Below are 144,179 nucleotides of genomic sequence, written 5' to 3' on the forward strand. Positions count from 1 at the left end.
TTCCTACCTTTCTCAAGCTAATAGTCTAGTGGGAAGATGATAAAGGCTATGAAAAAACCAGAAAAAGGGAACAGAGAATAATGCTGTTTTAGACAGGAAGGTAACGAGAAGTCTCTCTGATGAGCAGAGACCTGAATGAGAGGAGTCAGCCTTGCAGCGACACCAGAGCAGATGGAATGGGTGCAAAGTTCGTCATGGTTATAAAAACTATGTCATCAATGCTTGGCACTCTTTAAGAAGTGGAGCTTGACTCCCCTCTCCTGGAGTGTGTGCTGAATTTGAAATAAATAGAATATGGCAGAACTGATGGTGTGTTACTTCTGAGATTAGCTTTTAAAAAGATTACAACTTCCACTCTGGATGCTCATTTCTCTCAGATCACTCTCCCTGGGGAGCTGCCAGGAGAGCTGCTCTCTACTCTACAGAGAGGCTCACGTGGCAAGACACCGAGTGCTGTGTCTGGCCAGCTGTTAAGGAGGAAAGGAAGTCCTTAGTCCCCAAATCCATAAGGACCTGAGGCTTGCCAACAACCTCATGAGTGAGCTTCGAAGTACTGATATATCCTTCCCCAGGTGAACCTTCAAGTGACACTGTAACCGCAGACGAAAGCTTGACAGCAACCTTATCGCAGATCTTGAGTCAGAACCCCCCAGCTCAGCCACTCTGGTCTTTCGGACCCTCAAGAACTGAGAAATAATACAGCTTTGTTATTTCAAGATGCTAAGTGTTGGGGTAATTTGTTATGCAGCAAAGTATAATTCATTAAGGCCCCAAGGCTGCAGCTTGCTTGCCAAGTTGGAACGTGGCTGGAACAAAGTGAGCAGGAGGGAGCATGGTAGGTGATGATGTCAGAGAGCAGACGAGGAGGCCAGCTCTGTGGAGTCTCATGAGCAACAGTAACACTCAGGCTTCTAATTGGGCACCTAATGAGGTGAGGATGCAGAGTGCAGAGTTATGAGCACGTGGGTGACATGATGAAAGGACAGGCTTGATGGGAGAGACTGTACAGGGAAAGTGTCAAATGTGGGAGACCAGTTGGAAGGTTAGCGTCACAGGTGACTGCGTGGATTAGAGGAGAGGACTTGGGTTACAGAGGTAGTGGTCACAGTGCTGAGAGGGAACTGGACTCCAGATAGATGCTGATGGTGGAACCAGTGACTGAGGAAAGAGTGGCACATTTGTGAAGAGGCTGGTCTGTTTGCTGGAATTAGGATAATTCTATGAAAATTCAGGGAAAAAGACAAAGCAATAAAATTGCTTCCCAAAGCACCTGGCAGCCTCTTCCCTGTCCTTTGGGCTTCCTGCAGAGCCTCTTGTCCTCACATGAATCGTCATGCTCCTTTTCCTCCCCTCCTTTTACTGACTAAAATCTCTCCCAGGGAAAAATCTATGGAACTTATTTCCAGTAAGGTATAAATAATTGATAAGATAAAAGTCAATAGCATTTCTTTATACTAACAATAAGCAACTAGAAAATATATAATGGGAAAAATAACATATTTCACAGTAGCAACTGAGACTATCAGAATACCTAGGAATTAACAAAGAATATACTAGAGCTCTCTCTATAAGAAAAAATTTTAAACTCTATTAAAGTACATAAAAGAAGATCTGAAGAGATAAAAAGGTATTCCATACTCATGAGCAGAATGGCATAATATGAAAATGCAAATTTTCTCCAAATTAATCCATAAATTTAATCTCTATCCAAATGTCAGGGTTTGTTTGTTTTCTAGAAACACTGAAAATTTATCCTAAAATTAATTTGGAGATACATGTCCATGATTCAGCGAAGTCCACTTTGAGAAAGAAAGGCAAAGAGGGAATATTTAGGAATACTAAGAATACTAAGCCATGATGATTCAAACATTAAGGTACTGGTACAAGAACAGACAAAATGAACAACTGGAACAGAAGGATAGAATGTAGAGGTACAACTGTGTTTAGATTGGAACATATGTGTGGGAAAGGATGGACTGTTTATCAGATGGGAAAACTTGCTCACTGTATCGAGAAAAACTAAACCAAATCCCTGTCTATTACATAAATGAGCATTGCCTCCCAGTGGGTTAAAGACTTATTTTCAAAGCTATCATGAAGCTAATAGAAAATATATACATATATGGATCCTTGTGACCTATGTGTGGAAAAGGATTTCTTAAAATGCAAAATGAACAACCCACGAGAGGAAATGAAATTTGCTTGACGTTATTGAGGTTGTCCTTTCTGCTCCCTGCTCCAGCTGTCAAGGGCTAGGCCTCCAGGGTCATCCACTCAGACAATTTTATCTGCACCAACCTGGTAGCTCTTCAGAGTGGTCCACTGCTGATGGATAAACTTATTGCAGAGACGCAGGCGTCCCCTCAATTCCTTATCTGAGACATTGTGCAAATGGAGTCTTACCCTTGTCACTTCCTGGGAGACTGTGAAAGCTGCCAGTCCCCAGCCACTCATATTTGGGGAAATGCCCAGATCCAAGCCCAGCCTTATCCCATCCTCCTCTGAACTCACTTAAATCAATCCTCCATGCTGGCCTTGAAGTACAAAAGCTCTTTACTTTTCTTTAGCAGAAAAAGAGTAGAAAGGACCACTCAGAAACAATATATAACAAATTTAGCACACACAACACAACGAGTAATTGAGGAAGAAAAACCCAGATTTAACATTTCCTCCTGTACTCCACCATGGCTATGGGTTTTGAAAATTCAGAGAAGTTTTTACTCAGCACCTCTTCTTTACTATTCTGATTTCAGTTTTTATACCTGGAGTAGCTTAAAGGCCTTCAGAATTACTTTGACATTTGGAGTCCTTCATGTTTGGCACTCATCCCCAAGTTGAAGGTACTATACTAAGACACTGGACAAGGAGAACCCAGTCCCTGCCTCTAGCACTCCACATCGCCTGGTGGTGGGTGACTGACACATAAAGAGAGAAATGCAGTGAGAAAGTCGAAGGTGGCCTGTCCATATGTAATGCTGTAGGATGCCCCTGCTTCCTTGAGTATGACAATTACTGCAAGGCCGAGTTTTCCCTGGCCAATGTTGTTGCTCTGTGTTTTGAAGCTAATCATATTTTTTGATGGTTTACAGTTCTGATTGAACTAGTCGAGTTCATGAAAGTAATTTGAACTGCTCTGCTCTGCTGCTCAGTCACTCAGTTGTGTCCTACTCTTTGGGGCCCCACAGACTGCAGCCTGCCAGGCTCCTCTGTCCATGGGATTCTCCAGGCAAGAATACTGGAGTGGGTTGCCATACCCTCCTCCAGGGGATCTTCCCCATCCAGGGATTGGACCTGCATCTGTTGCATCCCCTGCATTGGCAGGCGGATTCTTTAGTTTTTTGAACATCTTAAAAAATAAGTGGAAAAGCTAAAACAATAAAAAACACAAGATACATCTTTGACCAACCTAGGCAACTTCTTTAATTCTGTACTAATTAGGAAGCTTTTGACTACAAGTAATAGAAAGTCTGACTCAGACTGGCTTAAAAAATAAGGAAATACATTAAGTCATGTAATAGGAACTCCAAAGATATGTCAGGCTGGACAATATCATCAGTGTTATTTTTTCTGCCTCTCTTTGCTATTGTCCTAAGGATTCATCTAAAGGCTGCTCCCCGTCGTGTTCCCCCTGTGGCTGCACACAGCAGTTTTGGCTACCTGATTCCCTATTCACATCCCCTAGGTGCGAGAGCCATGAAAGTCGTGATGCCAGGTTAGTTCACATGCCTGCCTCTGGATCCGTAAGCATTGCCACATGCTGTTTGACTCAAACCTTGGTTACTTAACTAAATACAGGTGAAGGAAGGAGTTTAAGCCACTCCTACTGAAATGCATTTAGGTCAACCATAGCCTGTTCCTTGACTGAGAATAGAGGGGATGGAGCCATCTTCCCTGGAAACTCCTGGGCTGTGTGGGGGTGTTTGGGATGCCTGAAAAAAGTTGGGGTCTATTAGAAGGAGGGCAATGGGGAACGATACTGAGTGGGCAACCAAAAGTGAGAACCACAAACCCCGATCTACAACAATGGGAAATGGAGGCCAGATGCAGTGAGGATCAGTGAGGGGTGGTGAAGGTGCCAGGCGGAGGCCTGCAGTGTGGCTCCCAGACAGATTCCCCCACGTGGTACGCCTCTATGTGAGGGAGAATTCCACACTCCCCTGTCAGAAAGGGATGTGAACAGGCTGGTTTAGGGGGAGCTGCAGGAGTTCCCAGGTGGCCCTGAGGAGTGGCAGGGGAGGGATAGGTAAAGGAGAAAAACACACCCTTGCTGTACTTGCTGCAGCAGCCTGTTGGTGAAATAGGGTCGGAAAAAAAACCCTGTGAATTGTGAACAGCCCCACAGTTGTTGATTGCTGCTGACTGGGGAGCAGAAAGGGTTAAACTGTCACACACACACACACACACACACACACACACACAACTTTGTGTTACAAGGAATGGAGAAGAAGCTTTGCCAGCTGACAACACCTGTTTAGTCCCTCCTTCTCTCAAACCTCCTACAAATTGTTCTTCCATGAACACCCATCTTATGTCTGACTCTGCCACTTACTACCTGTACCTTCTTGGAAAGTTGTTTTTTTAATTTCTTTATTAAAAAATATTTTATTTATTTTTAAATTTTTATTTGGAGAATAATTGCTTAGCAGTGTTGTTTTTGTTTCTGCCATACGATGATGTGAATCAGCCACAAATTCACATATATCCCCTCCCTTTTGAGCCTCCCTCCCATGTCCTCCATGCCCTCCCGCCCCCAATCTCACCATTCTAGGTCATTGGAAGTTGTTTAATTTCTCTACACTTCATTTTGCTCTGAAGTAAAATAAGGACAACGATAGTACCTACCCTCATCAGATTGCTGTGAGGGTTAAATAAGTTAATATGTGTAAGGCACTTAGAAAAGTACTCGGCATTAGTAAGCACAGTGTAAGTGATGATGATGGTGTGCTGCATGTTCAGTCATTGAGTCCTGTCTGACTCTGTAACCGCATGGACTGTAGCCTGCCAGGCTTCTGTGTCCATGGGATTCTCCAGGCAAGAATACTGGAGTGGGTTGCTATTTCCTTCTGCAGGGGATCTTCCTGACCCAGGGATCGAACCCCTGTCTCTTGTGTCTTCTGCATTGGCAGGCAGATTCTTTACCACTGAGCTATTTGGGAAGCCTGGTGATGATGGGGGTGGTGATTAAAAAAGGAGTAATAAAAAAGGAAACTATGTATTTATAAAGAAAAGAGCAGGAAAGAGCAAATGCACAAAATAGAATAACATTGCTATTGAGCTCTGGACATTTTGAACAAACCCAAACTTGTGCGTTGCTACGGACAGTGACTGCATTGCACACCCCTCCCCCCACATTGTCTCCGGTTTTGACTGGGAGTGGCTCTAGCTGCCATGCTTTGCAGCCCCACCTTTGTATGTCGGGTGTGTGTGCCAATGACTTGTGTCATTAGTCTCGCAAGTTCACAGACAGAGGAATTGTGTTCCAGGGGCTGGACTTCACGAACTACACCCCAGGCACCTCAATCACACCTGGGACTGATGCAGATGTTGAGATTCTGGACCTCAAATTGATGCTATAATGGGATGAGACCCCTGGAGAACTTGAGAGGCGGGTACGTTTTGCGTGTGGGAGGAACACCAATCACTGAAGCCCGGAGGCAGAGTCTAGGATGGCACCCAATCAATGCCTTGCGTAGTCCTCTCCCCTTGCGCGTGGGTGGTGCCTGTGACTTGCTTCTACCCGATAGGTTACGCTGTGGGTGACAGAAGCTGAGGCCTCCCTCTGACATCCCCTGGAGGAACTAAATCCTGCCAACAGCCACCTGAGCTTGGAAGCAAATCCTTCCTCAGGTCAGCCTCAGCTGAGACCCCAGCCCTGGCTGACGATTTGTAGCCTAGTGAGAGACCCTGAAGCGCAGGACCCAGCCAAGCTGTGCCTGGATTCCTGACCCACAGAAACTGAGAGGGAATAAATGTGTCTTACTTTGTTCCGAAATCTCAGGTGATTTTTTTTTTTTATGTAGCAATAAAAATATTACTACACAAATTTTTATGAACACTTACTTTGTAATAGAGGGAGGATTCCAGCATAATGGGTGAGGATTTGGTTGTTCAATAAACGGTGTTAGAACAACTAGCTAGTCCCCTGGAGGAAGATATAGAAGGAGCACTACCTGCCACTGTAATAAATCCTGGCTGGATCAGATTAAAACACTCAACACAAAATAACAAATCTTCAAGGAAAACATATGGGGGGAAGTTTTGTCATTTTAGGGGAAATACAATCTAAATGCTAAACTTTCTGGATGACAAGAATGAAAAGGTAACTTCAACAACATAAAACTAAAGAGAGCTCAGTATGAAATAAGCAAAGTAAGTACAAATAGAAGATAAAAACCAAGTGGGAAAAAAGTGTCCTGTATATACATATACATTGACAAAGAGCTATTTTCCTTAATATATTGAATTCAATGAACCAGAACAAACAATGCCACAGAGAATGGGCAGAGAACGTAGTTCACAGAACAGAAAACGCCAGCAGCTCTCAGCCTCATTTGCAATAAGAAGAAACTAAATTAAAATTACGAGATGCTATTTTTTAACCTATCAATTGGCAAAGGCAAAAAAAGTTGGGCGATCATGCTGAGGAATAGGGGATGTGAGTATATATTTGAATAATCTCTGTGGAGGGGAATTGGACAAAATATCTATGAAAATGTCAAAATACGACATAGCAATCCCACTGCAAGAAATCCCACCGTTATAAATCTAACCTATGTATATACTTATACATGATACATATTCAAAGATATTCACTGAAGCAGAGTTTGAAATACAGACAAATGGAAAATAACCAATATGTATATTAACAGGCTACTGTTTAAATATCTAGTTAAATCAACAAATAAACGAGAGAGTTCTGTCTGAACTGATATGAAACCGTTTTCTAACGTTATTAAAAACAAAGAACGGGGGAGAGTGGTGGAAGGGGGGTTCAGGATGGGGAACACATGTACAAGCATGTACATATACCAGACATGCTTGTACATGCAAAAAACACTTCAGGAAAAATACCCAAGGAACAAATAACAATGCTAACTTCTAGGATACGGTACTAGGAGGCTGGGGTGGGCAGAAGTGAGAGGGGCTCTTACTTCTTATTTTATAGTTTTTCAAATATTTTGGATGAATATTATGAACGTTTTCTCTATTCTTAGTGACGAATAAAAACATTGAAAAGAGGGTAATATTTTGACACCAAATGCTCTTTCCAGGACTTAAAAGGGAGGAGTGTCTTCAGGCAGGAAGAGCCAGTGAATGTCCCCTCTGTTGGTGTAAAAGGAAAGAATTCCCACTGCATTTTTAAAGAGTGTCTTAAAATAGTGTACTGACTGCAAAGCTCAGTGGGCTCAGCTCCTTCTGGTTGTTGGTTACAGAACTGTCAGGATCATTTCCTCCAGCTAACTCGCAGCCCTCTACAGTCCAGGTTGTTTTTTCCTGGGAAAATTTATGGGGCTTAGAGGATGAGGCTAAAAGAGCTGGCAGCTCCATCCGCACGGAGCAGGTGGAGATGTTTCAGAGGAGTGGTCCCTGTACAGATTTTTTCTGGTGGTTTTCTTTCCTCCTTTCAGCCAGTGTTGCCGCTCCTCTTTCCTGGTCCAGCCTTTGACACAAGCTCTGCAGCTGCCGGCTCTGACCCCTCCTCCCTCGTTCCCTCTCTCAGTCTGGAACAGCCCTCGCTGGCACCTCTGCAGCTGTGACTCATTGCAAATGCTTTGCATTCCGGGATGTTCTGCAGGGTTTTGGGTCTCCCCTGTGGCTTGAAGCACAAGGCAAGTTGAAAGAAAGGAGAAAAAGGAGGCCCTGCAGCTGCCAAAACATTGCAAGGATGAAGGAAAAAATTGTTAGGGAAACTGAAAATGTTTTGTGCGGGCAGGACACCAGCCAGCCGCTCCCTGGTGTGGGCCTGCTGGTAATTTGAGCAGGGCTGGGGGATGCGGTGGAGGCCCAGTGGCGGGGTGGGATGTGGAGGGGGTTGTCCAAGCCCCAGTGAGGCCCAGTCATGTATCCAGAAGCACCATAGGCCATCTGGAGACCATCTCCATCTGTCCAGGAAGGACCTAAACTGAAGCCACGCTGGAAAGCAGGAATGTGTGTCTCATCCAGAAATGTTTGCTTCAAATATGTTTACCTTTAATTCACTAGAATTACTTTGTTAGCTCATTTCTCTTACCTACCACGTACAGCCATACACAATTTTTTTATATTCAGGTCAACTGATATCTATTAATACTTTTAAAACAGTAGTGTCTTTTTCCCCCCTTCCTTAAAGCTATGGAATCCTGTGTTGACGTCTGTATAAAAGAAATAAATGCCAAACTGCCTAGGTTAATTAAACAGATACGGGTGGGAGTTGGAGGAAAAGAAAGCCCTGTCCATTGACCTTTCCCTTCGTTTTGCCCCTGATCCTCTAGATAGGCTCCAATGGGACATAATCTAAACAAATCACTTAAATACACCTTCTTAGCTAAATTTACACACAATAAAATATAACCATTTTAAGTGTACAGTTTAATTTAGAGTTTTGGCAAATTGTGTATACCCATGAAAGGTATAATTTGAAATCACTAACTTAGCTGACATGAACACAATGAAATAAACGTACATTTTAATGAGTAATTAATCTTTAAAATTTTTTCAATTTTATTTTTTCTTTATGGCTGTGCTGGGTCTTCGTTGCTCTGTGAGGGCTTTCTCTAGTTGCGGCGAGTGGGGGACTACTCTCTGTTGCAGTGCATGGGCTTCTCATTGCCGTGGCTTCTCTTGTGGAGCTCAGGCTCTAGGTGCACAGGCTTTAGTAGTTGTGCCTCTTGGGTTCAGCAGTTGTGGCTCGCTGGCTCAGTGGTTGTGAAGCATGGGCTTAATTGTCCCTCTGCATGTGGTATCCTCTTGGATCAGGGGTCAAACCCATGTTCCCTGCACTGGCAGGTGGACTCTTAGCCACTGAACCATCAGGAAAGCCCCAAGTGTACATTTTTTAAAGGGGGAAATCAATAGTGTTTAATATTCTCTTGTATTGTCCTAATCCCATGGATGTAACATCATCTCATATTAAGGCTCCTTTCAGTTCAATTCAGTCGCTCAGTCGTGTCCGATTCTTTGCGACCCCATGAACCGCAGAATGCCAGGCCTCCCTGTCCATCACCAACTCCCAGAATCTGCCCAAACCCATGTCCATCGAGTCAGTGATGCCATCCAGCCATCTCATCCTCTGTCGTCCCCTTCTCCTCCTGCCCCCAATCCTTCTCAGCATTAGGGTCTTTTCCAGTGAGTCAAATCTTCGCATGAGGTGGCCAAAGTATTGGAGTTTCAGCTTCAACATCAGTCCTTCCAATGAACACCCAGGACTGATCTCCCCTAGGAGGGACTGACTATCAACAAAAATAATTGATTTAATTTCACTTGAATTTCATAGAAAACAAAATTGAAGTGGAAAGAATTGCTAAAACTCTAATACCTTTTTCTTCTTTCAAGAAATACTAGTCCCTAAACAATCTCTTTAAGACTGAGAAGAAAGGGTGGGATGAATTGGGACTGACATATATACATTGCTGCTGCTGCTGCTAAGTCGCTTCAGTTGTGTCTGACTCTGTGCTACTCCATAGACAGAAGCCCACCAGGCCCTTCCATCCCTGGGATTCTCCAGGCAAGAACACTGGAGTGGGTTGCCATTTCCTTCTCCAATGCATGAAAGGGAAAAGTGAAAGGGAAGTCGCTCAGTCGTGTCCGACTCTTAGCGACCCCGTGGACTGTAGCCTACCAGGCTCCTCCATGGGATTTTCCAGGCAAGAGTACTGGAGTGGGGTGCCATTGCCTTCTCCGATATATACACTACTATGTATAAACTAGATGACTAATGAGAACCTAATGTATAGCACAGGGAACTCTACTCAGTGCTCTGCAGTGACCTAAATGGGGAGGAAATCTAAGAAAGAGGAGATATGTATATATACATATGACTGATTCACTTTGCTGGACAGCAAGAAACTAACGTAACATTGTAAAGCCACTATACTCCAATAAAAGTTAAAGGGAAAAAAAAGATCAAGAAGAGATTTTGGAAGTCACAGTTTCATACATCGATTGACCCCTTCTATGATAGATGGGGATAAACTGCATACATGGTCTCCCACCTCACATCCTCTCTTCCTGACTTTTATAGTACTCTTCATATTTATTAACAATCTCTTCAGGAACATTAACATTCTCTTCAGTGACAGTCCAGCAGTTTGTACTGATCTGCATTTATATGGATTTGGGGTTCACTGAAAGTCCTCTATATGCTTCTTTGTTCCTTTTTTCCCTTAAATTTGTCCCTTAAATGCCAGGATATCACCAAGTAGTTTTTTTGAGAGATGCTCATGGGCATTACAGAAAAGGCACTGGCGACCCACTCCAGTACTCTTGCCTGGAAAATCCATGGATGGAGGAGCCTGGTGGGCTGAAGTCCATGGGGTCGCTGCTGAGAGTCGGACACAACTGAGCAACTTCACTTTCACTTTTCACTTTCATGCATTGGAGAAGGAAATGGCAACCCACTCCAGTGTTCTTGCCTGGAGAATCCCAGGGACAGAGGAGCCTGGTGGGCTGCCGTCTATGGGGTCCCACAGAGTTGGACACGACTGAAGCGACTTAGCAACAGCAGCAGCAGCATGGGCATTATGTTTCCTGATTTTTTTGTATGTTTAGAAAAGTCCATTTTGCCTGTGTACAGGAATGACAACTTATTTGGATAAGCTACTCTTAGTTGCATTACTTTAGTCCTTGTTACTATTTTCTGTCATTGAATTCTGAGTCAGTTTGTCTCCTGCAGATAATTTGATATTGTTTGCCTGAATGCTTGAAGAAGTCTTACTTTTGACTATCAATAGGTTAAGTAAGTTTAAGTCATGATATATCTCAGTACTGAATGTTACATGTTGAGGTTTTCTGAAACAGTGTGTTTTTTAATTCTGCAAATTCACTTTCTTTTGTTTCAAGGGTATTCTCTTGAATATTTTTTGTTTAATTTGATGGGCTTACTATTTCTGGGATATCATTTATGATTATATTATACTTCAAACCTTTGCTCTATGTTAGTAATTCAAATTTTTTAGCAATCTCTACTCTGTTCCTTGCTGCTTTTACTTTTATTAACTTTGTAATTATGTTGTTTGGTCCTCCTTTCAGCTCATTCTACTTTTTTTCTTTTATCTCAGTGTATTTGAGCTTTTGTTTTATTTAATTCATGTTCTTAAAATGATTTGTGGTCAAAAGCATTTGTAGTCAATTCCCTTGTTTCTAGGGTTCTTCTAAATTAGGCCCTTTATCATGTTTATGCTATTTTCCTTTCTTTGAATGTTGGAAAAGCAAGTGTTTGTTAAATCACTTTACAATTTTGTTTTCATCCAGCTCACATTTTATCTAGATTGTCTACATTCTATTTGCTTTGAATCAAGATTCTTTTTCCTCTATAAACTTCAGAACCCAGTTAGTTCTACTTGGTTTTCCTCTCTATATCATGGTTTGAGGGCTGGAAATTTTGTGTCTTCACACTTTTCTGTCTATGACTTGAGTTGATGGTAGTAGGTAGAGAAGATAGACATCAACTGAAGCGATTCTCAGAATACTTGAGCTCTGCTTTTCCGAAATGTTGTTAGATATCCTACACCAGCTTTCTTTCACCCAGTTGGAGGTTGTATTCTCTTCTTGGGGGTGGCAGGAGGAATACATTTCCTGAAGATTAATATGTGGTCTTCAAGTCAGAGGGAAGCCTGATCACAATGCTTACTTTTGAGGCTTTCCTGTGCAATCCTTTGACTGAGTCTGGAGAAACACAAAGAAAGCACGTAGAAAGTGTGTAGTAGCATAAACCTGGGAATGAAAGCTAACTGAAAGACAGCATCATTACTTGAAAGATACTAGTCCCAAGTTTTGAGCCCAAATTCACACAATGAAAATTTACATATAGTATTTATAATCTGGGTTGCCCAGTGTTGAAAAGCTTTTTCTATTTGGGAGGAGCCCTAAGATCAATTCCTGTGGTGCAGTGGTAAAGAATTTGCCTGCAATGCAGGAGACATGGGTTCAATCTCTGGGTCGGGAAGATCCCTTGGAGAAGGAAATGGCAACCCACTCCAGTATTGTTGCCTGGAGAATCCCATGGAGAGAGGAGGCTGGAGGGCTATAGTCCATGGGGTTTCGGAGTCAGACACGACTGAGTACACACAGACATATACACACTAAGATCATAATAGGGAAAACATCCCCTCCACTCTGGAGGCCCAAAGGGCAGTTATCCCCCCCCCCCCGAGGGAACACGAACAAGGACAAGATCTATGCACAGTCAATCAATGCTGCCACCTGGACTGTGTATCTTGAGGGGGTGACAACACAGCTCCGGTCAGTTATGAATGCCTCCTGGTGGCTGTGCAGGGAGGAGAGTCTGGAAGGGCAAAGTGCATGTCCAGTGACAATGGAACCCAGCACGAGGATGGTAGGTATCCAGTGGTGCAGGTGCCAGTCTTGGGGCACCAAATTCCCTGTCGGTAAGTGGCACGCCCTGAGCAGCCTGCTGCTATCTGGTCCATTTCTACTTTTTGTTTGTTTGTTTGTTTCTACGAGTCACCAGATACCCAGTCAATTCCATTTCCACTTAAGGAACTGTAGTCGGTTTTTGTTGTTTATAATCAGAACCTTGACAAGTATAAAATATTTTGGGTTCAGGGTTCAAAAATCAAGTGAGAAGAACTGGGTACTTGGCAATCCATGTGAAAAAGACTTGGGAAATTTTTAAAAAGACTTTTAAAAAATATTTAATTTTATTTGTTTTTTGGCTGAGCTGGGTCTTCATTGCTGCACACTGGCTTTCTCTAGTTGTGAGCAGGGTCTACTCTTTGGTGCACTTTGCAGGTTTCTCATTGAGGTGGCTTCTCTTGTTGCAGAACACAGGCTTTAGGCAAACAGGCTTCAGTATTTGTGGCTCTTGGGCTCTTGGCACGGCCTCAGTAGTTGTGGCACACGGGATTAGCTGCTCTGCAGCGTGTGGAATCTGCCTGGACCATGCATTGAACCTGCGTCCTCTGTGTTGGCAAGCTGTTTCTTAATAACTGGAACACCAGGGATGTCCAAAACTTAGGAATTTTCGTGCACCATGACATAATGAGTTTTAATAATAGAGTGGTGTGCCTGCCAGAGGCTACAATGGGCAGGACAAAGAAGGTCAGAGGCCTGCTTCCTCCTCCTTCTGCTCTTGTTAGCTACAACTAGAGTGTATTTTCCTGTTTAAAGCATTTTATTTTAATGCAGATAGGGACAAATTAAAATATGTCCAGTAGGAGAGTGATTAGGAAGGTGATGAGTCTTTATATGAAGAAATGGAGAAATTTAACTTAGAAAAGCCACAAGGAAGACAGTCTATGATCCTGTTAAATTATGTTGCCACTGAGATAACTGTCTAATAATGTAATGGTGCAAAGACAGATGAAATATGTCTTTAAAAATAAAACAACATCCCCTTCACACAAATATTGGATTTGTGGAGATATCACAAAACGTGAGAGAAAATGGGAGATGAAACTTTTCAGATGAGACTGTGAGACTATGAGATGAGACAACATGTGAAACGAGTGTTGTTTGAACAACTAACATCTATCACTAGTAGAGTGAGCCTGGAGGGACCATTTCCTGGGCCCAAACACTTTCCTTCTGGGGCCCTTATTCATGGGATGCAAATATCTTCCTCCCAGGAAATGTTCCTAAATAACTAAATAGCTGGAGTCCAGAGGCTCTGGATAATTCACTTTTACCATCATAAAAGAAACACAAGATCTAAGTTTACTGAAATATTCCTGAAATTATACTGAAAAAGGTATACGACTGTCTACTGTCATATTCTCACGTTGCCTTCTGGTTTCTAGCATGTTCAAGTGAGTTCAGTTCAGTTCAGTTCAGTCGCTCAGTCGTGTCCGACTCTTTGTGACCCCATGAATTGCAGCACGCCAGGCCTCTCTGTCCATCACCAACTCCCGGAGTCTACCCAAACCCATGTCCATCGAGTCGGTGATGCCATCCAACCATCTCATCCTCTGTCATCCCCTTCTCCTCCTGCCCCCAATCCTACCCAGCATTAGGGTCTTTTCCAATGAGTCAACTCTTCGCATGAGGTGGCCAAAGTATTGGAGCTTCAGCTTCAACATCAGTCCTTCCAATGAACACCCAGGATTGATCTCCTTTAAGATGGATTGATTGGATCTCCTTGCAGTCCAAGGGACTCTCAAGAGTCTTCTCCAACACCACAGTTCAAAAGCATCAATTCTGCGGTTCTCAGCTTTCTTCACAGTCCAACTCTCACATCCATACATGACCACTGGAAAAACCATAGCCTTGACTAGATGGACTTTTGTTGGCAAAGTAATGTCTCTGCTTTTAAATATGCTATCTAGATTGGCCATAACCTTCCTTCCAAGGAGTAAGCGTCTTTTAATTTCATGGCTGCAATCACCATCAGCAGTGATTTTGGAGCCCCCAAAAATAAAGTCTGACACTGTTTCCACTGTTTCCCCATCTATTTCCCATGAAGGGATGGGACCAGATGCCATGATCTTAGTTTCAAGTGAGTAAGTTTCAAGTGAGTAATAAGCCCCAAATCTTGTTCTTTCCTTGTAACTTCATAATAAATCTAAGGCCACTTCCATCATCAGAGTGTCCCTGAGGATAATGTTGATTATTGTTATTATTTTTAAACCTGTGTTGCTCTAAGCCACTAAATTTGTTTTAATTACCCCCCCCCCCCACCGCGAGGCATGTGGGATCTTAGTTCCCTGACCAGAAACTGAACCATGCCCCCTGCAATGGAAGCATGGAGTCTTAAAGACTGCACTGCCACAGAAGACCTAATGTTGATTATTTTGAACTATTTTAAGTAAGAAATGATAAATGTACCTTAGATATACAGGTCGGAGAAAGCAATGGCACCCCACTCCAGTACTCTTGCCTGGAAAATCCCATGGACGGAGGAGCCTGTTGGGCTGCAGTCCATGGGGTTGCTAAGAGTTGGACATGACTGAGCGACTTCACTTTCACTTTTCACTCTCATGCATTGGAGAAGGAAATGGCAACCCGCTCCAGTGTTCTTGCCTGGAGAATCCCAGGGATGGCGGAGCCTGGTGGGCTGCCATCTACGGTGTCACGCAGAGTCAGACACGACTGAAGCGACTTAGCAGCAGCAGCAACAGCAGCAGCAGCAGCAGTAGATATACAGGTATTACTTGCATATTTCTTCTTTTATGTGAAATGTAAAAATTGAGTTAATTGAAGTTATTTTGCATTTGCAAGAAATAAAAATCTCTGAAGGTAATTAAACTCTTTAGCTAGCTCATATGTGAACTGGTTCTACCACTCTCAGGATCCTATGGCATCAAGAATGGAGAAAAACTGTGGGGAAACGAAGGCCTCCTCACCTTCACTCTCCTTGGCAGAGCATGAAGGACCAAGGCTTTTCCAGGGAAAATACAGTCTAGGGATTGAATACCCGCAGAATTTGGAGAGTCAAACAAGAGCTTCATTCAGGCTTGTGAGGGCTGCTACAAGCAATTTGCTGCGAGGATCCTTCTGACTACTGAGCATGCATATTAACTAGCTTAACTTTTGTTTCTTGTTTTTACAGTTATGGAAAATGATCTGGGTTAAGCGATCTCCTCTTCTCCTTGTCCTGTCTTGTGATGGGTATTTTGGCAAAGTCTGATTGAGGCTTAAAGAACAATCTGTACTAACAGAACAGACTGTGAGTTCCTTAGGGTGGAGATGGGCAAGTGTGGAGAGAAGGTGGCTTGGCTTAGTTTTCTGTCTCTTGCACCTAAGGGCAGTGGCGAGCAGGTGGTAAAGGACGATTAGACTGAATTGAACTAAAAGAAGTGAAACTAACTGACCCATAATATCAAAACCACACACAAACAAGGGATACTTGCTAGGTAGCCAAACAATTAAATTAATAGATAAAGCAATGTTTTGGCAGGGAGAAAAGCTGGGAATATATTTTTTCTTGATCTTCATATTATAGCTTGACCCATTGTATAATAATTTATTGAGACACAAGGGAACAGAGGAAGGCCATTTTAAAGAAAGCCAACAAGAACAGCATATTTTTTACTCCTATTGTCATATTAGGTTTGTTGCTTAGGAGAAATTGTCAACAATTCCAAAATAAAAAAATCACAGGACAGTTAAATTTATATTTACAAAACAAAGGAAAAAATTTAGGACTTTATTACATTTCTCCGCACTAAAATTTAATTATCTCTCTTAAAAAAAATTCTTATATGGAGGGCAATAGAAATTATGTACTATTTTTTATTTGTTTAAACAATTTCCAAAATGCTGTTAGACATAAACTGGCATTATTACATCTAGTATAGCAAAAGGAAGGAATGCATAAAGATAAAAGTAGATGTTAAAGAATTAGAAAACAGAAAAATGGCAGTACTAATAAATAAATCCAAAACCCAACAAAATTGATAATTAACTACATTAAAAAAATTATTTATTTATTTATTTGGTTGTTGTGGGTTGCTGGGTCTTAGTTGCAGCATGAGGGATCTAGTTCCCTGACCAGGGATCGAAACTGGGCCCTGAGTCTTAGTCACTGGACCACTAGGGAAGTCCGTTTCTAACTATATTTTTTAAATGGAGAAAGCACACATACTAAAAATAGAAATTTGAAATTAATTAAAAACCACAGACATAAGGGATGATAAGCCTTCTAAAAGCTGATTTTGCTCAGCTGTATGAAAATACATTTTTTAAATGCAGAAAATAGATTATTTCCTAGTAAAATATTAATTGCCAAGTTGTCCTCAGAAGAGATAACAATCAAAACTTAGCAATTACTATGAGAGAAATGTGAAAAGTTGTAAAATTACCTACTCAAAATAAACAAATAAATAATACCCTACTCACAGGTGATTTTACTAGTAAATTCTATCAACTTTTAAATAACAGATGACGTCAAATGTTCTTGAGTATGTAGAAAAGATGAAAATCTTCCAGATTCTTATGATGAAGCCAAATTAAAACTGATACCAAAACCTGACAAAGGTAACATAAAATAAAAATCACAGACTAAAAGCACTCATGAGTATTAATTCTAAGACTCCAAAGAGTATATTAGCAAATGGATTCAACAACACATAAAAAGAATAGCCTACCTTAGTAAAGTATGATTCATATAAGACATGCAAAGATGGTTCCATCTGAAAAAATATGTATCTACATAATTAACCCTATTAGTATTAAAAAGAGAAAAATCATATGACCATCTTCATAAATTATTTTAGAAAGCATTTTTGAAATTTTGACAATTCTTGATTAAAATACTTGTAAAATAGGAATAATCATGTTATATCATTCATATATAATTATATTTCCCAACCAGAAAGACTATGCTCTGTAGGGAAATACTAGAATGTCTACCCTCACCATTATAACTAACTATCATCAATCTGGAGGTAATAACCTACATAATGAGACAACAGAAATAAATAAGAAGAGCAAAAATTGGATCACAAAGATAGAATTAAGATTAATCCTTATTGATAGATAATATGATTACACATCTGAAAAACGCAGGAAAAAAAATCACCTGAAAAAGTATGACAAGAGTATTCTCTAAAGTAATTAGGAACAAAGTAATGGACATGAATTTGAGTAATCTCCAGGAGATAGTGATGGACAGGGATGCTGAAGTCCACGAGATTGCAAAATCAGACATGACTTAGCGAATGAACACAATATCATTAGCCTTCCTACTAGGAAAGCTATATGAAACTGCCAATATTTAACTTTTTTAGACTCACAAGTATGACAATACCACATGGCTTAACCTAGTACACACAAATAGCAACCACTGAGAAAACATAATGGATAAAAGAGGCCATTTACAATGATCACAGAAAAGACAAAATACTTTGGTACAGCATAAAATAAAGAAACGTTCACAATCTAAACAAAGAAATCTTAAAAATTTCTTTAAAGAACACAAAATCAGACTTGAGTGGAAAACCACATCCTTTTCTAAGATAGGAGGCTTCAATGTCAGTAAGATGTCTGCTTCATCCAGATTAATTTAGAATATTAACACAATCTCAATGAAAAAACCAAAAGAAAAAATTTTAAGTAGAAAAACTGATTTTAAAGTTCTTACTGGAAAAAAAAAACCAGAGCCAAGGATCTTACATTAAAAAAAGGAGAAAGACCAGCCTAACAAGATAGTATAACATTATAAAACTGCAGTAATCTAAACAGTGTGTGCTTTGTGAATGAAGTCAATGGAATAGATTCCAGAATACAGAAGTAGACTTATATGTGAAGACTTTTGGCATGATAAGAGTAAAATTTTAATTAAATAGGGGAAGGATTGATTATTCAGTTAAAAACTTAGACTCTTTTGCAGAGGGAACCACTAGAACTACTTTCTTATCTTTCCGAGTATTTTATACTCCCAAACCCCCTTCCAAATTTGCTGGCATATTAAGTGCACTTTCACAGCATCATCTTTCAGGATTTGAAATAGCTCAACTGGAATTCCATCACCTCCACTAGCTTTGTTCGTAGTGATGCTTTCTAAGGCCCACTTGATTTTACATTCCAGGATGTCTGGCTCTAGGTGAGTGATCACACCATCGTGATTATCTGGGTCGTGAAGATCTTTTTTGTACAGTTCTTCTGTGTATTCTTGCCACCTCTTCTTAATATCTTCTGCTTCTGTTAGGTCCATACCATTTCTGTCCTTTATCGAGCCCATCTTTGCATGAAATGTTCCCTTGGTATCTCTAATTTTCTTGAAGAGATCTCTAGTCTTTCCCATTCTGTTCTTTTCCTCTATTTCTTTGCATTGATCGCTAAGGAAGGCTTTCTGATCTCTCCTTGCTATTCTTTGGAACTCTGCATTCAGATGGGAATATCTTTCCTTTTCTCCTTTGCTTTTCGCTTCTCTTCTTTTCACAGCTATTTGTAAGGCCTCCTCAGACAGCCATTTTGCTTTTTTGCATTTCTTTTCCATGGGGATGGTCTTGATTCCTGTCTCCTGTACAATGTCACGAACCTCCGTCCATAGTTCATCAGGCACTCTATCAAATCTAGTCCCTTAAATCTATTTCTCACTTCCACTGTATAATCATAAGGGATTTGATTTAGGTCATACCTGAATGGTCTAGTGGTTTTCCTTACTTTCTTCAATTTAAGTCTGAATTTGGCAGTAAGGAGTTCATGATCTGAGCCACAGTCTGCTCCTGGTCTTGTTTTTGCTGACTGTATAGAGCTGTTCCATCTTTGGTTGCAAAGAATATAATCAATCTGATTTCGGTGTTGACCATCTGGTGATGTCCATGTGTAGAGTCTTCTCTTGTGTTGTTGGAAGAGGGTGTTTGCTATGACCAGTGCCTTCTCTTGGCAAAACTCTATTAGCCTTTGCCCTGCTTCATTCTGTAACATCTTAAATAAAATATTTTCTTGTTCATTCTTCACAGCATCTTTGGAAACAGGCCAGGAAGATAGAAGATATGGGATTAGTCTAAGATATTTGATAGAAAGTCTTAGTCCAGTTTTATATTTACTCTTTGGTAATGCCTCCCAGTAGATTTTAAGAAAATTCAAGAACCAAACAAACTTTTCTACCCACAATTAAATGTTCCTACTGCAAAAACTGAGCAGTATGAAAGCACAATTCTGCAGGGTATTTCTTGTGTGGTGATCCGTGGCCAAGCACTGTGGAATGCATTCCCATCATGGAGTAACGATCTCAAAAGAATTTTGAAACCAGAGTTGGCTTGAATGCTATAAAAATGACACCCAGGATCTTGGCTTACTTCCCAGATTTTCCCTTTTTGGTTTTCTAGCAAGTTTGGTCATGCCTGGGAATTTGCTGAATCTGGTGCTTGGATCAGGGACTTCCTGAATGCTACCTTGGGATCAGTGACATGTGTTTGCCCAAGGGGGTTTGGAGTAAAATTTTTAGATAAACTGCTATGTTAAGTAAGTTCTCTACTGAACTTGTTCTCAGAAAACCCTGGCATGAGGGTGTGAACAGGAAGGGCAGCTTCTGAATTGTTAACGGAAGGCAACGATCTTGTGAGAGAGTATTGTACTGTGAAGAGTATTAAGTTGCATATCTGGGCACACTGGTGTTCCAGCTGGAAGGTCGTCAAGTTTTTAAATAAATATCTAATGTATTTCAAAGCTCTCTTTAATGGTATCCTTGACAAATGCCACTCGCTAAAGGTCAGCCAAGACTTGATAAACAGGTGCTTATCTGCGGTAACCTGGGCACTACCTACCATCACCCTAGTTCAGGTAACATGGAAAGAGCTGAGAAAGCACCTACATTAGTTACTGAATTACTTAGGACACAAATATGTGTTGACATATAGCTGAGTATATTTCTGGATTACATTTCCAAAATAAGTACGGTTTTCATAAATTTGTTTTAGTCAACACTTTTCTCCTCAATGTTAGGTATAATTAAGAGCTGACTCAGGTAAAATATTTTTAAAAAGTACAGCAGTGTAATACACATACCTAGGTAACCACTGAGGCTTTTTACCACCACCCGCATAAATAAGAACATTCTTTAGCTGGTCCCTCTGCAACAAAAAGCTACTGTGCTCTAAACTAGAACGTTATGCGAGAATCTGAATAGTGTACAGTTTCCTGAATGCTCAGCCTGTTTAGTGACATACCAAAAAGAAGGACAAAGACTTAAAGCAAAAACGTGAGGCAAGTTTTCAGCAATGACATTAAAGGCGTATGGATGGTGAAATGTTTAATTATCAAGGCAGAGACCAGGTTGTAAAATCTAGCTAAAATAAAAGTAGAAAGATGGGCTGTGAATGGGATAGCTGCTTGATGCAGTGATCTCACGGTTTGCTGAGCATTAAGAGTGTTGCCAAAATTATGAAATTAGACCACTCTGAACAGAGAATGGCGATGGCGAGATGGTGGCTTATATCACTTGTCTTTCATTCCTACTGTAATGGCAACTCCTTAGATTATAAATATTAACTATTTATACATGAGAAATTAATGAAAAGCGAGGCAAAATGGGCTTCAAAAGTAATTTGTTACAGTAAATTAGGTAAAGGCCATATAAAGTTGCCAGAGCATTTTCAAATGTAAGAAAACAGCATAACACAAATTTCATGATTCTCCTTATACTCATAGAGCTTGTGTCAAACAAGTCATATGAGGAAAATGTTTTACAAACATGACCGTGCTCCCAAGTCTTGAAGTTTACCTTAAGTATTCTTAAATTCTGTGGTTATAGGACTAAAGAAATCTCATATAAGTGGAAATCTGGGTCTGACAAACCTTTTAAAGAAATGTAAAATGTGATTTAAACTAAAGGGAATTCTAGTTTCTTTTGATGACGATTTTTCATTTAGGATTTATGGACTCCTGAGGGACCTCGGTACAGCTGAGAACCTGATTGCCTTTATATAGATGTGTCATACTAGAGAACTGTCTGAAAGATTTCAGAGTGTGATTTCTGCAATAGACTTCACACCATTAAAAATGTGGTTCCAGGATAATCATGACAGATGACAAAATGGAATATTTTTCAGCCTTTCAAAACCTAGGGGAATGTGAATTAACACATTCTCGAGATTATTTTATTCCTGGGTGATAATATTTAGGTGCTTTATGTACTCAGAGGAGTATAGGTAAGATTATATCCATTGGTCAAGACATCAGCCATTCTGCTCCTAACTCTGAAGGAGATAAGGCAGGATGTGATCACCTTGGTTTGTGCTTTTCACGAAACAGCCTTATTTCTATCCCGCTTGCGAGCACCGTGGTTACTTTTGCCAGCAATCGAGAATGCAAGCAAGGGAATAAGCTAAGAGTTTTGACTGAGTTGCCATCCTCAGACTTTTGCCTACAGTCAAGAGAGGTGGAGTCTGGTCTGGAGCCCACGTGGACTGTTTCCTCCACTTTCACTGGGAGAGGCAGCGCGGCACAGGCTTGAGCATCACACGCCGCAGCTCCGCCATTATGCCGTAGCTGTGCGGCCACAGTCTGGTCACCTCCATCTATGTCCTGGTTTCCTTGTAGAAAAATAAGGCCCGACAACAGTGTTTACCTCAGGAGGGCATTGTAAACATGACACGAGGGAATTCATCTAAAGCATCTAGAACAGTACCAGTAAATGTTAACAGTAATTTTTATAAAAGTCACATGATTGAGGATTTAATATATTTGGCAAGCTAGTAAGCTCCCCCTCCCCACCCACGCATAGAGACATATCCTTGAATATGAAAAACGAGCAGAGAATCTTTCAGTCAGGTAGTGGCAGCAAATCTTCACAACCACAGATCCAGTTGAGAAAAATTTCCAAGCTTCGATGAGTCAGACTGGAGTGTTCTTCAACTCGGGGTTATGACAAGGATCCAGTCAGACAGCCCCAAACAAGATGCCCCAGCTGTTCCCACTGGCTGGGTCACTTTCCACGCTAACTGTCTGAGGGAGCAGTCCTTCCCCTGTTCATGTGTCCTTTCCTCACACAGGTCATCCTTAGCACAGCACATGGTCAGTCAACCATCAGAGGCAAAATTTTGTGTAAGAACTGACACAAAACTTTGTGCATTTATGTACATGTACAAACCGGGGTCCTCACCCTCCAAAAAAATTATGATCCTAAAGCTGACAGCTGGTCACATGAAACTTGGAATGCATTCCCTTCTTTATAAACAAAACACAACAGAACATTATAATGTCTTCCACAAATGCAAATTAATTGACTACCTACCATTTCCCATGAACCCCATCTTTTCCTCCTTTGCTTGTTTTCTCTTCCTTTATGTTTCAGTTGCAGAGAGGGTAAATCATAAATTACTGTCTGGTATAGAGAGAAAATAGTCTGCATCTGGAAGGAATTGGGAAAGCACTGGAAATTTTCTTTTTCTAATCATGAATGCAGTGATTACCAGCTTCAAAATAAGTAAAGGTTTTCAGTACATGGGAAAGAAGCAGAACACACTCTCTGGTGAGGCGACAGAGAGCAAAGGTTGAGAGAAGTGAACACGCACTGTTGCATTTAGGGAACAGCATACAGCAAGAAAGAAATACCTCTCTGTAGGAAACACCACTGAGTTACTATGGAGCACAAGTTGGGGAGTAACTGTGAACATCTAGTTAGACATTTTTGTTCTGCACAGGTAAATACAATGGTCAGTCTTTTAATAGAATAGAAAATAGAATCCAAGTTCTATTTTCAAGTTCACCCTGACATGTACTTCCTACTCCTTTTTTGCTACATCCCAGAAGCTACTAATTTTGCTTTCTCTGGTTGTGGAAAAAGCAAGATCCCTTCTTCCTGAGCCTCTTGTTTCCAAGTAGGGTTTGCCTATTCTCAAGGCTTCTTCCAGTTCAGCAGTTCCCATGAATTTTGGTCAAATAATTTTCCACTAGAATATATACTCCATGAAAGCATGGATTTTCATATTTTTTAATTCATGGTTATTCCTAGTACTTACATACTACCAGTCTAGATATAATTCAATAAATTTCAGACCCTACAATGCAGTGCCCTATGGAGAGTCCAATGATGCTCCCTAAAATGTGGATCATTTTAAAAGTCTTTATTGAATTTGTTACAATAATGCTTCTGCTTTATATCTTGTTTTTTTGGCTGTGAGGTCTGTGGAGTTTTAGCTCCCTGATCAGGGATCATATCTACACCCATGGCACTGGAAGGCAAAGGCTTAACAACTGGACACCAGGGAAGTCCCTCCTTACCTTTAAAGAGCCTGTCAACAAGTGAAAAAGAGGCAGGTGATCAAACCCCAAGTCAAGGCAAAATGAAACCAGTGCAACAAACATATTGTTAATAGGGGATGCTAAGGACTGAATATCTCCCCTAGAGTCATGTGTTGAGGCCTAGTCCCTAGTGTGATAGTGTTTAGAGGTGGGTCTTTGAGAGGTGATTAGGTCATGTGGGTAGAGACTTTATGAATGGGATTAGTGCTCTTTTTTATAAGGGAGCCCAGAGAGATCCCTTGTCCCTCTGTCATGCAAGACTGCAGTAAGATGGCAGTCAATGAGTAAGTGGTCTCTCACCAGACACTGAGTCTGCCGGTGCCATGATCTTGGATTGCCCAGTCTCCAGAGCTTAGAGGAGTGTTTATTGTTTACAAGCTACCCAGTTTATGGTATTTTTGCTATGTAGCCCAAATGGACTATGACAGGGACTCACAAGTAGTTATTAATTTCAGAGGATTGAGGGAGGTCTTCAAAAGACAGAATTTCCATTAGGGAGGTGGAGCTTATTTGTGGTCAAATTATTATTCATTTGAACTTTTCTGACCAAGAAAAATAGCTTAAGTAAATTCAAGTGGAATCAGGAAAACTAGGGGTAGCATTTGCTTCAGTTCTCCACTTGCTTCCCTCCCATAGCAGATGGACATAACCCATGTTGCAGGAGGAAGGCACGAAGTCTGACTACAGGCGGCTCCATGTTCACATCATGCCATGCCCACCAGACTACTGAACTGCCACAGGTCTGCACACACAGGCCAGCAATTCAGTATGATAGAAAGCCTCTTCTCGGTCTCGTTTGGGGTCTGTGCCTAACTTTGGGATAATCAGTGTGGCTATGAGATGGGAAGTACAGTCTTACCTGAGACATACACCCATCACCTGGCATGGTTACCGTGAGTGCTTTGATCAAGCTGTTTTAATAACAGGGATTCAGGTGAAACAGAAAATAATTTTAACCAAGAGTGGGAAAGTTGCAACACTTTACTAGGATTAGCCACATAGAACCACAAAGAGTGGGTTGGCCTAGGGCAGTAATTCATCGACAGATGGGGAAGAGAGGACCTTGTCAACTTAAAAAAATGTATAATGTGAGAGTTGCAAGTTGTTTTATTTGGGGTAAAATGAGGACTGCTGCCCAGGAGATAGTTCTGAGAAACTGCTTCAAAGAGGGGAGAAGGCCAGAATATATGTGATTTTGGTGGAGGGAGAATACATGCACTCAAACGTATTTTTCCAGAAGGTTTCTGCTAATTTTGTGAAGCATTTGCTAGTCATGAGGAATAGTTATCACCATGAAGGATTTTAGTGCTTTTCTAGATCTAAGAAGAAACGAGAATTGGGCTCATAAAATCAGCTCCTGAAAATGTCTATCTTAATATCTGTCCTGCCAGTTTTTCCTGGAGCACAGAATGCTTCGTTTCTGCTCTCCACCCTGAACTCTTTCAGGGGGTGCTGAAAACTAGCAGCTGTAGCAGCACGTGATTTAATCCTTGTAGAGATACATGGCAAGTGCCCACCCCAAAGGAGGAGAAATAGGATGTTGGGTAGATCAAAACACCAAGTAATCACTACAATAACTAAAACACATGCATTCTTAGGTGAATGCTATATAGTCTGCTGTGACAGAAATGCTGCTGAAGATAGAGCTCAGGAAGGAGGTGCAGCTTGGGCTAGGTCACAGGGAGCCTCCAAATATAAATGGAGACAGTAAAGGGCTTCAGTTCAAGAAATGTTGTGATCAGATCCATGCTACCGTATCATTCACCTTTCTCAGAAAATGAAGTGTCTAAGCTGTCAAGAATGTTGTGACCAGGCATCAAGTAGCTTCCTTTCCCCACATGCTTTTTGTTGTTTGAACACTCTCCCATCTCAATTCTATTAGTATATGTAGTCCATTCATCTTGGCCCTTTTATTTCCTAAAGTTAATACTACTTGAGGGAATTACTTTTGTCTAGCGCAGAAAATTCCTGGATTCTTACACCTCAAACCCTATTTTTCAATCAGTCTGGCATGAACTAAAGTGTGAAGAAACGGGAAGTTAACCGGAAATGTTGCAGTGGTTGATCCCAATCTGCATGGCTTCTTGGCATTAATCTTCTATCAGTTATCACATATTCAGGTTAGCCTGAAAGCTTGAGAACTATGGTCCTTTTTTGACCCTGGATTGAGAAGCTATGAACAGATTTTACAGGATCAAAACTCACCAACCTTTCCCACTCGTGTTTGAGGAAGCCAGTGTGCCACAGTGGCTATTAACCCTCCTAGTAGGAGGGGTGGTGGCCATTGTTCCCCAACAGATAGATTTTTTTTACTAGATATTCCCCGACATTGTTTGTCATCAATCATTTCATGAGTAGGTAGATTTTAATATTTGCACTCTTCATGAACTTTCTGGATTACCATAAACAAAAATGAGGAGGGCCATGTTCCCAAGAATGCTTGGAACAGCCTCCTCTTTGAGGTTGTCTAACAGAGGGCACAATGACTTGCGCTTGGTGAATGAGATAATGAACGCACCAATTCAGCTAGAGAAGAAGTGTAATCCAGGAGAGAGTTCTACTACTTACCTCTCACTTCCTTGAAATGATCAAAGGTGAATGCACAAGTTCCAAATGAGAAAAATCAAAACTGGAAAAATTATAAAATGAAAGTTATGTATTTTTTGCCATCTGAACTGGCCATTGCTCAGATCAAACAAGAAAAATGCTTCCGTAAAACTGAACACTGAGAAAACCAACCTGCCTTGACTACGGAAAATGAGAGGCAATGAAGGAAAGGAAATGAAAAAGCCCACCTTCTGTGAGTTGTGACTACGGTCACTGACAGCACTTAGGGAGGGTGAACACAAGAACAGTCATAGAAGCTGAAAGGTAACAACCTATGAGTTCCAAGAGTCACAGTGTCACCTCCCTCTGAGAAATGTGAAAGTCACTCAGTCGTGTGCGACTCTTTGTAACCCCATGGACCATACAGGCCATTGAATTCTCCAGGCCAGGATACTGGAGTGGATAGCTGTTCCCTTCTCTAGGGGATCTTCCCAATCCAGGGATCAAACCCAGGTGTCCCACATTGCAGGCAGATTCTTTACCAGCTGAGCCACCAGGGAATGCCTGGTGGCAAAAGTAAAAAAAAAAACCCAGATTCTTGTTGGCAGAGTTTGGATTTATTATGACAGCCTTAGACCGCACCCCCCACCCAAATAGTTATTAGTTATACTTTTGTTTATCACAAAGCTCACAGGGAATCAAATATTTTTGGAGATCAAGCGGAGACAGTAGTGAGTGTGGGTGTTGTCAAGGGAAGGTATGAATGATGCACATAGATATTTGATGTTAGTAGAAAGGATTAAAGGTCAGGTATTAACATACTTGTTTTTTATCTTACTTCAGCAGAAAACCAGATATAATCTCCCTAAAGAATAGCTTCCCAACATAGCCTGACAACGGTAGGATGGGAAGGAAGTTGCTCCCTGTGACACATAAATGAAAAACCATAAGGCAATGGACAATACTAAGTGCACTCCCACTTGTAATCCAACACAAAGGCCAAGGAAAAGTACATGCTAACTACCTGCCAAGAGACTATTTTGGGGGAAAATACACACATACCAGAAACTCATCTCCTAGTCTCCCAAAAGTATAGTCCTTGAATTTTAAAATTTCTATTAGTTAACCTACGTCCATGGGGTCGCTAAGAGTCAGGCATGACTGAGCAACTTCACTTTCACTTTTCACTTTCGTGCATTGGAGAAGGAAATGGCAACCCACTCCAGTGTTCTTGCCTGGAGAATCCCAGGGACGGGAGAGCCTGGGGGCTGCCGTCTATGGGGTCGCACAGAGTCGGACACGACTGAAGCGACTTAGCAGCAGCAGCAACCTACGATGGGACAGTTTTAGAAGGGCCCTACTTGACATGAATTGATAAAAGGTCAATATATACACAGCTTGGAAAGGACACAAAAGCAATATTAAATGTTATTTAACAGTGTGCAACTTGTTTCCCTATCAAATTTGCATGTATCACCAGAATGAAAAACTATGTTTCCTGGGAATTTTGTTTTTTTCCTTAATTTATTCACTTTTTTGCTTTTTTTCCCCTGGGTATTTTGAATCTGACACATGAAAGGAAGTATATCCAGCCCAGGTAAGGCACTCTTTCACAAGAGCCTGGGAACAAAGGAGACCAACTAGGGAACTCAAGCCTATAGTCCTCCGTGGAGAGCTTGCAGCTCCTAAAGCATCAGCATCAGGTTACAGCTGGAGCCAGGGAGGAAAAGGCGCCCCTGCCTCTGCCCACTGCCCAGGGTTGGGTGGGTGGGAGGATTCTGCCCTTTAGGAGCTCCCAATGTATTATGGGAAGGAAACAGGCAATGACTCTTATCACTGGTTGGCCATCTGATCTTAGAGTGTCACTTGTCAAACAAAAGGATACATCTCTGTAGGAATTAAGTGTAACAGCATTTTCCTAACTATATTCATATAAATGCTGTGCTGAATATTAAGTCGCTTCAGTCATGTCCGACTCTATGCGACCCTATGGACTGTAGCCCGCTAGGCTCCTCTGTCCATGGGATTATCCAGGCAAGAATACTGGAATGGGTTGCCATTAACAATGGTTAAGTAAGTTTGGAAAAACTTCCCTTCTCCACCCCTCAGCACCAGATTCACATTGCATTTAATACACTGAAGGCTCCTGAAGTCCTGCTGTAAAAGTCTTCTAAATCTGGCATTTCCCAAACTTATTTTCTGAACCAACATCTATTAAAGTCTGAAGAACATGTTTTGGAAAATGATGGTCTCTACACCCCTTCTGGCTTCAGAATTCCACTATGGTCAATGACATTTTTCTGTAGAGACCATAACCTCCCTCCTCTACTGCCAAGTATTTAGTCTTTCAATGTCTTTGGGCTGAACCTAACATGCTGTCCCTCACTTCATTTTTCAAGACCTTTATGCTATTTAAATGCTCACATCAAACTAAAACATGGTTGGATGAGATGACCTCTAAAATCTGTATAAACACTGAAATTTTAAGATCCTCTGAAAATTACTGCAAATATCCAATGAAGACTGAAACAGGATACATATAATCCAGGCTGTTATCATGCCAGCACTAACATTTAATAAATGAGAGCTTCAAGACGAAATTTTATATCCTGCCATTCTGTACACTGTTCCAAGCTCAATACTACAAATATTTCCTTGGCAACTTCCTTTCCCCTTGACTAATGCAAATAGAGATAGCGTGGGTTGCAAGGTTCTTAGACCCATCCTAGAATTAACGGAGTTAAGAGTTCACTGGGGGTGCTTCCTGCCAAATCTGCTGTAGATACAGCAAAAGTTTTTCTATTTAGGTAAGTTATTATAAAATGCCAGGAAATAGTATGTATTGCCCATACCTAGCCATAAAAATACTTAATGCATTTTTTTGGTGGCAATCTTAATCAAACCCACACCCCTGCATTGGAAGCATGGAGCCTTAACCACTGGACTGCCAGGGAAGTCCCTGCATGTATTTCAAATTCAGTCAGAGGACCACCAGATTGCTGGCAGAGGCCTGAGGCAGAAGTATGCAAGCAGAAGGATGACAAGCAGAATCTGGATAAGAGAAACTTGAGAATAACCCCAGAAGTCAACTCTCCAACACTCAGACTTGTCTGGTCAAGTTCTAGTTCCTTCTCCAGTGAAGGACTGCTACATCCTCTTTTTAGCTCTGCCTTGATCCTTCTTTAATATCACATATCTTCTTTAGCCTCATTTCCAAACTAACAGAAGATTATTCAAACAGTTCTAAGACACACACTCAAATTAGTTTTCTCAGTTGTCCAAATGCCCTACTCATTGTGGCTGAGAAGACAGAAATATTAACCACCTAATTAATCAGAAAGCAACTCAATTATTTTTCCTCTACTGTAGGCCTTACAGCGAACTCTCTAGGTTTGGTCAGTTCTACCTTAAGGGGCTCAAAGTGTCATCACTGGAAGGAGTTGTGGAATTGGCTGTGACAGTCCACTGATGGTTTCTTTTCCTGTTTACTCTTTAGGGGAAGGCAAAGCCAAAATAAGACCAGAATACTTTAGCCCCAATGAGGAAACAGAGAAAATGAGATGAATGTTTACATGTCACCATCTGAGACCTTCTAAAGAACATGTTCAGTATGAGAATTCCCAAAGGCTGACAGATGCTATCTAAAAGAAGTAAAATAAGATTCCCAAGGTTTACTTCAATATAAATTAGCTACCAGGAAACTGAGAACATTTTGTAGTAAGTGCTAATATACTGTAACACTGGATTATAATACAAGTATAATTACTGTCAAAAATAAAGTTATGAACTAACAAAACATTCTCCTTATTCTAAGTATAAATAATTCTTGGGAGCCTAACTGGATTAAAATTGAATGGTCTGATCAGTACTCAGAAGAATCATCATAGCAGGTACACAAAGTAGAGAATAAAATTTTAATGGTATCAAAAACAGAACTTTTTGGCCAATTTAGTACTTGCAGGAATAAAGTTGCAAAATGTTACTCAGTAACTGACTTAGCTTCTAAATCAAGCTAGAATTACACATACTCTGTATATTACTTGAGTATATACAAGTACATTCCATGATAACATGCAGAGACATGGAAACAAGAAGAGTACTGTGAAATCAAAATCGCCATCTGTTTATGAAATCATGAATTGAAAACAAAACACATGTCCAATAATCCAGAATATCTTTTTGAAAAGGTGGTTTTGAATATTGCTCTTTTCAAGAATTCAAATAACTTCCATGTGGCTAAATTGGATTTTTTTCCCTAACATGAAAAATGGAAGTTGATATATTCCTATAGCTATGGGAGTATACTTTTCCTTTTACTGAATATCAAATTAAAAGGTTTGATAGGTTTTCACTCCCTTTAGGTAAAAGGGGCTCTTAACAATCTAGTGGTTAAGAATGAATCCCTTAAAGCTCTGAGGCATTTGAATGTCTTAAGACCCAAAGGCTCATGTACCCTTAATGAAACAGTCAATATGAGATGGAAGTTTAATTCTTCTGAAAACTAAATAGAACTATGAAATAAACAGGGTAGGAGAATGACCTGAGTTCACAGGAATCTCTAAATTTGAAAGACATTGCTTCAGCTTTGCTAAGACAGCATCAAAAGCCTTTTATAGCAAGAGTTTCTTGTGAGTCACATATTTGGGCATGGAGCCTTAGGATCTTTTTAAGCACTAAAAAGTGCTTTATGTTGTGCAAATTCAATGAAAGGCCAACCAAGTAAAGCCTACAAGTAAGCCAAAGATGCTGTATCTTATAAAGAAAGGTGAGATGTGTAACTGACCAACTTTGCTCCTAGTTTGACAATGATTTCTGTGAAGCTAAGATAAGCAAAGACAGCACCTTAAGTAGAACCCAGTGGAAGCCTCAGAAGTGAGAGTTGGGTGTGGCAGAAATGGCTACTGATCCCTTCTAAGTAACTCCTCCTTTGCCTGTGAGAATCCAAGAAGTGTATGACCAGTAGGGTGAAGGACTGGTTTTAGTCGTTTCTCCAAATTATGAATTGCAACTTCTGTTATTATTTGCAAAATAAGAGGTCATGTGTGAATTATTAGTCAATGAACAGCACATAAAAGAATATGGCCTGTCTTCAATCTGAGCTCTCCTAGTTTGCTTTGTCATCTAATTCAAGGCACTTTATACATTTTGGTGCCTTAGTGTGTTAACATGTAACATGAGAATAACACTCATTCACTTACCTCAAGGAGCTACTACATAGATTATTAAATTGCAAAGCACTTTGAGCTCCTCAGATGAAAAGCACTGTGGAAAAAATGACAGCTGAGGAAACTGTTTCAATGCCTCAGAATCCTGAACTATTGTGTCTATGTTGCAACTACAATGCCTCAAAACACTTTAAAAATTTGTTAGGGCACTCTATCCCCTTTTTATATGTTAACTGTTTGGCACACAGATGCTTATATATTTAATTAAAATAGTTATACTCCCTACTCCAAAGAAGTTGACTAATTTTCCAATAAAGTTTACTAAATGTACCTATTCTGGAGTATTCTGTATCAGGTAGAAAACTTTAGCTTTCTCTGAGGTGCATGTGACATAATACAAAGTTCACTTTCTTTTTCAAAATAATTGAACTAGTTATTTGTGTGAAACTACAAGTTTTTAATGGAAAAAATACTGAAATTATGCCACAGTGTCGGTATATTCATCTGAAGAGTACAAAGATGGAGTTCTGAGAAAAAAAGGTTCTAACACTATAGAAAATAAATGTGGTTCCTTAAATTGTTCAAAGAAATTTTAAAAAAATGTGATGTTTCATACATTGACATAAAGCAATTAGTCAGAGGTAACAAACTATAAATACAGTAGTTCAAATGTTTCTCTCAGCATCAGGTTTTCTAAAGTTAAATTCAAAACATTTTAAACTTGTTATACTCAATGTTTCAAAGAAATTGTGGAAATGGAAGTTTTCATAGAAATCTAAAACAATGATACCACCTTGTGATCTTTACATAGAATATCCTGGACCTTGATCACTTTAGATTTATAACATACTTTGGTTAATACATTAGGTTCAACCCATTAATATGCCTTTATATTTGGGAGAAATTAGACTGTGATTTATAATCTTGCAGGTTACCCAAATCTTCCTCAATTCCAGGTCTTCCTTGATTCTCTGCAGGGGGTTCTGTCAGACTCATAATTAAAATGATGAAAATTATAAATAACTTCTTTCAAACTGAACATTTGTTTTGCTTTTTTAAATAAAATAAAGTGCCTTCAAATTCAAATATTTCCTGCCCTAAACAAAACTGAAACATACTTAAACCTGAAATTTTCATATCTTGACACACATATTTAACAAGAAAAAATCAGTTTGGGGCCATTAATGTCCTTCAAGGGTTCAGACTGGATCTAAACTGGGTTTTGCATTATTATCGTGCTCGTGTTTGTGCATGAAGGTTAACAGGAAGAGGGCAACATCCAAGGACGACCAATAGGCTGTATGCGAAGTGACAGCTGACCAATAGCGGCTCTCCACAAGGCCTTCTCTGAGCTCAAAGTCAATTCTGCGATCCAGTTCCACTAAAAAGAAGTCAAACAAATGAGTGAGTATCACAGTAAGATTGCCTCCACACAGATTTACTAGATTGGAGAATAAAAATTTACCAAACAGAAGTGACTCTCCTAACTATTATCACTATTTTTTAAAAAGTGACTTTCCACTCTCATCTTATGGGAAGAAAACACTCAAGAGCCTCAGTAGCTCAGGACTCTGTCTGGTGAACCCTCTCTTTTGTATGTTCAGGTCAGTATGGAATAATAAAGCAAGAAAACAAAACTGTCACTTAGTACCATACAGTATATTTGGAATAAAGAAACTGGCCTCAAATCCTGGCTTTCCTATTTATAATTAGTGCCTAACCTGAAAGATACAGCAAATAGTCTTCTTGCACAATGATGGGTCAGCCTTACATGCAATAATGCCAGCAGGAGTGCAACAGGGCACTCAAAGGCTCCTTCATAGGGGAGGCTCTTTACATCAACTGGCTCAGGGGAACATGTTGGAAGATAACATCTACTACAGTCCTACAATGTTTTCCTCCCCACTATGCTGAATTCCTCAAAGGGCCACAACATACTCTAGTCTCTATCCTGTCAGCAGGGCCAAACATGCACTGAGACATACACGTGCTCAAGAATCCACTGGCTGGGAAAGTAAATCGGGAGGAACAGTGGTAACCTTTGAGAGGAAGGACTTCATTTACAACAGTGCTGTCCTCAAACACTTCAGTAAATTCAATTAAGTTTTTTCTAAAACACACAAAGTCCTTGTTAACATGTGAGAAAAATCACCTTACCAAATCCAAGGCTATAAGACTGCAATTGGTTCATTTAAAAAATCCTTTGAGATAAAACACTTAGAAAAACGATAATTTAATCTTCAGGAATTTCTCACAAACTGTCAATAAGCCATACAGTATTTTGAAGGGTCTTTCTTAAAAATAAAAAGTACCCAAATCACTACCATTCAGACTCAAAATCTGCTCCTTTGTTTAGCGTGCTAGCAGGTATAAAAAGTAAAAACTGGCAAAAATTAAGGAGGTTGGAGAAAAAGTTGGGTTTTGCTTTATCCTAGAAGTTTGGAAATCGCATAAAGGAAATCACATCATTTTAGAGCATGATTTCATATAAACGTTTAGCTAAGGTTTATTTTAAACAATACCATTTGGTGATTTAAAAATGCATTTACAATTATTTTTCTATTCAACTGTGCTTTTCTGACAAAGAATATCCATGGATTTTATCTAAAAATTTTTAGATAAGGTTTACACTTAAACAGTATAAATACCCAATCAGGTTATAAAAGCACTATGAAATATATTGACATAGACCTTTTACAAAACTGCTATTTTTCTCATTTAAATTATAAGCTAATCCATAATAAGTCAGAAATAGTTGAAATCCACATGTTGAACTGCGGGATAGGAATGTCTTAATTTTCTATCTTTCGTATTCCATGGGACATCTGTGTCAAAATTCGTAGGTACATTCTGGCACAACAGACAAGATGAAAAGAAGAAATGAATTCTCAAACACGATGAAGAGGAGTCAAGGTGAAGTCAGTTATGAAGAAAAAAAGGAGAAATAAGAGGAAAAACGAAGAGGTGGGAAACACACATTAAAATCGGTGAAGTCCATACCACATTATTTCAAAGAATTCCTTTTAAAGGCCACTGTAGAATGTCTTTCTAGTCCAACAGTCTTAAACAACTGTCATTTTAAAGGGAGATTTTTCCTGTTATAACCAGTGTTACTCAGCTCCACTTTGATTTTATGTCCCTGAAATGTATTCTTAATGTGCTATCACTGTGCAACACTGCCTTTCATATACTACAAACTCAAATGATGAATTTGTTGCCCTATTATATGTCCCTGTCCTTCTTATCACCTAGAAGATCTTCAATAAGTATCACTAACTAGATTGGTCTACCCTATCCCCTCCCTTTCTATTTATCTGTAGGTTATCCCCAACAAAATGGAAATTAGGTAACCAGCTTGTACTTGATGAACCTATTTTATAGTCTCTCATCTTCCTTAAAATGTTTACCCCAGGCAGTCTGGTTTGCAGCTGACGCCATATTCGTGTTGGTTTTACAGATGGGTGGATGGATGGATGTAGGTGGGCCAATGTCTCATCTTTTCTCTTTATGTAGATCACAGAATTCCCCACGGTGTGAGGTCACTACATGGGAGCACTATTCTCCATATGCTGCGAGATGTGCTCTTGGCCAAAGTCGGTCCAAATCTACACGGATTTGCCTTGGACTCGCCTTCTCATTATTATTGTATCAAGAAGGGGCGGCACTAGACAGGTTAGTAGTTTTTTCCTAGTTTCTTTCACTGAATTAGGTCAAGAAAAAGGAGAACATAAAATCACTTAATCCTTTTCTCTGGAGTGCCTACATGTTACTATTCCTGTATCTACAAAAAGAGAATTTAAGATTCCTGAAAGTTGAGGAGAGGTAAAAATGAAAAAAAAAAACTTGCTGGCTGTTAACAATCATCAATAATTTGCTTTCACTGTTTTAAAACATGAGTTGAAGGAAATGGCAACCCACTCCAGTATTCTTGCCTGGAAAATCCCATGAACAGAGGAACCTGGTAATCCATGGGGTCACAAAGAGTCGGACACGACTGAGAGACTTCACTTTCACTTTTTATTTTCCTTTTGGGGGAGTCATGCATATGGGCACACTTCCCTCCTTATTCCCCAAGCAACTGTCTGCTATCTACCCAGGGAGAAGGCAGAGTTTCCTCAGCACTCTGCTTTCAATCGAGTGCTCTTTTGTGCATAGGGCTTGTCAACCTGGATATGGTGTTAAAAAGTAAAATACATGAATAGAAAGTAACCGTTTTAGTATTATAATGTGTACCAACTGGACAGGTTTCTTCTATTTAAAGGGAGTGTCTTAACTTCCTGGAGAGAAATTTTCAAAAACTTAATGAATCTTAAAAAATTATCTTATTTATAAAGAGCAATTATGATCATAATTGCATGATTTTAGGCTCTCGGTAGATACTAAGAAAACCACTTAAAGTACTAGTAAAGGAAACTGGGTTTCCAAATGACTGATGAGTCATTTGCAATGTATGATATATTATAATATATAAATAATTATATCTTATTTTTCCTCTGCCTCAGAGCAACCATATATTTTATGTAGTTAGATGTTTGATATACAAGGAGTATTTACATTTTGTGACTTATCATAGCTCCAAATATATTTAAAAACATTCTCTAAACATCATTTAAAAAAAATAGCAAAAACTCTATAATGAGCTTTATAATTAGTTGCCACTTTGTGACCCCCAAATTTCCCAACACTAATGTACTCTGAAAGACACTCAGACACCTAACATTTGACAACAGATGGGCTATTTGGGGAAACACAGGCTCATGAGAATACAAAGGAACTCCTGGGGATGGCCAGATCCACTGGATTCTCTACCATCTGGTTGGAGAAACGTTCCTCAGCATATTCAGAACTACTCCCTTCCACTCATCCTTGGTTCTTCTCAGAACTAACTTCTAGATCTCTACATACCTGTGCTTCCCATCTCTGTGTTTTTGCTTGTGCTGTGCTGTTTCTCCTCTCTCCAATGTCTCTTCCTCTCTGCTTATTTAAGTCCTCCTTCCACCAAACCTTTTTTTTATTTCACCAGGGGTAAACATTTTCTCTCTCCTTAGAATCTCTGTCATGAGGCTCATCACATTCTACCATATATTAAAATTATTTCTGTAGTTATCCGCCTTCCCTACAAGAATATATGTCCTCTAAAATATACTTAAGTTTCCACACCAGCATTTAACATCTTTATGGGCAGCATTGAAATTGGTTCATCTTGGTGTCTCTTCTAGTGACTATCTACTTGCCTCATTGTTGAATGAATTGTTGAATGAATAAAAACAGGAGAAGAGAAAATAGAAGCCATATACATATTACCATCTGAATCAATGTGGTGTAGTTATGACGAGTGGTCTAACTGCTTAGGTAGCTGGGGTGGCTTTAAGGCAGTGGATAAAAGGACCAGTTGAATGTAGGACAAATAGATGAATGGACTAATTTTCCTTTCTCTAAATATTCAAAAAGCACACATCAGTTATTTCTTTACAGAAGTGACTATTACATGAGCAGGGACTAGAGACAGCACTTATAAAAATCATTTCTTGAGTGGAGTTCACTGAATTAAATCAACACAAATCGCTGTCACGGAGCCAAAAACGCAAATCAGCTTGTTATGCTGACACAATGTTTTGGAATCTATATCCAGTTAAGATTTTTTTTGAAAGAAGAAAAAAATGCATGAAAATTAGCAATTATAAACACGGAAATTGCAAAATTAGACATGGTTTAAAAATCCAAGGAGAAACCTGTAACTTACTGTTTTTGTTAAAGACAAAATCTGTTATTTTTTAAAAAAGGAAAGAGTAAGGAGATATAGAAAAAAAGGAATGAGAAGTTAATGATAAAAATAATTTTAAACTGCTAAGATTAATCTTTACTAATACATTTTGAATCTGCTGAAAATCAGGAGACTGAAAATATCTCTTGTAGCCAATAATTTTTTTCAAAGCAAGCCTATACCTCTAAAGACCATTAAATATTTGTGTTGAAACCAGGTATCATCTGTGGCATACTAACAGCCCTAGGGGTAGTGTTATTAATATCTGAGATAACTAGGAATGATTAAACTCTTTATACTATGAAATCCTTTTATATTTAAATATACTACATGAAAAGAACAGTGAGGCTCTGTGGAGGCTGGAGGGCAATAGAGAAGAAAGAAAATGGCCTAATGCTTTTCTTCTCTCTCTAAACGGTTCTTTCTTTGGAGAAGCATATAGGAGTATGATATATTTTAGCACACTAAGTAACTAATGAATACTCAGGTTTCAGGACCACTACCATTTACGATTAGGAAATACAGTAAGAGAATACACTTAAAATAGGCTGTTAATGGTAACATTCAAGCTGCTCTCATAGAAAAATTGATCAAGTTTTCAGTGAGCAGAAGAAATCTAAGTAGACCGTTTTCATAGCGTTCTGAATGCTATTCCTGACATATACCATACCGAGGGTATTATCTTTATTCTGTATTACATTTTCCGGAAAAAGAAGTTGTGGGAGATTAAAGAACGATTCTTGAAGTCTGAAATCTGTGAAAAAAAAAAACAAAACACAAGATGCTGTAAAGTGTTGGCTGATGGTTACAAATGGCCTTCAGTGATGCAGTGGCCAAAAGTTAGAACAATACTCCCAAATAAGCTGATTAAACCTAGCAAACAAAAGAAGTACACAATGAGGTTTCTGTGAAGAGCCCTATCATGGAAAATGTAAGCATAATTAATTTCAAAATACAATGTCATAATCTGTTAACACCCAAACATCCCCCAAATTTATAGTTCATTTAAGTCCTAACCTAGAGGCAAAACAGTGCTAAAAGAAACAGATTCTTTTCATGGTATGTTACAAACACAAGGCAGTACAAGAAAAGAAACAGTAAAACCACCAGAAATAAGCCTATACTTTTCAAAAGAAATGAACAGCAGCTACATAAGATGCTTCAACTTGATGTCAGCAAAGTAGTTTCAATTGACAACACTAACTCTTCAAAGAGAGAAACCCTGATTGATCAAGAATTCAGTCTGTGTCCATCTTACCCTCAAAAAGCAGGAGAATCAAAGTCTGTAGCCTTAGAATGAAGGTTTTTGAGAAGAACTGAGGCAATCAATGTGAGCAAGAAGGAAGCCAGCCAGAATCACCTAATCGCAGTGATCAAATTCCAGAAAGAAGATTTAAGGAAGAAAGGTTTTATGATTTGCAAGATACAGCCAAAACAGCAATTATGATTTAAGAAATTTATCTAAATCAGGATCACATAGAAGAGTATATTACTGAAGCAAGTCAAAGGCAAATCTATAGGATTTGATTTAAAAGGCATAATTCTACTACAATAGTTGTCCAATGTTAAAAGTTGGACTTTTAAAATCTGTATCTAAAGATGAAAACACGAAACTAAGAAATCATGTTAGCTCAGTTAGCTGAGTCTATAGTTGGTAAGTAATTTACCATTAGAACCAACGAAGAATTTATATGCAAGAATGACAGAAAACATATATTGTTAAAATATTATAATGCAATAAAACTAAGCATTTCTACCTTCACATCCTGGAAGAAGAAATAAGTTTCTTCTTTATTATCATTATCACTTTGAAATTTCTATGTTAAATAGCAAAAACATTAAAAGACAGTTTCTTCCCTCAGATCCTATAGAATTCTGTGTCTTCCTTACCCCTTCTCTGGGGCTGAAATTCTACCCTGCTCTTCTTGTTCCCTTATTCACCCTAATGTTTACTAGCATCATTGCTGTGCATTAACATTACAAGGAATTGCAATGTACAAGGCTTTTTACATGTCATCTTTCAAAATTCTTTGAAGTTATTTTTCTTCAGAAGTTTATAGTTTTCTTTTGACATCTGCATGTTACAACAAAATTTTATATTTTCACAATCTCATTTCTGTTATTAAGGAATAAATGGTAGAGTAACTCATAAAAATATGAATTTTGTACAAATATCAAAATCTAAAATGAATTTTCTAGGCAGTGTTCAAAAGGCTTGAAATTATAAAATTTCTAGTACTCAGAGTCAGGCATAGGATTAAGTTTAAAAAACGGAATTGGCCCAAATAGGAATGGCCAACTCAGCAATGGCTAGGGTAATTCATCATGGAGTGGGGCTGACTATGGAGAAAGATCCAGCCTCTAGGACTGTCACATCTCAACTTCCTTTTTAATAAAGTTTTTATGAACGGCAATGAATGCTGGTCATTTTAAAATTTAGAGCAGCAGACACAGAAAGAAAACAAAGCTAAGCATCTGAAATGAACTGTTTAAACATTTTTAGAGAAAGAAAATAAAATTTTCTTCTTGCTATAGTTACAGAAAGGAAGTAACTAGTTTCAGAATCTACATTTCATTATGTAAGTCAATGGAAACTAGGACTTGACTTACTAGTTTTATTTCACTGGACATTTATAAATAAGCTTGAGGTTTAGACCCTCAGAAGTAAATATACTAAGTGTTTTAGTGTTTCACAACTACTTAAGATTTTAGACCTTATAAATCCACTGGAAAAAATTAAATAAAGCATCATTCTATTGCTAAGTCCAGTATAATTATCCATTCTTTCACTCGTTTCTTAAATATCTATTTTACAAAAGGTAGTAGGGACAGGGTGGAGAGCCATAGAGTGGATCCAATACAATTAAAGTTCTGAAGGCTTTATAATTAGGTTGATGAAGGGAGCTATGGGTTAGCACCAGGATGGCTTTGGCAGAGCATTTTTAAAACGGTATCAAGAATAGATACAGCATAGATCTGCAGCAACTAAATGAATTTTTAAGGCTGAGAAGACCATGTTTAAAAACAAAAACAGAAAAACTACTTTATAAAAATCAGGGAGTGCTTACCACAAAGAGATTTGTTTTATGCTTGATGTGTAAAATCTCTGTGCGACAAGGCACTTATTAATGTTCTTAACTTAATTCACCCATGCAGAGAGTGAAACTGCATTTACTGAAAATGTAAGTAGAGGAAAAGCATTTTTTTCTTTAAAAGCTAGGGCATACTTTAGATTACAGAGTGGACTGCTAGTGTTAATATCTTAATGCTCTTTGTCTTCCTCCAGTTTTTAAAAAGGACACAGTATAAACCTGGAAAGAAGAGTATGAACTAACATGCAGAGTCAAGAAAGCCAGAACTGCTGTGTGGAAGGGTCTGCGTTGCCATGGTGGTCATGGGCGGTGAGGCAACTGGCTTCTTCTCGTCTTCTATGGAGTCCCTGGATGTTTCAGATGGCTGTGATGCAGATGAACGTCCAAATCTTGAGAACAACATTCCTCCGAGTCCCTTTCCAATGCTTGCAGCCCCTGCATTTCACAAAATAGGCCAGTCATTCTGCTGAATTACACCACATACCAGGCTAAAGAGCACCACCCGTCATTACAGTCAGTTGGCAGAGAGACTAAGCCCTAGTCATGTTTTTCCAGGGTGGGAACATAAAAAAATTGCAATTTATATTGTAGGTTTCTAAATAAAAATGGTGTTGAACAGAATGAAAGTTGTACAAACTGCAGGAATATAGCTTACAAAGAAAAAAAGATTCTATTTTATTCAAGTGATATTTGTTTTTTAAAGTATTTTGTAAGATTAAAAATGTTAATTAAAAAAACCATGCCATTCACATGGGCATATATTTACTATTGATATGCCTACTCCTGAAGTGAAGTGGATATGTTATAAAAAGCTGTGAATAAACAACCTCTATGATGAATGTCAATGAATCCAGCAGATAGAGCCTGTTTACAGTGCCATCTTGTGGAATTTTATATTAAAGCAACTTGCAACCAACAGCAAAGGACAAATTAAATGGCACACAATAGTGCTCCAGCGTCACACCAAACACTGTGGCTGGAGCTGGAGACCATGCAAAGAGAAATTCAGTATCTTTGTTGCTCTCAAGAAGGACACGATTTGAGAGACTTTTAGGACACGGATCAGAGAATGGGTTGGCAAGGGCACCCTTAATATTCAAGCACCCCCTCATTTCACAGATGAGGGAGATGAGCATTAAAAACTAAGGGATTTCTTCAGATTTCACAGCAAGTGATGGGGCCAAGGTTAAAATGGGGGACTTGATGTCTCCACCTTTTTTGTGTGTGCATCCAGGTTTCGTATATTCTCTAACTACAGGATCTGATCTAACCAGAGAATTTAGGGCTTTTGCCTTCATCTATAAGAAGTGAGAGTAGTTAACTCTAAACATTAACTCTCTGATGTTTTGTAATATATAGAGTATTTCCAGGTACCTAAAATTTAATGACTATATAAAAGTGCTTAAGTTCATTGATGAGGAATACTGAAGAGAAATTACCTAATATGCTTGCTTTGCCTATATTTGTTATAGATTCCCCATAGTGTCGGCGAGACAAGACTGGCGAAGTCACAGGGCTTGGAATTGTTGAGATGCCTTCATTCTCTGAAATTGAGGTAGGATCTTTTGCTGGGTGAAGAAAGCTTGGCTTCATATACTCATAAGGCAGAGGATTGGATGTATTATACCAGTGGATCTGCACAGGTGAAATGTTGCTGTAGTGTTTCAGTATTAACGGTTCTAATCTATAAGCCTTGATGTAAAAAAATTCAAAGAAACAAAACATTAAGGCACAATGCTTACGTTTTAGTAAACTGTTCGTTCTTATTCTACTGTGTGCTCAGAGGACCTTAGGAAATGATTAAAAACCTGACATTCCTAACATGTATTCCTATTTCTTCACTGTTAATAATACGCAGTTTGTCTAATTATATATCCTTAATGATGAGACTATAAAAAAATTAGAGTTAGTCTAGGCTAATAGTGTCCTTTAATTAGTTTTTCAGTAACGTTAGTTGCTCAGTCGTGTCTGACTCTTTGCGACCCCCTGGGCTGTAGCCTGCATGTCTCCTCTGTCCATGGGATTCTCCAGGCCAGAATACTCGAGTGGGTTGCCATTCCCTTCTCCAGACGATCTTCCCAACCCAGGGATCAAACCACCGTCTCCTGCCTGCAGGCAGGAGCTACAAGGGAAGACCTTGTAGCTCCAGGGAAGTTTGAGCTACAGGGAAAATCTTGTTTTTGAGAGGAATATTCATTTTTATTATGTTCTGATAACATCTAGCAATTAGATTAATATTAGTCTCACGAACAAAATTGAAGGAGTAAACAGTAACTTGGAACACAGTAAATAAGGTCAATTTTTAACATCTACGCCCTCAGTTGACCCTCTTTTCAAGCAGATTAATACAGTACATGAGATGATGATATAAGACCATTTGTCTAAGGTGAAATAGGGATGATACAGCAGAAAAGGCAACGGGCTTGGCATATAATTCCCTGCATTCATATTCCGGCCTCTGTCACTTAATAACTATGTGACACTCACCAAATCACAAAGTCTCAGAGCCTCAGTTTCCTAAGCTGTAGAAAAGAAATAATACTTCCTAATTTCTACTACCTCAGAAGGATGTTGGGAAGAATAGATAAGTTTAGAAAAACTGCCTAGCACAGTTCTGACATAACTATTAAAAAAAAATTAACAGAAAAACTGTAAAATGAATAATAAAAAGTAATTTGTAATGATGAGTCTGTAATCGTCCATAATACAGCTGACCCTTAAACAACACAGGAGTGAACTGCATGGGTCCACTTATACGTGTTTGTTTTTTTTCCATAAATAGATATTAAACCACTACATGGTCTGCAATTGGTTGAATCTGTGGATGAGGAACTGTAGGTATGGAGAGCTGACTATAAAATTACACCCCAATTCTTGACTGAGCACAAGGTTGGTACCCCAACCCCAGAGCTGTTCAAGAGTCAACTGTATAACAAAGTTTAAGATTATACAAAATATAGCTCACAGTTCACCTACAATCTTAAGTTCACGTTCAAGTTATAGGAAAGTCAGTAAAGTGAATGGATATAACGATATACTCAAGGTCTAACTAGGTGTTTTGCACGTTTTACTTAATCCTAACAACCTTGAGGTAAAATAGTATCATCTGCATCATATAGATAAAAAATAGATAGTCTCAGAAGTGACCTGGCCAAGACTGTACAGTCAGTATTTGAATTTAATACTAGATTCCATTTCAGTGAAACTTCTTAAATATAGTAGTTTTGATTTTTTTAACATATGGGAAATTTTCTAAAATTCTAGTGTTTAGTCAATGTTATATTTATTTGGTACTAGCCAAAGATCTTTTAAAAGACTTTACAGTCATATAAAGCTGTTTTTCAGAAAATAAATGCTATTTAAAATAGTTTGTCTTAAATTTAGTTATATTTAATACCTGTCCCCAATATGACTTAATGAAGAATTTTTCTCATCCAAAAATCTTACTTCGCATTAAACTGTTCACCTGGATGCAAGATCCTTATTTACATTAGAAAAATTTATTTTTATTTACAAAAATTTAAATTTATTTACATTAGAAAAATTTATTTACAAACAGAGAATGCAAAAATCCAAAATGTTGTAATTCTACCAGGCTAAAATAAATTCTTCCACTTTTCCATGCTTAATACACAGTATTTAAAAATTCTAATTTTTAAGAGGATCTACCAAACACATTGCAATGTTGGAACATGCTTTGGAGAACAAAGTATTTAAAGTGGGATTTTTAAATTTTATGGCTACTACATTATTGGAATTACAACTGGTTAAGGTTTGAAAGTTCAGAAGACTCCTGAACTTTGGATTAACTGGATCCATTAATTGGATAGTATTTTTACATTATGCTTTCATTCTACAAATACAACATAAACAGAACATCTTTAAGGTATTTTACTTCCTGATCCCTAAACTAACCAAAGAAAAAATATTTTAAAAATATGAACTTATCAAGTGTAATAGATAAAAGCATACCTCAGAGATACTGCACATTTGCTTCCAGATCACTGCAATAAAGTGAATCACACAATTTTTTTGGTTTCCCAATGCATATAAAAGTTGTTTCCACTATACTTAAAAGTCTATTAAATATGCCACAGCATTATATCTAAATAGCAAAATATATACCTTAATTAAAAAATAATGCTGTTGGAAAAATGGCATCAATAGACTTCCTCAATGCAGGGTTGCCACAAAACTTGTAAAAAATAAGAAACAAACTGCATTATCTGTGAAGTGCAATAAAATAAGAGATGTCTGTAAATGAATACTTTCTCATCAATTCAGCAGTACCTTACAAGATTTCTTACAGATTCTCTCAGGAAAAATTTAATATTGAGACACAAATATCCATATTTACAACTCACCACTGGATCTGTTGGATGAAAAATGTTTAGTAATCGGTTACAAATCTCTCTGGGCAAAATATGGTCTTGACTTCCAGTGTTTCCTGGGCGGATGCCACGCAATGCCAAAAAAACTGCTAGTGGGGATCCCATACAGAAGAAATTTTCAACCTACAATGATAAAGTCACCCTAAATTTAAAAAATGGTGAACTGTTTTTCAAAGAATTTGGACACAATGTAATATATGGTAAAATACAAATAATAAAATTATCTCCAAATATATATCATTTTAAACGAGTTCTGTCTAGACTGTATTTGCATTACCTGTTAAATATATAACAACCATTAATTATTTTAAACTATCCAGAAGCAGCTTCAGCATCTTTAAATCTAATAGAAAATGAAGAATGAGAATAAGGAGAAGGAAGACTTATTAAGCTACTATTTTGTGTAAAGTAATATTAGGTATTCTGAAACATATATAGACTGATAAGGCTGAGCTTCTACACCCAAGAGTTTACAATCTTGTGGAGGAGACAGAGTAAAATAGTGCATAATAGAGGGAAAGTGTGCTACAGGTGAGTAGATAAAGGATGTGCACTGGCCATAAGAGATGAAGAGGATTTCCAAAGTTGGGGTTGGGATACACTGGGGCTGGAAAGATATTCCATACTGATAGAACCACATGAAATAAAGCAGAGGCGGGAAAGAACCTGGCTTAATTTAGAGGAGAGAAACAATCTGATAAGGTTGAAGATTGGCTATGGGGAAAATGTAACTGGAATGAGGAATGTACAGAACCTTGATTGACTAAGAAAACAGGGCATAATTTATTTTACAGATAGTGAAAGAGAACAGGATTTGATCCGTGTTTTAAGAGGTTAGTAAATGTGGTAGTAGCTTGTGAATGAACTGGAAAATTAAGAGACTAGTAGACTTTGGAGACAAGTTAGGAAACTACTGAAAGAGGTTAGGCAAAAGATAATCTGAACCTAGGAGGACAAGATGTTCCATTCAAAAATGGAAATTTGAGAGATTAAGATAGAATCAACATGAATAGTCAAATGGAGATAAGGATAAAGAAGGAGTCAGAAGCAATTTGTAAGATTTGGGTCTGACTGACCAAGAAGATATTAATTAACCTATTAACTGTAACAGGAAACTCTAAGTAAACCATGTTTTTGTTCATAATTAGTTTGAGGTATCTGTAACATACCTAACAGGTAACTGAGAATTTAGGACAGGAGATAAAGAATTGAATATGTCATGACACAAAGTCTATGTGTCACCATCATAAAAGTGATGTATAACACTGAGAGAATGGATAAAACTGCTTAGGAATCACATAGAATAAAGTGGCTTTAGACAGAACTATAAGGAACGTCTGCATCTGATGAGTAGGTGGAGATAAAACTACAGAAGAGAGGGTTAAAGGAGAAAGAGAACCAGGATAATGCAGCAGCATGGACGTCAAAGGAGGAGAGGGCTTGAAGAAAAACAGGGTAGTCATTAGTACTGGATTACATACAGAACATGATAGCTTTCCCTCCTAAACCCACTTTTACCTCTCTCATATGTTCCATATCTTGATTCAAGATATGACAAATTTATTCCTCCCTCTTAATCTCCAACATCTAAGAAGTCACTCCAACAGATTCTAACGTTTCACTTCATCACTTCTCCTCTGTAACAGTGTCCCTGCCTCCAGTCTTACATACCTTTAATCTCTTCCCATGCCCTTGGAGATTTTTTTTCCAAGTGAAAAAATATATATGAATGAATATATATTTTGAAATGGTAGCTTTAAGCTAAATAAAGTTAAAGAAAGTTTTTGTTTTTAAAGAATGGAGTAACTTAAAGATGTTTGAAGGCTGAAGAACTGTATTAAGAAAAATTAAAAATGTAAGAAAAAGCATCTGGAATAATAGTGACAGGGATGAAAGCATCGATTCTGAAAGGATTACTCTCATTTCTTCTATAAAGTGAGAAAAGAATAAAAGATAAAGATACAAAAATAGTTAAGATGGAAGAGAAAGCTCTGTAAATCCTTTCTGCTTGATATACACATGCATGTGTGCACACACACATACACCCCAGCAAAATGGTTTATATATTGGTCAGGCACTTCATAAATGTTTGTTAAATTGCTAAATCCATGGATTAAACAACTTTTCTTCGTTTATGATTGATTTGCACTTTGGTTGACAAACACAAAGGAATTACTTATCTTTCTAGTAAGAGTAATGACTGCTTTAGTGTTATCTACAGCTGTCAAAGAATTTTATGGGTGAAGAAACGCTTTAGACATTTAGTCTAAGTATTCTGTCTAGAGATCAATGAACAGAGGAATTCAGAGATGTTAAGTAATCTGGCTAATATTATATAACTAGTTAGTGGCAAAGCCTCATGATCACAACCGAAGTTTTCTACTCTCCAGACCAATGTTTGTTGATAGTTTTTTTTGTTCTTTTTAAAGTTCAATGGTCACATGTGACAAATCTAATATTTTATTCTGAAAGTAAAGCCATCTGTCAGTTAACAGGCATATAAGACTTCTGTTTCTTTTAGAACTCTGGAGTTCTAAATATTAATTTGCCAATGCATTATGTATTCCTTTCTGTGCGTGCATGCTAAATCATTTGTATCCGACTCTTTGCAACCCCATGGACTGTAGCCTGCCAGGCTCTCCTGTCCATGGGATTCTCCAGGCATGAATACTGGAGCGGGTGACCATTTCGTCCTCCAGGGGATTTTCCCGACCCAGAGATCAAACCAGCATCTCTTACATCTCCTGCATTGGCAGGTGGGTTCTTTACCACTAGTGCCACCTGGGAATTTTAAATTTCAGTTATCTATATATTTTTCTCTATAAGTAATTATATAATTAAAAATTCATATTATTAGACTGCATGACTATGTATTAGAAAGATATACAAACTCTAGGGTGTCAACTTAAAAAAACATGCAACAGGAAAGCTGTGAGTTAAGTTTTGTTTGGGGCAATATGAGGACTGCATCCTGGGAGACAGCACCTCAGGTAGCTCTGAGAAACTGTCCCAAAGATGCAGGGGGGAAGGTGAGTATATATGTGATTTTGGTGAAGGAGGAATACATGCAATCAAGCACATATTTTTCCAGAAGGTTTCTGCTAGTTATGAGGAACAGTCATCACTATGAATGATTTTAGTGCTTTTAAAGACATGAGGAGATACAAGAATTGGGCTCATAAAATTGGCTCTGGAAAATACCTAGCTATCTGAAGACCTGTCCTGCCAGTCTTCTCAACCCCCCTCCTAACCCCTCCCACCTACTACCCCAAGCACAGAATGCCTCATTTCTGCTCTTCACCCTGAACTCCTTTCAGGAGGCTGCTGAAGGTTAGCAGCTGCAGCAGCACATGATTCAATCCTTGTGGAGGTAGATGGCAAGTGCCAATTTGTGGTTGACAAGGGCATAAATTCTAGTAAGGTGCTAATTGAATTTTGAGATTCTAATATACTTAGTGGATCATACTCAACAAAACCCAGGACATGAAATAGAAGAGTTTATTTTTCCTATCAGAGCAATTCTACATACTTAACATTGATTATATATAATAATGGTGGTAGATATGGAACTCAAATTCCAGGTGGGGGTGATTCCAAAGACCATGCTCTTATGGGTTTTGAATGTAACTTATAACTTTATCATATGGCTTTTAAATGTTTAAGTTAAAAAAAAAAAAACTTTAGAAGTCAGAGGAATAGATTCAGTAAGTATGTCTGCATCATTCCATCATGTAACCCGTATGTTAAGTTCTTATGATAAAAGAAACAGGTATCAAGAAGAGATAACCCAGTACACTAGACATGGGCATATATTCAACTGGAAATGAGTATTAGGAGACTTACGTCATGCTCCATTTAACACTGCAAACAAGCTTTTATTCAGCTATAAGTTGTGTCCCTTCCAATAGGCCAATGTCAATGTCTCTCTGCTACTTTTTATTCTTTAAACCACTGCTAAGACAGATCTATTCTGATGCTCAAAAACCCCGAAAAGCTTTCCACTGTCCTGTCAAATCAAGTTCTCTTCCTACTTTCCCACAGCCCCCATGCCCCGCATCTTGTATATTCTAGCCAAACTGGTTTGCTCACCTTGCTCCAAACTAACTGCATCACATGCACATCTTGTGTTTCTGTCATACACTTCAGCTGACACACCAGCTTTCCATCTGTGGAATCATCACTGATATACTTTCAGCTATTTTTCTTACCATATACAACTAGTTGGTCACAAACTAATTTTAAATACTAGATATTTCCCAGATTTGTCTCTAGTTTTTGGATGTACTATGAGTTATATCCCTCCACGCCTTTGTTTATGCTGCTTCTTTTAAGAACAGAGCATTTCTTCTTTCCTCTACTTGGCAATATCCAATTTACAGAGATCAAGTACAAATGTTATTCATTTATAAACCTTTACAGGCAAAATTAAACCTCCTTCTTGTGCCTATATATTATTTTATATAATAGCCCCAGTAACACTGTGTTATGTATTTTGAGTCTTGCCCATTCTTTTCTTAGTAGAATCTAGAAACCAGCAGGGTCCAACACACTGTAAGGGTTCAAAAAAAGACTCACTTCAAAGAATAATTAGGATTTCATGTGATCCCTAACATCATGCTTCAAATGATGCTTGAAAAGAAATTGAGGTAAACGATGAAAATCTCATCTGTCTTTCCTTACCTTAAATTTTAAGGCAGGTGTTTGTGTCATAGATGATGCTTTTAATCCATGTAGCCGTTCTTCAATTTCTCTCAGCCTAGGGAGGAGTATGAGATTATGTACACATTCATAATCATAATTTCCTAAGTATTAGATGCTCACTAGTTCACTAAGCATAAAGAACCCATCCAATCCCTCAAATTAATCCTTGACAGTATTTAATAAATGAACTTGCTGTAGTACAGAAACTCTATAAAAGTTTACAAAATACTTAATAAAAGTACCCCTCATCTTCCAATACATGCTGTTAATAGGTTTCGGGGGGGGAATCTTTAGTAAAACGTGAGGCACATACAAGCATATATACACTTTACAAAAACCACACCAAATGTTCATACCACATACCCTTTTCTATGTCTTTCCTTTATCTACAGTTAATAATGAATCTTAGCAATCTTTTCACTTCATTGCCTCCTAACCTACTTCAGTCTTTGTAACAACTGTTTAATTGCCCATCATATAGATAAACCCAGTTTTGCCTTTCTCTGTTGATGAACACTTGAGTTATTTCAACTTTTTCCTAATAAAATGTTCTGTATGTACTTACATTTAATAAACAATGGAACAAACTTAAAAAGGTTCAGTTCATTTTCTAAACCTGTTAAAAACATTTTTACTTGAGTTTGTCTAAAATACAGTATTACAAAAACAAAAAACAAACAAAAAATGCAGTGCTAAAGTTTGCAACATGAAATTTTCTTTCAAAACTATTAGCTATTTTGGTCCTATAAAATTTATGTATTTTCCCTATGGTACTTATTAATAAAATTCTAATGAAATCCTTAGACAATTTCTGTAAGACTAAAATAAATTCAATGCTTCCTGAGTAAAAGTTTAAGACAACTAAATTGGCTGTTTTATATAATGCTATCAAAATGAGTGACTTTTCACAGATCTATTAGAGTCAGTTGAATGGCCATCAAGAGAACAAGAGCATGTAATCAGAGATGAAGATAGGAATATAGCTAAGAATTAAAAGACAGTATCAGGCATATTCCAGGATTAACAGAATCAGGGGCTTATTAACTTAATGGATACTTATAATCTCTGGAGTGCATCTCATACTATAGAATATATATTTACTATTTTTTTAAGAAAATATTCTAACACATTAACAGTTCTCATGTGAGATTATGTGTGATTTTTATACTCTTCTTTCTACTTGATTTATGTTTTATATTTTGTTCAATTAACCTATCTACCAGTTGTATCAGAAGAAAAAATAGATAATGAATTCAACTAAAAAAGATAGTATCAGAAAGGTTGCAAATGATTAAATAATTATAAAATCTAAAATATATTTGCCAAGAAAAAAGGGCTTTAAAATTATTTTCAGAATAATAACAAAAGTGGAGGCCCATCAGATTCTACACAGTGACTCAGCATGGTATAAGTTTTAGATTTCATTTCTAATAAACTGTGAAGAAAAAAAGAAGCAAAAAGAGGAAGATGGTAGAGTAATTTTATGCTACAGGAAAACACATGTAATTAGTATCAAAATTAATCGTCTCTTGCTTGATTAGGCATATTATTCAATAATCTTTGAATATTCTATTCTGTACCCTAAACAATGTATTTTTTCTTTACTATGAAAAATCTGAAGTTTTCTACTAAGAAGTCCAGTGATTCCATGAAGACATTTTAATTTCTTTTAAGAGATTAGGCTATTTTACCGTCGTTTTGTTATATAGAGTTCATCAAGAAGATGACGTTCTTCATAGCTCATCCATCGTTCATCAGGCAACTCTTCTTCCTTCTGCAGCAACTGTTCATACAGTCGAACTGGATTCCAGCCAGTCATTATGTCATAAGTGATCACACATCCCAAGGAATGTGACACTATTGAGACTTTACCCCCTTTTTCCTCAAAGTTTGGATTCCGGGAACAGAAAAGGGAATACAATCGATTGAGCTCTTGCTGAAGGCCTTTAACTAGCTGTTTGAAATAAGAAAACATCAAATTAGAATAATCACTTCTAAAAAAGTTATTTCTAAACTCAAATACTCTAAGAAAGAAAAATATGTTACTAGCCAGATATATCTAGGTTATTAAAATTAACTCAGCTGCTTCAGAACCCTACAGGAAATGATGTAAAGTAAAAGTTAAAGTCGCTCAGTCATGTCCGACTCTTTGTGACCCCATGGACTATACAGTCCATGGAATTCTCCAGGCCAGAATACTGGAGTGGGTAGCCTTTCCCTTCTCCAGGGGATCTTCCCAATGTAAAAAAGGTATACATAATATTATAATCCACAGCAACACTAAAGAATAAAGACAGATGTTACCCACACAGATCCTTTCACAGTCCTTAAACCAACTACTTAAGCCAACAGTTTCATGCATTAAAAAAAAAAAGTTCCATGTAGATTCTAGTAAGATTTCCAAAAAGCCTCTGGATATTTTTTCTTCTTTGTAATGGACTCATATGCTATTCTAAAGTCTCATACCTTGTACTTTTTAAGCCGCAGTAAGTTTAGGAAAAGAATACCTGAGTTTATGATAACAGGGTTACTAACATATTGTATATGTAACATATTATATACATTATTACTTTCTGCATTTAGATAAGAGTAATGAAAATGAAAGGTCACTGTATGACTAAGGAAAATGGTTATGTTGATGTACTTGGTATTCCAAAATTCCCATTATGTTGGTAATATAAAGTATTTTTAAATACTTTTAAAAAGTTCTATTTTTAAAAAGTAGGACTTTTAAGATTTAGGAGTTAATAATGTCAGAAGTATCTTAGCTATTTTTCTTTATAAAACTGCTTTCTTTGAAATTTAGCTTTAATAAATATTACTGAAGCATTTTATGAAGTGAGAAGAACAAGGTTCTTTTGTTACTCAAATTCATTCATACAGGGCCCTGACCTGATTTTTAAGGTAGTCCTCTCCTCTTCCTATCACTGCTTACTACTATTTGGCTATAAACTTCCTATACTCAATTTCTCATTTCAGTTCTTTTTAATACATCAGCTATGATTCAGACATACAAACATTAATTATTAATTGCTTCCATATCTTGTTGTTTTGTTTCAAGAGACATTGGTTCACTGAACCAATTGGTTCATTGGTTCATTCCATTTGGTTCACTGAACATTCTTTAGCAGAATCAAACTGGAAATAAATTATTTGAGCATTCCTGCTTGGCTGGGTTGGCAGTGACATGAATGAAGGTGCAATGTTCTGGTTGCTAACCTCACAGACCTCTACTGTACAATACTGAGGTCCTTGTTAAAGCTACTGAAACCATGTACGTGGTCTGGTTCAGTTCAGTTCAGTTCAGTCGCTCAGTCGTGTCTGACTCTTTGCGACCCCATGAATTGCAGCACGCCAGGCCTCCCTGTCCATCACCAACTCCCGGAGTTTACCCAAACCCATGTCCATCGAGTCAGTGATGCCATCCAACCATCTCATCCTCTGTCGTCCCCTTCTCCTCCTGCCCCCAATCCTACCCAGCATTAGGGTCTTTTCCAATGAGTCAACTCTTCGTATCAGGTGGCCAAAGTATTGGAGTTTCAGCTTCAACATCAGTCCTTCCAATGAACACCCAGGACTGATCTCCTTTAGCATGGACTGGTTGGATCTCCTTGCAGTCCAAGGGACTCTCAAGAGTCTTCTCCAACACCACAGTTCAAAAGCATCAATTTTGCGGCGCTCAGCTTTCTTCACTGTCCAAATCTCACATCCATACATGACCACTGGAAAAACCATAGCCTTGACTAGACAGACTTTTGTTGGCAAAGTAATGTCTCTGCTTTTAAATATGCTATCTAGGTTGGCCATAACCTTCCTTCCAAGGAGTAAGCGTCTTTTAATTTCATGGCTGCAATCACCATCTGCAGTGATTTTGGAGCCCAAAAAAATAAAGTCTGACACTGTTTCCACTGTTTCCCCATCTATTTCCCATGAAGTGATGGGACCAGATGCCATGATCTTAGTTTTCTGAACGTTGAGCTTTAAGCCAACTTTTTCACTCTCCTCTTTCACTTTCATCAAGAGGCTCTTTAGTTCTTCTTCACTTTCTGCCATAAGGGTGGTGTCATCTGCATATCTGAGGTTATTGATATTTCTCCCGGCAATCTTGATTCCAGCTTATGTTTCTTCCAGCCCAGCGTTTCTCATGATGTACTCTGCATATAAGTTAAATAAGCAGGGTGACAATATACAGCCTTGATGTACTCCTTTTCCTATTTGGAACCAGTCTGTTGTTCCATGTTCAGTTCTAACTGTTGCTTCCTGACCTGCATACAGGTTTCTCAAGAGACAGGTCAGATGGTCTGGTATTCCCATCTCTTTCAGAATTTTCCACAGTTTATTGTGATCCACACAGTCAAAGGCTTTGGCATAGTCAATAAAGCAGAAATAGATGTTTTTCTGGAACTCTCTTGCTTTTTCAATGATCCAGCAGATAGGAGGGCTTGTTAAATATAGATTGCTAGGCTCCATCCTAGAGTTTCAGATTCAGTAGTTCTGAGGACCACACATTAGTGGTAAATGCATATAAAAATCTCCCAAGACATGGGTTGTAGGTAATTCTAGTCAATAGAATTTTAAAAGTAGGCAGTATGATGTGAAATTACATGCTTTGTTCAAAGGGAGCTATAATGTAATGCTTTGGACTTGGCTTTGATAAGAATACGAAGCAACCCTTAAAACTTTGTAATTTTCCTAATTTATAATCTACATGAAGGGAGGTATTGAAAAAGCTAATTTTTCAATAAAATACATTTCTTAAAAAGCAACATCTGTTGATAGTGTTTCCTTTTGAAGGGCTTTATTTTAAAACTCCTACCATGAAGTCTAGAAACACTAAAAGATAAATACCTAGGTACTCTGGCAAAAGATAACCCAATCTTTCTGTTTTTTAAAATACCAACCCCATTAAAATTAAATAGTAAAAAAGGGAAAAGATCTACCAGTTCCTCTACCAGTGACTAGGCTATTTCATATTTAAAAAATTTAAAGCATCACTCATTATACCAATAACTTCCTTAATCTAGCAATCATAAAAAGTAAATATCCAACAAAGAGAAAATCTTATTCAACACTAAAGTATTTCACCATGGACTGAAACAGAGAATGTATAGTTTCTAAAGAGCTGATATTTTCATCTGTTTTAATAATCTTCTACATGACTAGAAATAATCTTTGTGTTTCCTTATTAGAACATATCCAGATATAGTACAACTTCAAATCTCTGTCTGCAGCTTACACATATAGGAACTTTTCTGGTCAATACACTATGATTTTGAAAGACAACTTTTAGTGCAAAACAGCTTTGTACTACCATTGCTCAAAAATTAAAATTTATCAAGAAAGTCAACCAAAAAGGAAAAAACCCCAGCAGTTTTGAGAGAGATTTTAAACACCTAAAATATGGCGGAAGAACATTATTAGTCATTTGTCCTTCTCTCTCCTTCAGGAAATTTTAATGAGAAAAAGTAATTTAGAGTTTTAGTCATATATATCAATTAAACAATTTTCAAATAGCAATGGCAAGATAGGACCATGACAATTCTCTTTTTAGTTCTTCATTTTTAAAAAGCGGTTGAAAAGAGAGTTCTGTTACACAAAAGAGGTAACAGTTTCCACATTACTTTATTTAGGGTTGAAGAAAAGAGCCAAAGGCTCTCTAATGATGTCTTGATAGACTGGAGTTAGTTCCTTTAAAAAAAGAAACCAAAACAAAAACTGGTCCTCAGAAAGCATGACCTCAGAAAGTATTGTTCAGTATATAAAAATTTTCCCCGAAGCACAACTTTTGAGTGCACAATCACTAATTAGGGTCCTCCTCCCATGAGCACTGAAGAAATCTGAGTGAAAAGTGGCCTCAGAGATGATTTAATTCAAACTCCTGTGAAGATAAAAGTCCCTTCAGTAACACCCGTGTAAAGGGATAAGGAGCTCAGCATCTACCTCAGTGAGTATCTTTATCCAGAAGTGGTCATTTCTTTTTAAAAAAAATTTTTTTTCCCCAGTTTTATCAAGATATAATTGAGATATACATTGTGTAAGTTTCAGGTGTACAATGCAATGATTTGATATAGGTATATACTGTGAAATGATTACCACAGTAAGTTTAGTTAAAATCCATCAGCTTACATTATTTACAATTTTTTTTGCTTGTAACACTTCTGTATTTTTAAGGCAGCTTTAGCTATTACACAGTTCTTCATTTAGTAATCAAACATGCTCCTTTCCATATTTTCAATTCACAGATCCTTATTTTACTTTCTAGAATTAAAAGAGTAAATCTATTCCTTTTTTTAAATGGTAGCCCTTGAAATACATAAAGACAGATACAACTTGAAAATCTAGGCACAAAGAATTGTACTGGAAACTATACCATAATATCTTTGGTCTTCATGACAATCTTTGTGTACTAAGTCGCTTCAGTTGTGTCCAACTCTTTGTGACCCTATGGACTGTAGCCCACCAGGCTCCTCTGTCCATGGGATGCTCCAGGCAAGAATACTGAAGTGGGTTGCCATGCCCTTCTCCAGGGTATCTTCCTGACCCAGGGATCTAACCCGTGTCTCCTGCATTGCAGGCGAATTCTTTACTGCTGAGCCATCAGGGAAGCCCCATGACAATCTTTATCAATTGTGTAGTTTATGTCCATTTTAAGTGAGGAAGCTGAGAAATTGAGAAATTTTATTTAAGCTAGTTAAGTGGCAGATTTTAAAACTGCATCTATTTGACTAAAAGGCTGAGAGGAAGAGGAAAAAGGCTCTTATTTATGCCTATCAAATAAACCTAACAAGGTTCATTCACCAGACAGGCCTTAATCCTACAGAATCGCTGCTGGCTGTTATTTGTCATTACTTCCCTTAGGAAACATATACTATTGAAAAATAATTTAGTCTAGATATTGCCTAACACCAAGAAGTGAAAGTTGCTCAGTTGTGTCTGACTCTTTGTGACCCCATGGACCAAACAGTTCATGGAATTCTCCAGCCCAGAATACTGCAGTGGGTAGCCGTTGCCTTCTCTAGGGGATCTTCCCAAACCAAGGATTGAACCCAGGTCTCCCGCATTGCAGGTAGATTCTTTACCAACTGAGCTATCAGGGAAGCCCTGCCTACCACCAACCTTGTGCTAAATGAACTTTGATTTGCAGAATCAGCTTTTCTTTTTAAAGAATAAGAACAATTTTTGCCCACTTCTCACTAAGTCTTTCTTATTTTCTCTCATTTTTCACAATGACTTAAACAATGTTTGCCAAACTTTTCTGATGGTATCACCTGCAGAACTGTCAAGAACACAAATTCCCAGGCTCTATCTCACACCCACTGAGATAGGATCTTCAGAGACGGAACCTGTGAAAGTATTTATTTAGTTTCTTTTTCGTAACTTTTCATTTGGGAGTAATTTCAAATTTATAAAGTGTTGCAAAATAAAAAAACTGTACAAAGATCTTTCACAGGTTTTACTTGGGTAAAACCTGTGAAAGATCTTTACTTGGATAAAACCTGTGAAAGATCTTTACTTGGGTAAAACCTGTGAAAGATCTTTACTTGGATAAAACCTGTGAAAGATCTTTACTTGGATAATACCTGTGAAAGATCTTTACTTGGATAATACCTGTGAAAGATCTTTGTACAGTTTTTTATTTTGCAATATTTTATAAATTTGAAATTACTCCCAAATGAAAAGTTACGAAAAATAAACTAAAGAAATACTTTCACAGGTTCCTTCTCTGGAGATCCTGACTCAGTGGGTGTGAGATAGAGCCTGGGAATTTGTGCTCTTGACAGTTCTGCGGGTGATACCATCAGAAAAGTTTGGCAAACATTGTTTAAGTCATTGTGAAAAATGAGAGAAAATAAGAAAGACTTAGTGAGAAGTGGGCAAAAATTGTTCTTATTCTTTAAAAAGGAAAGCTGATTCTGCAAATCAAAGTTCATTTAGCACAAGGTTGGTGGTAGGCAGGGCTTCCCTGATAGCTCAGTTGGTAAAGAATCTACCTGCAATGAGGGAGACCTGGGTTCAATCCCTGGTTTGGGAAGATCCCCTGGATCTAATGTGAGGAGAAGGCAATGGCACCCCACTCCAGTATTCTTGCCTGGAAAATCCCATGGACGGAGGAGCCTGGTAGGCTACAGTCCATGGGGTCGCTAAGAGTTGGACATGACTGAGTGACTTCACTTTCACTTTTCCCTTTCATGCACTGGAGAAGGAAATGGCAACCCACTCCAATATTCTTGCCTGGAGAATCTCAGGGACAGAGGAGCCTGGTGGGCTGCCGTCTATGGGGTCGCACAGAGTCGGACACGACTGAAGCGACTTAGCAGCAGCAGCACCTAATGTGAACATTTTTCTATTTGCCTTATCATTTGTTCTGTTTCTATTAAGACACACAGAATTTTTTTGTGACCCATTAAGGACATGTTATGTATTTCATGGTCTTTTACCCCTAAATACTCCAGTGTATATTTCCTAAGACTTCCACAACCACAGTGCTGTTATCAACTTTGTAATTCACATTCATATATTTCATCTGATCTAGTCCCATTCAGATTTTGTCAGATGATCTAATAACATCCTTTCCTCTGATCCAGTACAGCATATAGTTCAGTATGAGAAGTTAAAATTAACTATCATGTCTCTCTAATCTTCTCTATCTGAAACATTTTCCACAGCCATTCTTTTCCTTATTATATCAACATTTTAAAATAATACAGTCTCAATTCCTACTTTTAAATTACAACTTCCTCATTTTATATTCATCTGATGTTTCCTCCTAATTGGAATGCTGCATAAATTATGCTGTGTCCTCCTCTGGATGTCTCTTAGAAACAACCCATAAAGGTGTTGCTTGATTTTTCCACTGTATACCTTTATTTTTTTAAAAGCCATTCTGTTTTTTTCTTTAATTATGGTTTTATTCTAGTGAGAGTCAACCAAGATTTTAACCCAGAGAGTGACATGATTTAGTTAGTGTTGTTTAAAGATCTTTTTTTTTCCCTTGCTTGTGCAGCAGTGAGATCTTAAGTTCCCCAACCAGGGATTAAACCCACATCCCTTGCAGTGGAAACATGGAGTCTTAACCACAAAACTGCCAGGGAAGTCCTTCATTATTTTAAAACTAAAAGCAGTCTGAGAGGATACACTTTAAGACTATGCAAATACTCTGTTCTGCAACAAATAACTACCCTCATTTTAGCATTCATTGATGACTCTTGCCCAGTCCTTTCCTGTCTGAGCCTACCATGATGGCTGCAAAATGAGACCTTTCCAACTCCAGCTTTCCTTCCACACTTACTAGTAAGCCCTGGGCATTCTACTATAAGCAAAGGATTCTTCCCAATTTGTTTATCTATTTATAAGTGGTAAGGACTTACAAATTTTTCAATGATTTAAAATTCTTAAGTACATTAACCTTATTATAATTCTATAAAATATACTAATAATTCCTTACAGTAAGTAATAGTTGTTTTGTTGCTAAATTGTGTCTGACTCTTTGTGACCCCATGGACTATATAGCCCACCAGGCTCCTCTGTCCATGGGGTTCTCCAGGCAAGAAGACTGGAGGGGTTGCCATTTCCTTCTCCAGGGAATCTTCCCGATCCAGGGATTGAACTCAAGTCTCCTGCATTGCGGATGGATTCTTTACCACTGAACCACCTGGGAAGCCTACAATAGGTAATAATATTTACTTAATTATTTTGGTGCTCAAATTCTTCCAGATTTGGTCAGTGGGATCTGCTTCTTTAAGTCATTCTGTGTCCATGCGTCTTGCCTCATCACTCTTTTGAGCAGTTTTCCACCTTCTGTCAAAACAAGTTCTTCCAGCTTTGACTTGAACCTATCCTGCCCTAGTCCTGGAAACCATTTTCCCAAGAAACTCTACTTTTTCTTAGTGGAGAGTAACAGTACTAGGCAAAGATCTGGGAGCTAGGTGTGTTCATTAAGTTGGGGTATCTGCTTCTTAGTCCTTTCAGCGGACAGAGGTAGGAAATATATGCATATATATATGCATAACATGCATAATACATGCATAAACATACATATATATGTTTAAATATGTATGCTTAAATATATAGATGTTATCCACATACACCCACTTATTTTCAAAGTCATAAATTCACATTAATATCCTCAACTCCAACGCCCACCATGGGGGTGTTTTTAATGGGCACCACAACTGATTGTTCCAACTAGGTATGTTTCGGAAACACTGCTGAAGATTGCTGATGAATCTCGGACACAAGTTCTCAGTGCTTTTCCATTAAATTCAACTGGATCAAAAAACCAACTAATTTAAAGCCCTGGGTGTTCTCTTTCCATTTCACTTATATTAGCTATCAGTTCCCTTCTCCTACCGAATATCTGTTTTACTCAATTCCATTCTGAGGAGAATATCTTTGAAGATACAAGAGCAAAATAAAAAGTGATCACTTTCTCAGTCATCATTTGCCAATGGCCAGAGGTTTGAATGAGACAGTTTTCCCTTTCTAGTTTTTCTGGATATTAAAAAAGCAAGTACTACTTTTGGAGGACATGACTCAGAGCATGTTAGTCTTGAAGACTCAGGATACCTTCTAAGGGATACTACCAACCGTGTGTGTATGTGTGTGTGTACAGTAACATGCTTTCAGCCCTTCTCGTTCCTTTTCCTTCCCTCACTGGTTTACTTGCAATACTATAGTTCAATACCCACTGTACACTATAAGGCCTATAAACATGGAAATTATTAGAATTCTACTTCACCAATTAGGCCTTCCTTTTTGATCAGAATTAAGTCCAGAGGATGAGATGGTTGGAAGGCATCATCGACTCAAAGGACATGAGTTTGAGCAAGCTCAGGGAGACAGTGAAGGACAGAGAAGCCTGGAGTGCCGCAGTCAGTCCATGAGGTTGCAAAGAGTCAGACATGACTGAGTGACTGAAGAACAAAGTCCAGAAGAGCAGTTCTGCTTGCAGCTCTTGTGTGTGTGTGCTCAGTCGCACAGTAATGTCCAACTCTTTGCAACCCCATGGACTGTAGCCTGCCAGGCTCCTCTGACCATGGAATTTTTCAGGCAAGAATACTGGAGCTGGTTGCCATTTCCTATTCCAGGGGATTTTCCCGATCCAGGGATCAAACCTGCATTGGCAGGCGGATTCTTTATCACTGCACTGCCTGAGAAGCCCGTAGCTGCTTTTACTGTTTTCAAATAGATCAAGGCAAACCTTGCCCAATACTGGTATATGGCAATGGGGGATATAGAAAAGAAAAATAAAGAAAAATCCTAAGGGAATGGTAGTTGGAAGAGGAAGAAGCTCCTATAGCAACTAAGCAAACATGTTTCTATAGATATATACAAGATATCTCGGATAAAGTTAGGGAATGAATGTGAATGAACAAAATTCTCAATGGACTGGCTTGGAGCAGCACAGTTGCTCTACTGGTAATTACTCCTTATACTAGTTTCTTCATCCTTCAGATGAAGATACTAATCATACTGACTTCATAGGTAAGAATTAAACAAGTTAATACATGTTAGGTACTTAATGTTGCTATTTCCATGAAACAGAATTCTTTTTCTCTTACCAATGAAGTGACAAATTGCATTCATAGAAATTCTCTCATCCCTCTGATTAAACTTTCACTCCCTCACCCCCTTTAGGGTTACTTTTGTGATGTATGAGCACCGTTACCATTTGAGAACTATACAAATCCACTATAGAAATGACACAATAAAAGTAGACCTATTATATACAAAACTCTTAAGTGTCTAAAACTTTTGTAAGGATAATACTCAAAGATATTAATCAGATTTATGAAAACTGACATATTTTCACAGAGATATTTTCTAACCAAACTCTCACTTCCAAGATTATCATGTTACAATATTATTATCATGCTATCATGATACAATATTATTATCATGTTACAACATTAAGGGTCCCAATGGGCAGCTTAAGACTATCAAATGCACTATGAAATAGAGGCTATAATTTCTCATTTGCTTGTAAAACAAAAGAGAACATAAAATGTTAAAATTCAGGACACACATGCTATCACTCTAAAAAATACCCAATAGCAACAAGATAATCATGATACTTACCTCATCTCTATACAGCGGGCTAGTATAATACATTATGTCCATTGCACTGCTGTTTAACATATCCCTTAAACCTCGCACTTTGTCTGGAGTAATGGAATCAACAGTGTCTACAAGTTAAAAAAAAAAAAATGAACTAAGAGAAGATAATTTTAGGGAAAAAACAGTGAAAAAAATACATTCCCTAAGTGTTTTATATTAAAATTTAAATAGTCAAGACTACTTTTGAATCTGATGAAACTTACCTTTTTGAAATTTTACTATTTGTTAACTGAAAAATGATGAAGGATATTTAACTACCACAAACATCAATGCACTAATTGGTGCTGAAAGATTGAAAACATTTCCTTTAAATCAGGAACAAGCTAAGGATCTTTCTTTTTAAATTAAAAAAATTTTATTGATGTTCAGTTGATGTACAGTAAGCTTCAGATGAACACAGTAATTCAAAATTTGTAAATGGTTATACTCCATTTAGAGTTATTGTAAAATATTGGCTATCGTCCTCGTTTTATACAATATACCCTTGCAGCTTATTTATTTTATATGTAGTAGTTTGTACTTGTCAATCCCCTCCACCTTTCTTGTCCCTCTCTTCCTGGAAACCACCTGTTTGTTCTGTTTCTTTTTGTTGTATTCACAAGTTTTTTTTTTTTTTTTAAGATTCCATATATAAGTGATATCATACAGTATTTGTCTTTGTCTTATTTCACTTAGCATAATATCCTGCAAGTCCATTCATGTCATTGCAAATGGCAAAATTTCATTGTTTTTTATGATGTATATATACATCTTTACCCATTTACCTGTTGATGGACAGTGAGGTTACTTCCATATCTTTGCTATTATAAATAATACTGCTATCAACATTGGGGTGCATGCAACTTTTTGAATTCGTATTTTCATTTTTTTTTTTCTGACATATACTCAGGAGTGGAATTGCTGGATCATAGGGTAGCTCTACTTTTAGTACTTTGAGAAGTCTCCATTGTTGTGTTCTTATTGATGATAGCCATTCTGACAGGTGTGAATTTCTCTAATGATTAACGATGTTAAAATCTTTGCAAATGCCTTTTGGCCATTTGTATATATTCTTCAGGTCTTCTGCTCATTTAACTGGGTTGTTTGTTTTTCCTGATGTCACGTTATATAAGCTGTGGGATATTAATCCCTTATTGGTCGTATCATTTGCAAATATCTTCTCTTATTCCGTTTTGTTGTTGTTCAGTTGCTCAGTCATGTCCAACTATTTGCAACGCCCTGGACTGCAGCATGCCAGGCTTCCTTGTCCTTCACTATCTCCCAGAGTTTGTGCAAACTCATGTCATGCCATCCAACCATCCCATCCTCAGTCATCCCCTTCTCCTTGGGCCCTCAATCTTTCCAAGCATCAGGTCTTTTCCAATGAGTCAGCTCAGGTGGCCAAAGTACTGGAGCTTCAGCTTCAGCATCAGTCCTTTCAATGAATATTCAGGACTGATTTCCTTTAGGATTGACTGGTTTGATCACCTTGCTGTCCAAGGGACTCTCAAGAGTCTTCTCTAGCACCACAGTTCACAAGCATCAACCTAAACATTCTACTTTAATGGTTTTAATATTCAAAGGACAAAACTTATTGTAAAGAAAGATGCATATTTTATGTAATTTGTCTGTGTTAGAGTAAAATTCATCAGCCCAAGGAATGCAGGAATGACAATAAAACAAAAAACCTAAGATTTTATCTTCCAAATACAAGGGAGGAAAATTATCAGGAAGAAACTGTAAGCTCATACGAAATTGTAGACAACAAATGCTTTAAAAGTATTGACAAGTCATTTTTCTGTCAAAAACTTTAGGGCATTCATGAAAACTGTACTATTAGAAAAATCTATATGGTGGTCCAAAATGACGTTACTTATTTTTCAAAAAAAATGGATGTTATTTTCCTAAATAATCTAGAACAAAGAGTGAGTATACCTCAAGACAAATAAATTAAAAACACTTCATTCCCATTGACTAAATCATTTAATTTTTAAACAAAATGTACCTCCATCCAGAGTAAGTTTTGACCGCCACTCAACAGGCAGAAATTCAACATGTGTTGCATGGTTGGAAAAATGCCTTTCTTCTATTTTTCTTGCAGCCTCTCTCATCCTTAAAAAAAACCAAACCAAAACAAAACTCTATCAGAGTAACTTCACATATGCATTTACATGGTATAAAATGCCTTCAATCATAACACTTCCAACTTGCTTATAACTCTGTCCAATTACGTTTAAATTACTGCTACATTATGCAATAGTCTTTAATACTAGGATACCTTCATTTCAAAACTGTTTTCTTAAATTTGTCATCTCTGATTGCAAATATTTCAAGATTTGATACTATATTCTAAATAATTATAAGTCTTTAGTGGAGAGAATAATATATAATAAAATACCGTGTGTGTGTGTGTGTTAAGTCGCTTCAGTAATGTCCGATTCTGTGACCCTATGGACTGTAGCCGGCCAGGCTCCTCTGTCCTTGGTATTCTCCTGGCAAGGAATACTGGAGTGGACTGCTATGCCCTCCTAATAAAATACCCTACCTCTAAATAACTAGCACATTGTGGCCTGTCTTATTCCATCTATTTCTCTACTTGTTCTCCACACAATATAGGTTTTTAAATTCTACTTTGAAAATTAAGGTACAGCAAAATTTTTTTTAAACTTTTGAATTGAGCTCCAAATACAGCCCATGCATTGCAACTGGTTGTCTCTTAAGTGTCTTTTAATCTATAGATCCCTCTCTCTCTTTTTTGGCTTTGTAATTCTTTTTATGTCCTGCAGAGTTTCTCAGTCTAATTTTTAATGACTGCATCCCCATAGAGTTCCTTAATGTGCTTCTTGTTCCCTATTTGGTGGTGAGATACAGGGGCCTGATCAGATTCAAGTTCTACTGTTTTGGCTAGACTACTACTCCATGTATATATATATATACCTGGTTTTCTCTTTTTCTGGTGATACTAGCAAATGCTGTGATCACTGCTTAACTCCACTAATTTACTATGGTTGCAAAAAAGTGCTTTTTAAATCTCACTACTCCTTACACTTCAGGAAAGAGAAATTTCCCCACATCAAATACTTGCTGCCTTGTGATACAATCAAATAGTTTCTGTATGAATTGAGAAAAGGCAGGATAAATGGTTAATTCTTCTCTTTTATTAACAATTAAATACTGAGTTGTTAGGAGGTTTTATATTTTTTGACATTATTACTAACTCATAGATTTAAAACATATTTGAACTGTTCTAACCCATTGTAGTTGTTATCCTTACTGATGCTCAAATCGTTTCCTTTCTGGTCAGTGAGTCTCTTCAAATTTACTTCTGTGTCTTTTAGACATGACCTCAGTAGCTTTTATTTTTTTTTTTTAACAATTCAGTGGCTTTTAGCATTATTGAGTTGTACAACCAACATCACTATCTAAGTTCAGAACACTTTCATTATTCCCATGAGAAACACTCTACCCAGAGTAGTCAAATCCCATAATTCTCCCCTCTAGGCCCTGACACCATAAATCTACTTTGTCTCCATGAACTTGCCTATTCTGGATTCTTCAGATAAATAACATCTATAATATATGGTCTTTTGTGTCTGGCTTCTTTCACTTAGCATAATGTTTCAAGGTTCATCCATGTTGTATCATGAATCAGTTTTTCTTTGTTTTTTAAGGCTGAATGACATTCTACTGTATAAATATATCACTTCTGTTTATCCATTCACCAGATGATGGGCATTTAGTTTTTTGGGGGAGGCTATTATAAATAATGCTGCAGTGAATATTAAGAAGTTTTTCTGCAGATACATGTTTTCAATTCTCTTGGGTATATACCTAGAAGTAGAATTGCTGGCTCACATGTTAACTCCACATTTAACTTTTTTGAGGAAAGTGCCAAACTGTTATCCAAAGCAGCTGTACTATTTTACAACTCTGTGGTAATATTTTACAATCCTATCATGAGGGTTCTTATTTTTTTTTTACATCGTTGCTAATATTTGCTATTTTCTATCTTTTTGATAAGAGTCATTGTAGCCAACAGGAAGTGATATCTCCCTGTGGTTTTGAATTGCAATTCCTTAATGACTAATAATACTGATCATCTTTTCATGTGTTTATGGACCATCTGTATATTTTATTTGGACAAACATTCATTTAAATTATTCACCCACTTAAAAAATTGGGGTATTTATTTTTTAATTATTGAATTGTAGATATTCTTTATATATGCTAAATGCTAGACCCTCATCAGATATGATTTGCAAATGTTTCTATCATTTTGTGGGTTGTTGTTAACTTCCTTGATAGTGTTATCTGAAAAACTAGAGTTTTAAATTTTGATAAAGCACAATTTATCTTTTTGTTCCTTAGTGGCTTTTTATTTATTTATTTTACTTACTTATTTATTAATATTTATTTGGCTGCATTGGGTCTTAGTTGCAGCACGTGGGATCTTTGTTGCAACATGTAGGGTCTTTTGTTGAAGGGCAAGATTCTCTACTTGAGGCACGTGGGCTTAGTTGCCCTGCAGCATGTGGCATCTTAGTTTACCAACCAGGGATCGAACCCATGTTCCCTGCATTGCAAGGTAGATTTTAACCACTGGACCACTAGGGTAGTCCCTTCAGTGGCTTTTACCTTTAACATTATATCTCAGACACCACTGCCCAATCCAAGATCACAAAGATTTACTCCTATATTTTCTTCTAACAGTTTTAACCTCTATATTTACGTATTTGATTCACTTTGGGTTAATTTTTGTATGTGGTATAAGGCAGGGTTTTAACTTCATTCTTTTGCAGGCAGATATCCAGGTATCCTAGCACCACTTGTTAAAAGGCTATTCTTTACTCATTGCATTATTTTGGCACTCTTGTTGAAAAATCAATCAAACTCTTAATTCTATTCCATTGATCTAGATCTATCTTCACACCAATGAGTACCCTAGTGCCTTGACTACTGTAGCTTTGTAGCAAATTATTGCAAAGTCCTTCATCTTTATTCTTTTTCCAGACTGTTTTGGCTATTCTGGGTCCCTTGCATTTCCATGCAAATTTTAGAATCAGCCTGCCAATTTCTGCAAAAAATAACAGGTGAAATTTTAATAGGGATTGTGGTGAATCTTTAGATCTATTTAGGAAGTATTGCCATCTTCACAAATGTGTGTTGTCCTTTTCATTTATTTAAGTCTTCTTTAATTTCTTTCAATGGTGTATTACAGTTTTCAGTGTACAAATCTTACACTTGTTAAACTTATTCCTAAATATTTTATTCTTTTTAATATGGCTCTACCTCTTCCTATGGTTATCTGATTCTAGAGTGGAAAGAGGACAAGTCCGGCAGATCAGATCATGGCCGTGTACAGATTCAGGCAATTGCAGGTGATACTACCAGTCATTAAAATGCATAGACTAGCAGGGACTTCCGGAAAGAAAAAGACTAATTTTTTTCTTCCTGAACTTGAATACAAGATGATATAAACCACATCTAGAACCATAGGAGATGTCTGAAAATAGCTAAAAAATGAAGGCGTGTAGAGCAGATAGTAACTGGATTCTGGTAACTTGTTTGGCAAATCTTAGACTTCTCAGTTTTATGGACTACTAAATCCTCCTTCTGAGTTAAATTTTCCTTCACTTGCACCCAAAGAAATCAAGCTGGTACCTTTCCAAATATGAACAGCTCCAGAGAGAACATGTTATTAAACCTACTTCTCAGATTCCTTAGATAACCAAGGAGATTAGCATCTTGCCACAAGAATGTTAATATTGTGGGAAGTACAAATCATCAGAAAAGAAAATCAGAATCAGAGGGAAGAGATCTCTGTAATACAAGCTACAGAGAATGACAAGGATCAGAATGACCTGGCAGTGTCTGACAAAGATTTTTTGTTTTTTTCAGACTGAACTGTACTTTTATTTTAATCCATCAGCTGGCATTAAAAGGTGTTACAATAAAAAGTAAAACAGAACTCAATATTGTATTATTATATTGCTGAGGACATAGTTCCTGGTATCATACAATATTTGCTTTATCAGGACTCAAGAAACTCATTTACTTGAAATTTTAGAACCTGATAAACTGTGTTCTCAACAATTGATTTATTCTCATCACATTATAAATCTGATCAGATTTTTCTTTATACTGGCTGCAAGTTGAGAGCCAAGTTTGTGGTGGAACCCATAACTCTAAAATTTCCTTTTCACACCGTCCTAAAACTTTTTGAAACTCATATATGAACATTCCTTCTCCCAATAACATCTTAATATGCTTTTAGAATAAAGCTGAATATAAATAACTGAGGTAAATAACCTGCCTAGCATGTTGGCAAAACACCCACTGTTTGTTCTCTGTAAAATTTAGGGTTCAGTTTCCTCCGGTTACAATTAATTGGACAAGTGAAGCTGCTAACTGGCAACTAACACAATTCTTAGCTTTTTCAGAATTATACAGTATTCTCAGTTTCTGCAATTCAGAGATTAACATACAAACTTAAAACTAGACTTTTTTCTTGCTTTCAACTTCACTTGAATGTAAACGAATAATACCTTAAGTAAAAAGGCTTTCTTATCCCTTCACTTCTCCATGTTAAGAGGAAAAAAATCAAATAAATATCATCATCATCACCTAGATATGATCATTCTCAAAATTTGGTCCAAAAGCTTCATCTACAATTGAAACAGAATAGCTGGCACTGGAGAAACATATGGCATAATGATTAAACTATATTATACCCTGGACAAAAGTTTGGACTCTGACTAGATGGAGAATGTAGTCATCAAAACACTCACATGGCTGTATTTTTGATAATTCTTCCTTGGTCCATTTTCTGCCCAATGCCATGCACAACAAATACGATATGGGTAGTCTGAGACGGCTTGTCTTCTAATGTCGCTTCTTCTACATAACCTCTATGAAGTCTGGTCCCACTACTTGATGCTGTGGAAAAATTATGGTTCTAAGCTTATTACTTATTACAGAGATAGCATTTTCACTATACTGAAAAAAATAGGGGGGATAAAATTTGTAAGATATAGAATGATCACCTCTAATACAAAGTACTGAACTAGACATGACAGTGAAGCCAGAAACAATAAGGCAAAAAGAAAAAAAGATGAACTGAACACATAAAAATTAAAAATATCTCTGTAAGAAAAATATTATGAAGCAAAGATAACAGATGAATGACAAACGGGAAAACATCTTACAAAACATGACACACAGTAAGTTAATTAAAGAACTTACTAATCAAAAAGTGAAATGAATCATCCAAATAGCAAAATGGGCTCAAGGTATGATAATCCACAAAACAAAACTAATGAACAAATAAATGTGTAAGCACATCTATTATCAAAGAATTTTAAAAGATAGTAAAAAATTATCAGACAGAAAAAATTTTTGAAATAATATTTTTTGATGATGCACTCACATCTTTTCCATGTATCAGTCCCTCTCTTCTTCCTTTTAGTCAATTTTGTTTTGTTTAAAGATTTGTCTATTCTCAATGCCTCCATTTCTTCAAGTTCTACTTAAACTTCAACTCATGCCCCTTTGTCTCTGTCCCAGAAATTCATCTAAGTCACCAATGATCTACATTTCACTAAATCCAAAGAAAAATTTCAAGTCTTCACTTTTCCTGACACTGTTTCAATTGCTTGTCAATTGTCGTTCAACTGACACAATTTCAATTGCTATGTTTTATTTCACATCACTGCCTCAGGTCTGACTGCTTTTGTGCTTTGAGAAGTAAAAAAACATATTTAATAATCTTGCCAGATCATTCCTAATATATATTTATTTATTAATGAATAGATGTCAACTCAGTCACTTTAATAAAAGTTAGTTTAACAGGGTAGAAATTGTCATTAAATTTAATACATATTTAAAATATACTGAAAATAAAATCTGAATTGTCTATTTTAAATATAAGAGAAAAAGTCAGATTCCCAACATTTTGACAAACTCTAATAATATTTAACAAATACCTTTAGAAAATCCCAGTTTTTGAGTAACTGTTCTTGCAATTTTAGATGTTGTTGCATCACTATAAAGATATACTTCATCCACACTGTGCCAGTCGACGTGGTTTCGACTCAATTTGAAACTATGAATAGCTGTTACAAAAAGGAAAAATTTGAAGGTCTTCAAGACAAACTTCATTTAAGTGAAAATCATAATACACAGATTTTTTTGAATGAATATTTTAACTCAGTTCAACAAAAAACTGTTTTATTGAGACATATATTGATGTGAAACAAGTCACGGATAGGGACTTTATTTAATAAATTATTAAATGTTCTACAGGAAAAGGTAACTTGTTAGAACAACATGGAATAAAACTGGCTTAACTACCATAATTTTAACCTCTTTAGGAAATACGCTTTGATTATTAAAGAACTGCTTTCCCAGGTTATGTGATCATTCCTTAGGTCTAAGGGATATACACCTTCATGAAAGTCCTCAGTACCTTTGACACAGAAACTTAAGTTCCATTTCTTCTGTTGACTTTACTTTTTGTTCTGTGGAAACTACTCAGCATAAGATAAAACAAGATTCAGGTGAAAAAAAAATTATCTTTCAACTGGGAAGAGAATAACCTAATTTAATAGAATATAAGCTATTTTGGGAATGGATATTAAAGCCAATTATCACTGGATACTGCTCACCATAACAGAACTCCAAAGTTGAAAGAGCTTTTAAAAAGAAATCAGTTTTTTCCTACTATTATGTTCAAATTAGTATGGTTATTTCATTTCTGTAATGAGGTAAGCTTGGTGAAAATGAGCTCTAAAGAAAAAAAAAAAAGCCAAACTTATATTCTCTGGGAATAATAAACACTGTGAGGCAGGGACTATACCTTAATCACTTTGTATCACTAGTACCAAACACAGTCCAAGCATACTGTTTGACATGTATCACAAATTTAGTAATGTTTGTGGAAGCAACAGATTAAGGTAATTCTCAAAACGTGTCCACCAATTCATCTTTTGATAATTCTTATAGTCTGAAGGACTTAAACTTTTCTCTTTATCTCATATAGAGGTAAGAAAAATTCACATACCTTTATAAAACCAGCCATCTTCAAATCATTGTGCCTAATTTATTTCCTTAAAATACTCTTTAAGCAAAATATCTCCCATTATATATAAACACATAGAGGTATAAAGAAAGAGATTAAGTGACTTGCCACAAAACTAGCTAGTGACAAGAGTCTGCCTCTTCTGATTTGAAGATGGATTGAAAATAACTTCAAGCCAACAGTTGAAGGATAGAGTCCTGGTCAAGATCTAAGACCATAAGACACTTTTTGTGAAAAGGTTATTTCCTACTAGAATACAAAGAAAAGCAAATCCTTGCCAAGAAAATGTACTTTGGAGTTATGGTTAAAAATGCCATTTCAAAAATTTATCAAAATCCAATTTATATCTTCCTGACCTACCAGGACACATTACTACTAACACTGAACACAAGACCAAGATGCAATTAACATAACAAACCTGAATAATACCTCCTCTTGCAAACAAAACAAAACACAAACCCAATGTAAAAACTCAGTCTTTTAACTAAAAGAATTTTCCGTAAATAAAAAAATCTTTTGCAAGAGTTTAAGTTATTTACTTTCCTAAATCTATGTCTGATCCTTAAGTCAGTACTTTAAGCCTTTTAATCCAATGTTTCAAAACTGCAGTTTTGTTAAAACAGTTCTGAGCAACATATTCTTAAAACATTAAAACTGTAAGACCAAGATATTAACAATGTTAAGTCAACAAAATTTTGTTTCTCTCTAAACCATTCACATTGTCTTAAAACATGTTAATACTGGCAAATATCCCATTGCTGAACTATACACATGGTTCGCAAATGTTTATTCCACTTGTAATTAATACTAACCGAAATAACACACTGGATACATTTCTATAAAACTAGTAATTTCTATGCTCTAAGTACAACTGAGTGCTATAGACACAACTGAAAGCTACAAGCCAGGAATATATCTACAAGGAGAAATAAAACTACAATTACTGTACCTTGGGAACGCTTTCGTTTAAGACCTGCCGCATCTGTACTCTCCTTATATCCTCTCCATTTGAACAGAGAAGGGAGGGAGAAGGGAGGGAGGTGGTAGACAACTAAGAAAGCAAAAACACTGAGCTTCAAAGTAAATTTTAAATGAGGTTTACCATTTTGCCTTTTTGTTGCATTAACTTTAAAAAATTAGTTGTATTTGACAAACATTATTCTAAAAGCTTTATATAAATTCCAATTAAAAATCAGTACAGCAAAATATTAGTTTAATAATGTTTATCAAATATATGCTTCTACTTTTACTGAAAGTAAAAAGGCAAATGATATCTAAATATATCAGTTAAAGACACCTATATGATCACCATTTTTAACATCTTTGTAGAGATAGAATAAAAAACAAAACATGGCATTTTTGTATGCATAAGAGATTAATAAAACCACATCTTTACAATACTAAGGTTATTTACTCTCACCAAATTTGTGATTATGACACAGCCAACATCTGATGTGCAAATTGAAAATGCAATAAACAATATTAAACATCTAATGCAGCTTTCCTGAGAAGACACCATAGTACACATTCTACTAGACGCTTTCCCTCACTGAAGCGTAATAGAGCCTTCCTGTAGAAATATTCTTTTCACAACTCTATTCAACAAAGTGGTTAAAATACTTTCAAAAACGAAAAATGGAAACATGAAACTTTTCAAAAAAATTAAATTGACAGCTCTACTTTGAACTGATTTTTAGTGATAAAATAATGAAAGATTTATTAGTGACAGAATGACAAGAAAAAAAAATTATTAAAAATGTGTGCTGTGACATCTTGTAAGTATAAAACAGACAACAGAGTAAAGCCAGACACAGACTTGATATTTGGCAAATCAGTAGATCACCTCAAAGTCAACATTTTCCCTGTCAAATATTGCTAGTTATATACCAACAAATTTCTTCACATTTTTAAATAAGCAGTTATTAAAAAAAATCCATTAAGAATTAAATCTTACAATCAGTTTCTCTATAGTCCAGTTAATGAATCACAGAATCTTTATGATGTAGTTCAAATTTACATTCTAACACATTTGATTCCCTGGTAGCTCAGCTGGTAAAGAATCCACCTGCAAGAGTCTCCTGAACCAGGAGACTCTGGTTCAATTCCTGGGTTGGGAAGATCTGCTGGAGAAGGGACAGGCTACCCATTCCAGTATTCTTGGGTTTCCCTGGTGGTTCAGCTGGTTAAGAATCCGCCTGCAATGCGGGCGACCTGGGTTTGATCCCTGAGTTGGGAAGATCCCCTGGAGAAGGGAACAGCTACTCACTCCAATATTCTGGCCTGGAGAATTCCATGGACCGCATAGTCCATGGAGTCGTAAAGAGTCAGACACAACTGAGCGACTTACATACTTCACACATTCGATTTTCATCCTCCTTCTCTTCTACATTAATGTGACATCCAAAGATTAAATACTGCTCAAACACAAAAATACTTAATTTCAACTGTATAGTACTAGAAATTTTAAAAATCTTACATACAAAGTAAATTTAAAGATACATGTGATAAAGGTAATTGAGAAATGCTTATAAGGGATTTCATAACTTTATATGTAATTAGGTGATTATAAAAAATGTATAGACAAGAATTATAAGCTGAGTTGTAACATCAAGATTAGAAAAATATTTCGCTGTCACAGAGGGGTGGAAAATGACAACCAAAACAATTTTCTTCACTGAACATATTTCTTCTTTCATGTGCTTTCTGGTCAGTTACTAAGGGGTAGATGTACCACTTGCAGGAAAAAAAAATCATTAGGAAAAAGCTAACATATCCAAGTAGATCAAATCTGACATACACTTGAGACTTTACTGCTCAAACAAAACCTAGACTTATAAGTCTACTAGCAAAACTAACAATGCCCTATTTACTAAGAAATAACTAGAGGGAAACATATGGACCACCCGATCACACTTTAAAATTATGTAAACACTTTCTAGAAGCTAGTCAATATATAAAAATGAAAGCTTTTACCTAAAGGAATACTAATGTAAGGATTAACAACAAGACAAATATCCCAATATACTAAAATCAGAGAAACACTCAAAACATTTTCACAAAATTAAAGACATGCTTATTAACCTTCTCAAATTTAATTTTTGTTTTCACTTGAAAAGCATTTGCCTTGTTACAACATCCTGTAGCATGGAGAGTTTAATTTTTTTCAACCCAAAGCAAAGAATTAAGTACCACTGCAAGTAGAGACAAAAAGGGTTTACTTTCATTCCAACAAGGATCACTAAAATAAAGTTTTAGTTAAGAATTCTTACATTGTGTTAGCAAAAGTATGCACAAACTCAAAATACAACTGAAAATTCTAATTAAATGCTAACATTTAATAAAACTTTTCATTTATGTATTAAAGCATAATACACAGCAACAAAAAATATTTTAAGTACTAAGGTACAGTGTTTTCAATAAATTTCCTTACTATAATTCAAGTCTTACAGAAATGTCCTTCATTATATAATTTTGAAAGCAGAGTATCAAAAAGGAGGTTGCTGAAGATATACTACTCCCTAGGATAGAATAACTTTATAACTCTTCCCTTTGCAAAAGCTGGCAACCTGGATAATCTCAACTTCAGGGAAAGGAGGTTTGCACATCTCAAATCTGCCAACTAGAATGAGAAAACTCCTGTCAATCTTCTTGGATCTCACAGAGCTAAATACATACATTTATAAAAATTGACTGATAATGCTAGAAGATAGGAATCCTGTTAGCCATCAAAGAGGAAAAGAAAAGCTGGTGAGAAAGGGGTATTACGCCTTCCTTCCCTTTCCCCATTCTCCCCGCCTCCCTCCCCATCCTGGTCTTAGACTTTTGAAATGATATATTCAGTTTGGGATATCCTTATCCCGTGACAGGATAGGTATATAGATTACACACCAAATTGTTAAATGCTATAAATCCTTGGGGATCCACCATCACTTGTGCTGTCATAGCATCCCAACTTAGCTTGAACAGTAAAAAGTCCATTTTTTTTTTTTTAACTTTTAGCCTGTCTGTGATTTTATATTGAGTCCCTGATAGCTCAGTTGGTAAAGAATCTGCCTGCAATACAGAAGACCCCGGTTCCATTTTCCATTCCTGGGTTGGGAAGATCTACTGGAGAAAGAATAGGCTACCCACTCTAGTATTCTTGGGCTTCCCTTGTGGCTCAGCTGGTAAAGAATCTGCCTGCAAAGACGGTACCTGGGTTCGATCCCTGGGTTGGGAAGATTCCCTGGAGGAGGGAAAGGCTACCCACTCCAGTATTCTGGTCTGGAGAATTCCATGGACTCTATAGTCCATGGGGTCCCAAAGAGTAGGACACGACTGAGTGACTTTCACTTTCTTTCACTTCATGGCTCTTGTAGACACATACAGTTGGATCGTGCATTCCTAACAAATCTGTCAATTTCTGCCTTTTCATTGGAGTGTTACTTCACTTACATTTACTATAGTTTTTGATATGGGGGAATTTAGGTCTACCATTTCGCATTCATTTTCTTTGTTTATCTGTATTTCTTGTTTCTCCTTTTGTTGTTTCTTTTTTTATATATATATATTTTACTATTTTAATTTCTCTACTGGCCTTGAGAAAAAAAAAATAACATCTTTTTATTGTGGAATAATTTTCAACCTACAGAAAAGCTGCAAAAATAGTACAGAGAGTTATCACTATCATATATATCCTTCATCCAGCTTCTCCTAATGTTAGCATAACTATATAGTACAATTATCAAGCTAAGAAATTAAGGTTGGTATAATACTATCAGCTAAAATACTGACTTTATTCAGAATTTTCCAGCTTTTCTACTAAAGTTCTTTTCTGTCTTCAGATCCAATCCAAGGTACCATGTTGCATTTTGATGCTATGTTTCCTTAGTTTCCTCTAAATTGTGATAAATTTTTTAATCTTTCCTTGACTTCCATGGCTTTGACACTTAAAAAAATTTTTTTTTCAGCTTTACTGAGGTACAACTGACAAAATTATAAGAAATTTAAAGTTTACATTATGGTGATTTGACAAACACTATTAAAAGGATCCTGACTCCATCTGGTTAATTATGACCTTGACATTTCCAAAGAATACTGGTGAGTTACTTTGTAAAATGTCCCTCAATTTGAGTTTGTCTGATGTTTTCTCATAATTGGATTGAGGTTATACAGTTTTTGACCAGAGCAGTTGTAGGACTAATTCATTTAGTTCAATCATTTTTTACTGATTATTGCTTGGATAGATAAATTATAAAATGAGTGAGATACTACTCTAGCACTTTTAAGAATATACAAAGTAACTTATTTGAAGCCCTGCTTTTATTTTATGACTAAAGAGCTTCCCTGGTGGCTCAGATGGTAAAGAATCTGCCTAGTGGAGGTGATGGAATTCCAGTTGAGCTATTTCAAATCCTGAAAGATGATGCTGTGAAAGTGCTGCACTCAATATGCCAGCAACTTTGTAAAACTCAGCAGTGGCCACAGGACTGGAAAAGGTCAGTTTTCATTCCAATCCCAAAGAAACGCAATGCCAAAGAATGCTCAAACTACCGCACAATTGCACTCATCTCACATGCTAGTAAAGTAATGCTCAAAATTCTCCAAGCCAGGCTTCAGCAATACGTGAACCGTGACCTTCCAGATGTTCAAGCTGGTTTTAGAAAAGACAGAGGAACCAGAGATCAAATTGCCAACATCTGCTGGATCATCGATTTCTGCTTTATTGACTATGTCAAAGCCTTTGACTGTGTGGATCACAATAAACTGTGGAAAATTCTGAAGGAGATGGGAATACCAGACCACCTGACCTGTCTCTTGAGAAACCTGTATGCAGGTCAGGAAGCAACAGTTAGAACTGGACATGGAACAACAGACTAGTTCCAAATAGGAAAAGGAGTACGTCAAGGCTGTATATTGTCACCCTGCTTATTTAACTGATATGCAGAGTACATCATGAGAAACGCTGGGCTGGAAGAAACACAAGCTGGAATCAAGATTGCCGGGAGAAATATCCATAACCTCAGATATGCAGATGACACCACCCTTATGGCAGAAAGTGAAGAGGAACTAAAAAGCCTCTTGATGAAAGAGGAGAGTGAAAAAGTTGGCTTAAAGCTCAACATTCAGAAAACAAAGATCATGGCACCTGGTCCCATCACTTTATGGCAAATAGATGGGGAAACAGTGGAAACAGTGGCTGACTTTATTTTTTGGGGCTCCAAAATCACCGCAGATGGTGACTGCAGCCATGAAATTAAAAGACGCTTACTCCTTGGAAGGAAAGTTATGACCAACCTAGATAGCACATTAAAAAGCAGAGACATTACTTTGCCAACAAAGGTCCGTCTAGTCAAAGCTATGGTTTTTCCAGTGGTCATGTATGGATGTGAGAGTTGGACTGTGAAGAAAGCTGAGTGCTGAAGAATTGATGTATTTGAACTGTGGTGTTGGAGAAGACTCTTGAGAGTCCCTTGGACAGCAAGGAGATCTAACCAGTCCATTTAAAGGAAAACAGTCCTGAATATTCATTGGAAGAACTGATGCTGAAGCTGAAACTCCAATACTTTGGCCACCTGATGGGAAGAGCTGACTCATTTGAAAAGACCCTGATGTTGGGAAAGATTTGAGGGCAGGAGGAGAAGGGGACGACATAGGATGAGATGGTTGGATGGCATCAGTGACTCAATGGACATGGGTTTGGGTGGACTCTGGGAGTTGGTGATGGACAGGGAGGCCTGGCGTGCTGGCGTTCATGGGGTCCCAAAGAGTTGGACAAGACTGAGCGACTGAACTGAACTGAACTGAGCAACTTTCACTTTCACTTCAAGGCAAGAACTCTTAAGTTTCTTAGGAATTCCCTAGAGAACTTAAAAAGAGTTTCTGAATAAGTTTGTTTTTTTTTAAATTTTAAATTATTAAATATGACACTTTCTCAGAAAGCATCATTTGAGTAACTCCATTGCACTGTGATTGCCAATTCTATTTTACAACTCTTTTTCAAGAATATATAATATATGCACTGTTTACTTTGTTATCTTGGATTTATTCTTTGTAACTTCTCATCTGCAGGTTTTGTCATCCCCAGTGGTTTAAAACTCCTTGAAGGACAAAACCCTGTGTTTCTTTCACAAAAGTAACAAGCATAGTACTATTTGTACAAAGAATATTCAAAATCTTCTAGCAATATGAAGAGTCAAGGCTTTACTTAGGTACAATGAGAAAATTTAAGTGGAAAAACTATTTTCCCCCTAAAATTAATAAAATAGGAAATTTCAGAAGCTTGAAGGTAAGAAGCAAAATAATCAAAAGATAATATTTTTTAATCTTTGTATTGCAAATTTGAGTTATTTTTCCAACAACCTAGCTTTTTGGACAGCAAACGTTCTTTCCTCAAGACCAGTGATAATTTTCAAATGTACTACCGAATCTCCCATAATCTTCAAAGTCAAAAGTCACATTTTAATACATAAACGTATGTTTTGCATAATACTCAATAACAAAATGGCTGGAAATTCATGACAGCAGTACATATAATGAATTGAACTTTGTTGATAATAAAACATCCTGATGTTTTATGTCACAGTATTTTTAGAAAATCAATTTTTCTCCTAATGAACCTCAAAAGATCATCAATTTGAAAGATTACAATACAAAAGTATTGTATAGTTTAACAATTTTCTGTTATTACTAATTAGAATTTTACCACCCAATCTGTATCTTTAAAGCTTTCAAAAAATACAGTAATATCCTAGATTGACAAGCTCAAAGACATGCTAAAAAATTTACTCATACAAATAAACCATGTTCTTTTATCAGACTTATTTAAATGACTGGCTCATAAAATTAGAGCACTTTGAAGAAAATCTGAGTGTGCTGCTCCATTTAACATTTCAGATTCCAAGTAGATGGGATCTAGAGATGAAACAGAGCTAATGACTAACTTCCACAGGGCAAATTAGAAAGTGGAAAAGAAATGCTTTGAACGTAGTATGAGAAAGGGAGACAATATACTAATTTTTATTTTTCATTTTCATCCTTTTCCCCCTTGAAGCTCTTGGGTTTTTTCCATGCATTAATAGTAAAGAATCTGGGAGGATAAACTGGGTTTGTTAAGGTGATTTGCCATTTTTGAGAGAAGACTTAAGGAGAATTAATAGAAAGGAAAAAATCCAGAATTCAGTCTTTTCCAACAGATATGAAATTATGAAAAAAGTTCAGCCTTTCAAATACTATGAAGTAGGCTTTTGTGTTTATTTAGAGTGGTGATGAGAAGTTCCAAAACATGTCAGTCACCAATAAAAGATCAGACATATACAAAATTTGCTATTTGTGCTTTAATCAACGTATTGCCTTTATGGCAGTCTTCAGGAATGTAGACACAGGTCTGCTTTATAGACTCTGAGCTCTTCTTATATATTGATATTTATGAACCTTGAGCTTGAATTTTACAGTGAAATAAGAACATATTTGACTCTAGGGATTAGGAAAATGAAATATTTAAAATTCCTAGAGTATGGTACCTGGCACATAATAGACATTTCTTAGATTTAATTACCGATTTACTGAGAAGCCACCATTTTCCTCAGTTATGTAGAGTTTTAAAGATATAAAAAACACCCAATTTTAAGCTTATTGTTAATGGACGTGAGTTTGAGCAAGCTCTGGGAGATGGTGAAAGACAGGGAAGCCTGGCATGCTGCAATCCATGGGGTTGCAAAGAGTTGGACATGACTGAGTGACTGAACTGAACTGATGTTATATAAACAATTGCTTCCAATTACATAATTCATTTCTTCCAAGCTGCATCCTGTGAATTACTTGATCAATAATTGAATTTTTCTGCTTTATAGATGTTTTACAAGGGGAGGGAGAAAAATCACTAATTCATAGTCTAATTCACTCGCTTGAGTAGGGCTTGCCAAGAAACTCCCCAAACAAAGGCAAACATGGATGAAGAAACACTTTTAGGGAAAAAAAGAGAAATCTACAAATTCTAATCTACCTATACTGTTATACTCACCAGAATAGTTGATCCCACTGCCTGCAGTAAATGAACAATAGAAGTATTTTTAACTTGACCACACATTTTGAATTTTACTCAAGATCAGACACATAATGAAACATGATAATCTTGGCTAGTATGTAAGTATTTTAAACTATTGCCAAAAAAAAAGAAAAATCCAAATGCTGAATAAGGAAATATAAGGAGTAGATTGTTTCAAATTAAAAACTGATATGGTTATCAATATCAAGACAGCTAGACAGGACTTACACAAAGGAAATTAAAGCTTTTTTAAACTTCAGGAGAACCAACATTAAAATATTAGCAAAACTACTCTTTCAATAGAATAACAAGGGATTTTTTTATAAGTTCAATTTTCTTTGATAACTAAAAAGCTATTCAAAAGGACTAATTCATAAAGCATATTACAACAATTTGTACATTTATGGTAAATCATGTTAGTGTCATATCAGTGAAAGTACATATTAAATAAAATAAAAATGGAAATAGTTCAGAAATTTATAGCAGTTTTTAAGTTCTAAAATAACAATCAAATGTTTGAAATAATCAGAAATCGTATAAATTTTAACACTTTTGAATTACTATTTCAAACTTAGGAGCCACTCTAAGCTTTATCAATAACTTACTTGTTACAAAACATATTAAATGCATTAATTGGTCTTACCATCTTTTCCATCTATGGGTTTCGACACTTCAATATCAAAACTTTCCTGCATCTGCTGACCTCTAAAACGGCTAAGATGTTCTTGCTCAATTAAATTACTTTCTTCTTCTTCTAGTGGCTGCCAGGTACCATCAATAAACCACTGTCCACGCATTACTGGTATTTTATCAGACTCTGAAAAGAGAAACCACAGAATTATATGTTTTATGATCCAACCTCCCAAGAAGTAACATACTAACTACAAGTTTATATTTTGCTACTGCTATGGCAAAAACAGACTTTTGTGACCCAATAGAGTCATTTAAAGTTTTAAATTTCAGATTTCAAGCCACAGTATATAATTTTTTTACAACATAGAATTTTACTTGTATTAAATGGTATACATAAAAGTTACCTGATGTTAGAAAGGGAGAGGAGCAGTTATCTATATAACTGAGGCCCCAAGTAACCAAATCAGTAGGCTAAGCTGTTGACAAACTTCATGCAAGACTAGCAATAATTCAAAAGTCTTAGAAAATACTGAGATAAATTCCCACAAATAGTTTGGAAATAGTGTATTGTAGTAGTGTGGTACATTCTTTAGGGCTGCTTTGGAGATCAAGGGCTCCCAGTGAGTATACAGAAACAAGTGAAACCTTTAATTACAGTAAATTCCTCACCCATTTCAGGAAAAATTGAGAATTTTTTTTTTTAAAAAACTGAACTTTTTTTGATTAAACACTATCTCCAAAACTTAATACTTTTAGTTGCTATTTATAAACCATGACTGTCATCTAAGTTATCCTGAATTCTTTAAAATTAAAAAAAAAACCCATAATGCAAAGCAAAACAACAAAAGCCTAAAAATAAAAACAGTTGGTGGTTTAACTACACATAGAGAAATTACTTCAAGTGGATTCAAAACACAGTAACTTGTACATATACTAGGATATACCCTACGGACAAAAGGAACTGCAAATATATCTTCAACTTTTTGCAGTAGCTGTACTAATTGCTAACGATTATAATAATATTGGTATTAATTTCAAAGTGAAGGTATTAAGATGAATAATTAATTTTGTTAATATCATTAGAAACTAAGATTTTTTAGCACAAGTAAAAAGAGATACAAATGTAAAAGTGAAAGAAATAAACCTGTATTTTAAATTTCAACTAAAAATGTCAGCATGAAATAACGATGTATATTTTCTCTTTTTTAAACAAAAGATATCCTAATCTTTGTGTACTGAAAAGACCTAGAAAGAAAGACCAACCCTGTGTAAGTGAGCAATCCTGATATAAAGATTGCGATCTCTAAATATCATTTCCCATTCCCATTAAAAGAAACCAATGGCCAATTCCTACTTTGAAACAGAAAATTTACTAGATGATCCTGAATCACTTATACCAGACTTGCACTGATGTATTTAAAATCTATTATGTGTTTCTATTTTTTTCTTGCATTATCCTTTATTCTGCTGTAGCAATTCTGTGATAGTCAGGTGTTTGCTGTATTTGGTGGATATTCAAAAATGTAAATTCATTGAGAATTATGGGGTTTTAACATTATAAAGCACACTGCTGTGTTTGATGATTTTTTTTTGGTACTAGATTCTACTTTGTCTATCAAGATTACAACAACTGCTTTCTTATTGTTTCCATATTCCTCTGATGTTTTTACACATCTCTTTATTTTTAAACTTTTTCACTGTTTTAGACGTGTTTTTCTTTTGACAGGTGAGTTAAGCCCACTTATGCTTATTGATATACCTGGTATGTTTGAAATATTCTTCTATAATCACCGTTTTTATTATTTCTACTCTTTCTACAGTTGATTTTTGCTTTTCAAAAAAGTCTTCCTTTGGTATTTAGGAATATTTGCATTTTTGGTTCTAGTGGTGACTTTCACACATTCATCTGTGTATTTATGTATTTTAGAGTCCTAAATCTCTTTTCTGTTTACTTAAACTTTTACTATGTGGTCTGCCCATTTTAAATGGTATCCAAAATTCCCACTTACTATTTACAATAGGGCGTGATCTTATTCTATTTTTCCTTTGTCTCCAGACTCACTTACATGTAACAATTGTACCCATATCCCCACCACTGTTTTAGTCTTGGATCTATAATCTATTAAATTCTCATTGTTTTTCCATAGCCTTGATACTTGAAGGACAGGTTGGCAAGCTTAAATTGTGCTTCCTTGAGTTTTAAAAAATGCTGTTTTACTGCAGCCTTCCTTTGTGTATCATTTCTAGAGAAGTCAGATGCAAATCTAATTTTTAAATTAGTAATGTGATTTTTTCCCCCCACCAAGGGTCCAGGAAAAAATTTACCTTCAAAATCTAAAACAGTTTTTCTCGTCTCTAAAATCTAACAGTCTATGTCTCAGAGTTCATTGTTTTGGATCTATCTGCCAAGGTTCAGTTCAGTACAGTCGCTCAGTCGTGTCTGACTCTTTGCAACCCCATGAACTGCAGCATGCCAGGCCTCTCTGTCCATCACCAACTCCCGGAGTCCACCCAAACCCATGTCCATCGAGTCGGTGATGCCATCCAACCATCTCATCCTCTGTCGTCCCCTTCTCCTCCTGCCCCCAATCCTACCCAGCGTTAGGGTCTTTTCCAATGAGTCAACTCTTCACATGAGGTGCCCAAAGTATTGGAGTTTCAGCTTCAACATCAGTCCTTCCAAAGAACACCCAGGACTGATCTCCTTTAGGATAGACTGATTGGATCTCCTTGCAGTCCAAGGGACTCTCAAGAGTCTTCTCCAACACCACAGGTCAAAAGCATCAATTCTGCAGTGCTCAGCTTTCTTCACTGTCCAAATCTCACATCCATACATGACTACTGGAAAAACCATAGCCTTGACTAGACGGACTTTTGTTGGCAAAGTAATGTCTCTGCTTTTAAATATGCTATCTAGGTTGGCCATAACCTTCCTTCCAAGGAGTAAGCGTCTTTTAATTTCATGGCTACAGTCACCATCTGCAGTGATTTTGGAGCCCAAAAAATAAAGTCTGACACTGTTTCCACTGTTTCCCCATCCATTTCCCATGAAGTGATGGGACCAGATGCCATGATCTTAGTTTTCTGAACGTTGAGCTTTAAGCCAACTTTTTCATTCTCCTCTTTCACTTTCATCAAGAGGCTCTTTAGTTATTCACTTTCTGCCATAAGGGTGGTGTCATCTGCATATCTGAGGTTATGGATATTTCTCCTGGCAATCTTGATTCCAGCTTGTGTTTCTTCCAGCCCAGCGTTGCTCATGATGTACTCTGCATTATCAGTTAAATAAGCAGGATGACAATATACAGCCTTGACGTACTCTTTTTCCTATTTGGAACCAGTCTGTTGTTCCATGTCCAGTTCTAACTGTTGCTTCCTGACCTGCATACAGGTTTCTCAAGAGACAGGTCAGATGGTCTGGTATCCCATCTCTTTCAGAATTTCCACAGTTTATTGTGATCCACACAGTCAAAGGCTTTGGCATAGTCAATAAAGCAGAAATAGATGTTTTTCTGGAACTCTCTTGCTTTTTCGATCATCCAGCGGATGTTGGCAACTTGATCTCTGGTTCCTCTGCCTTTTCTAAAACCAGCTTGAACATCTGGAAGGTCACGGTTCACATATTGCTGAAGCCTGGCTTGGAGAATTTTGAGCATTACTTTACTAGCATGTGAGATGAGTGCAATTGTGTGGTAGTTTGAGCATTCTTTGGCATTGCCTTTCTTTGGGATTGGAACGAAAACTGACCTTTTCCAGTCCTGTGGCCTCTGCTGAGTTTTCCAAATTTGCTGGCATATGGAGTGCAGCACTTTCACAGCATCATCTTTCAGGATTTGAAATAGCTCAACTGGAATTCCATCACCTCCACTAGCTTTGTTCGTAGTGATGCTTTCTAAGGCCCACTTGACTTCACATTCCAGGACGTCTGGCTCTAGGTGAGTGATCACACCATCGTGATTATCTGGGTCATGAAGATCTTTTTTGTACAGTTCTTCTGTGTATTCTTGCCACCTCTTTTTAATATCTCTGCTTCCATTAGGTCCATACCATTTCTGTCCTTTATCGAGCCTATCTTTGCATGAAATGTTCCTTTGGTATCTCTAATTTTCTTGAAGAGCTCTCTAGTCTTTCCCAATCTGTTGTTTTCCTCTATTTCTTTGCATTGATCACTGAGGAAGTCTTTCTTATCTCTCCTTGCTATTCTTTGGAACTCTGCTTTCAGTTGGGAATATCTTTCCTTTTCTCCTTTGCTTTTCGCTTCTCTTCTCTTCCCAGCTATCTTTAAGGCCTCCTCAGACAGCCATTCTGCTTTTTTGCATTTCTTTTCCATGGGGATGGTCTTGATCCCTGTCTCCTGTACAATGTCACGAACCTCTCTCCATAGTTCATCAGGCACTCTGTCTATCAGGTCTAGACCCTTAAATCTATTTGTCACTTCCACTGTATACTCAGATGGGATTTGATCTAGGTCATACCTGAATGGACTAGTGGTTTTCCCTACTTTCTTCAATTTAAGTCTGAATTTGGCAATAAGCAGTTCATGATCTGAGCCACAGTCTGCTCCCAGTCTTGTTTTTGCTGACTGTATAGAGCTTCTCCATCGTCGGCTGCAAAGAATATAATCAATCTGATTTCAGTGTTGACCATCTGGTGATGTCCACATGTAGAGTCTTCTCTTGTGTTGTTGGAGGAGCGTGTTTGCTATTACCAGCATGTTCTCTTGGCAAAACTCTATTAGCCTTTGCCCTGCTTCATTCTGTACTCCAAGGCCAAATTTGCCTGTTACACCAGGTGTTTCTTGACTTCCTACTTTTGCATTCCAGTCCCCTATAATGAAAAGGACATCTTTTTTGGGTGTTAGTTCTAGAAGGTCTTGTAGGTCTTCATATGTGCGTCCTTTTAATGATTTCAGTTTTCCTCTTATTTCTTAAAAGTTTCCTTGGACTATGGTTTAATAATTAGTTTTGTTCCACTGATTTCTTCTGCAGTCAATCCAGTTATAAATACGTTGGGGATTCCTTTGCCTATATTGTATTTTAACCACTTTCTCTCTGAAGCTTTTCACTTCTTTCATCTCATTTTCATTCTTTTGGTTGTTTTCCTTTCTTTCATCAGTGCCCCTTACATCAACATTACTTTCATCAATGTCCCTATTAGTATGCCCATAAATTTCAGAATATTTGGTTGGAGTGTTACACATACAGTTTCTCTTGTTTCGTGTTTGCTTTTTGGGGAAGAACTATAATCAGTGGGAATGTACTGATTCACATTTTCTGCATTCCTCTTGCAGTAGCTTCATATGGCATTTATTTCTGTTCATGAGTATTTTAGGGACAGACTTCTTAGTTTCAGAGTGTCTGCTGCTGCATATTATTAAGAGCAGTTCCTACAGTGGTGGTAGAGGTGGTAGCGGTAAGTGAAGACTGGACTGACTGGTGTTTCTTGTTTTTCTTTCATTTCTCCAGGACCCTTCATTTTCTCCTTACTTCTTTCCTCTTATTGTCATGGCTCCCAAGAGCGGTATCCTTTTTCTCCTCTCCCACCAGCAATGTTTCTCTGATGCTGCTATTTCTGTCCCTCTCACTTTCACACCCTCCCTACAGTTAGTGTTATTAATTACCAAGCCTCAAGTCTGCGGCCATATTTTGCTTGTTGTGTGGGGCACATTTTCTTTCTGTGAGTGGTTTTCTGCTTCATTTTAACCTCTCATCTTCTCTCTTCTTTCACTGTCTCTTAAAAAGCAGAGACTCTGCCAACAAAGGTCTATATAGTCAAAGCTATGGTTTTTCCAGTAGTCATGTATTGGAAGTGAGAGTTGGACTGTAAAGAAAGCAGAGTGCTGAAGAATTGATGCTTCTGAACTGTGGTATTGGAGAAGACTCTTGAGAGTCCCTTGGATTGCATGCAAGGAGATCAAACCAGTCCCTCCTGAAGGAAATCAGTCCTGAACATTCACTGGAAGGACTGATGCTGAAGCTGAAACTCCAACACTTTGGCTACCTGATGCAAAGAACTGACTCAGTGGAAAAGACCCTGATGCTGGGAAAGATTGAAGACAGGAGAAGGGGAGGACAGGGGATGAGATGGTTGGATGGCATCACTGACTCGATGGACACGAGTTTGAGCAAGCTCCGGGAGTTGGTGATGGACAGGGAAGCCTGGCGTACTGCAGTCCATGGGCCCACAAAGATTCAGACACGACTGAGCGACTGAACTGAACTGAACTGATAATGTTTGGTATGTCTATATATACATGGTTTTAATTTTATATTGGGGCTTCCAGATGGCACTAGTGGTAAAGAATCTACATGCCAATGTAGCAAACACAAAAGATGGACATGACAGAGAGACTGAACTGAACTAAGCCTCTCCTTGCCCCACCCTCCAGATTCAGAGGTTTATAGCAGTAACAAGAGCTGTTGTAACTTGCTGTTTCCTTACTTACAGCTAACTTAAAATTTATGGTATTGTCCACCCTGTAGTAATGTTGGATGTGTCACCTATGTATGGTTTAAATGTATGTGGCTTTTGGGGAAAATGTGTGGAGATTAACGTTTGGACAGCTTCCATTATCCTCCAGATCCAAAAGCTCATCTCACTTAATCTTAAAGATAGCAATGACTTCCCCAGTTTTACAAATGCGTAAAATGAGTCTTAGTGAACCTAAATAATTTGCTTAGAGGCACACTGTTAAGTATTATGAAAACCAAGATTCCAATCAACGTTTGATTCCAAAGTTCATTCAAATTCTCTACCACACAATGCAACCTATGTACTTAAACAGGAAAAGTCCCTTTTTAGCTCTTTCTCCAAGAAATACAGGCTATTCAGCTGTAATTTTAAAAGAAATAATTTGGGAAATTTTACACTGCCAGGCTATAATGAGACTTACAAACCAGAGCCAAGCATGCTTCTCCATAAAAACCATGGAAGTTAAAAGCCAGAGTCAAAAACAGTAAAACAAATTTTAGCACACATCTACACTCCCAAATCTTTTCCCCTCTTAAGCCTAATAAATCCAAGTATTTATTCTTTTGGATAGATATTTTGGGAGCTTTACACCTAAGCTTTAAATTCCACCAATATGTGGTCAAGTACTACATCTTTTTGGTTCAGGCCTGTCTCAAACTCTAAACCCAAACATTCAACTGCCAATTAAATGACTCCTAGTAGAACAATTAATAGGTAACAGAATCACAAAAAGCCATGGGACACACAAAGTTCCTGGAAGAAACAAAACAGAATACAAATCTGTTATTCCATCTATATTTCGTACCATGACAAGTGGTGTGCTGACAGTATTTAGCAGGTCACCCAAGACAGAAATCTGGGATCATCCAAGATGTCTCCTCTTTATATGTGTCTTACAACTATGACTGGACACAAAATGAGTGCTATTTATCTTCTAAGTCACCCTCAAATTCACCTTTACTCATCAGGTTTTGGGGTGGTGGTACTACTGGTACCTAGGCCAGGGGATGTTGCTAAAGAGAACAGCTACCCCCACCCCAAGCCACAACAATGAATTATCTGGCCTAAAATGTCAATAATGCTGAGATTGAGAAACTCTGGCCTAGCAGTACTTTTTAAAACCTAAAAACACATGCATCTTTTATAGATCAATTATAGAAATACACTTTATAGAAACTCTTACAAAAATGCCTAAAGATATACTACAAAGGCATTTATCTCATTTTATAATAGAAAACAAATAAAATCAAACAAAATGACGTATAATTTCTACCAACAGATGACTGAATATATAAATGATGCTTGGCACAGTAGGTACTAAAAATATTCATTAAATATATCAAAATATGAATGGATAATAATCCATAGTGAAATAATGTTCAGAAGACATGGAATAATGTTTAAAATGAAAAATTAAATCATAATACATGTATATATATTTGTGCATGTGCATATACAGTTATAAATAGTATAATCCTGTTTTATAAAAATATACATCGGTATATGTACTGAAAATAAGTGGAGAAAAATACCCTAAGCTATTATTAACAGGTATCTTGGGGAGGTGGGACTATAAGAACTTTCTCCTTCTACATTATAAATGTCGATAATGTTTGGAGTCAGATATGCAGATGACACCACGCTTATGGCAGAACATGAAGAACTTGATGAAAGTGAAAGAGGAGAGTGAAAAAGCTGGCTTAGAACTCAACATTCAAAAAATGAAGATCATGCCATCTGGTCCCATCACTTCATGGCAAACAGATGAAGAAACAATGGAAACAGTGACAGATTTTATTTTTGGGGGGCTCCAAAATCACTGAAGATGGTGACTACAGCCATGAAATTAAAAGATGCATGCTCCTTGGAAGAAAAGCTATGACCAATCTAGACAGCATTTATAAAGCAGAGGCAAATACTTTGCCAATGAAGGTCTGTATAGTCAAAGCTATGGTTTTTCCAGTAGTTATGTACAGGTGTGAGAGTTGGACTATGAAGAGAGCTGAGAGCCGAAGAATTGATGCTTTTGAACTGTGGTGTTGGAGAAGACTCTTGAGAGTCCCTTGGACTGCAAGGAGATCAAACCAGTCAATCTTGAAGGAAATCAGTCCTGAATATTCATTGGAAGGACTGATGCTGAAGCTGAAACTCCAACACTTTGGCTACCTGATGCGAAGAACTGACTCACTGGAAAAGTCCCTGATGCTGGTAAAGACTGAAGACAGGAGAAGGAGACGACAGAGGATGAGATGGTTGGATGGCATCATTGACTCGATAGACATGAGTTTGAGCAAGCTCTGGGAGTTGATGACTGCAGCCTGGCGTGCTGCAGTCCATGGGGTCACAAAGAGTTGGACACAACTGACCGACTGAAATGAACTGATAATGTTTGGCATGTCTATATATACATGGTTTTAGTTTTATATCGGGGCTTCCCAGATGGCGCTAGTGGTAAAGAATACACTTGCCAGTGCAGCAGACGAAAGATGTGGGTTCAATCCCTGGGTTGGGAAGATCCCCTGGAGTAGGAATCCCACTTCAGTATTCTTGCTTGGGAATTCCATGGACAGAGGAGCCTGGCGGGGTACAGTCCATGGGGCTGCAGAGTTGGACACGATTGAGCATGCACAGTTTTATATTCAGTGTGATTAATCTTTTTAATTTTTTTTAAAATTTACTTATTTATATTTATTTTTGGCTGTGCTGGGTCTTTGTTGCTTTGTATGGGCTTTCTCTAGTTGCAGCAAGCAGGGGCTACTCTAGTTGTGATGTTCAGGCTTCTCATTGCAGTGGCTTTTCTTATTGCAGAGCATGGGCTCTAGGGCACGTGGGCTCAGTAGTTGCAACATGCAAGCTCTACAGTTTGAGTTCAGTAGTTGTGGCATATGGGCATAGTTGCCCCATGGCACGTGGAATCTTCCCAGACCAGGGATTGAACCTATGTCCCCTGCATTGACAGGAGGATTCTTAACCACTGGACCACTAGGGAAGTCCTGGTGTGGTTAATCTTATTTATCAACTTGACTGGGCCAAAAGGTATCCAGATATTTGGTCAAACTTTCTGGGTGTTTCTGTGAAGGTGTTTTAGTTTTCATTTATATTTCATATTCGAGTACAGTTTGTTAGCACTGTTGTGATAGTTTCAGGTGTATAACAAAGTGATTCAGTTATACATACACATCTATCCTTTTATAAATTCTTTTCCCATTTAGTTTATTACAGAATATTGCGCAGATTTCCCTGTGCTACACAGTAGGTCCTTGCTGGTTATCTGTCTTAAATATAGCAGTGTGTACATGTCAATGTGAGGATGCTTTTGGGTGAGATTAACATTTAAATCCATAGACTTGAGGAAAGGAGACTGACCTTCATAATGTGGGTAGGCGGCCTCATTCAGTCAGTTGAAGGCCTGATTAGAACAAAAGGCTGACTCTCCCTCAAATAAGAATGAATTCTATCTGACAGCCACCAAGCTGGAATACTAAGTTCTTCTTTTTGGTGATCTTTGAACAGGGACACTGGCTCTTCCTGGTTTTAACAGTGGTCAGCTGCCCTATGGATTTGAATTGGGACATCGCTGCAGATTCTAGACTTGCCAACTTCCTTAATTATATGAGCTGATTCCTTATAATCTCTTTTATTCTCAGGAGAATCCTTATATATTCAGCAAAAAAAAAAAAAAAAAATCACATATTTTGGAAGAAACTGCTAGATGCCTATCCTATATCTATTCTCTCTCTCTTCCTTATAGTAGAACACCAACTTATCCAGGGCAGTAGTATGCTCAATAAAAAGACCATTTCTAGTCTTCTTGGGCAACCGGGTTTGGTCATGTGATTGAATCTGGGTGATAGGATACAGCAGAGTTTACTGGTGGTACAGCTCTTTGACCTTCCCCTCTTACCTTTTCTGCTTCCTATGTCTTGAGCTCCTGAAACTCTCTTAGATCAAGTCACAACGAACGAAAAGCTGAATAGCAGAAGGGACCTCCATTCCCGATTACAGTGGAGCTGCCACACAGCTCCGAACTCTAAATATCTATACTTCTTTTAGGTATAGACTCTGTTTTAGAGAAACGGACCCTTTTGTGTTTAAAGCCACTGTTATTCTGGCTTTTAAAAATCATAAGCAGTAGAATCTCATGCTGATAGGGACTTGCATAGGTATATACTTAAAATGTCACTTCACTTTGTAGTTAATGGAATAGAAAGACCTAGATACATAGCCAGGGACCAGAGACAAATTTTTCAAAGGGCTAATGGATTAATACGCTATAACTAGATTAACAAAGTTGTTATGTTTCATTTATAACAACACTCATCAAGAGTCAATTTAAACTTAATATAAAGACTAGTACTTATCATGACCACTTGCCTGGAAGAAAACAACCAGGTAATTATAACTCTTAGGCAAATCATGATAAAAGGCGGGCCTTTACTGGAATCAAAAGAAAAAATGTGGGTCTTCCTTGACAAGAAAACAACTGCAAGGTGCATTTTCCACTATGAACACTTCCTTCATTAAGCAAGACTGAGTGGCTCTCATGTGTGGGTAGAGGAATTCTGGCAATAAACATTTTATGTATTAAAAAGCTATACTTATACCAGAAGGCAGAGGGAACAATTATAAGATTCCTAAAGGACTATTTTCAAGACCTATTTCAACCCATACTGTACTCTGCAATGTATGATACACACAGAGAGAAAGTCTTGGCACTTTTTCTCCAGCTTAGCTATGTCCTTACAGCTTTACCCACTTAGGGTCCAAAGCATGCCTATAGTTCACAACTCTAGAAACTTCCAGGGAAAATTTGACCACACAGAACTTAAAGAGGAAGGAGGTCACAGAGTAAGGGAAAACAGGAATGGCAGAGTGCTGCTATTCAGTGGAAGAAGAGATAAGCAAGGATGAGAAAAATAAGAAAAGTAGAAGACACAAAGAAAAGTGAAGGAGATATGAGAGACGAGGCTAGAAAACGAAGAGGTGGAAGATTAAGAAAAATACGTTGTCATTTAGTAAGGCTTGTTGTAAACCTACTATCCAGTACTATACACTCTGAATGTACTTTTCATAGAATTAATGCTGTAAATGATAGCTAGGGTCCCAGATCAACCCCACAGAGGCCCACTTAAACCATTATGTGGCTAACATATTGATGAACTACTTCTACCAAACTGTCCTTTATAACAGAAGAGGAAGGGGTTTCTCTCTGGTTCCAGTGTGCTCACCTTTTGAATTCTTGCAGTGTGTGAATTTTATTTTTTAGCAGCGCCCAGGTGCTAACAGCAGTGGCACCTTCCCACGGTCAGCTTCACCCAGGACCACAACTCTCCAGATAGTTTCACAGTGGAATATCACCTGCCAGGCACTTCCCCTTGAACTACTTCTCCTACATCCCTATAGGCAGCCTGTGGTGAGTTCCAAAGGAAGCCTTCCCCCAGCACTGGTGATTTCCAGCAGTCTCAGAGGGGCAGCACCTGAGACCGCAGCCGCACTCCCTGGGTCAGAATCTCAGCACTGAGAGGTAATGGCCTTTTCCTTGAGTGCTCTATCTCAGTCCTAGGGATGGTGGCTGCTACCTGCATCTGCTATTTCTGATGTTTCATAGAGAATAAACCACAAATTTGGGAGAGGGATTATTTTTGGAATGAAGAAAAGGGGATGGGAGACATCACAGAGGAGATTTTGATTATATCTGTAATGTTTAATAAGCTAAGCAAGGGGGAATACTGATTGTTGGTTATGTAATCTAGACTTTTGTACATATATGAGATAATTCACATTAAAATCAATATTAAAGTTAACAAACTTTCTCAAAACATGGGTGACAGAGTAAAAACATTATGTATGAAACTAATAATGTTTAATTGGTAAACAGAATGAAACGTAGTAAATTAAGAACTAGATAACAAAACGGTGCCTTCCATTCTAATACCTGAACACTTGCTTCACTAGACAGGAACTATGTTGTAGAGGAATACTGAAGGACAAAGTCAACTAAACAGTCACTGTCCTAATCATCGTTTAGCTTGGCTACAAATGTTACAATTCCAAAATTTCATTAGTCGCTAGCAATCATAAAAAATTCTACCTTATGAAAGAAATACCTATACCTCAAAACACATTGGGGATCCCATCTGAAAGTAACAATTACATTAAAAATACTAACTTAATTTAGGCAAAAGCTACTGTTAATATTTATGACTCACTAAGTTTAGACCCATTTCATAGGACAATATAATTATACCTTAAATACTATTCATTTCTTTTAAGAAACAAGGCCATAGGGGTTTTAAAGAATATATTTCTTATGTCTTAATTAGTATAACTGTAAAGTTGAACAGTTCAGTCGGTCAGTCGTGTCTAACTCTTTGCGACCCCATGGACTGTAGCACGCCAGGCCTCCCTGTCCATCACCAACTCCTGGAGTTCAGTTGAATAAATGGTTTGTGTGTGTTAGCTGCGACTCTTTACGACCCCATGGACTGTAGCCCAGCAGGCTCCTCTGTCCATGGGATTCTCCAGGCAAGAATACTGGAGTGGGTTGCCATTCCCTTCTCCAGGGGATCTTCCCAACATAGGGAGCAAACCAGGGATCTCCCGCATTGCAGGCAGATTCTTAACCATCTGAGCCACCAGGTGGTACTTAACATTAAAATGTGTTGGTTGTTAAAATACAAGCTTTCCTGATGATCTATCCTAGGTGAATCAGGTAGAAATGAGATACATCTGGGGCCTGCCTATTAGCAATTCTATAGAAGAAGAAGAAAATAATGTACTTGTGTCTAAAATATTAACTGAAAGTTGATCATCTGTAGTAAGTAGTAAAATACAAGGCAAGATTGCATTTATCTATGTATATCAAGGCTCAGAAGTAATTTCAACTCTGTTCCTTGTACTTCACCTAAAGTTATTTTTGCAGCTCCTTCTATGACATGTGATTTAGAATCTTATGTTTTAGCATAGTTCATCCAGTTCTTTGTCCTGTATCATGTTTCCCAAGGACTATCTGCATTGATGTTCAGAATGATGGTTCTCTAAGAAACAGCCAAAGAAGGAAGAGTAATATTAGAGTTTTCCATTCATACAGTTAAAATTATACTTTCGCAAATAAAAGCTTAACTCTCAATAGATGGCTATTTGGAAAAGCCATCTATTCAGATGGAATTTATATTTCTTAAAGAGTCCAGATATCTGAGGTCCTGGGGTACAGAAATACTAATAACATTATTATTTCCAAAGGCTGGCCTTGCCGCCAATAGTCAGTCAAGAGAGTTTATTTGACTATACAAGTGTAATGAATATTAAGATTACCTAGATATAGTTAAATGTAACAAGAGCTTAGAACAAATATTAATGATTGTATAGTTTATTCTTATGTATGGTAATATGGCAAAATTAGAAAGCAATACATAATATAGAATTTTATATACCTATATCAATATTTCTACCATTTTCCCTTAGTTCTCTGGCACAGGCAATTTCTACTTTCTACTACTTTTGAATTTCACCTGTCCCCTAATTCAGGGATATCAAAAAGTATCTGCATTATGCTTTTCATCCCATTAATCCACTCTTCTGTCAGTGATTCAACATCTTTTTTTAAGCACAATCTCCCTTTACCAAAGCAAACTCAAAAAAGTAGAATTGTAGGTTATACACAGTGGCTATAAAAATGTTTTTCCTTGTTTTACTTTTTAACTGAGCTTTTAGGAATATATTGTAGCAAAAAAAAAAAAAAAAAGACACTGTATCTACACCCTTCATCAGTGTTGGAAGTTCTTCTTGATAACGTGCACAGTTTAAATTTCATCAGACTCATGAAAAGATAAAGGTCTTGGATCAGATTCCCCAACAATCAGGGATTCTAGAACTGCCTACCCTCCACATCTCTTCTGCCAATAATCTTCATCTTAGGCTTCCTGTGAACATATACTACATTTCCCTCTCTCCTTTTAATCCCCCTACTCTTCTCACCCAATGACCAATTCTCAGAGGATTTCATGATCATCACAGCATATCCAGCTTTTCCTTGTTCCCTACAGAAAAGAATCAGCCCTAGGGTTTCAGACATCAAAGATCTTAGCAAAGCAGAAATTAGAGGGTGTAATGTGAGGATAAAAGACCCAGGAAATACAATTTGGAAGAGACTTGTGACCCCACGGATTGTAGCCCGCCAGGCTCTTCTGCCCATGGGATTCTCCAGGCAAGAATACTGGAGAGGGCTGCCATGTCCTTCTCCAGGGGATCTTCCTGACCCAGGGATTGAACCTGCATCTCCAGCATCGCAGGCCGAGTCTTTACTGTTTGAGCCACTAGGGAAGATACAATTTGGGAGAAGGGTACAAAAAGTCTTTTTAAAGGCAAAATAGTAAAGGAAGAAAGAAGAGAAGAGGGTGATGACAGATGGAAGAAAGAAAAACACACTAATCACTCTGAACATTTATATAAAGTGACTTGCACAACCTGCAATATTACATTTGAGCTGCACACAAGTGAGGTGGATCAATAACTGATACCAGTTTTTAAACTAATGGCACAATGCAAAGGGAAAGAAAAGTCCTGAATGCCTCCATTGGGTAGTGCCAAGTCCTGCCCTCCGTACAAGTCACCCACTATTCATTCCCTGTCTTTGTGTTGCTTCAGTAGGTCACTGAAAAATAGTCTAAAGCAGGCTTAATCTGGAATGGAGCTCTCAGAAGACTTCTGCCAGGATTCTAAAAACCTGAACAAATAGAATTCCAATGATACCCAAGGCTGCTTTCCAGGCTGAGCGAGTGGGAGATAATGCAATTCTCTGACAGTTTTTCAGGGTCAGGCATCTCTAGTCCCTACAGTTCTGCTTTACTGGAGGCAGAAACTGATCAAGAAAGATTACCTTCTAACAGCTTGATGCCCTGTGCTTCATAAAGGATTATTACTTATCAAGGTTATTAAATAAAAAAGACCTAAGAAACGGTTACAGCTGTGCCAAATTAATAAACACCATATAATTTGGGTACCTGCAGAAAGAGCCCTAATTTTTCTACCTTTTTATTGGGATAATAATATTTTCTCTTCAATGTATCATAAAGACCGATGAATTTCTGAAGTGTTTGAAACTGCAAATGGTTTAGGATTATAATAATGCATGTAGGTCTTATAAGTACACAAAAAGATGGGAGGGTGGGGTAAGGGAAGCTGTGGCTTATAATTAATAACTGTTTCTGGAAATTACACGTTAATATAAACATTTGGTCAATTAAAACAACTTTAGTTAGTCAGTGAATGGAAATTATTAATATATATTCCCTAGTGCATGCTGCACACATCACTGCTACCAGAACTGCTTTAAAACTATTCTTAACTCATCAAAAATCTCTATGATGTTCTAAATGCCTTCTCATAACTACTACTAAATGCTTTGGCCACTTTCTTGCTATTATTCCTGACAAACATTTATAGGATATACATATACATATATGTACAGCTGACTCACTTTGCTGTGCAGTAGAAACTAACACAACACTCTAAGGCAATTATATTCCAATAAAATTTAAAAAATAATCAGAATTTAATTGGGATGCCAAGTTCATAGCAACTTACATCTTTCTTTTTCCAGATAATCTGATGATTAGCATTCAATAAATGATTTTTTTTGTTTTTTTCTTTAAACTTTAGCTGATTAACAATAAATGATTTTTAAATTAAAAAAAGTTTTCACCTGTGCTGAGGTAAAGATCAGTGAAAACAAACTTAACAATTTGAATACCCAGTCTTACAAACCTTCATGTGAGTTTCTACAAGTAAGGTATATTGCTTTCTGAGATCCACACTGATATAGTTAACACCTAGTGCTTGCGCCACCATTGTGCTAAGCATGTTATAATGCTAATAATTCTCAAAACAAGCCTATAAAGAGGCTACAAAGAGCTTAGTTAAAACATGGGGAATGAGGGAGTTTGCTAAGCCATTACTCAGCAATGATCAATTTTTATCTAAAAGGTCCACATGCAGTCAGAAAAACATCTAAACACTCAATAAAACAAAAATAAGCTTCCTATAATTAATACTTCTTTTCATGTGTAATAATATTGGCTTCTAAGCTATGGTAGACAAAAATTCTGCTCCCCTTCCAATTCATGTACTCCAAATTGGTTCAAATTTTATCTATCAGAAAGGAAGAGTAAAAATTAATTAAGTTTTCTTTTAGACTAAGCATAGCTAATTTATTGGCTTCAATACCCAGATAAAATGGACTCAATTAGGTCGCAAAAGTCACTGGAATCCTATCACCATGGTATGTAGGAACTTACTGGACTTTTTAAAAACTTTTCATTATCAGTAGTCAGAAAATCCCCAGAAAGGTTTAAAAAGTAAAATAAGAGAATGGTCAAAAGCTGCAAAGTTTATAAATTTTTCCATTTGAAAAGGCTGAAGAAACCATACTGGGATTGAACTCTCCTGAGACAGTGTGAAAACTTACATAATAACACACCGAGACCTGAAAAACCAATTAGAAGGAAGTTACGTGGGATTTTGTGACAAGTAGTAAATCATGGACAAAAAGCACTATTGCATTTTCATCATAACTAGTATGAAGCCTTGGGACACATACTAGATTGTATCTTGCAGAAAGCTATCTAGAAAATGCAAAAAATGGAGTCAAAGTAAGTATTGCTGTTATGCCAGTAAACAAAAATTAATTTATAAGCTATAACTAGTCTACTGGTGATCTGATTTAGGAAAGATGATTTGAGAGGACTAAGACCACTTTTCCTTTCAGGTTAATTTTTGTAGGCCCTTACTGTTGCTCGATTTATGACACTAGCATTCTAATGATATTCTCTACCTGTCCAATTCAGCCTTTGTGTTGTCACTAGTCACTTAAGTAATAGACAGCCTTCAAGTGTTTGGTTCCCTGATACTCAACAGGGTAAAGTCCAAATTCTCTAGCACTGCATACCCACCCTCCTCCTTTTCTAGCTACTCTCCTAAAAGTAGCATTCACAAAGCAGGGGCTTCCTTCACAATCTCTTGTCTCTGATCAAACACTTCTATCTCTGTGGTGGTCAAACTCCAAAGCTAGGCTCTGTGTTTTGACCCCTGCATGTACAGCCCTAGTTTCCTCAAAATGCCATGCGGTTTTATGCTTCTGTATCACTGCATATGTTATTACCACTTTCCAGGTGGGTGACCTTGGACAAGTTCATTAACTTCGTTGAACCCTGCTTCTTCATATAAAGAACATTAGCACTCATTTGCTATCACTATGAAATAATGAATGTGAAAAGTTGCTTTGTAGACAGTCAAGCACTATGCAAGCATTAACAATCTTATCATAAATCAAGAGCACACAGCATTCTTGGTAAATATATTTCAGTTGACCTAAAAGGGCACGATTCATCTCTTGGTTTCCAGCCCCCCTCCAAGAATGCCCTGCATTTTATCCCACTTTCTGACTCCAATAAGTTCTTGTCCTTCTGTCTTCAAACGATAAAAATCTATCATGATGTCTAGGTCATTTGAAGGAAAAGATTTAGTGGGAAGCTCCTCAAAGGTAAAGGACTGTCCTTTCTTCCACCTTTCCTACTGCTTTCACAAGAGTACTGTGTGATGCACAAATACTGGTAAAAGGGAAAAAGATGAATGAATGAGTGAATGCAAGCATATCTTGTCCTTAGTGAGCTTATTATCAAAAAGGAGTGAGTGACATGGTGGGTCCTAGATGAATCTGGCTTTATGAAAGTGGTAACAAATGCCTTCAATGTCATCTTAACGGGAAGTAAGAAACTGAATTTCCTGCTATGTTTGTTTTACTTGGTGATTTGATACGTGTTGTAATTGCTGTCTTAGTGACTCATGCTTAACATGTGAATGTTTTAACATTATTAGAACCACATATGCAATTCAATACCTGTTTTTAAAAAATTTTCTGCACTAGGCCCAATGAGAATATGAAGATAAAGATGATGGATTTTTCCCATTAGATGCTAAACATACAGAAAGGAAGCTAAGTCATCAATACATATAATTAATACAAGGCAGAATGTTATAAGGTGTATGTAAGACCTAAGGCTAGTGACAGTAAAGGAAGACATCTGAGCTAGGGCACTGGGCTCATAAAAATTACAGCTATATATTACAAATTACTGGGTGCCAATAGCTTATGTTACCATAGAATATTTATTTTACATATAAAACATCTGTTACATGCAATGGCGGATATTCCTGACCGCCTTCCTCCTTAATCTAGTTACAAACCTAACTGCACTGTTATCTAAGGAATAAGGACTTACTATTCACATGTGTGTCAAACACAGTTCCCAGGCCCTTAAGCATATTACCTGATTTAATTTCCGTAACAACTCTACGACACAGATATAATTATCCCTATTTTACAGATGAGAAAACCAAGGCCCAAGCCTTGGAACTTGTCAAGGTTAAGAGATAAAAATAAAAATATGTAAACAAGGACCTGAGAGAGAAATATGAGTATTTCACATAGAGTGAGTGGACCACTTATCACAATTGCTTCGAGCAGTGCTTTTCCACTTCTCCTGAACGCACCGGTGAGAACAACTTCTATCCCTTCCCTTCCCGTCAGGGATTAATTTTCTTTTTTCAAATCCATAACGGAACCGTTATTCAGATTCTCTCAAACATTTCCAGTCCAGAAGCCAAACCGGTATTTAAATCATAAGCAGTTCAGGGTAAAGGAGACCGAATCAGATCCCTGGGTGGACAAAGCTCGGTAGGATCACGAAATTAAACCTTTCGGGTTGGCCATCCATTTCTGGATCACCTCCAGGGGATGGCTGCAGCACCTGGCTTACCCAGGAGGCGCTACCTCGTCAGTATCCTCTCCTCCTGACCTCAGGCGGCTGGGCTTTTGCCATCTGCTCGCTTTATCCTTCACCTGTCGGCGCTAGCCTGCACGGTCTCCATCCTGTTCGGACCAATCGCCAGGCCTCACGCGCCTCGCTCTCCCAGTAGTTAAGTTCCAAACCCACCCGGGTGCGTGTCGGCCCCTGCAGAGGCAGCCCGTCCCGCTCCCTCCCCCGGCCGGCTACTCACGGTTCCAGTACACCGGGTAGCATTCTCCTTGGGTCACATCCACCTCGTAGAGGCCGCCCCGCACACACACCCGCTCGATGTTCACCAGCTCCTCCATCTCGCGCCCGTGCCCCGCAATGCGCTGGCAGAAGCCGCAGACGCGGTCCTCGTCTTCGTCCTCCACGGAGCTGGAGGCCGGACCGCACACATGGTCGCCGTCCGGGTCTTGGGCCCGGGCTCGGGCCCCCGTGGCCTGCAGCAGCGTTCGGAAGGCGAGCTCGATGCGGAGGGAGTCGTAGCCGATGAAGGGCTTCCAGGTCTTCTTGTCCTCCTTGTAGAACCAGCGCACCTCCTCCGGGCCCAGCTCCGTCACCACCTCGTATCTGTGCCGGGCGGCCGCGCCGCCGGGCCGGGTGCGCTTCCTCTCCCCGGGGCCCCCTCCAGCCGCCCCGCCGCCCCCTGAGTTCGACGGAACCAGCGGCGGCTGCTGAGGCGGGTGCAGTGACGAGCAGCTACCGCCGCCTCCACTCTCGCCCTCGCTGTAATAGCGCAGCGAGGAGCCCGACTCGGCCGAGCTGAAGTCATAGTTATCGTCACTGAGGCAGGGGTCCAGGGCCAGGTGATGGTTGTGGTCCTCCGCGCCCGGCGCCAAGTGCAGCCCGGGCTCCCCGCGCAGCAGAGCCAGGGGCACCTCGTCATCGCCAGGTTCCCCGGCGGGCAGGTGGTCGAAGCGGCAGACGCTGCCGCCGAACGCCGGTTCCGCGTCCGAGCCCAGCTCCCAGGCGGCGCCGTCGCCGCCCCGGCCGCCGTTACGCTCGGAGCTCCGCGGAGACCCGTGGCCCGAGTAATTCATGCTGTGGAGACGCCGCCGGCCGGGCGGCTCGGCGCCGAGCCGTGGCCCCCAGCGCCGCCGCCACACATTCAACGCCGCCGCCCTCTTCACCCGGAGTTTTTAATCTTTCAAATCCCGAAGGGGGCTGCGACGGTAGCAGCAGCGGCTCCGCCCCTCCTGAGGCCCCCGGCCACCGCAGCCGCGTGCCGCCGCCCGCCCCATTGTCACGCAGCCCGACGTAGGCGGTGCTTGCCCCGGGGCCCCGCCCCTCCGGCCGCGCGCGCCGTCCCGGAAACCCCTTCTCAACCCTCGCAGCGCGGGCGGGGCGCCTGCTGCCCCTCCCGCCGCGGGATCCCAGTCAGCTCAGGGTTTTTCAATTCCCCTCGCCTCCGCTCCCATTTCCCTGCGGTGCTGCTGCCTCGGCCCCCGCCCTTCTGAGGGTCAGAGCCCAGGTGTGGAGAAGCTTTACCGGACTCATCCTTGCAATCTGGGTCATGAGCCCAAAGGCTTAAGGCCCTTCGAGAGGGCCCCGGGAAATTGGATTCTCCTGACACTGCTTCTGTGACCTTAGGCCTGCCTGCAGCCCTGGGTGGACCTTTCAGCCACCTGGCTCTGGTCCCTTCAGAATTGTCGGCCCACGGGAGGACACTCCACCCCTTGCCCACTGATTCTTACTGTGGCGTCTCCACTCCCACTCAAACCCAGGTCTAAATCTGCTTTCATATGCCGTCTGGTATTATTGTTTGTCTTTCAATACTTATTTCCTGTTTTCTCAGTCTCGTTGTGAGTCCCCTGTTGGAGACCGAGTCTGTATGTCTCAATCTGTCCTACAGTGGATGCACAGTCAATGTTGATTATAATGATGCCAAGTCCAGCCAGTTATGATAGATTACTAAATTGAAAACCAGAAAACCAGGTTCTAGAATTAGTTTTGATAACTAGCCACGGCTAGTTACTTAACCTCATCTTTCTGGTTTCCTCGTCTGTAAGAATAAGTAATTATTGGACTAGGTGATCTCTTGAAAAAAATCTCATAGCAATGTGATTCTGCCTTCAAGTTTTCTTCCTGTTCTCTATACATCTCTGATTCTGTGGCTCATTTTCTGGCACAAGCTGAATGCTGAAGCTCCCCTGTGTGATTCTTTGATACTACCAAAAAAATGTTTATAAAGCCAATTACCCTATATTGAGAATCCAGAGAAAAACAATCTCCAACATCAGTATTCTCAAGTTCAGACAATATTCAGGTTTTTGTTTTAAGATTTTTTGATGTGTACCATTTACTGAATTTGTTACTAATTGCTTCTATTTTATGTTTTATTTTTTTGGCCTTGAGGCATGTGGCATCTTAGTTCCCTGACCAGGAATTGAACCTGCACCCCCTGCATTGGAAGGTGAAGTCCTGACTACTGGATAGCCAGAGAAGTCCCAATATTCAGTCCCCCCCCCGCCCCCCCCACATCTGTGGTGGAATCAGACTAATAGAGAATTTTTTCTTGCTCTTGGGATCTAACCTGTCATTATTTAAAGGACATTTTAATTATTTAAAAGATAATTTAAATTCTCTTTAAAAACGGCATTGTTTCCCATGGGCAGGTACAAAGTACTGTTGGGGTTCATGGCTTGGTAAGTAGAACATAGGTATGGTATCTGCTCCAATTTGTGCCCTTGGCTGGATAATCTTGCACAATGAAAAACCAGCTGTACATTGCAGTCCTGACTCAGAGCATGTAAGATCAGAGCACTTATTTCTGTTTATGTTGCTTTCTGAGTACCCCTGTGTGTCAATTTCTTCCCCAGTCTTTCCTATGGACAATTTTCAGAATCTGAAATAAGGTCTCAGCTTTGATCTATTTGTTATCCGTTATAGCATTAATTCTACAGTGTTTTGATGTCACCTATGCACCAGAATCTAGATGTGCTAGATTCTAATTCAACTAGAATGGGAGAGAATCAGTTCCTTAAAGGATCTTAGTGCCTAGTGGGGGATACATACAAGTAAACATATATGGTATAGTACAGGGTGCAAAGTACTATGTGTGTGTGTGTGTGTGTGTGCTAAGTCGCTTCAGTTGTGTCTGACTTTTTGCCACACAGTGGACTGCAGCCCGCCAAGCTCCTCTGTCCAAGGGATTCTCCAGGCAAGAATACTGGAGTGGGTTGCCATTCCCTCCTGCAGTGGATCTTCCTGATCCAGGGATTGCATCCAAGTCTGTTACATCTCCTGCACTGGCAAGTGGGTTCTTTACTGCTAGTGCCACCTGGGAAGCCTGTGCAAAGTACTCTAAGTTCAATTCAGTCACTCAGTTGTGTCCGACTGTTTGTGACCCATTGGACTGCAGCATGCCAGGACTCCCTGTCCATCACCAACCCCCAGAGCTTACTCAAACTCATGTCGATTGAGTCAGTGATGCCATCCAACCATTTCATCCTCTGTTTTCCCATTCTCCTGCCTTCAGTCTTTCCCAGCATCAGGGTCTTTTCCAGTGAATCACTTCTTCACATCAGGTGGCCAAAGTATTGGAGTTTCAGCTTCAACATCAGTCCTTCCAATGAATATTCAGGACTGATTTCCTTCAGGATGGATTGGTTTGATCTCCTTGTAGTCCAAGGAACTCTCAAGAGTCCTCTCCAACACCACAGTTCAAAAGCATCAATTCTTTTTTTTTTTTTTTTTTATAAATTTATTTATTTTACTTGGGGGCTAATTACTTTACAATATTGTAATAGTTTTTGCCATACATTGACAAGAATCAGCCATGGGTTTACATGTGTTCCCCTTCCCGAACCCCCCATCCACCTCCCTCCCCCTCCCATCCCTCTGGATCATCCCACTGCCCCGGCCCCGAGCCCTTGTCACATGCATCGAACATGGAATGGTGCTCTGTTTCACATATGACAATACACATGTCTCAATGCCATTCTCCCAGAACGTCCCACCCTCACCTTCTCCCTCAGAGTCCATAAAATTGTTCCATGCATCTGTGTCTCTCATTCTGTCCCGCATATAGGGTTATCGTTACCATCTTTCAGATTCCATATATATGCATTAGTATACTGTATTGTTGTTTTTCTTTCTGGCTTACTTCACTCTGTATAATGGGCTCCAGTTTCATCCATCTCAGTAGAACCGGTTCAAATGTATTTTTTTTAATGGCTGAGTAATATTCCATTGTGTATATGTACCACAGCTTCCTTATCCATTCATCTGCTGATGGACATCTAGGTTGCTTCCATGTCCTGGCTATTGTAAACAGTGCTGCGATGAACATTGGGGTACACGCGTCTCTTTCAATTCTGGTTTCCTCGGTGTATATGCCCAGCAGTGGGATTGCTGGGTCATATGGCAGTTCTATTCCCAGTTTTTTAAGGAATCTCCACACTGTTCTCCATAGTGGCTGTACTAGTTTGCATTCCCACCAACAGTGTAAGAGGGTTCCCTTTTCTCCACACCCTCTCCAGCATTTATTGCTTGTAGACTTTTGGATAGCAGCCATTCTGACTGGTGTGAAATGATACCTCATTGTGGTTTTGATTTGCATTTCTCTAATAATGAGTGATGTTGAGCATCTTTTCATGTGTTTGTTAGCCATCTGTATGTCTTCTTTGGAGAACAAAAGCATCAATTCTTCGGCACGCAGCTTTCTTTACAGTCCAACTCTCACATCCATACCTGCTTATTGGAAAAACCATAGTTTTGACTAGATGGACCTTTGTTGGCAAAGTAATGTCTCTGCTTTTTAATATGCTGTATAAGTTAGTCATAACTTTTCTTCCAAGGAGCAAGTGTCTTTTAATTTCATGGCTGCAGTCACCATCCACAGTGATTTTGGAGCCCCCCAAATTTAAGTCTGTCACTGTTTCCATTGTTTTCCCATCTATTTGCCATGAAGTGATGAGACCAGATGCCTTGATCTTAGTTTTCTGGATTTTGAGTTTTAAGCCAACTTTTTGACTCTCCTCTTTCACTTTCATCAAGAGGCCCTTTAGTTCCTCTTCGCTTTCTGCCATAAGAGTGGTGTCATCTGCATATCTGAGGTTATTGATATTTCTCCTGGCAATCTTGATTCCAGCTTGTGCTTCATCCAGCCCAGCATTTCTCTTGATGTACTCTGCATATAAGTTAAATAAGCAGGGTGACAATATATACTCCTTTTCCTATTTGGGACCAGTCTGTTGTTCCATGTCCAGTTCTAACTGTTGCTTCCCTACCTGCATACAGGTCAGGTGGTCTGGTATTCTCATTACTTTCAGAGTTTTCCACAGTTTTTTATGATCCACAGAGTCAAAGGCTTTGGCATAGTCAATAAAGCAGAAGTAGATGTTTTTCTGGAACTCTCTGCTTTTTTGATGATCCAGTGGATGTTGGCAATTTGATCTCTGGTTCCTCTGCCTTTTCTAAGTCCAGATTGAACATCTGGATGTTCATGGTTCATGTACTGTTGAAGCCTGGCTTGGAGAATTTTGAGCATTACTTTGCTAACATGTGAGATGAGTGCAATTGTGCAGTAGTTTGAGCATTCTTTGGCATTGCTTTTCTTAGGGATTGGAATGAAAACTGACCCTTTCCAGAACTGTGGTCACTGCTGAGTTTTCCAAAGTTTCTGGCATATTGAGTGCAGCACTTTCACAATGTCATCTTTTAAGATTTGAAATAGCTCAACTGGAATTCCATTACCTCCACTAGCTTTGTTCGTAGTGATGCTTCCTAAGGCCCACTTGACTTCAAATTTCAGGATGTCTGGTTCTAGGTGAGTGATCACATTGTTGTGGTTTATCTGGGTCATGAAGATCTTTTTTGCATAGTTCTTCTGTGTATTCTTGCCACCTCTTCTTAATATCTTCTGCTTCTGTTAGGTCCATACCATTTCTGTCCTTTATTGAGCCCATCTTTCCATGAAATATTCCCTTGATATCTCTAATTTTCTTGAAGAGATCTCTAGTCTTTCCCATTCTATTGCTTTTTTCTATTTCTTTGCGTTGATCACCGAGGAAGGCTTTCTGATCTCTCCTTGCTATTCTTTGGAACTCTGCATTCAAATGGGTATATCTTTCCTTTTCTCCTTTGCCTTTCACTTCTCTTCTTTTCGCAGCTATTTGTAAGCCCTCCTCAGACAACCATTTTGCCTTTATGCATTTCTTTTTCTTGGGGATGGTGTTGATCCCTGGCTCCTGTACAATGTTATGAACCTCTGTCCATAGTTCTTCAGCCACTCTATCAGATCTATTTGTCACTTCTACAAATTGTATAACTGTGTAATTGTAAGGGATTTAATTTAGGTTATACCTGAATGGTCTAGTGGTTTTCCCTACTTTCTTCAAGTCTGAATTTGGCAATAAGGAGTTCATGATCTGAGTCACAGTCAGCTCCTGGCCTTGTTTTTGCTGACTGTATAGAGCTTCTCCATCTTTAGCTGCAAAGAGTATAATCAATCTGATTTTGGTATTGACCATCTGGTGATGTCCATGTGTAGAGTCTTCTCTTGTGTTGTTGGAAGAGGGTGTTTGCTATGACCAGTGCCTTCTCCTGGCAAAACTCTATTAGCCTTTGCCCTGCTTCATTCTGTACTCTAAAGCCAAATTTGTCTGTTACTCCAGGTATTTCTTGACTTCCTACTCTTGCATTCCAGTCCCCTATAATGAAAAGGACATCTTTCTTGTGTGTTAGTTCTAGAAGGTCTTGTAGGTCTTCCTAGAACTGTTCAACTTCAGCTTCTTCAGCATTGCTGGTTGGGGCATAGACTTGGATTACTCTGATATTGAATGGTTTGCCTTGGAAATGAACAGAGATCATTCTGTGGTTTTTGAGATTGCATCCAAGTACTAAATTTTGGCCTCTTGTTGACTATGATGGCTACTCCATTTCTTCAAAGGGATTCTTGCCCACAGTAGTAGCTATAATGGTTGTCTGACTTAAATTCACCCATTCCAGTCCATTTTAGTTCGCTGATTTCTAAAATGTTGACGTTCACTCTTGCCATCTCCTGCTTGACCACTTCCAATTTGCCTTGATTCATGGACCTAACATTCCAGGATCCTTTGCAATATTGTTCTTTACAGCATCGGACTTTCCTTCCATCACCAGTCACATCCACACCAGTGTGTTGTTTCTGCTTTGGCTCCGTCTCTTCATTTTTTCTGGAGTTATTTCTCCACTGATCTTCAGTAGCATATTGGGCACCTACCGACCTGGGGAGTTCATCTTTCAGTGTCATATTTTTTTTTCCTTTCATACTGTTCATGGAGTTCTCAAGGCAAGGATAATGAAGTGGTTTGCCATTCCCTTATCCAGTGGACCACGTTTTGTTAGAACTCCCCACCATGACCTGTCCATCTTGGGTGGCCCAACATGGCATGGCTTCATGGCTTTAATGGTTTCACTGAGTTAGATAGGGCTGTGGTCCATGTGATCAGATTGGTTAGTTTTCTGTGATTGTGGTTTTCATTCTGTCTGCCCTCTGATGGAGAAGGATAAGAGACTTATGGAAGCTTCCTGATCGGAGAGACTGAGGGGGAAACTGGGTCTTGTTCTGATGGGTGGGGCCGTGCTCAGTAAATCTTTAGTCCAGTTTTCTGTTGGTGGGCGGGACTGTGTTCTCAGTGCCCCCAACCCTGCAGCAGGCCACCACCGACTCATGCCTCTGCTGGAGACTCCTGGACACTCATGAGCAAGTCTGGGTCGTCTCTTGTGGAGTCACTGCTCCTTTCTCCTGGGTCCTGGTGCACCCAAGATTTTGTTTGTGTCTTCCAAGAGCCTGTTTCCCCAGTCCTGTGTAAGTTCTGGTGGTTCTGTGGTGGGGTTAATGGCAACCTCCTCCATGAGGGCTTATGCCATACCCAGATCTACTGCACCCAGAGCCCCTGCCCCTGCAGCAGTCCACTGCTGACCTGTACCTCCGCAGGAGACACTCAAACATAGTTCTGTCTTAGTCTCTGTGGAGTCTCTGAGTCCTGGTGTGGACAAGGTTTGTTTGAGCAAAGTACTATAAAGGTCATTTAATATAAGGTGTATCACAACATTTAAAATATCCCTATCCCCTTAGGTTTCTTTTCTTTTTTAAAAAAGGATTTATTTATGTTTTTATTTATTTAATGTTGGTCGCTCTGGTTCTTTGTTGCTGTGCATGGGCTTTCTCTAGTTGCAGTGAGTGAGAGCTACTGTGCACAGGTTTCTCTTGGATTCTTTTGTGGAGCATGGACTCTAGGTATTTGGGCTTCAGTAGCTATGGCACATAGGCTTAGTTGCCATGTAGCATGTGGGATCTTCCCAGAGCAGGGATCAAACCTATGTTGCCTGCATTGGCAGGTGGATTCTTAACCAATGGACCACCAGAAGCCCACCCCCCCATCTTTAGGTTTCTTGATGAACTACCTGTACAGAACTCTGATCAAAGTATCAAAGTCTAACTCTTGAGGACAACATAGTTCCCACTAGTGAGTATTATCCTCTGGGAAAAAAAAGAAAGAAAATTGTTCCCTCCTCTGTATTGAATGAATGTTTCTATTGTTTCAGTGTTGTGCTTTTTAGGTTATATTGAGAAGACTATTCTGTTGGGGATCATTGCATGAGGCCACACTCTTTTAGGTTGCATGATATTTCTTAAAGATGTTGATCCTCAGAGATGATGAAAAAATCACAATCCAATTGGCAGGAGCAGTGAACCTCAGGTTATTTCCTGACCTCACTATTTTGATTTAGACTTTGGTGAAGGCACATGTCAACCAGTATTTGTGCGAGTTGAGATTGCCTCTGCCCTTTGGAAATGAGCTGGTTCTAGGACAGAACCATGTAGTCAACTTCAGGCTGACAGTAAGTAAAAGATATTTGGAAGTGTAATATCTAATTTCACATAACTGTATGTGTTTATTTCGTTGTTATTCCTTAGCCATATTGAGGCCAAAGCGACAAAGCTGCTCTATTCAACGTTTTCTGCTTTAAGAAGTCATCTTTTATCTGTTTCTACCTGCTACCACTATCCTACCTTTGCTTTCTAGAGCATCTTTTCAGATCATATAATCTTGAGGGGGAGGTGCTCCTCTATTCCAGTCCCCACCTGTTGAAGCAGGTGTAAGGTAACTCCTTACCATTCTACCTTATTAGTGTATGTGATTTGCACAGCAGTATCTGAACTTCCATGGTTGTATGTAAAGCTTCTATTTCATTTTAATAATTACCCAAGACCAAAGCTTCTTCACATAAGCCAAATAAGTACGATTGATTCAGACTTTTGGCATTTGTGGACCCATGGTGCCACAGTATGCAGGCAGATGTGGAGTCAAGTCTGGAAAGTTCTTGTTGGTAGGGGAGAGAAAAAGAGGAAGAGCCAGCTGGTTTGTAGTATAAGAGACTGAAGCATCTCCTCTGCACATCCTGCCATCCTCCCTGCACTGTTGGGCACAGGGCAGGGGCTGTCTCGCAATAACAGCCATCTGCTCCTCACCACATCTCAAAAGTTACATGGTGCAATTTCGTGCCCACGTTCCCTTTTCTTCTCTCTTAAAGGTTGCCCCTATTGTCCATTTTAGTTCATTTTCTTCTGTGTAAAATTATTAGAGTTGCTGCTGCTGCTTAGTCGCGTCAGTCATGTCTGACTCTGTGTGACCCCACAGACGGCAGCCCACCAGGCTCCCCCGTCCCTGGGATTCTCCAGGCAAGAATACTGGAATGGGTTGCCATTTCCTCCTCCAGTGCATGACAGTGAAAAGTGAAAGTGAAGTCGCTCAGTCGTGTCCGACTCTCCGCGACCCCATGGGCTGCAGCCTACCAGGCTCCTCCGTCCATGCGGTTTCCCAGGCAAGAGTACTGGAGTAGGGTGCCATTGCCTTCTCCGTTATTAGAGTTAGACTTATGCCAAATAATTTATTGAGTCAACAACCCACACTTCCGCTTGAAATAACTTTGTCCAAAGTATATGACAGAATATTTAGAGTGAAGAAAGTCATATAACCATACCCTTCAACTTCTTTATTTCCTATTTGATAAGCCATCTGCTACATTAAAATTTGTATTTTGTTTTTTATTTTTAGGATTAGAATTTATTTAATTTCTTAAAATGTGAGTGTCTTGGTCCAGTCAGGGTGCTATGACAAAATATAATAAACTAGTGGCTTATAAATAACATTTATTTCTTACAGTTCAGGAGGCTGGTAAGTTCAAGATCGTGATGCCAACAGATACTGTGTCTGGTGAGAGTTTCCTGGTTCATAGATGGTTATCTTTTCACTGGGTCTTCACTTTTGGAAGAGGCTGAGGAGCTCCGTGAGGCTTCTTTTTAAGGGTTTTCATGACCTAGTCACCTTTCAAAGATCCCATGTCCTAACATCATCACCTTGGGGATTAGGATTTCAACACATGAATTTTGGAGAGACACAAACATTCAGACCATAGCAGAGAGTGTCTTTGGTCACAGATTAAATGCAATGAAAACTAGCCTGAAGCCGGAAATATTCATTGAACCTGTATAAGATTCCTATAGAATTTCAGGCACTATGCTAGACCCTACAGTGACGAAGTCAACATCTAGAAAGTGTTAGTTACTCAGTCGTGTCCGACTCTTTACGATCCCATGGACTTCAGTCTGGCAGGTTTCTCTGTCCGTGGGATTCTCCAGGCAAGAAGAGTGGGTTGCCACTCCCTTCTCCAGGGGATCTTCCCAACCCAGGGATTGAACCTGGGTCTCCCACATTGCAGGCAGATTCAGATTGCAGCCACACTGCAACATCTAGAGGTATCTTTAAATAAAGCCAGAATGCCAACTCTTCATTTCTGTGAGGAAAATAACTGTAATTCCAAAATGACCACAAGAGTCACTATTTCTTTAAAGGCAAATCAATACAGGAAGCTGAGTTACAATCAAAAGGCAGCTAGGCAAGCAAAAATAACAAGAATACATAATGAATAAAGTCATTCATCCTTTTGTTTATTCATTCAACAAATATTTATTATCTAGAGCTATTTTACTGATGGTTTGTTGTTTTTATGTTTAATTGGTCACACTTAAGATGGAGAATTACTAAATCCATTTACTTAAAGATTTGTAAGAGGTCTGCCTGCAAAACTATACTTATCAAAACCTCATAAATTTTTAAAACATTTCTTCTGAACATAAAGGTCAATGGTATTGAAGGTATATATTCAAATGAAAAAGTTTATATTGAAAGTATGTATCCAAATGAAATAAAAGGTAAATCAGTGGAATATTACATACTTAATGGTGGCAGCCACAAAATCATCATCAACTTATTTATATCAGAAAGCACAGATTGGCTATCTCCCTGATCTTTCATTATATAAAAGTGAGCTGGACTATAACCATAGGCTGCTGTGAGGTCCACATTATGTATCCATTATAGATGCATTTGATGACTTTGGTGCTTTAGGATTCTTTCCTAGCTCACCCTGAGGCTAAACTGAAAGTATTTATTTATTTATTCACAAAGTATATAACTCATATGGGTCTTCAGTGCAAAATAATTAATAGGCATAATATTAGGCTGGGAAAGAATCAGCCTAATCTTAAAGCAGAATCTTGTAGGTATGTAGTTTATTCTGGTTTTCACAGGACAAGAGAAAAAGGAGAGAAGAAAGAAGCTATGTTTCAATAGAGATTTCCATTAGAGTAACTCTGGATGATTTGCTGAGTTTTTAAAGGACTGAATGGCAGAATCAATTCACTGTTTTTGGAACTGCTGCTTAAGAAAGTGTATTTATCCTTATATTACAAATCAGCATTTAACATGTATGGTTTCAGCTTGAACAATATATAATTCTAGACTCACAAGCCTACAAAGCTCTTCCACAGCTTTCCCATTGGCTTTTTGAAACACGCTAAACAGTTGCTAATGTGAGGTCATTAATAAAATAGGATGGCAGGAAAGCAAATTTCTTCAGAAATATAAATTTCAAGATTTAACAACCTCTATTTTAAATACAAGAAATGAGCATAGGACTTCTCTCATGGTGCAGTGGATAAGAATCTGTCTGCCAATGCAGGGGACATGGGTTCGATCCCTGGTCCATGAAGATCCCGTATGCTGTGGAGCAACTAAGCTCCTGTGCCATAGCGTCTGAGCCCTGTGCTGTAGAGCCTGCAAGCCACAACTATAGAGCCTGTCTACTGTAGTTACCAAAGCTTGTGGGCTCTAGAGCCCAGGAACTACAACTACTGAGCCTGTGTGCTGCAACTACAGAAGCATGTGTCCTAGAGCCTGTGCTCCACAGCAAGAGAAGCCCACACGCCACAGGAAGAGGAGCCCCCGCTTGAGGCAGCTAGAGAAAGCCCATGCACAGCAACAAAGACCTAGTGCAACCAGAAAATTAAAAAAAAAAAAAAAGAAATGCGTGACAATGGCCTTGTCGTTATAGTCTTTCTTCACTTCTTACGTTTGGCACTTCGGATTCAAACTAATACTTAATTAGCAGTGATGGTGAACAAAGAGTTTTTCATCAGATTATTCCTATCACCATAATTCTCAAATTGGAAATTATAAACCTTGGCATTCGTATTACTGTATTTCCAGGTTAGAAACTGTAATCCACAGTGCTCTTGAGATAATTTTAACGAAGGTATAGAGGGATTGTGTATTCATTTCCTAAAGTGTTGTGTTAGCCACTCAGTCGTGTCCGACTCTTTGCGACCCCATGGACTGTAGCCTGCCAGGCTCTTCTGTCCATGGAATTCTCTAGGCAAGAATGCTGGAGTGGGTTGCCATTCCCTTCTCCAATTCATTTCCTAGGGCTGCTGTAATTAATTTCACAAACTGTGTGGTTTAAAACAATAGAAACTTATTCTCTCCTAGTTTTGAATTCTAGAAGTTCAAAGTCAAGGTGTCATCAGGGCAGCTTCCTTCTGGAAGCTCTAAGGGAGAAACTGTTCCATGCCTCTCCTAGCTCTCACCGGTTGCTGGCAGTCTTTGGGTTTATAGCTGTGTCAATCCAATCACTCCATCTTCAGGTGGGCTTCTTCCTTGTGTGTCTCTGTTGCTGTGTGTCCTCTCCTCTTCTTATAAGGACACTCGTCTTTGGATTTAGGTCCCACTCTAATCCAGTATGCTGCTAAGTTGCTTCAGTCGTGTCCGACTCTGTGCGACCCCATAGACGGCAGCCCACCAGGCTCCCCCATCCCTGGGATTCTCCAGGCAAGAACACTGGAGTGGGTTGCTATTTCCTTCTCCAATGCATGAAAGTGAAAAGTGAAAGTGAAGTCGCTCAGTCGTGTCCGACTCTTCGCAACCCCATGGACTGCAGCCTACTAGGCTCCTCCGTCCATGGGCTTGTACAGGCGAGAGTACTGGAGTGGGGTGCCATTGCCTTCTCCGACCTCATCTTAAATCATTCTATCTGCAAAGACTCTATTTCCAAAAAAGTTCACATTCTCATGTTCCAGGTGGACAAGAGTTTTAGGGGAGACACTATTCAACCCACTACAGACAGTGAGTATGCAATGAAGTGTTTAAACAACTTTGTTGAACATATATATATATAAACAATGTCTGGATTAATTTTTACTTGGAGAACTCTTGTATATGTAAATGAAAATGGTAAATGTAAAATCATAAATATAGATGCAGGAGTTCAACATTCCAAATACTGAAAAGCATATGGTACAAAGGAGACTTTGCAAAATGTTTACTACAGTAAGGGCAGTTGTTTGTTAGAAAACAAAAATTGGATAAAGGGGAAAAGTGAGTTTAGAAAAATAAGTCAGGAACTAAAAGTAGATTAAGTCTGACATATTTATGAAACAGAGATGGATCACAATTTGGCTCTGAACTTTCCAGTAGATTAGTTACATGATCCATGGTCTTGGTAAAATGAAACAGTTATTGATATGTTTCTTTATATGTAAACAGGGAAATAGAACATTATTTAGCAAAAGTAATTACTTATTTTCATCTTTAGAATTTTAGATGATAAATATATTTTTGTAATACTTTACTTGGGTAGTCTTTTCTGAAATTTCTCAGAGAAGTCACAGGTTTTCTACAGAACTTTTGTGGGGGTGTGGGGTGGGGGAGATGGGAGAGAGATTATCTTGTCTAAACCCTTACAAACAGAGACATGGTATATTATCTCTGTTTTGAAAACAACACAATGAGAACAAACAAAACAAAAAACAACCCAGAATAGGAAGTATTTTTGTATTGAAATAGAAGTAGAAGAATGGTTAAATAATCTATTGTAGACCTGTGAAACTATAGAATATTATGCAAAGAGCAATTAAAAAGAAGGTACTGGCACAGAAAGATCTCTAAGTCATATCACTAAAGGAAAATAATAAGTTACAGAAGAATGACCTGTGGTTTGATTGCATTTTTACATTAAAAACACAAATAAACCCACACTCTATATATGTGTATATAGATACATGTTTGTATATATTCACCTTTGTTGTTGTTGTTTTATTGCTAAGTTGTTTCCAGCACTTTTGCGACCCCATGCACTGTGGCCCACCAGGCTTCTCTGTCCATACGATTTCCCAAGCAAGAATATCGGAGTGGGTTGCCATTTCCTCCTCCAGGGGATCTTCCCAACCGAGGGATCAAACTCTTGTCTCCTGCATTGGCAGGCAGATTCTTTACCACTGGGCCACCTGGGAAACCATATATTCACCTACATATGTGTAAATAATTGGTAAAGTTTAAAAGGATAAGCTGTAAATTACCCATATTGTTACTTCTGTGTGGTGGAGAGAAAATGAAGTTGGACCTTAAGTTCTATATTAATTGAACTTTATATAAGCATACATTTGTATGTTACTTGCATAATTTGAAAATACTCTACAGATATTATCATCTTTCTCATAATGTCCAACCAGGGGCTTATCCTCTTTGTTCAATTTTGATGGGAAGGACATTGCAAAGCTCAACCTGATTCAAAATATTTCTTCAATGGCCTGCCATGGTGGGTTCTCCTTTCCTATCTTGTCTGATATATGCCCATAATTTGAAGCACTTTCTTGAGTTATATAATAAAGGTAGGAGTATTATTCTTGTATATGTATCCTTAAAATGTATACAACTGGTATGGCCAGGCTTTTGACTAAGCATAAATGAGGTCATATTAAGTTTTTAATGCCCAAATTATAACTTGAGCTCCCACTGACTTCATTGCTAGTCAGTCATTTCTCCAGTGTTTCCTGTTACCCCCAGAAGGATGGCTTACATCTGCTTACAATCTGTTCTGTCCATTGCAATAATCATCCTCACCCACCACGTTCCATTTCTACCACTCTGGTAACACTGTGTCTACCCACATGCCCTTACTGACTTCCAAGAATCTTGAAGGGACCTCATTGTCACCTTGCTAATGTTCTGTCCCTTCCTGATTATTGGTGGTAGCTTTGCCAAGTCACTGTCTTTGGACTCATCCCGAGCCTCCACCATTCGGGTCCAAGAACAGCGCCAGGCTGAATTAGGGGGAGGAGATATCAGCCCTCTTCCAGGCTCTGAGCCACACCTTCCAACTGCAACTTAAAGACTCTGCTTAGAGTCACAAAGCTTCCCCTTCATCCTCTCCCTTCAATTTCCAGTCCCCAAGGACAACTGTCAGCTCCCCTCTTCTCCCTGTCTTTCCCCTTCCCAACATAAAAGAGGAAGATAAAACTTGGAATCCACTAGCATAGAACAGTATGTGATCAGATCGGAACATCTAGCATCTGTGGTCAAGTTAATACACTAAAAAGGTCAAGTACCTTAATGGTTTCTCCCAAGAACAAAGGAATAGTCTCCTACAAAGGCAAAGAAAGGAGTCTCACTTCTGGGTACAAAAGAAACGGCAACTCTTAAATGACAGCTTTCTCACCACATAGGAAAGCCCTCAACTTGCCCCTTCCTCTTATGTAGGGAAAAGCCCAGTTCTTCCCTACTGCCTTTCTTGCCACTGTGTCCCCTTTATCTTCACTTTGGCGCAGAAACTTCACTTTGGGTGCTTCTGGCCCCTGAATGTATGGAGGTTTTCCCCCACACCAAGAATCTCCACGACACCAGTTGGGTGACACTTTAACTCAGTTCTGACACTCTCTTCCTGGAGATAGTGTCAGATACTGCAAGTTAAGAGCTCCATCCCACAAGCTGTCCCACCCCCCACACTTCGGATGCGGACTGCAAGAAACAGGTCTCCAGGGCATTCACTACTTCTGTCTAGTTTGGCTTCAAATCTGAGATTCTTACAATTGCTCCTTGTTTTTTTTTTTTTTTTAAAGATTTATGTATTTATTTTATTTTGGCCTTGTTGGGCCTTAGTTGCAGCACACGGGATCTTCCTTGCATTATGCAGGATTTTTCCTTGCAGTGCACAGACTCTCTAGTTGTGGCATGGGATCTGGAGCTTGCAGACTCAGTAGTCATGGTACATGGGCTTAGTTGCTCTGCAGCATGTGAGATCTTAGTTCCCTGACCAAGGAATGAACCTGTGTCTTCTGCACTGCAAGGTGAATTCTTAACTACTGGACCACCAGGGACATCCCACCTTGGTATTGATTGATTTGCTCGAATGGCTCATAGAACTCAAGGAAACGTTTACCAGTTTATTAAAGGATATGACAAAGAATGCAAGTGAACGGTCAGATGAAGAGATAAAAAGGTCAAGGGATGTGGCAAGGGGGCTGGAGCTCCCACGTCCTCTCCCGGCATCTCCGTGTGTTCACCAATTGGGAAGCTCTCTTAATCCTGTACATTTGGGATTTATGGAGACATCATCACAGAGGCATGATCAATCACTAACTCCATTTTCATTCCTTCTCTCTTCTCAAGAGAATGAAGGGGCAAGGGCAGGTCTGAAAACACTAAGCTTCTAATTAAGGCTCAGTTTTTAGGGTCAGTTCAGTTCAGTTCAGTCGCTCAGTCATGTCCGACTCTCTGCGACCCCACGAATTGCAGCACGCCAGGCCTCTCTGTCCATCACCAACTCCCGGAGTCTACCCAAACCCATGTCCATCGAGTCGGTGATGCCATCCAACCATCTCATCCTCTGTCGTCCCCTTCTCCTCCCGCCCCCAATCCTACCCAGCATTAGGGTCTTTTCCAATGAGTCAACCATTCGCATGAGGTGCCCAAAGTATTCGAGCTTCAGCTTCAACATCAGACCTTCCAATGAACACCCAGGATTGATCTCTTTTAGGATGGATTGATTGGATCTCCTTGCAGTCCAAGGGACTCTCAAGAGTCTTCTCCAACACCACAGTTCAAAAGCATCAATTCTGCAGCGCTCAGCTTTCTTCACCGTCCAACTCTCACATCCATACATGACCACTGGAAAAACCATAGCCTTGACTAGATGGACTTTTGTTGGCAAAGTAATGTCTCTGCTTTTAAACATGCTATCTAGGTTGGCCATAACCTTCCTTCTAAGGAGTAAGCGTCTTTTAATTTCATGGCTGCAGTCACCATCAGCAGTGATTCTGGAGCCCAAAAAAGTAAAGTCTGACACTGTTTCCACTGTTTCCCCATCTGTTTCCCATGGAGTGATGGGACCAGATGCCATGATCTTAGTTTTCTGAACGTTGAGCTTTAAGCCAACTTTTTCACTCTCCTCCTTCACCTTCATCAAGAGGCTCTTTAGTTCTTCTTCACTTTCTGCCATAAGGGTGGTGTCATCCGCATATCTGAGGTTATTGATATTTCTCCCGGCAATCTTGATTCCAGCTTGTGTTTCTTCCAGCCCAGCGTTTCTCATGATGTACTCTGCATATAAGTTAAATAAGCAGGGTGACAATATACAGCCTTGACGGACTCCTTTTCCTATTTGGAACCAGTCTGTTGTTCCACGTCCAGTTCTAACTGTTGCTTCCTGACCTGCATACAGGTTTCTCAAGAGACAGGTCAGATGGTCTGGTATTCCCATCTCTTGAAGAATTTTCCACAGTTTATTGTGATCCACACAGTCAAAGGCTTTGGCATAGTCAATAAAGCAGAAATAGATGTTTTTCTGGAACTCTCTTGCTTTTTCGATCATCCAGCGGATATTGGCAATTTGATCTCTGGTTCCTTTGCCTTTTCTAAAACCAGCTTGAACATCTGGAAGTTCACGGTTCACATATTGCTGAAGCCTGGCTTGGAGACCAGCCCTTATCCAGAAGACACCCAGGAGCTGAATCAGAATCTCTTTATTAAAGCAAAAGACACTATCACCCAGGAGATTACAAGGGTTTCAGGAGCTCACTGCCAGGAACTGAGGCAGGGGGTAAGGGGAAGAGTGGGCAGAGACCAATACATATTTTTTACTATATCACACTAATCCAGGGTTGAAAAATCGTAGGACCCAGTCCCAGCTAGGGCATTGTGGGCACAGAGGAGGCTCTACCATCCAGAAGGAAAAAAGATAACTTTTCTCCCATTAACTCTATAAATTTACAATAGTTTATCAAATTGGTAAAGGCACAAAGAGTTGAAACTCTTAGGACCAATCAATGTCAGTGTATGAAAGGTCTGGAGCCAGAAAATGCTCTATAGTAGTTCCATATGAATCTGGTAAATAACAAGAAGGACAGAAGGTGAGAGAGGAAGCTTCCAAAAAGAGATTCTAGACATGAGTTGTGTGGAAGACAAACTCTGGCCCTATCAATTAAGCAGTAAATGCTTTGACTCTCTAAATTCACCCATAAGTTAATATCATCAACAAACTGGAAAAGTTGTCATAAAGATGACTGGCATGAGATTATAAATCTTATAGATAGATAAAGAGTTTCTATTTGTAGATTGGAAAAGCTAATAAGCTCCCATAAAAAAAACTGGGCAAAATTTACGAACAGAAAATTAGCTGAAGGGGGAATGAAAACTTAAAAATGGTTAAAAGAATTGGATAAAAGTTTCATTTGGCACATTAACAAAACCGAATATAAGGTAAAACAATAACTACATTCCACTTTGTGCCAAGCATCGTTTGTTTGTGCTAGATCATAGAGGCTCTCAAGTACTGTCCTCGTGCAGCTAGAATTTATTCTGTAATACTAGGAACACACTGATAGACTATTTTTTTTGCAGAAGAGTAACATCATCTCAGCCCTCTCCCTCTTTTTAAAAGGGAGATTAGTCAGTGGGGAAAAGGATGGATTAAAGAAGATGAGATTGTCTACAATAATTGTAAAGATGAGGGAAGAGTTCCAAAAATGGTCTGTGCAGGCATGTTGTTGGAAATCTAACTTTGGAAAAACCCACAAGGAAGGACTGAATTATGCACTGACTTCTTCCATCCATTATACTGTCTCTCAGTAGACCTCGCTGCTTGATAAGTGATGCTAATGTATCATGAGGCTCTGCGTAAGTGGATATCACGCAAGACCAGCCCTGAACACATTTCTCAAATTGAGCAGAGGTGTCCTTCTAAAGAAATGTTGTCTTTCCACAAAAGTTAGGAGGCACCAGCATCAAGAATTAGGGCATTTCCATTTTCAGAAAGTGCTTTGCTTTATTTTTCTCAATGTTTGTGACCCATGAGGAACAATTTTCTCAGCCTCCTTAAAATGTCAATGCCATCCATTTTTAATGGTCCTGCTTCATCGCAAAGATAGCCTACCTTAATGAGAGTTCCTTAAGTTTGGCTTTACTCCAAGAACAAAGAGTTTTCAGATACATATTTTAAAAGATATTGCAACCTCTTAGATGACTTTCCCCAAATGAACATAAATATTGTTCCTTATTTCAAAGAAATAACTGGAAAGCAATTCGATTTGATTGGCAATAATATTGAGCAAAGCCCCATTTTCCTGCTCAGATTTCTTCTGTTTACTTCCTATGCTTTAACCATGTTCCACAGCTCACCAAGGATGTAGTTATGCAGTGATGGCTTACCCTTTACCCTGCTGTCATCTGGCCCATCAAATGACTAGAGAGCTAATTGACTGTTTTATTATTATTGTTTGTTACTATTGCATGGAAGTATTTTTCAGAACTTTTCCAGGCAGAGTGCTAGGTGTGCAAAAGTAGTATTTGGACTATAGTAACTTCCTCTTTATTTTTGTAGGTGGGTGCAGTCGGCTTTGTGGGTCCCAGCAGTTCTTAGCAGGGTCCTTCACAGAAATGGAAGGATAAAAGTTGGTACTACTGACAGAGATCAGGGAAAGCATATGTATTCCAAGATGTGGAGTGAATAGTAGCATGTGGGAATGAAGGAGTGGAATAAGTATGGGACAGAAATTAGAAAACTGGGATTTTAGACTCAGATCTGCCAATAACTAGACCTGTGACCTCTGGCAACACTTTAAGCCTCACGGGGTCTGATTTTTCTCATCTTCAATAGGAGGAAAATGAGCTGAGGTTGTGTCTAGCTATGATTCTCTTTGATTAGTTTACCTACTCCCAAATTGGTATCTGTGACTACGTAAGATTTTTGACTCTTTTGCCAAATGGTGGGTATCTGGCATGCCATTGTTAGCACTAACCACGGTGTAAGCAATTAAACTGATTCTGGATGCACGTGCTGAACCCTAGGACCTCCCTTTGATATAATGTTGTCCAGACACAAGGACCTTGATTAAATTTATTAGAGTGGTGGAGGTCAGGATTGAGACTAGAAACCAAATAAAGACATTTAAGCTAGTTGAACTTCCTCTACTTGTCTTTATTTATTGAAAAAGGTGCTAATTGTAATTCTATCCTCTTTTCAATAGTTTATTTGTTGTCCTGTAATCACTGATGGTTGGGCTTCCCATGTGGTGCTATGGTAAAGAATCTGCCTGCCAATGCAGGAAATGCAGGAGACACACGTTCAATCCCTGGGCCAGGAAGATCCCCTGGATTAGAAAATGGCAACCCACTCCAGTATTCTTGCCTGGTAGGTCTCGTGGAGCCTGGAGAGGAGCCTGGCGGGCTACAGTCCATGGGCTTGCAAAGATTAGGACATGACCGAGCACACACACATCACTGATGGTTAGTTCATTGAAATAAAACAATTTTTTCACCTCCATTTTTCTAGTTGACTGTCAGCAGAGCACACATATAGAATCAGGTACTTCTTAAGAATTATTAGCAAAAATGATTATTGGCTGAAAATTCACAAAACTTGCTTGCAAGGCTCTCCCAAATAAGTCACTCTCTCACTCTCTTTAGTGAGAGTTAAGATGAATCAACTTTAGACCAAAGAGGAAATGGAAATAAAAACACATCATTCCTAGCTTTAGATTTTGGAAAAATGACAGGAAGAAACAAGCCGGTCAAATGCTTAAGAATCCCTGATGGTGTCATCCTTTCTGAGAAACATTTCAGGACAGAGGTTAATTAGAAAGGTTCACAAACATGGTCCAGGTCCAGTCTTGCAGGGACCAACCTTACTTTACCCAGGTTTGCTAAGAGAGCAAGTAGTCCATTAGCTCAGAGGCCAGAGCCTGAGCCTTGGAGCCAGACACCCCTGAGCTGAAGTTTTGAGCCCTCTGTTTACCAGCTGTGTGCTCTTATGCAAGATGACCAAATCTTCCTCAGCTCTGGTTTCCTTCAGACAGAAAACAGGGGTAGCAATATTCATCTCAGAGGTAACTGTAACAAAGACAATGCATATAAATCTTTTGGTCAATAACTGATAGCTTTTATTTCAGTGAAGTGTTAATCACTCAGTCATGTCCAACTCTTTGTGACCCCATGGACTGTAGCCTACCAGGCTCCTCTGTCCATGGGATCTCCAGTCCAAAATACTGGAGTGGGTTGCCATTCCCTTCTCCAGGGGATCTTCCCAACCCAGGGATTGAACCTGGGTCTCCCTCACTGCAGGCAAATTCTTTACTGACTGAGCCAGCAGGGGAGCCCTTATTTCAGGGAAGGAAGGTTCAAATTCAAGTAGCTCATAAGGCTTGTTATCTGGCTATGAGAGATGAAATTCTTACATTCCTAGATTCAAAGGCACAGCTCAGGATGGTCTATGATTGCCAGCATGTTTCACAGAAGCCAGCATTTATATTTCCCTTATTTTGCCAAGTAGCAATAAATACTGATAGAGACTATCACTCGTCACATTCTCAGAAGTCAGGCATCTCCCTTATCTCTCTGTTCCTCTCCAAGAAGTCTGTCCAGGGAGGCAGATCAAGAGTTCTGATAAGAGGCTGCTGCCTTGGCATCATCCTCTGCCCACTGGTGAAGATGTGCCAGATGCCCAGAGTTCGCTGGAGGAAACCAGATTGTTTTCATACTAGTGGAAACTTTCACACATTGGTTTTAAGGAAAGGCTTCTATGTTTGTATGATAAACATTATCCCTTAAGTGTGGTTATGACCAGGATCAGTCACAGTTTTAATCTGCAGTGCTGCAGTGTAAGCAAACAGGGGGTCTTGGAAAAGTGTCCTGAACTTTGAAAGTTTATCTCAAGAGAATTTATAGAACTTCTGGGTGTTATTGCTGACTTGGATTCTCACTTCCATACTAAATAGGTTCCCATTCCCTTATTTAATTACCAACTTATGTCAAAATAAGAATTTAGTCTCTACGAAGTTGACTACCTCTATTGTGGAATCATGGGCTTCCAGGTTGCAGTAGTGGTAAAGAACCCACCTGCCAATGTAGGAGATATAAGAGACATGGGTTTGATCCTTGGGTTGGGAAGATCCCCTGGAGGAGGATATGGCAACCCACTCCAGTATTCTTGCCCAGAGAATCCCATGGACAGATGAGCCTGGCAGGCTACAGTCCATAGGGTCGCAAAGAGTTGGGCACAACTGAAGCAACTTAGCATGCAGGCATGCACATTGTGGAATCATACAATATTTGTCTTTTTGTGTGAGAAGATCTTAATTTTTGATGGGGTTTTCCCTAAAGCTATGGTCTTTCCAGTAGTCATGTATGATGTGAGAGTCAGACCATAAAGAAGGCTGAGTCCCAAAGAATTGATGCTTTTGAATTGTGGTGCTGGAGAAGACTCTTGAGAATCACTTGGACAGCAACGAGATCAAGCCAGCCAATCCTAAAGGAAATCAATGCTGAATACTCATTGAACGTACTGATGCTGAAGCTCTAATACTTTGGCCACCTAATGTGAAGAGCCAACTCACTGGAAAAAACCCTGATGCTGGGAAGGATTGAGGGCAGGAAGAGAAGGGGGACAGAGGTTGAGATGGTTGGGTGGCATCACCAACTCAATGGCCATGAGTTTGAGCAAACTGCAAGAGATAGTGAAGGACCGAGAAGCCTGGCATACTGTAGTCTATGGGGTTGCAAGTAATCAGACACAACTTAGTGACTGAACAACAACAATCCCTTAGAAGAGAAAAATAATGCATCAGAGGCAAAATTTAAGAGATAATGGCTAAAATATTTCAGAATTATTGAGAGATACTAATTTATAGATTCAATAATTTCACTGACTCCCAATAAGATAAGAAATTCTGTAATATCCATGATAAATATAAACACAACTGTGTGTTACATATGACCATTGTTAAGAGTGTGAACCCTAAGAGTTCTCATCCCAAGAGAAAAAACCTTTTTTTCATTTCTTTAATTTTATACCTATACGAGATGATAAATGTTCATTAAGCTTACTGGGATAATCACTTCATGATGTATGTAAATCAAATCATTATGCTGTACCTCTTAAACTTATACAGTGTTGTATGTCAATTATATCTCAATAATACTGGAGGAAAAACAAACAAACAAAAAAAGAGTTTTCCTCCCACTAGTGAGTGTTATGGTAATGGCAATTTCATAAGGTCAGGCCCGGAGAGAAACAAGGTTTGTTTTCACTTGGTATCTTCCACTGTCTTTCAGTCAATTTGTGTATGAGAAATTTGTTCATTCAGTGCCTCCACTGCCTCAAATTGGGTGACAGAAAACATCAGACTCACTGTTTCCACATTCATCATCAACACTGAGTAGTATTTATCATAAATTCACCTCTGCGTGTTGCCGAGCAAGACAGATAGGCAAAATAATTGTCCATGAGTTAAGCCTGTTAAACACACAGACAATTTCACAGACCTTTGGGTAATACCCAAATGGGTCTTTGGTAATTTGCAACAAAGATAAGTTATATAGATAAAGGGGCAGGAGAGTTGGTAATATACTGTTTTTTAATTTAAAAATAAATTTCTCTATCATTTTACCTTAAAGGTGTTCAAAAAAGGAAAGTAGAGTCAGGGTACGATAGTTTAGTGACTTCTAGATTTTTTTTCATGAGTCAGTTAAATTTAAAAACAACATTGGAAGTACTAATATAAGATTGCCAATTTTTTTGCAAATTTGTCAAGTGAGGAAATTGAAAAAGAGGTTGACTACAAACTATTACTATCATTTCATGAATAAAGACATTCGAATATCAAAATAAAAGGGTGGATATAATTTCAAAATAAAGACTGACCTTTCAAAGTGAATAACAGTCAATGAAACTATTGAACACATTATATGTAAGGTACTGTTTTAAGCCATTTGAATGTACTATTTTGTTCATACAACCTTGTGAGATTGATACTATTATTATTCCCATTTTATGGATGAGGATATTGAGGTACAAAGAGGTAATGTATCCAAAGTAACACAATAAGGGTAGAGTTTGAATTCATTTCTTCAGAGTCCATGATTTTCAAAATTATGTGATAAGTCTTGATAAGGTCTCACAAGCATTTAATTTTAGTGGGAAAAAAACAGTTATATAACTTATTTTTCTTATTTTGATATTAACAGGTGAAAACCTGGTCATAGACTTGCATTCATCTGAAAATCAGGTTCTCTCTCAAAGAAGGGGCAAGAGTAAGGGCTCAGCATCTGCTTGGGCCTGAACTTCATGAGAGGCCTCAACTTTAGACTTTTGATGCTGTCTTCAAATATTGTTATATTTATAGATACAAAGAGACACCAACTTAGTTAAAAGACAACCAAAATCAGTTACTCACCAAACTTCTCTTTACATGCCTCCTGTAGTGCACTAGGAACTGACTTTTTTCAAAGTAAAGTTTCCAATTATTTTGTGGAAAATGTGATTCAACTAGCATTGAGGACCTCCCTGGTGGTTCTGTGGTTAAGACTTTGCGCTGCTAATGCAGGAGGCCTAGGTTCAATCCCTGGTCAACAAACTATAGCCTCCATGCTGCAACTAAGAGTTTTCATGCTGCAAGTGAAAACAAAAATCCTTGGGAGGGGGTTTGGGAGAATGGATACATGTATATGTATGGCTGAGTCCCTTCACTGTTCACCTGAAACTACCATGACATTGCTAATCGGCTATAAACCAATACAGAATAAAAAGTTTAAAGTTACCAAAAAAACAAAAAAGATTCTGCACACCACAACTAAGACCTAGAACAGCCATATAAATAAGTAAATAAAAATAAATATTTATTTTAAAAAATGAGCTTTAAAAAATTCTGTGTTGTGAAAGAGACAGTACTTATTTCCCATTCCTCATGTTTCCACTCAGGGATGGTTGGTCCATTTCCTTGTCAGGAGGAATAGGCACGTTAGGACTCCTCTTATCTTTGTCCCCCATCCTCCCCTCTCCCAGGGAGATGGGATAACTTAACCTAATTGGTGACTGGGTTTGGCTCTGGCCCTTTGGGGCTTTATCTTTCTGGGCCAGTCTGTCTCTGGGACGCCCTTATCTTCTGCTCTTCTCTGTGGTCTGCTTGCTGAGGCAGCTCTGCACCTAAGATGAGGTCTGCTATTTCAGAGTTGGCATGAATGCATTTTGGGAAGGGTCTTATAAACCCCTTTGGCTTCACAGCTAAAATCACCTTGTCCCATCTGCTTTGTCTGTTACAAAGTTAACGGGTGTTTATTTTTCTATCTCATGTTTTCTTTCTTATTTGCTTGCAGATTTTGGAAAGGAGGAGAAGAGCTCTTGTTTATTTAGTCCCTAAATGCCAGTGGGGCTTCCCAGGTGGTGCTAGTGGTAAAGAACCCGCCTGCCAATGCAGGAGACATAAGAGATGTGGGTTCTATCCCTGGGTCGGGAAGATCCCCTGGAGTAGGGAATGGCAACCAACTCCAGTATTCTTACCTGGAGAATCTCATAGATAGAGGAGCCTGGTGGGCTACAGTCCAAAGAGTCGCACAGAGTTGGACATGACTGAATCAGCTTAGCACAGGACAGCACAAACTCCAAAACTGTGTGGTATCACACAATTGTAAGAGGAGATTTGGAAGGAACCCTAAGAGGTCATCTGGAACCATATCTAAGCTAAAAAGTGTGAAAGTCGCTCAGCTGTGTCGGACTCTTTTCGACCCCATGGACTGTAGCCTGCCAGGCTCCTGCCCTCCAGGCTCCTCTCTCCATGAAATTCTCCAGGCAAGAATATTGAAGTGGGTAGCCATTCCCTTTCCAGGGGATCTTTCTGACCCAGGGATTGAATCTGGGTCTCCCTCATTGCAGGCAGATTCTTTACCATCTGAGCCACCAGGGAAGGCCTACATCTTCCCCGCAAAATAACCATACTTAACATTTTTCTTATCATTTATTAGGTGATTGGCATCAGATCACTAGCCTCTGCATGAATGACCTCATTTAATTCCTACACAGTCCTATGAGATGGGTGCTATTGACATGGACACTTCACTAATTAGAAACCTGAAGCTTGGCGAGGTTAAATAATATGCCAAGGGTTACAGAATGATTTGACCACAGACCCCTACTGAAGGGTGAGCCAGCCAGATTCCATCCCAGCCCTGCAGAGAGAAGACAGAAACTGAACAATTAACCAAATAAATAATTGATGATAGCCTTAAGAGTGTCATCCCACGTGCTGAGAACATAACCCCTCGGCTGAAGGTCAAAGAAAACACTCTCCCCTGACCAGGGGACATTTAATCGTGAGCCTCAACACTGCATATGAGTTAGTGAGGCAAATGGATGAGTGAATGGGTTTGCTGGGAGTCAGGATGAGGAGTGGGCTGTATTCCAGAAAGAGGGTACAACAGCTGGGACGGTCTGAAGTGAGGAGAGGCGTGGCAGTTGAGAGCTGAAAGAAGGCTGCTCTAGAGAAGGTGAGGGAGGAGGGATCACTAGATGAGGTGAGAAAGCCAGGATGGGGTCCTGGTAGGGGATTTGCAAGACAGTATAAGAATTTTGAATCTTACTTCAGGATCAACGTGAGCCATTGAGAGATGTGCATAAAGGGGTGACAATGGTGCCCATTTCTTTTTGTGTTAGTCACTCAGTCATGTCTGACACTTTGTGACCCCATGGACTGTAGCCCGCCAGGTTCCTCTGTCCATGGAATTCTCCAGGCTAGAATACTGGAGTGGGTTGCCATTCCCTTCTCCAGGAGATCTTCCTGACCCAAGGATCGAACCCAGGTCTCCCGCATTACCATCTGGGTCACAAGAAAAGCCCATTTCTCTCTGTAGCAACTCCTATTTCTACACTTTGAATTCTGACTCCATCAAAGGGAAAGATCCAGGTAGGAAGCTAGGAAAAATCCATGGCTTCTGATGAACAACTCATCTCCTCATTAATAAGGGGCAGTGAATAAGTGTGTGAAGTCTGTCCCATAGGTGCTTGGCTGCACCTTCTGATCAACTGTTAAAATTTTAGACATTCTGATGTGAGGTGGCTCTCAGGACCAATTAAATCAGAACCTGAATTAGTTGGGACCCAAGCACGTGTGTTTTTTAGATAGAGCAGCCTCTGCAATGAACCCTACTGATCCTCAGTCCAGGCACTCTGTGAGATGCCAGGTATACAAAGCTGAGTAAGTGTGAACAGCAGTTAGCAGTGGTGAACTATTTGGAAACTGTCACCACTGCAGTTGCTACAAAACTAAGCACGTTTACCACAGAGCACCAGGCTGAGCTCCCTGTGCTATACAGCAAGTTCCCACTAGCTATCTATTTTACACATGGTAGTGTATATATGTCAATCGCAATCTCCCCATTCATTCCCCTTTCCCCGCCCTGTGTCTGCACTCTGGTCTCTACATCCATGTTTCTATTCCTGCCTTGCAAATAGGTTCATCAACACCATTTTTCTAGATTTCATGTATGTAGCACATATGCGTTAATATACGATTAATTGTTTTTCTGACTTACTTTGTATGATGGATTCTAGTCCATCCATGTCTCTACAAATGACACAATATTCATTCTTTTTTATGGCTGAATATAGCAGAAACTAACACAACATTGTAAAGTAACCCCAAGAATTATTTTTTTAAAAAATTCTCTTGATAATAAATAAACACCAATATTTAAAAAAACAAAACAAGCAACGTTGAGGCAGCCTGAGAAATTAGGAAGCAATTAATTAAAGAATTAAAAGACAAAGTCAACGAAAAGAATCAATCATGTGGTTGTGTAGCCACAGTGCCTCACAGGGTCTTCTCACCGCATCACCCCTAGGAAGGAAACTTCAGAAATGAGAAACTTAGATCCAGGAAGTATGGCTGCCCACTCTCCCAGTGCCCTGTGTGAAGATTCAGAGTAGTCGGGGCAACCTGCCACCTCAGTGGCTTTTTCTACCTTTGTCTTGGAAAGCTGTCCAGAGGAAGGAGGTAACACATCCATTTATTCATGTAGTCCAGCATTTATTGGGCACCTACTTTGTGCTTGGCAGGGTGCTAGGCATTGAAGCTACAGTGATCATCCACATTTCCTGAACTCAAGGTGCTTCAGAAGACCAGGGATCCAGTCTGTTTTTTAGTTTATTTATTGAATCAGAATGAAAATGCGTTCTGAGTACGTGAGAAGAAAGACGCAAGTGTTTTAGAAAATAAGGAGTACATGATGGATCAAGAGAATATTCTATACCTCGAGTCATGAAACCATAAACCTTCACAGTTTACTTTTAATGCTACTGATTTTGGAATGTATCTTCAGAGAGCAGCAATGATTTCTTTTTCAACTTGCTTGATGTATCTTCTAGCACTGTATCAGACACAAAAGGTACTTAACAAATGTTTTGATTTTAATTAAATGACTCTAAGCTAGAAAGGATACATTTTTCCCCCTTGTTCCTAACAAAGTTAAGGGAAAAAAAAGAGGGCAAGAGGACATTCCAGTATGAAAATAAGCCAAATGTTGAGGTCAATGAAGTTTGGACAGTTGCAAAACAATATAGAATCCTGTCTCATTTTTAAAGTTTTGGGGGTAGCTACATTTATAATGGCTTCTGGGAGCTTGAAATTCTAAGGTTTCAATCAAAATGAGACAGGAAGTCATCTTTCAAAAATATTAATAAATATCCAAATTTTAATCAAGGGGCTTTAAGTGTTTCTCTTACTTGGCTTCACTTAGAGATAAAGAGAGAAAAAATAAAGTTATATTTCAGGAGGATCTAGAAGACCATCCTGAATGACCTTGAAAGCTTTTTCAGAACATACCTGTTGGGCTTTGGCTGGGGTGGTCTGGAGTATAAGAGCTTAGACGTGGGGATTGGGCATGGATGCTTTTGAAAAGCTCCCAGGTGATTCTAGTTCAGAGCTACTTATCAAGTCCAGTTACTCTATTTCATAGCTGAAGAGACTAAGACCCAGAGATTTGAAGTAAGCTAGCTATTTAAAGTCTTACAGCTAGTTAATGCCCAAACTTAATATTGTGTTTTCCATTATGTCACACAGATTTCCATATTTCAGCTAATATTTTTATAGCCTCAAATCCACTGACATAGCTCTATAAATAATTTCAAAATATTTCTTCTTAGATCTCGTGTAAGAGGGAAGCTTAGTTCTGAATGGAACAGTATGCCTAATCAAAGGCAGTAGTTAGGATGTAAGATCATAAATGTCTCAAAAAAATCTTTTAGATAAAAGGTTAGGGGTACATTGGTGCAATCTCTCAGGATTTAGAATTAAAAGGAAACTGAAAGATCATTCACTTGGTTTAAAAAATAAAATAGAGAATTCTCTGACAGTCCAGTTGTTAGAACTTGGCGCTTCCATTTCTGGGACCTGGGTTCAATCTCTAATCTAGGAACAAAGATCCCACCAGCTGCAGGCATGGCTGGAAAAAAAAAAAAAAAGAACTAACTGTATTTATCACAGTCTCTTTTGCTCTACTCTGACTTTTGAAAAGAAATATACTTAGAATAGATCTTTTTTTAAAAAAATCATAGCATTGTGTATTGAGTGGAGAAGGAAGTGGCAACCCACTCCAGCATTCTTGTCTGGAAACTCCCATGGACAGAGGAGCCTGGTGGGCTACAGTTCATGGGGTCAAAAAGAGTGGGACATGACTGAGAGACTGAGCACGCACACACATGTATTGAGAGTATATTTACAATTTTCTTTATTATTATAATAATTTGGATATAGGTACATTTTTTTCCCCATCTGCTGCTAAAAATTTAAGATACTTTTCATGAAGTAACTCAGAAAAAGAAAGACAAATTCCATATGATCTTACTTTTATGTGGAATCTGAAATAAACAAAAAAACTCAACAAACTCTTAGATATAGAGGACAAATTGGCGGTTTCTGGAGGTAGCAGTGGGAGGTGGGCAAAAGGGGTGAAGAGGGTCAAAGGTATAAAATTCAAGTTACAAAATAAGTAAATGCTGGGGATGTAATGTACAGCATGGTGACTATAGTTAATAATGCTGTACTGTATATTTAAAAGTAGCTAAGAAAGTCTTTAAAGTTCTCAACACAAGAAAAAAGATGTGTGGTGAGGCATATTAACTAGACTTACTGCCATGATCATTTTGCAATATATAGCTACATTGAATCATTATTTGTATACCTGAAACTAAGATAGTTTATGTCAGTTATATCTTAATTTTAAAAGTTTAAGATATCTTCCAACTCAATTTGAAGTATGAGCAGAAACTTGTATCTAACCTAACTAAACATATATTGAGTAGAAAGTTATGTCACAGTTTGGATTTCACACACATTCTCACTTATATCTGTTTTGAAATACTCTAGAGATTGGTATGCATAAAGTTATATATTCTAAGACTGAAAATAAATGCAGATCCCAGTGGAATTGCAAGGATGTTTGTTCCAATAGCTGCAAATGGTAAGGTGAGCAACCTATTTTTGTGCTCTTTTTCTCTGTCCTTTCTAAAACTGCAAATAGTGCAGCTTGGTTAGCCCATGGGTAGGCTGAAAAGGGACATTGTGGTTGGAGGTGTATGTGAGAGACAGAAGAAGAAGAGACAAGGGTAGGGAAGGGAGTTCCACTGAACCACTAAGGGTGGCCAGTCCCCTTACTATCACTTCCTGGTTCTTATTCCAAAGCGGCCCTTTGTTTTCTTTGGGCCTGTGCTGCTATCTCTCTTTATATTTTTTAGAGAGACAGTGTTATACCACTAATGTTAGAGTAACCATTCATAGTACCATGTGTGTGTATGCTCAGTTGCTTCAGTCGGGTCCAACTCTTTGTGACCCTATGGACTATAGACTACTAGGCTCCTCTGTCCATGGGATTCTCCAGGCAAGAATACTGGAGTGGATTGCCATGCCCTCCTCTAGGGAATCTTCCCAACCCAGGGATCGAACCCATGTCTCCTACATTGCAGGTGGATTCTTTACCCACTGAGCCACCTGGGAAGCCCTCATAGTACCATAAAAGCACTAAAGCGACAGAGTGCCAAATTTCCAGAAGCTCACAACCTTAAGAAAAACAAAACCAAAACCAGTTGAGATCACTTCTAGACCTTGATAGAATTTTGCCCAGGCCCTCCTAATACCACAGGCCATCTTCTACTTTGTACCGAGTTCTACAGAGCCATATAAGTACATTGTGGCCAGTACATTTAGGCATGCATTCATAGCCCTTAATCTGGTACCTTGTGCATATTAGGCACTCATCAAGGAGTACCAGAAAACTGCATCTCTAAGATTAACCTAAAGGGAGGAGAGTCACCCTTGATAAAGGATGCAGCATAAAATATTCATGTAAGGCTTGAATGTACCAGTTTCATTAAGGAACTATTCTCACATTACATATCAGACAGATGCTTCAGGAATGTCATGTCATGGGACTTTGACAGGAGATATACCTAATGCTTTAGAAAGCTCTTAAGAAAAGCTCCCTGTCTCTCTAGGAAACCTAAAAATAGGAAAGATGAAGTGAAGTGAAAGTTGCTCAGTAGTATCTGACTCTTTGCGACTCCATGGACTATACAGTCCATGGAATTCTCTAGGCCAGAATACTGGAGTGGTCAGGCTTTCCCTTCTCCCGGGGATCTTCCCAACCCAGGGATCAAACCCAGGTCTCCCACACTAAGGGCAGATTCTTTATCAGCTGAGCCACAAGAAAAGCTAAAAACAGGAAAGATGAACGCCAAGTGAAACCAACATGGAGGCTCTGAGATGTCTGTTACAACAATTCCCCAAATTGACAACTTCTCAGGGGCAATAACACCTGACTCCAAACATCGACTCTTTGAGAATTTCTTCCTCCATGGTTCTCAATGTTTGTTTCTGAACTAACAACCTAGAGTCCATGTTGCTTAGGAACCAGCTAGAAATGTAAAATTTCTGACCCTTCTGAGACCTGCTGAATCAGACTCTGGGGTGGAGCCTAGCAATTTGTTTTTTAACAAGCTCTCCAGGGTATTCTGCTACAGGCTAAACTCTGAGAGCTCAAGAAAGGCAATGCCAAAGAATGCTCAAACTACTACACAATTGCACTCATCTCACATGCTAGCAAAATAATGCTCAAAATTCTCCAAGCTAGGCTTCAGCAATATGTGAACTATGAACTTCCAGATGTTCAAGCTGGTGTTAGAAAAGGCAGAGGAACCAGAGATCAAATTGCCAACATCCGCTGGATCATCAAAAAAGCAAGAGAGTTCCAGGAAAACATCTATTCCTGCTTTATTGACTATGCCAAAGCCTTTGACTGTGTGGATCATGATAAACTGTGGAAAATTCTTCAAGAAATGGGCATACCAGACCATCTGGCCTGCCTCTTGAGAAATCTGTATGCAGGTCAGGAAGGAACGGTTAGAACTGGACATGGAACAACAGACTAGTTCCAAATAGGAAAAGGAGTACGTCAAGGCTGTAATCATCACCCTGCTTATTTAACATATATGCAGAGTACATCATGAGAAATGCTGGACTGGATGAAGCACAAGCTGGAATCAAGGTTGCTGGGAGAAATATCAATAACCTCAGATATGCAGATGACACTGCCCTTATGGCAGAAAATAAAGAAGAACTAAGGAGCCTGTTGATGAAAGTGAAAGAGGAGAGTGAAAAAGTTGGCTTAAAACTCAACATTCAGAAAACTAAGATCATGGCATCTGGTCCCATCACTTCATGGCAAATAGATGGGGAAACAGTGAAAATAGCAACAGACTTAGTTTTTTGTGGCTCCAAAATCACTGCAGATGATGATTGCAGCCATGAAATTAAAAGATGTTTGCTCCTTGACAGGAAAGTTATGAACAACCTAGACAGCATATTAAAAAGAAGAGACATTACTTTGCCAACAAAGGTCCGTCTAGTCAAGGCTATGGTTTTTCCAGTGGTCATGTATGGATGTGAGAGTTGGACGGTGAAGAAAGCTGAGCACCGCAGAATTGATGCTTTTGAACTGTGGTGTTGGAGAAGACTCTTGAGAGTCCCTGGGGCTTCGAGGAGATCCAACCAGTCCATACTAAAGGAAATCAGTCCAGAATATTCATTAGAAGGACTGATGCTGAAGCTGAAACTTCAATACTTTGGCCACCTGATGCAAAGAGCTGACTCATTGGAAAAGTCCCCGATGCTGGGAAAGATTGAAGGCGGGAGAAAAAGGGAATGACAGAAGATGAGATGGTTGGATGGTATCACCGACTCAATGAACATGAGTTTGGGTAAACTCCGGGAGTTGGTGATGGATAGGGAAGCCTGGTATGCTTCAGTCCATGGGGTCGCAAAGAGCTGGACACGACTGAGTGACTGAACTGAACTGAAACTCTGAGAACCACTGCTCCACCCAGACCCTCCTGGGTTGCTGTATACCAATGACTCAAATCACCTGGGAAATCTCATTTGGTCTCTTGGACAGTGAAGAGATTGAATATTTGTGAGGAGAGAGGGAGAAAGAGGCTTACAATCCCTTTCGTGTCTTATTAAGATTAAAATGCCCCAAGGTCTCTCTGCAAAAATAGCACTTAAATTATCAATTCTAACCTTTTATAGGGATTTGCTAACTCAGCTGAGAGCTGGAATAGAGCTTGTTTGGACACTGTAACTTGATCTGGATTCACTGGGCTGAGTCAGCCTGAGTTGACATTTATCTTCTGTGATGGCCATAAAGGAGGGTTTAGTAAGATAATCTATAGTGTATGAACTATTTTAAGTATGTTTAATTTATATAACAAAAAATGTCAGAGCTGTAAGACGCCTTAAGGACTGATTGTTTTTCTGATCTCCTCCTTTTACAGAGGTCTCATTGTGATAGAGTCAGAACCACAAACTAAGTTGTTACTTCTCCTGAAGAGAGCTTGTTCTAGGGATCCTAATATACTGTAGTGCCAGGAATACCTTATAGCACTCAACATTTCCCATACAGGGAATGGATGTTAGGTCTAGATTCTGAATAGACCAAACCAAGATGCCAGCTTGCTCTCAAGGAATTCAGTCTGATGGTTCATAGCCATCTCAATATTCATTCAAGTTCTAGTTGACCTAATTAAACTCCTTCACCATTTCATCAAAAGATTCCAGAAAAATTATTATATATAAATAATATAATATCATATATATATATAAATTCTAATACTATATATAAACTCTAAAAAACTTTATACTCTCTATACTGTATACTATATAGACTCTTGAGAGTCCCTTGAACAGAAAGGAGATCAAACCAGTCAATCCTAAAGGAAATCAACTCTGAATATTCATTGGAAGGACTGATGCTGAAGCTGAATCTCCAATACTTTGGCCACCTGATGTGAAGAGTTGACTCATTGGAAAAGACCCTGTTGCTGGGGAAGATTGAGGGCAGGAGGAGAAGGGGGCAACAGAGGATGAATGAGATGGTTGGATGGCATCACCAACTCAAAGGACTTGAGTTTGAGCAAACTCTGGGAGATGGTGAAGGACGGAATGCTGACATGCTGTAGTTCATGGGGTCACAGAGTTGGACACAACTTAGTGATTGAACAAGAACAATAAACTATATATATATATATATAAACTCTAAAAAAAGTTATTATATTAATTTGAATTATTTTGGTTGCAAGAAATAGAATCTACCTGAGCCAGCTTAAGCAAGAAGGGAGCATTGCTTACAGTGTGATCAAAGAGACAACTGGGCAAGCAGGCCTCCAAAGGATAGAAACCAGGGTCTGGAGCCCTGTAAAGACCCCAGAAAGTCCTCTTTCTGGGTTTCTTTTTTGTCTACTTCTCTCTGCTAGTCAATCTCATTCTTTTTTCATGGAATAGAATGGTATTTTTCTGTTTCACAGGATACGTGGGAGAAAAAAAAGCTATGTATCATGAGTTCTATGTGTTATGTGTAGAATTGCCCACTGACATACTTGATATTTTTTAAAGTAAAAAAAGCAAAACAAAACAGCTTTAATGAGACATAATTTTAAAATTCACATACTATTGAAGCTGAGCAGGACCCTGTGGGGCCCTTCCAGGTACAATAAGTGCCCTGTACATGAAACTTCAAGTTGTAAACTTTCAAAGATATGAATGTGCATTCCATCAGCATCAGGTATGAGTGAAATTGCAGCCTGTTTTCCATCTTCTATTGCTGACAATCCTTCAACTCTACCATCTCCCAACTCCTCTCCCTCATTCAGTCAGTAACTCTTCTTTTCTGTTCACTAGATGCTAGCTCCTGTATAGCAGCTGTTGTACTGTACTACTGTACTTTTCAAGGTATTGTACTGTGAGGTTAAAAATGTTTTCTTTATTTTTTGTATTTATTTTTTTTGTATTTTTTTTTGTATTTTGTATAATACAAAATATTATAAATCTATTACAGTACAGTACTATATAGCTGATTGTGTTAGCTGAGTACCTAGACTAATTTTGAAGGATTTGCAAACAAATTGAACCTATGAATTCGCTCTCGAAATGGAACTTATTTGTATATAGGGGACTTACCGTACAAAAGCCTTTTCATATTTCCTGTTTTTTGTTCGATGGAAAAGGCTTCAACCTTCCTGAGTTCCAAAAGGCAGATTCAAGAAATTAGTAATTAGGGGAGTGAGGAAATGCAAAAACAAAAGAGGGGTAGTCAAGAAACAATTTCTTGTTGTTGTTCAGTTGCTAAGTCATGCCCGACTCTTTGCAACCCCATGGACTGCAGCACGCCAGGCTTCCCTGTGCTTCGCTATCTCCTTGAGTTTGCACAAACTCATGGCCATTGAGTCAATGATGCCATCCAACCATCTCATCCTCTGTCGTCCCCTTCTTCTCCTGCCTTCAATCTTTCCCAGCATCAAGGTCTTTTCAAATGAGTCAGCTCTTCGCATCAGGTGGCCAAAGTATTGGAGTTTCAGCTCCAGCATCAGTCCTTCCAATGAACACTCAGGACTGATCTCCTTTAGCATGGACTAGTTGGACCTCCTTGCAGTCCAAGGGACTCTCAAGAGTCTTCTCCAGCACCACAGTTTGAAAGCATCAATTCTTTGGCGTTCAGCCTTCTTCGTGGTCCAACTCTCACATCCATACATGACACAATAGTACAGTGATGAGTCAGGGTTCTGATTCTTCCTCAAGAAACACACATAACAATCTGATATGTATCTGTGAGTTCTTCTACAGGAACTAAGGCCCCTACCCAGATTGAGGATTGTAACGTCAGGCTGAACACAAGCAAGCTCTGGACCCCAGACTGCTAGGAACCAGAAGGCTGATGCTAGAGATTCCTGGAACATGGCCCTGTTACCTCCTCACCAGCCAACCAATCAGAGGAAGATAACACATCCTGCAGACCTCCCCACAAGTTTTCCCTATAAAAACTTCCCTGAAAACCACTGGTAAGTTTGGGCTTTTTGAGCCTGAGCTAGCCAGTCTTCTTGTTTAGCCCTGTAATAAATCTTTCTCTGCTCCAAACTCTGATGCTTTGGTTTATTTGGGTTTACCATGCTTCAGGCATGTAAACTTGGGTTCAACAGTACTATCAAGTTCACTTTTAAAGTGTAAAACTTGGTGGTTTTTGATCTAGTTGCTCATTCATGGACCTGAGCAGATGGTGAAAAATCTGAATTGCTGAACACACACTCTCATACTAAAAGCCAAGTACCCTTACTGTAGTCTATTGAGGGCACATTTTTATCACTTTTGTGCTTTTTGTTGGTGATATTGTTGTTTAGAATGGCCTTCAACTATTGAGTGCTCGAAGTGCTGAAGTGCTGTCTAGTGTTTCTAAACACAGGAAGGCTGGGAGGGACATGACAGAGAAAACACATGTTAGATAATTGTTTTTCAGGCATGAGTTATAGTGCTCTTGTTATGAGGTCAATGTTAATTAAACAACAATGCTGTTCCTCCAGACAAAGGAAGAGGAAATCTGCCAAGTACTGATGTAACACCTATAGTGTGTGACGAGGTGATGGAAAAGATGGAAAAGTGGCCAAATTGGTAGATTCATGAGATGATAACCAACTTTAAAAAAAGCACGAACTATATTAGGTAGCATAGTTGTGACATGGAAAGCCAAAGAAATGGACTGTCACATTATCCAGGGTGAAGAAAATGTTAACTCTTCCTGGCCAGTGTTTTGGTATAAAGTAATTGTAAATAAAACTAATTATAAGAAATCTATATTAAGTAAGGTGTCTTTAAACAGAAACACACACAAAACAAGCTTTTGTAAGACTGATAGATGAAAATGTTATGACCAGAAACTTTGGAAACTCAATCCTATGTTTCCCTTAGGAGCAATACTCAGCAGTCACTAATTCAGTGTTTGTGGCAACTTTACAGGATAGAACTACCACAAAAAAGGAGAATCTATTGTATATTCACAAAATTATACCTCCATCACCAATATCTAATTCCAGAATATTCTCACAATTCCAAAAAGAAACTCTATACCCATTAACAGTCATTCCTCTCTATGCCCAGCTCCTTGCAACCACTAATCTGTTTCTGTCTCTGTAAATATTCTGGATGTTTCATATAAATAGAATCATATATGGCCTTTTGCGTCTTGGTTCTTTCAGTTAGTATAATGTTTTCGAGGTTCATCCATGTTTTCCTGAGTGGCTGCACAATTTTTCAATCCCACCAGCAATTTACGAGGGTTCCAATTTCTCCACATCCTTGCCAACTCTTGTTATTTGTTGTCTTTTTTATTACACTCATACTAGTGGATGTCAAATGGCATTTCTTTGTGGTTTTGACTTGCATTCCCTTGATGGCTAATGATGTTTGATATTTTTTCATGTGCTTATTGGCTATTTGAATAACTTCTTTGAAGAAATTTCTATTCAAATCTATTTCCCATGGGACAGTTGCTGAGTATAAGAGCTCCTTATATATTTTGGATACAAGCCCCTTATGTCAGATATATGATTTGCAAATATTTTCTCCCATTCTAGGGTTGTCTTTTTGTTTCTTGACACCTGAATAGACTTTGATCTGGATGCCAGATCACTAGGTCAATTTGCACAGGCGTCTATTTTTCAGATGATGGAGCAACATTGGCAACTGCTCCCTATGTAATCATAAGAAGTGGGGAAAAGGACAATTCCCAGAGAGGGGACTGGATAGGGCAGACAGATCAAATAGGGATTTATTGCCATTGTATATTTATTATGTCATTTCCTTTTATCGTTGGGAGGTATATACAATTACTCTAGAGATTACAGACTTTTAATGGTTAGAAAGCTAAATATATGTCACTTACTAATAGTGACTTTAAAAAAGACAACCACACTTCTTGAATCAAAAAATAACTTAAAAATGTCTGCTTTCTTATGAAAGTGTATAAATTTGGGAAACAGTGATATTTCAAAATCATCTATTTATTTTTTTAATAGAGAAAAAACTATATGGCATTTATGAAAAGCATTCTCTTCTTCAAATAACAGTCCTTTCTTTAAAATTTCAGAAGCTGCTCAAATAATGCTCCTAAAAATTAGCATTGCCTAGGTACAGTGTACAGTTATAGGCAAAAAACATTGAAGAAATTTTCAGTTTGTTCCAAATATGTACTTTGAAGTTGACTACCTTGAACAGATTTCAAAAGAGACCTGCATGGTACCTTATATTCTTTGTCCAATTGAGCTTAGCTAAGGAAAGATCGTGCTTAATTTTATCCTTTGTCAATACAAATATTTTTCTTTTTAAATTTTACTAGTGTTATGAGCTATGCCCTTCCCAAATTTATATGTTGAATCGCTAACCTGCAGTACCTCAGAATAGGACTGTACCTGGAGATAGTCTTAAGTGGGTAATTAAATTAAAATGAGAGTGGGCCCTAATCCAGTATGACTGGCAGCCTTATAAGAGGAAATCTGAAACCAGACACACATGAAGAAAGACCATGTGAAGACAGGGAGAGACAGCCACCTACAAGCTAAGAAGAAAAGCCTAAAAAAAAACAAACCTGGATGACACCTTGATCTCAGACTTTTGGCTTCCAGAATTGTGAGAAAAGACATTCCTGTTGTTTAAGCCACTCAATCTGTGGTGCATTGTTATGGCAGCCCTAGCAAACTAACACAGTTTGTGTTGCTATAGAGATGATGTATTTAAGGTATCAGCTTTCCCTCTGTATCTGAAAAGGAATGTGATGAAGAGCTTTGACTCTGTTCTTGTTTATATGCCAGTATCTACTAATTAAAATATGTCATTAAGGCAGATCCAGAGGAACTGCTGTCTAGACATTCTGTTAAATGAATTGCTGTTTATGGTTGTAAGAAACAAAACTGTTTTCAACTGTGTGAAAATGTAACTTTACCAACTGGCTTCTCCTAAATTAAACTAAATTAAGGAAGGGTTAGGTTTGCTAATTTAACAACGAGAATTTTGTATTTATGTTCAAAATTTCTATTTTCTTCTTTCTTTTCCTCTAGATATTCCTTCTTGAGAACTAACACTTATATAGCACTGACAACCCTGATGCCAGGAAAGATGGAAGGCAAAAGGAGAATGGGGTGGCAGAGGATGGGATGGTTAGATAGCATTACCAACTCAATGGACATGAACTTGAGCAAAGGGAGATAGTGGAGGACAGAGGAGCCTGGCATGCTGCAGTCCATGGGGTCACAAAGAGTTGGACATGACTGGGACTGAACAACAAACAATATGAACCATGTATAGTCTGAATGTTTGTGTTCCCTGCCGCCCCCTCAATTCATATGTTGAAATGCCAAACCCCCAAAGTGATAGTATTAGGAGTTGGGGCATTTGGAGGTGAGTAGGTCATGAAGGCAGAGCCCTTGTGAATGAAATTAATACCCATATAAAAAAGGCCCGAGAGAGCTTCCTTGTCCCTGAGGCCATGTGAGGACACACCGACAATTCTGCCATCAGAAGAAGGCCCTTACTGAAACATACTGGCACTCTGATCTTGAGCTTCTAGCCCCCAGAACTTAGAACGATAAATTTCTGTTGTTTATAACCAACTTAGTCTCTGATATTTTGTTATATCAGCCTGGATGGACTTGGACAAGTCAAATATTTTTTTAAAGTTCTTTACTTGTTCAACAGATATTTTTAAAGCACCTATGATGTACCAGGTGTTTTGGATACATCAGTGAAAAAAAAGTGTCCTGCTCTAGGGGAGTGAGCAGATGGACTGTTAACCATATTCCCCATAAAGAAGTAGATGACATAGTAAGTTATAAGGTGAAAACTGCCACGGAAAAGCTAGAGCAGGCTGAAGCACATCAGGGGTTCAGGGGATGGGAGGACCTTGGCTTTAAATAGGATGATCAGGGTGGCCAAGAAGGGCTTCCCTGGTGGCTCAGAAGTAAAGAATCTGCTTGCAGTGCAGGAGACAAAAGAGACGTGAGTTCAGTCCCTGGGTTGGGAAGCTCCCTTGGAGTAGGGCATGGCAATCCACTCCAGTATTATTGCCTGGATTATCCCATGGACTGAGGAGGTTGGTGGGCTATATTCCATAGGATTGCAAAGAGTCAGACACGACTGAAGTGACTGAGCATGCACACACTCACTGCTTGTATACTTGTCTGTGTCTTCAACCTTGACAATGCAGCAAGACTATTTAAGGGGAGGCTGTCAGCCTTCCTCAGCTAACTCGGCAGCCCCGGCCCTTCTCGTATTACAGCCTGGTCCTGGGTTTGGGCCTGCCCTTTGCAGCCTCAGCTATAGGGTCTCCTCACCATGCAACACATGACTCATGGCAGGCTCACCTGCTCTCACTTCCAGCTCCCTGCTTGGAAATAATAATGTTCAGAATTTCTTTCACAGCCCTCTTGATTATAGGATGGGAGCTGCCAGGAAGTATTCTATCAGGTTCTACTTTCTGCCTACCAGTTTATACTGTGATGACCCTATTGGTGGTAAGAACTTTCTGAGGTGACCTTCCAACAGATTTCCAGAGGGAAGAGGAGAACAAGTATTCTCTGTTCACTCTGCCCAGGCCAGGGCCACAATGCCAACCTGGTCTTGGTTAATAGCATCCGAATGGCTACATCTGTTGCTTGAGATCCCTATAACTTCTAGATAATGCAGATGGATCTTATCAAAGATCTTCCAACTCTCTGATTTCCCCAAGTTCATCCTCTCAGATCAGGATCTCTAATTTGTAGCCATGTTTTGGAGATCAGTTTCAAGGTTTCCCAAACACATATCTACTCTTTTACCATAACTCCTCCAGTCCAGTTGCTGTAGAAAAATGGATTTAACCACATACTAGAGGAATGCCTGTGTACCCCTCCTTACTTCCTGGCCAATTGAATTCACCCACTATTCATCTGTGATTCTCTCTACTTGTTTACCTTAGAACAAATCCCTTTACTAAAACTATAGATTGCATTCCTATGTTTCTAGTCTCTTTTCTCAAGTATCCAGCCACTGACCAGTACCGCAATGAGTTGTATATCTACAAATACCTAAAGGCAGACTCAGAGAGCTATTCAGCTTCAGCATATAAACACAGTCTGCAGGAGGACAGCCAGGTCAGAGGGCAAGGTTTCAACATATTCATTGTGCTTGGCCTTGCTACGGCAGAAGAAAGAGTCCTGGACTCATTACTAGTTGTTTCCTTTTTAAAAAATCATTTGTTTATTTGGCTGAATAAGGTCTAATTTGCAGCATATGGGCTTGCTTAATTGCCCAGAGGCATGTGGGATCTTGCATCCCCGACCAGGGATTGGACCCACATCCCCTGCATAGCAAGGTGGATTCTTAACCACTGGACCCTCAGGGAAGTGTCCTGGGCCATTACTAGCTGGCCAACTTTGTGAACCTGTGCCTCCAGCTCTCTTTATGCACACCTCGACTTCCTAAATATAACCTGTTGTGATATTATCCCAGACCGGCCCTAATAAGGTCAGACTGCTTAGCATACAACCTCATGCCAGCAAGGTCAGCAGCAGCATTCTACATGGAAAGAGCACAGGCCATAGAGGTACACCTGCAACCTACAGCTAAGCTTCAACCCCAGTGTGTCATTGATCATGTGGCTAAATTCTAGGGCAAATTTTACATAGCTTTTTCTAATTCAATGATATCCCTTATAGAGATAACACCCGCAAGGATGCACATAAATAACGAGTTCGTTGACTCCCTGGGAGACCCCTCCCAGAAATCCAGGGCAGCCTCTTTTTGGACTGATCTTCGTAATCATCTGAAGGCTACATGATCAACTGGTGATATTTCCTTAAAAACCTGAAGGTGTCTTATGACTACCCCTCAGGAGCAAAGTCATCCTGATTTTGAGAGAGGCAAGTTAATGCCTGGCTCCTGCACAAGAATTACAGTCCTGGAGGCTCACATGGTGAGCCAGGAAGGAAAATGTTTTTTCTCGTTGTTAGGTTTCTTCAAGTGAGACTTACATCAATCTAGGGCACAGGGTGACAGCACCTCCATGTAGAGTCCCTGTCACCTGACAAGCCTTAATTTCCCAGTTTAGTTTCAGTGATGGAATCTAATCCTTATTTTTTGAGGAACTATCTGAAGGTAATCAGTCCAACTTGTTCTTCTTGTCCAGCCATCAGCTAGGGGACCTCTGTTTACCACAGAATGGAAGTGGGGAAGACACCAGAGGAAGTACTTTGTGATTTGAATGGGAGATGCAGGATCTGGGGTCATCCTCTGCTTTTTCTCACAAACTTTTTGATAAGGTTAAGGGGAATGGCAATCAAATCATGGTCAGAGCCATCAGTTAGGGGAGGACAAAGCCACCAGCAAGTTAAATAAGTTAAATTGAAGGCGCTTGTAACCATTTCTAACATGGTATTTTTTCCTGCTTATAAATGGGGCATTTTTCTTTGTGAAGAAGACCCCTTAGGGTGATTCTATTAATAAAACACAAAGATCACTAATCCTTCTCCTCCTCCTTCATAACTCCGGAGTCTGAGGTGGTCCCTCCTAAGGGCCAAGGTGCTATTCTCCCTCCACCAGCACAAAACTAGTGTGACCTATTCCAGTATCTATAATGTCTCTCCCCTCTTCCCTAGTCAGCCTCCACTGCACACAAACATTTTGTCTGAAAGCCTCAGTCACAAGACAAAGGATTTTTATAAAAATCACAGAAGGGCTTCCCTGGTAGTCCAGCGGTTAAGAATCTGCCTGCCAAAGCAGGTGACAAAGGTTAGCTCCCTGGTCTGGGAAGATCTCATCTGCTGTAGTGCAGCTAAGCCCCAGCGCCACAACCACTGAGCCAGGCCTCTATAACCCATGCTCCACAACAAGAGAAGTCACTGCAAAGAGTAGCCCCCACTCTCTGCAACTAGAGAAAGCCTGAACATAGCAATGAAGACCAAGCAGAGCTAAAAATTAAAACAAAACAAAACAAAAATCACAGATACTTGTTATATCCCCTACTTTGACCCGTCTGTGCTGCTATGGAAGAATTCGGTGAGCAGCATATTCAACAAAGTGATTATTATCCTAATGATGTACGACGATATTGATCAAACAAGAGAATCCAGGTGACTGAACCAGAAGTAGCTTGAACGGCCCAGGCTCTCTTCTGGCTGGGCATTTTTACTGGATGATATATACATCAGGCCAACCTGAGATTGCCATGAGAGAAAGAAAGAAGCATGCCCAGGGGTCAGTGTTGAATCCTGGATTATCAAAATGGGTTTGTATAAACTTACACCCCTTTCATCCTGGCCATTACCCTGGAAGCAGCTGAGAGATGAAGATCCCTTTCTGGAGACACTGAATTCAGAGACCAGGAGGAGGTGAGGAAGATACAGTCTCTCTGAGCTGACTTTTAGGAAGGTTGTTCCAAGCTCAACAATACCAGATTCTTGTGCATGGTACGAAGTGGGGAAAGTCCAGCAAACACCTTAGTCGAGTGGCTTTGGTGGTAAAAGGCACACTGTGGTCCAAAAAGCCAAAACTTTATATAGTTACTTGTTCTAAGGGTCACAATGGTGTGGCCAGAGTCAGCTGGTCTAATTGCAACAACAGCTGACCATTTCCAGGCTCTCCTGGGTTTGTCTTAGTCTAAACTGAGGACCTGCTAACTTTTTCTGTAAAAGGTCAATTTTCAGATATTATAGACTTGTGGGCCATGGACCCTCTCTTCTAATTACTCAACTCTGCCA

At 38.8% G+C, this 144,179-nt stretch overlaps 1 protein-coding gene and 1 long non-coding RNA gene across 9 annotated transcripts; both read right to left on the bottom strand.

The window, feature by feature from the left end:
• Positions 1-19,026: 19,026 nt before the first annotated feature.
• LOC145514254 (uncharacterized) lies at positions 19,027-26,473 on the bottom strand. The gene is made up of 4 exons (XR_014059990.1): positions 26,413-26,473; positions 22,835-22,924; positions 21,827-22,133; positions 19,027-19,562 (listed from the first exon to the last, which is right to left on the bottom strand). It is a non-coding gene; the product is annotated as an uncharacterized LOC145514254 (long non-coding RNA).
• A 3,818-nt stretch (positions 26,474-30,291) lies between these two features.
• Positions 30,292-100,892, bottom strand: DDHD1 (DDHD domain containing 1). Of its 8 annotated transcripts, none has more exons than XM_081511593.1 (14): positions 99,862-100,892; positions 80,345-80,518; positions 71,626-71,727; positions 69,583-69,711; positions 68,389-68,536; positions 63,606-63,712; positions 61,583-61,689; positions 51,196-51,458; positions 49,484-49,559; positions 44,777-44,926; positions 41,852-42,104; positions 40,656-40,847; positions 37,991-38,074; positions 30,292-32,937 (listed from the first exon to the last, which is right to left on the bottom strand). In XM_081511593.1, the coding sequence occupies exons 1-14, from the start codon at positions 100,691-100,693 to the stop codon at positions 32,756-32,758; spliced, it is 2,799 nt and encodes a 932-aa protein (XP_081367719.1). In that variant the 5' UTR covers positions 100,694-100,892; the 3' UTR covers positions 30,292-32,755. The 8 variants fall into 8 exon arrangements, 7 of the variants coding, with proteins under 7 accessions (XP_081367719.1, XP_081367720.1, XP_081367722.1 ...); XM_081511594.1 differs by lacking the exon at positions 71,626-71,727 and adding an exon at positions 79,678-79,698; XM_081511596.1 differs by lacking the exon at positions 71,626-71,727.
• Positions 100,893-144,179: the final 43,287 nt, after the last annotated feature.

The sequence above is a fragment of the Giraffa tippelskirchi genome, chromosome 7 (genome assembly GCF_054371585.1).
Source record: "Giraffa tippelskirchi isolate mGirTip1 chromosome 7, T2T-mGirTip1v1.2.pri, whole genome shotgun sequence".
Classification (NCBI taxonomy): Eukaryota; Metazoa; Chordata; class Mammalia; order Artiodactyla; family Giraffidae; genus Giraffa; species Giraffa tippelskirchi.

Excerpts from the sequence above, each read along its gene's own strand:
- DDHD1 (XM_081511593.1), bottom strand. The coding sequence starts at position 100,693 with ATGAATTACTCGGGCCACGGGTCTCCGCGGAGCTCCGAGCGTAACGGC. Across the intron at positions 63,713-68,388 it reads ATTATCAAAAATACAGCCAT|GATGAGAGAGGCTGCAAGAA; the intron begins GTGAGTGTTTTG and ends GTTTTTTTTAAG. Across the intron at positions 40,848-41,851 it reads AGGCAAAGCAAGCATATTAG|GGGCTGCAAGCATTGGAAAG; the intron begins GTAATTTCTCTT and ends TGTGAAATGCAG.